We start from the raw sequence: 144,179 nt of genomic DNA on the forward strand, positions 1-144,179 counted from the left end.
TGAGGTCTTAAAAGGCCAAAATCACAATTTTAGCCAAGCTGTGTTCTCATCTGGAAGATGTAGGATGGAATGTGCTTCCAAATTCATTCAGATTATTGGCAGAATTCAGTTTCTTGCCATGTGGGACTTAAGTCTTTGATTTCTTGTTGGCTGTTCACACAGCAATGAATGAGTTTCTGTTGCTCTACATTTTCACCAGCATTTGTTATCAGTGTTCTGGATTTTGTCCATTCTGTTAGTAGTGTAGTGGTATCTCATTTTGTTTTAATTTGCCTTGATGACATATGATGTGGAACAGCTTATACCTATTTGCTATCTGTGTATCATCTTTGGTGAGATATGTTATCTTTGGCCCATTATTTTAGTCAGGTTATTTGCTTTCTTATTGTTGAGTTTTAAGAATACTTTGAATATTTTAGAGAGTTGTCATTTATTGCATATGTCTTTTGCAAATATTATTTTCCCAGTCTGTGGCTTGCCTTCCCATTCACTTGACATTGTCTTTTGCAGAGTATATGTTTTTAATTTTAGTGAGGGTCCAGCTTGTCAATTTTTCTTTCATGGAGTTTGGGTTGTGCTTACAGTATCATATCTAAAAAGTCATCATCATACCCAAGATTATCTAGGTTTTCTCCTATGTTATCTTTTAGAAGGTTTATACTTTTGCATTTTACATTTAGGTCTATGACCAATTTTGTGTTAATTTTTGTGAAGGGTGTAAGGTCTGTGTTTACATCATTTTTTGTTTGCATGTGGATGTCCAGTTGTTCCAGCACCATTTGCTGAAGAGTCTATTTTTGCTTCATTGCATTTCCTTTGGTTTTTTTTTGTTTGTTTTTTTGTCAAAGATCAGTTGACTATTTTATGCGAGTCTATTTCTGAGTTCTCTATTCTGTTTCATTTCTCTATTTGTTTATTCTTTTGCCAATACCACACTGTCTTGATTACTATAGTTTTATAATATGTCTTGAAGTTGGGTCGTGTCAGCCTCCAAATTTGTTCTTTTCCTTCAATATTGTGTTGGCTATTCTAGATCTTGTGCTTCTCTGTATAAACTTTAGAATCAATTTATTGATATCCACAAGACAACTTGTTGGAATTTTTTACTAGAATTACATTGAATCTATGGATCAAGTTGGGAAGAACTGACATCTTGACAACCAAAAGTTGTTTTTTCTCTCAGTTTGTCCACACTGAGCATCCAGCAGCTTGTACATCATAGTTCAGGTTTTGCTACCCTGGCACTGGTTCTCATGGTGGTTTCTGGTCATGAGGCTCTGCTCCAGTAAGTCATAACTCCCTGTTATTTGTCCGTTTGTCTTTCCAATATTGGGGGCAATGGTTTACCCTGCTCTCTCTTCTCTTACAGATCTAAGAAGAGTTGATTTTCCAGTCTGCCGGAGCCTGCCGGCATCAGTTGAACAGTACCTGCAAGGGGGGTGAGGATGAGAAATGACAGACAGAGAACAGGATGGGATCGGGAGGATGGAAGCACTTCCCGCTTGCCATCCTGAGTTTATTTTTCTCCACACTTTTATACAGGGTCAGTTACATTCCATACATTACATCATTCCTATAATGTGGTAAGCGTGATTATACCCCTATGTTTAAGGTTTCCTACTGACCTTTACACAAAGCTCCTTATCTTGTCTAAGATCCTAACGGCTATACCTATGCACACACCTCTGACGCCACCTAAATTCCTTACCATCATATAGTCTAGCCATGCTTCTTGCTGAAGGGTAATTACGCTTATACATTAACTGTGCTTAAAGGTTAACTAAGCTTTAGGGGGATGAGTGTGTGATTACTAACTATTGTGCTTAGGGGTCTCTAAGCCTAAGAGGGGGGCAGGATGTATGACTAACCTTGGGAACAGGCAGACCACTTTGTGAAACCTGCCCTCTCAGGACTTTGTCAACTGAGGTCGCTCCCGACACCAGTCTGTTCAGCCTTTTACCTGTTGTTGAGTTGGAGTGTAGACTTCTGAGCTCCTTACATGTGGGTCTGGAAACCATAAGTTAGTGATTTAAAAAAACGATTATTACATCTCATAATTTGGTATGTCAGGAATTTGAACAAGGCTGAGATGGGCAATAATTCTGCTCCATATAGCATAAAGTGGTTTCAGATGGAAGCTGGACTACTCTAGAGCATTTTGTTGTGTAAATAGCACATAACATTTGCCTTTCAAAAATGTGCAATTCAATAACCTAAAATACATTCATAATGTGTAATCACCATAAAACTATCTGGTTCGAGAACTTTTTCACTATCTTAAAAGGAAACTCCATTAATAGTCATTCCCCATTTTCCACCTCTCTCCAGCCCCTTGCAAAGAGTTATCTACTTTCTGTCTATGGATTTGCCAGATCCTGATATTTCATATAAATGGAATCTTACACTATGTGGCCTGTTTTGTCTGGCTTCTTTCACTTAGCATAATGCTTTTGATGTTCATCCATGTCGTAGCATGTATCAGTACTTCATTCCCAGCAATGTATGAAGGTCTCAATTTCTCTACATCCTAAACACTAGTTATTTCCCTTTTTCTTTTATTACCATCCTAGTAGGTGTGAAATGGTATCTTATTGTGGTTTTGAGTTGCATGTCTCTAATGACTAATGATATTGAGCATCTTTTCATGTGCTTGTATGCCAGTTGTATATGTTCTTTGATGATATATCTTTTCAAATGTTTTATATTACGAATACTAGACTCTTACCAATGCATGCTTTGCAAATATTCTCCTATCCTGTGGGTTGATTTTTCATTCTCTGATAGAGTCTTTGATGTACAAAAACTTTTAATTTTGATGAAGTCAAATTACTTGTATTTTTCTTTTTTTGCTTATGATTTTTGTGTCATATTTTAAAAACTACTGCCAAATCCAAGGTCATGAAGGTTCACTACAAAGTTTCCTTCTAAGATTTTTATGATTTTAGCTCATATATATTTAGGTGTTTGTTCATTTTAATTTTTGTATATGGTATGAGTCGAGGGTCCAACTTCTGTTATTGATTTCTAGTTTGACTCCATTATAGCAAAGAAGTTACTTTGCATGGATTCAATCTTTGAAAATTTGTTAAGACTTATTTTGTGGCTTAATATATGGTCAATTTTTGAGAATACTATGAACACTTGAGAAGAATGTACTCTGATGTTTTTGGGTGCGATATTCTGAAGATGTCTTAGGTGTAATTGGTTTATAGTGTCATTCAAGTCCTCTATTTCCTTATTGATCTTCTGACTAGTTGTTCTATCTGTCACTGTGCTAAGCCTAAAGATGAGGCAGAGGTGAAATCTTACAGTCTTCTCAGGTCTCTTCTGACTCTGAGTCTTGCCCAGGGCATGCACATGGTTTTCTAGTAACCTAGGTATACATGGGAGTATTTCAAAGCCCTTATTCTCCAAAGTATCTCACTCCCCAATTTTTTCTCCCAGGATTTTGGCATGTCTACTGTTTTTTTATAAACAGCAGCAGCTTGTTCACTTGCCTTTCAATATTTTTGAGGACCATTCTCCACATAGCTGATGTTCCACCTTAAGAGAGTTTGGAGTTAGGTGAAACAAGCAATCAATCCCCCTTTATCAAACCTTCAGGGAACCCCCAAGATAGCTTCAAACAGACAAACATAATTCCTTGGGAATAAGGTCCACTCTCCTCCCTGAAGAATCAGGGACCCACACTAGGAATGCAGGCTGCCGTCTTCAAGACCACTGCTATACCAGGGAGGGGAATGGGGCAAGAACAAGTGAAAATGCCATAAGACTCTCCTATCATGTTTCAATGGCCTTTCTCCTGATTCAGCATTTGCTTGGTTGCTATGAACTTTTGACTATCTTCCAGAGTTTCAATAAAATTGATTCTGACAGTCTCCCCGCCCCCCCCAACTCCCCAGTGTTTTTAGTGTTTCTGGAGAGTGATTGACCTCCAGAGTACTCTACACCATTTGCACCAACATCATTCAATTCTATGAGTGACATTTGAAGTTTAAATCCTTATGTTAACACCTTAATTGAACTGTACTTTTTTTCTGGAAGGAATAACAAATCACAAGAAAGACAAAACTAGAAATTTCTCTAACATTAATAAACTTGTGAAAATCAATAAAAGGATTTATTTCATATATTCAAAGTCAAAATCTCTTTGTATGCATAATTTTTTTCAAATTAATACAAACGTAACAATACTGCTCCATATAAACCTTTATATAAATATTAAAGGAAATAATACATACTTTTTCCCTTAGTGCTTTCAAAGCACAAAATGCACAAGTCCACCTGAAGACTTACTGTCATCACATGCAAGAACAAATGTCAGGGGTTGGGGCAGCCTCAGGTGCACTTTGTAATGTCTCTAGACAAAATAGAAGAGAGTTGGAGGTAGATTGTTTGGTGACTCTCCCTGCCCCCCCTCCCACAGAGAAATAAATTACCCGAATAGCAGCTTTTTTACTCTTTGATTCAAACTGTCCTGAATACGTCACTGTTTAAAAGGCACAGCTGGAAATTGTTGAAAACATTGTTCAGCAGACACAAGATTACCAGTTGGACTCTGAACTTCTATTCTTTCTAAAGGACATAGTAAGAGCACCAAGTAGTGCTCTATTTACATGTGGGCCCTAGTTACTCTGGAAATGCCCATATGAGTGAACCTTTATCACCTGTGGTAGGGGCGACAGTGTTTACTGAATTTAACCTGCTGCATTAATAGCATTACCTAACTCAATTGGGAAAAGAAACAACACAAATTAATACTTTCAGAGAAAATTCTTAGGGCAAAAGCCAGCTTTTACTGCTAGAATTCATAAAATATAAAAATTTACACAGCTTTTTCTTAGCTTGTGGAAGGCAATTCCCTTGACTAAAGCATTCTAGGAAGCTTCAACAATATCCTGTTCCATCCTACAGCACAGAAAACTTGTCCTTTTTTTCTCCTTGGTCTTTGCATTAACATGAAGATCTGCTGTTGATGTGATTAATGTTGTTAAGAAGGTGGTGGGAATCCATTTTTTCTAGTGCCTTCTCAAGGTACTGGATTAAGACTCGTCTTTTAAACCTAAAAATAAAGATAAATGTTATTAACCAATAGATACTTAAAGCACTATGATATGCAAGGCACTATGCTGGATACAATTGGAACTGACAATGGACATAGAGTAGAAATGTCTCCTCATGTAAAGATAGGGTTTAGCAAGTGCTAACAGTGCCACTTAGGGCCCAAGCCCACTTCAGACTGTGGTGAGTCTATAAGGCTCCACAGAATAGGATAAATGAGTTGGACTCAGGTATCTAAATGCCTCTGAAGAGATTCAACCATGAGTGAGGGCCAGGGTTTGAGCAAAGCATGGCAGAGCCTATTCCTCCCCCAGTCCTGTATTGGGCCCTAGTGCTTAAAAAAGAACAAGCTCCTCTTTACACCCACCTTGCAGCTTCCTTGATGGTAAATTCAACAAATTGTTTCTTGACTACAAGAGGTCCTTGCACTCCTTCGAGCAAAATGAAAATTCTTTCATACTCTGAAGATATTGAAAAAAACTTTAGTATTTAAAAAAAAAAGTGAATGGGAAATAAAATTCAATCTTTACACATCCTTAAGCCATCATTTTTCATGGGTGGAAGTTAGTTATAGTTTGTTTTTTAAACATTCAAATCAAACCATCTGTGCATATCTACTAAGGAAACACTTATAAACACTAATCAAATGTGGTAGGCTGACTAATGGTCCCCGACACTGCCCATATCCTAATCCCCAAACTTCTGAATATGTTACCTTATATGGTAAAAGGGACTTTATTTTGAAGATGTAATTAAGTGATGGATCTTGAGATGAGGAGATTACCCAGGTTTGTGCATGTAGGCCCAAATAATTACAGACATCCTTCTAAAAGGAAGGCAGTAGAGTTAGAGTCAGAGAGAAAAGATGTAAGGATGGTAGCAGAGGATAGAGGTTTGAAGGTGGAGGAAGGGGCCATGATCTAAGGAACACAGGCAGCCTATAGAAATTGGAAAAGATAAGGAAACAGATTCTTTTTAGATTCTCCAGGAGGAATGCTGGCCTTCCAAAACCTTCATGTTAGCCCAGTGAAAATCATTTCAGAATTCTGACTTCTACAACTGTAAGATAATATAGTTTTAAGCCACAAAGTCTGTGGTAACTTGTTATAGCAGCAAAAGGAAACTATTACAATTAAGTAAGGCGGGAGAGAGAGAAAGGTGTATTGCATCTTTAAAGTTAAAGCAAGAGGAATCACTTTAAATTGTGTGAAAACCCAATGCTTCCCCAAAATGCACCGCAAGAGAGCTTGAATCAACTCTGAATTTTACAATGAGAGGGACCTCCCATTATATGATTCATAGATGTTCTTTCACTACTTACTTCGTCCAAATTTTCGAACTTCTTTCATTAACTGATGTTTTATATCAGCATTGATTCCTTGTGCCATAGCAGGAGTTATCTGCAATGTATTTGGCACAGTTCTGAAAGTTGTTACTGAGACTTTCTGATCATCTGCGGAGACACTGCAGTTTTTGGTTCCTCCAACAAGTGCATTACTACAAGGTTTGTTAATCAGGACATCTTTCCTTAGACTAGTGAAGTCATCAGACAGAGAATCCAATCGGTTGGGTGGAATACCATCTCCTGTCATATTCATAAGCTCTGGTGCAGCAGATTTTGACAAGAAGCCATCAGGTAGGATTTGACCATTTTCCATCTTCTCCTCATGGACATCATGAGTGACAGTAGCATCTGGAAACAAAATTAAGAAGCTGAGCTGTGACGTAGGTGTATTATATCAGCTCCGCAGGTAGACCCCAGTGCTCCTCAGTTTTGAGGAAATTAGTTGTTTCATAAAGCAAGAAGAGGTTACCAGATGGAGTCTGAGACCCTTCAAATTGAACTCAGGAAGATAATACAGCTAATCCACTTTATTTTCTTCATGGCACTATGATTACATATGGAAACTAAGTAAGACAGTACAACTAATATTCTCAGATCCTTGGCACTTGTAGTTTAGTGGCAGCGTATGCTTTACAAGCTGAAAATCAGCAAGTCTCACTTGATGTCATGATTTCTGTAATTTACCTATAAAATGGCATGCTTTACTAAGCTTGACACCAAACTATGTGGGTCCCTTTCATCCTCCCTCCTCTTCATCTCAAAAGACCTAAGAAAACAGAGGTATGAGGCCTCTCAATGTACTCCATAAACAAAATCCCAGTCAGCATATGATCTTCCTCACTTATCTTCTCTGTCTCAGAAAAGTGAATTTCTTTTTAGTCCAAATCTGACACACCTACTTCATTTTCTCATCCTCCCCTGTGCCAGGCATCATGCCAGGATATGGGGATCAGCAGTTAAGACAGACAGAAACAATACCTACCCTTATGGAAGCTACATTCTGATAGGACAGTCAGATAGTAAAGGCATAATGAGCAAATGAAATGACAGTTTGAATTTGTGTTAGGGAGAAGAAAACAGGGATGTGACAGACAGCAGAAGGGGAGGTCCTCAATGGATGGGGTGGTCGGGCAAGGCCTTTCGAGCAGAGCCTGGAGGAGGAAAAACAGCCTGCCCTGTGCACATACAGAGGAAGTTCCAGGCTGCAGTAGGGCAAGTGCAGGACCCCTAGAAGGGTTCAATCCGGGACCATAGAGTAAAGGACAGAGGCAGAGAGAACAAGGAGACAGATAGGACATATGTTAACAGAGGATGGCAGGAAGAGGGTAAAGGGAAGATAAATGATGATGGAAGGAGACTTGATGTTGGGCCGTGAACATACAATATAATATACTAGAGGCCCGATGCACAAAATTCGTGCAAGAGGAGGCCTTCCTTCCCCCGGCTGCCGGCACCAGCTTCCCTCTGGCACCCAGGACCCAGGCTTCCCTCACAGCCCTGGCTTTGTCTGGAAGGACGTCCGGTCTAATTAGCATATTACACTTTTATTATTATAGACTAGAGGCCCGGTGTACTATATTCGTGCACGGAGGGGGGGGTCCCTCAGCCCGTCCTGCACCCTCTCGCAATCTGGGACCCCTGCCTGATCACCCCTAACCACTCGCCTGCCTGCCTAATTGCCTCTAACCACTCTGCCTGCCTGCCTGATCACCCCTAACCACTCGCCTGCCTGCCTGATTGCCTCTAACCACTCTGCCTGCCTGCCTGATCACCCCTAACCACTCGCCTGCCTGCCTGATTGCCTCTAACTGCTTGCCTGCCTGCCTGATCGCCCCTAACCACTCTCTTGCCTGCCTGATCACCCCTAATCGCCTCTGCCTGCCTGCCTGATTGCCCCTAACTGCCTCTGCCTGCCTGCCTGATCACCCCTAACCACTCTGCCTGCCTGATTACCCCTAACCGCCTCTGCCTTGGTCCCTGCCACCACAGCTTAGTCCGGAAGGATGTCCGGAATGACTTCCGTAAGGTCGTTTGGCAGTCCAATCTAATTAGCATATTATGCTTTTATTATTATAGATGATGTATTATAGAATTGTAGAAATCTATATAATTCTATTAACCAATGTCACCCCAATAAATTCAATTTAAAAAAGAGGATGGCAGGTCCAGGTTGTGAAGATCTTGTAGACTAGAGTTGGGAGTTGAGAATCTGTTGTGAGTGCATAGGAAAGCTGATAATGAGTTTTCAGGATGGACATAGCATTTTCTGATTTCCATGTTGACATGATCACTCTGGCTGCAGGGCAGAAATAGGTCAGATGAGGAGGAGGTGAGCAGCCTGGTAATCAAATAAGAAGCTACTGTAGTAGCTTTGTGACTGACAGAGATGGTATCATAACTGAGGGACAGAGAAGTGTGGGATGCAATAATTATATTGGTCATCAAGTTGCCTAGACCTGCTCATGCTCACAGATGGAAGTGAGAGAAGAATAAAAGAGAAATCATGGTGACTCTGGTTTTTCACCTGAACCACTGGGTAAATAGTGTCAGAGGTGTGCAGATGCTAGTGCACAACTGCTCAAGAAAGTGGATTATGTGCACCTCTTCTTGATCTGGTTCAGTGACCTCACATTGATAGCTTGACATCGATAATGTTAGCATTATTTATACTGTGGAAATCTGTAAACACTGTGATCCAGGGCTTCTCCATCCTCCCAACCCCTTCACCCATGGAGAGCTGGCTGTCACAGCTTTACAAACACACTGCTGGATGGTGTCCTTAATTGCATTGGGGATGGCTGCAGGTAGAGCTATTTCAGAGAGAGGGAAGTCAGGCAGGAGTTCAGTTGAAACAAATGAAACCTACCAGGTTTTATATGTCCATTAGTCACCTAAGTGGAGATACTGTGTCCACAGTTAAATTTAAGTCTGGAGTTTGGAGCAAGTTGTAGTCTAGAGGTATAGATATCTGAGTTGTTGAAATGTAAATCTTATTTAAAGCCCCAAGACTGCACAGAATTATCTAGGGAGAGAGCATTGAAGAGGAAAGGGTCCAGAAATAAGCTTTGGCATATGAGCATGACCAATGGACACAGACAATAGGGGGTGGGGGCATATGCTGGGGGGCGGGAGAGGGTGGGGAGAGGTCAATAGGGTGAAAAGGAGAGATATGTAAAACTTGCAACAATAAAGAATTTTAAAAAAAGAATTGAGCTTTGGGTCCCTACACTATTTAAAGGTGCCCCTCTTTCTGATCTGGTTCAGTGACCTCACAAAGAAGGGGAGAAATCAGAAAAGAGTATAAAAAGCAGGTGTTATGAAATGAGGAAAGACCCAGTTGTTGGTGGTGTCTGGGAACCCAAAAAGTTTCTATGGAGGAGAGAGTGAACAACTGTGTCAAATGATGTAAGAAATAATGGCAATGTGTGGCAGACACCGGGGCCCTTGATGAGGCCTGTTTTAGTGAAGTGGAGGAGACAGATCCAGGGTGCACCAGATTAAAGCAAAAAGAGGAGATGAGGACATAGAGATCAAGTGCAGATCCATGTTCTTATGAGCCCATTTGCTCCTAGTGCCTCAGGAACCTGCTCTATCACTCTGACTGGAACAGCAACTCCAAATATTTGCACCTCATTATATCTTGCGTTGGCAAGACAAACATGCTCACATCTCTCCATTCTAATTTACATAGTTAATTACTATGTAAGTATGGCTTGTTTCCCCCCTGATAGAAATTGAGATCCTTGAAATAGGGTCTCTGCTTCCCGGGCCCTCTGTACCTACCACTTTGATTATTTCATATTGGTTTACTTAATGAACAAAACTGAATACAAAAGAAATGAATACAAAGAAAAATAAAACTATTTAGTGTCTTAGTCCTGTAGGAGACATAAGGAAATCCCAGCCACTACTCTATACCTGTATGTACAAGAGTGGGTTTTATGAGGTTTGGATAAGATGGGAACCACGAGGCTGAAGGTGGTCCCTTTCCGCCCACATGGTTAGTTACAGTAGGTGGTGTTTGTGGTTTCCTCAACAGCAGGGACATACTCCGCCTTCTCTTAGATGACAGAGGGCTGTTGGGTTCTCCAGGACGTTTCACTTTGTTTTGTGGCCCTGTTACAAACTCATCTGCTTCATCAATCATCATTCCCTAAAAAACATCAATGAACATATCCCATTAACAACAACATTGGAAGCACTCTTCATATGCATATACAATCATGTATTACATCATCAATATAAGTCTTAATCATAGGCCAAAGATTTATCATGCCCCACACAGGCTCTGTTCTTAGAAGATGCTACTCAATTTTAATCCAGTCTAAGTGAAACAAGGAGGAGACTGAAATATAAGGTGTTCCCCAGCTGGTGTGGCTCAGTTGGATGAGAGTTGTCCTATGCACCAGGAGGTTCGCTAGTTTGATTCCAGGTCAGGGAACATGCCCGGGTTGTGGGATCAATCCCCAGAGGGGGTCATGCAGGAGGCAGCCATCAATATTTCTCTCTCATCTATGTTTCTATCTCTTTCTCTCCCCCTCTCCCTTCCTCTTTCTAAAATCAGTAAAAAATTGTTTATAGTGTTGCCCCAAGATCAAGCAAAATACAATCACAATTAACCAGAAAGCTTGAAGAATGCACAATTCTCAGCAATCAAAAGGGGAATAAACACACAGTGACCTTTATGGTCAATATCTCTCTCTCTCTGACATACACACCCCCCTCATATTTAGATTTCTAGTAGGAATAACCTAAATAAAGCAACATCACCCCGTACTTCATGTTTCAAGAGGAGTAATTTACTACTATCTAGATAGTGCACTAGACATCTGAATTATGGAAACAGGAAATAAATGGTAATCTCAATATTAAATGAATTAGTGTGTGGAGGTGGGAAAAAATACAGACTCTGGAACTGGAAAGATATGGGTTTAAATCCTGCCTCTTACTAGCTGTGTCACTTAAAATGGTTAGGGTAAACCATTTTACCACTATGAACTCTGATTTCTTCTTAGTAATACTCATCTGCAGAACAGTTGTGCACATTAAATGTGATCATTTCAAACACCAGCTCCTACCAGGTACTCAATAAATGTCAGCTATTGTTGTCTTCAACTTAAACAATCTTGCATCAGGAGGTTCCTACTTTCCATTCACAGAGAGCCTTGGAGTCATATTTTATCTTTTAAATTAACAGGAGAATCTCTGTTTTATAATTCATCTTGTCAAGAAGAAATGAATTATAGCAAGAATAGCATGTTTAGGCAGATAAAGAAATAGGTATTCTACCTTTTTATCTTGTTTAAATGGATTGCCAAAAGTATGCAGTCTTTTGGGTTGATCTGGATCAATCTCTCGAAGTGGAGAAGCCAATGTCTTTAGATATTCCTGATAGTTTCCCATTTGTGCGACTGGAACACTATGAAGGGAATCTGCAAAATCACCATAAAAGAAACAAGATGCTATATAACTTAAGTGTATGGTCCTTCTGAGAGGATATGTTCATAGTCTGCTTAGCAATATGTATGTTGGATCTGATAATCTAAAAGCTCGAATCTAGCATTCTAGGACCTAAAATAATCTCTGTTCATTCCATTCATTACTACTCTGCCATCATTACTGCCTAAAATCTTAAATCACTAGTTCGAGAACAACTCCCTTACCCTTCAAACCAGGTTTGACAATGTGCTGACATCTCTCATACCGCCATTTCAACTCAAAATACCATATTTGCTCTGTGTTTCCAAGAGCCTAGGCCCCATGGTTTTCTTTTATCATCCAGAGAACCTTTGTTAGTGGGTCTCACCCTCTTGGATAATTTGATTACAATTGCAGGCTCTCTTCATAGAAAAGTCCTTCCGTCCCCCAAAAAACTTGTTGTATAATTTCCAGAGGTTGGCCAGGCTAATATTTGTACATTTAAATGGAAAAGTGACTCTGTTTGAAATGAATCAAATGGTGTGTAAGGGAATTTACATTGTCACCAATTAACATGGACACTATCTGGTTCATTATTTTCATGCAACTGAGGAATTATGGATTGAATTCATCACAGTAGTGGGTGACATAGTATGGGGGCATGCAATTTCTGAGATCTGACAGAATGAGGTTCTACCACTTTCCAACTCAGTAACCCTGGGCAAACTACTAAAATACTCACTTGCAGTTCGCATATCTATAAAATAGGTATAAATTATTATCTATTTCCTGGGGTTATTTTGAGGCTTGTAGGAGCTAAAGCATGGAATGTAATATATGCACTGATTAATGTACACTTTTCCTTAAACCTGAGAACAGTAAACTTGTGTTTGGATAGATACAGGATTTAGTGAAAATAGGCATTCTAAACATTAAAATATTGCAAAAATAACCTTCCTAATCCTATATAATAAAACCCTAATATGCAAATTGACCAAACGACCAGTCGCTATGATGTGCACTGACCACCAGGGGGCAGATGCTCAACACAGGAGCTGCTCTCTGGTGGTCAGTGCGCTCCCCCAGGGAGAATGCTGCTCAGCCAGAAGCCGGCTCATGGCTGGCAAGTGCAGTGGCGGTGGCAGGAGCCTCTCCGGTCTCCACAGCAATGCTAAATACCCCCCGGGGGATCTCTGACTGTCGGCGATCAGGCAGGGGTCCTGGAATGCAAGAAGGCACAGGCCAGGTTGAGGTCCCCCTCCCCCCTCCCAGTGCATGAATGTCATGCACTGGGCCTCTAGTCTATACTAATAAAAGGATAATATGCTAATTAGACTGGGAGACCTTCCAGACGTCCTTCCGGACAAAGCCATGGTGGCGGGGCTGAGGCAGAGGCGGTTAGGGGCGATCAGGCCAGGAGGGGAGGGCAGTTGGGGGTGATCAGGCTGGCAGGAGGGGCCAATTGGGGGCGAGCAGGCTGGCAGGGGGACAGTTGGGGGAAATCAGGACAGCAGGGGGGGGCAGGTGGGGGTGAGCAGGCCAGCAGGCAGAATGGTTAGGGACAATCAGGCAGGCAGGCAGATGAGCGGTTAGGAGCCAGTGGTCCTGGATTGTGAGAGGGACCTAAACCAGCAGTCAGACATCCGCCAAGGGGTCCCAGATTGGAGAGGTGCAGGCCGGGCTGAGGAACACCCCCCCCCCCCCCCGTACAAATTTCATGCACTGGGCCACTAGTTATATAATAAACACCTTCATTTACACCAGTCTTGACATTTTCTTAATCAACAAAAATGACTTTTGTGTTCATTTACCTTCATCTTGTCCAACAATAAAATTGTGTGTTTTCAGCAGATTGGATCTCATTCTGGTTAACTGGTCTAAAAGATCTCTACGTGAAATATCATAAGCATTTCTATATGTCTGAGGTTTCAAATCCTATTTGAAATGAAACAAATAATTTTAGTTATTCCTGAGACTTTTAATATAGAAATACAATTCTTAACCCTCTTAAAATATTAGTAAAGGACTCTACATTCACTAAAATTGACTACAGTAGAATTTTCCCAGTGGAAAATTTATACTTGCTGGCCTTGTTCTGAATTCTAATACACCTGCAAAGTATTCCAAACCACTGGGAATATTGTTTTTCAAGTGTGTCATTTAAAACATCAAATCCTGAGATTTATTCCTGTGGTAGCCTTGCAGGCCCACTGCTTAAAATCTAGATGTGTTCCTCTGGCACCATGGAGGTGAGTTGCTAGGATCTCCCCCCAGGAAGCAATGGCTGCTGAGAAGAGTGCTGTTAGTGGGGCTAGGGCTCTGCTGCAGCATTTGATCTGAGGCCATACTCTTCCCAGGCTGTCCCCTGCCAATGACTGAATGTGGACCTCCTTTATGGGAAATCTTGGTGCCAGATGTCCCTGTTGAGCTGGCCAAGACTTTCTCCCAACTACACCGAATGTCTGAGGCTCTTCATAACCATTTCTCCCTTCCTTGCCCCCTTCTTCTCACAGGTTCTAGGTCAGCAGTATAATTTGAAGGATCTCTATGCTTACAACTGTTCCCACTCCCCTTTACTTTTCACAGACATTACCCCCTAAACATATCTTGTACATTTAATTCCATATCGGTGTCTGCTGGCAGGATAATTCTTAAACTGGTCCATCAATAAATATAAGATCCAAAACAGCATTGTAATTATTTCAAAACTGAAGTAATGTGAGAGACATAAATGTGTCAGACAAGTTCAAACAAACACAAACTATTTATGCCATAATTTACCTTGTTTAAAAGCCCTACTTGAAAGCCAGCAAATTCTTTGGTATTCAATTCAGTCAGTCTTGACGAAGTTTCCCCTATGATTTCTTTCAATAGTTTTCGGAAATTTTTATTGTGAGTCAAGGACATACCACCTCCAGAATGATTTTTCACTTTGATTCCAATTTCCTGGGGAGGTTTCTTCCCCACTGATGCTAGAATTCGTTCTGACTCTAGTTTGGTCTAAAATGAAAGTACATAGTATGTTATAAAAAGGTCTGTATCATCATTGCCATTTTTACTACTTAAGAAAGACGATACTTTAAGAATCCCACAGAATAATTTTTAATTGCAAATCACAGAAAAATGAATAATTAAACATTTTCCTGTGCTTCTCTGTACTACCACTGCAAACAGAGAGGGGGGGGCTAGAAAGACAAGTAACTTAATACATTTTTTCATCTTGTCTTATTTCAAAACTATGATTAAATCATGGAGGGAATGGAAACCATGGATAAGAATTACATTCATAGACATTTAAAATCACATTTTGTTATTGTAAAATCTAGTCTACATATTCATCTTTGACTCTGTATTTATAAATATAAACTAGTGCTAAAATTCAGATTACATAGATTGGTATTTAAAAAACCTCATAATTTAGTTTTAATATTGAACCATGCAAAAAATTAATGCTTAATTTAACAAATATTACCAAGTAATTATTTTGTAATATGTGCTAAATGTTCCTTACTAACTTACAACAAAAGAATATTCTTACTAAACACTATTATACCATATTGATAAATAATGCTTAAAAGTGTATTATAACAATATATGGGCATATTTTGTGATATATTTGAGATAGTGCAAGAAACACATGACAGTTATTAAATTAGTAATTAGAGCTATTTTAAATTAGTAACGATCTTTTCTTTTCTCTAAAAGATGGAATTCCACCAATGTCCAGTAAGCTCAAAATAATTTTGATTTTTTTGTGGTTTGGTTAGAGATATTCACTAATTTTCCATAACTATTAGAATTAAGTATGTTTATTTAAAAAATTAAGTCATTAAATAAGGGATAAGAGTAAAGGAAGGGTCTGTTTCCATAAATGATCCTGAAAGCTTGTGTATAAAACTACACAAATAATATATTCCAGAAGGCCCCAGAACTTGCATGAGTTTCAACTCTGTTCACTATTCTTCCTAGTGGCCACATCCTGCTGACACAGCCTTAAAGGCCTAAGGTAAACATCAAATAAAAATATACAAATCAATAGAGAAATAAATAAATAAATAAATTTAAAAAAGAAAACATTAACAACAACAAAATATCAGCAGAGAGAAAAAGGGGTTAAGGGCACACTTATAGACCAGAAATCTGGGTTTGCCTTTCCTTTCTTTGTATTTATGAGCACACTGGACTGGTGAGAGCTGGCAAACTTCAGAACATAATTTTTCCAGTTCCTACAAGGTGTGTCAGCATCCCAAATTGTGGAGGCATTTTGGGTCTTTAGTGAAATCTTCTACTTTTTTGCTTACTACTTTCTGTTTTTTAAAGGTCTAACTTCCAAACATATTGAACTTGAAGCATTGTAGTCACTGCAAATGCTACTACTGTTCCCCACCTGGGAATACATTTGTGCATAAGAAAATAAAGCTGCTCCATAAATTTGTCATAGAACATAACACATTTGTATAGCAGTAAAGCTCTAACTCAGTATTTCTCAAACATTTCCACCCTGCAAGAATGGGCTAGGTAGAGGAGAAGTATGATAAGTAGGGGTGAGTGGAGGATGAGGTACTAATAGAGAGGGGTAGGCAAGGGACAAGGTGAATAATGATAAATGAGGTGTGGGTATAAAGTAACAGATGGAGGGCAAGAAGAGAGGAGATTGAACTCCACTCTTCAGGTCCCCTTGGGGCCTATCACCCTCTAGTATGAGGAACACTGGTCTCATCTCCCCCTCTCCAAGAAAAAGCATATGATATTTACTGCCTAAAAACTAATTTCTGGCAAGTCATTTAATTACACCATACCTCAATGTGCTGACCTAAAAACAGGGATGCTCTACCCCAATGTGATTTGAGGAGAAACTAAGTTGAGAATAGGCAAAATGTGAACCATGAAATAATTCTATTAAACCTCTGCCCCTCTTAGGCCACAAAATATCAACCAGCTTGTGGATAGAACAAGCTGGCAAGCAAAAGAGAACTGGCACAGTATCAGATGATACTGACAGACCTTTCATTGCAGTTTAATTGTGAAGCTAGAAGCCATAGAGAATCACATTAGTACTAATCCATAAAGTGTAGAAATATATACACATTTAATTTGAAAAATTACAATTACACTAGAGAATAAGGAAATGCACTTCTGAGGGCAAAGGATTTTTGTTTGTTTGTTTTTACCAATACTACCTGTTGGCTGAGTTTTTTAAGGTAAGAGATAACACTGTAACTAAGTCCACAATCTAAATTATCTGATATCAGATTTGGAGCTCCCATCATCCTTAGTGCTTTCTTTAATGGCTATAAGGAAACAAAATACACAACAGTAAGAATAGAATAAATCTTAAAATACTCAAAGTTCAGTTATAAGGGGCAAAGGGACATGATTCATTTCTTAGAAGTCAAGGTGCTGCACATAAAACCAAACATGGAACATTAAAAAGTGGCAATGAAAATAGCAGAGAAGTAAGGAGAAGAAAGTAAAAAAAAAAAAATTAGAAGAGAGTGGGATAAGAAGAGCAAGTAACAAATTCAAATAGGTAAATTGCTTTTAGTCTTAATTCCCAAGTCATAAAATTATTTCATATTCCAATTTATTGTGCACCCCATTCCTGCCATGGTAAATAATAATATACCCAATTTCTCCTCCCAGTGACACCAGACACCAAGGTTCTGCCTTTTCACCTCTAGAAACTTGACTTAAAGTTTTCCACATCTACCTCTGAAATGATTTGGATAACTCTTGATTTAGAGTATGTGGCCAGTTCAAAATCATCATGAATATGTTTCCCAAACTGTAAAAATCCAAATGAGGTCGAGTAAATTTTTTACTCTTTTTGGATCCCTCCCACCCCACCTCTGCACCAGTGTCTCTACTTGATGCAGTAAGTAAATATAATGTCTTCAGAAAAAAATTTCAGAGGGAAACTCCATATAGATAATTTCTAGAGTTAAAAAGGGAAGTTGATATAACACAGGAATCCAGACCTATTCTTAAATTCTAAAATTACAACTTCATAAGGTTAATTTTTAATAAGAGAAATACAGATGTGCTTTATAAAAATAACCATGGCAGTTAAAGGAAATAAAATAAACAAAACAGTTCTTTTTGTGCCACTATGACATCTCCAAGCTCTTACACATAATTTGAGAAAACAATGGGATACAAATATTTATAAATTTAAAAACTATCTCATTTCAGGGGTAAAGTTTTTGGTTAATTGACATTTCTTGTGACAAGAATCACCACTGATAGAGTTAATACATATGTACACATAAATACATACTAATAGGTAATATGGAGGCAGAGTTTTTAAGTAGCCATCAAAAGCCTGACGCCACTTCAGATTTGGCTTAAGCTTGTGAACTTTAAACAAGTCATCTGTAAGAGAAAATCAAATACAATAATATATTATACTAGTCCCAAATATCAAGCTCTAAATCAAGCAACCCACATGTATTATATCATTTCTTAGAAATCTCAAATTTTGATTATATTAGATGAACTTTTCACTGGAGTTTATTTGATTGTCTTTTTTTGGCACTATTTACCAAAATTATATATAGTATTTTTCTAGTATTTTCTAGTATTCTAAATGAAATAAATTTTCAAGTTACATATTTCTCTTTTGTCTGTGAAGCTACATAAAATATATTACATCACTAACTGATCCATGTGAAATTGTTTTTGACCTTTTACATATTGGTAACTCTACTGTAGTAATTTCCACCTGATAGGGAATCCATGGTCACTGGTTGATGGCATATTCCCTTTATTAAAATAGAGAATGTGAAAAACAACAAAACTGAACTCCTAGATACAGAAAACCGATTGAGGGTTGCCAGAGATGATGGTGGGAGAAATGACTGAAGGTGGTCAAATAATACAACTTCCTGGTCATAAATAAATCACGCAAATGTTAAGTAGAGCACAGTGACTACAGTTAATACTATAGTGCATATTTGAAAGTTGCTAAGAGAGTAGATCTTAAAAGTTCTCATTGTAAGAAAAAAATTGTAACTATGTATGGTAATGAATGTTAACTAGACTTACTGTAACCATTTCACAATATATACAAATATTGAATCATTATGTTGTACACCTGAAACTAATATAATGTTATATATTGATTATATTTCATAAATAAATAAATGGTGTTATACTTTTTGAAAGTATATGAGAACAAAAGCTAAGCCTCTAATTTCTAGGTAATGATGGCAAGTTCTAAATTATGTTTTGAATTCTCCACAATCAGCTTATATCTTGTTAGTCAGATTTCCCCTCTCTTAATTTCTCTGATTTCAGTGGTCAGGCATTTTAAGCCAAACTTTTAGTCTCTCAAATACTATTTAACAGTTGGGTGCCAGATAGGAGGAGGGTTGAGGGGGTGGGTGAAAAAGGTGAAGATAATAGGAAGTACAAATTAGTAGTTACAGAATAGTTATGGGGATGTAAAGCATAGGGAGCATAGTCAATAATCCTATATAATAAAAGACTAATATGCTAAGTGTCCGACTGTTCAACCAGTTGCCATGACATGCACTGACCACTAGGGGGCAGACGTTCTGACTGGTAGGTTAGCTTGCTGCTGGGGTCCGGCCGATCAGGACTGGGCGAGATGGGCCAGACATGCCCTGGAGCCCTTCCACGGTCCCTCCCCAGCCTTGATTGTGCACTGGTGGCGTCACTTGGCCTGGCCTTTGTCCTCTTGCAATCTGGGACCACTTGGGGGATGTCAGAGAGCTGGTTTCAGCCCAATCCCCACAGGCCAGGCCGAGGGACCCCACCAGTGTATGAATCTGTGCATCGGGTCTCTAGTATTTTAATAACTATGTGTGGTATCATATGGGTATTAGATTTATTGGGATGATCATTTAGTAAGTTATATAATGTCTAATCACTGGATTGTACACCTGAAACTAATATTATATGCAACTGTAATTGAAAAATAAATAATTATTTTTAAAAAATTGATGACTAAGTGCCTATCAATAGATGAGTAGATTAAAAAACTGTGTTACATCTACACAATGGAATACTATGCTACTGTAAAAAAGAAAGAACTCAAGAGGACAAAATGGCAGCGGAATAGACAGACATGTCCCAAGCCTTGTCCCAGAGCAGATAGAACAAACAACTAAATTGAATAATATCCACCCCGAATTGGCGAAATAGACACAGTTGGTGAGACAATTTACAGCCGGTAAGGGCAGAGGACACCTGGAGAATGGTAAAATCAGGGATCTGAGCTGGGGAGAACTGTGAGACCTCTGACCCAGAGGGTCAGAGGGAAACCTCATGGTACCGAGGCTGCATCACTTGGGACAGGCATAGTGTCTGACTGTGGAAAGGAGGTCTGGAGGACTGCTGTCAGCAGGGGATTCTAGATCTGGGTCCCCAGCCATGAAAGACTGAGCCCAGAGGGGACAGCCTGGATGGCTGCCAAGCCACACCATGCCGGGGAAGAGGGGCTCGCAGTGGTGCAGCTCTTTCTCCTCTTTTTGGTCTTTGCTTTTGTTCACTGAACCTAGTTCATAGGAACTTTCAAATACAGACACTCACCCATGGCTGAGGTGCAGGTGAAGGTATGGACTTGTGGAGTCTGGAGAGAGTTTGGGGAGAAGAGCAGGTCAGGGAGAGGTGGCCCAGAGTCTGGTACTGGGAAATACCTGACATTCCAGACCTAAGCAACCATTTTCTCTTGAAGGGATAGCCCCTCCCTGCAGTCTCCAAACAACCAATACAGCCACACCCAGACTACACCTTGAGTGTTACAAAGGATACAAAAAAAAAAAAATCTAAATAGTCCCTAAGAGCCCACAGGGACTAGCCTAAAGAGGGGCCTTCAGTCCCAGCAACAGGAAACAGAGAAACTGCAGACAGTACAGAAGAGTGGGATCTTAAACCAGCCAAAAGAATGACACTTCACTTTTTCATTTTTATTTTGTTTTATTATTATTTTGTTATCTCTTTTTTCTTTTTCTTTATTTTCCTTTTTTATCATTTGTTTCTTTATTTTCTATCTTTTCACGTTATTTTTTCATCATTCCAATTTTTTATTTTATCCTACATTTTTAAATTAATTTTTTAATTTTATTATTTTTTCTTCTCTTTCTTCTTATCCACTCATCCTCTTTTCACTTTCTCTATACCGAACTGAGGTCCTCCTCATATTCATCCAATTCCTTAACCTTACTTTCTGTATATAAGATTCTGCCCCCGCCCTCTTTACTGGGTATTTGGTGTTTGTATGTTTTGGTTTATCTGTTTGTTCTCTGGTGTTTTCTCTCTCTCTCTCTCTCTCTCTCTCTCTCTCTCTATATATATATATATATATATATATATATATATATATATATTTTCCTTTTTATTCCTTTTTCTTTTCCTTTTCTTTCATATCATTTTTTCCTCTCTTCAATATCATTTGTACCCTCTTTTCTCTCCCCTAATTCTCTTTTCTCTGGTGGTCACTTATATTGGGGTTATTGGTGTCATGAGTACATTCATGTTTTGTTCCCTTTGTGTCGTGTCTTATCGAGGTGAATTTTATTCTGTTTGGCCAATGTGGTATAGAGCGAGTCACATAACCAGACACCCAGAGAGGAGACTCCATCCACAAATGGGTCAATAACACTCCAGACCCAACTACAGAGGCAGGAAGGAGGCGGCAATGAGGGAGCGTGAGGGAGGGAGCAAAAGAGGAGTGTGTGGAAGTGTGGGGTGTGTGTGTGTGTGTGTGTGTGTGTGTGTATGTGTGTGAGGCACAGTTAGATCCCGCAGGACTTTCAGGGGCAGGCTGACCAGGCTTGCCTAACCAGGCTGCCTCTGCTACCATTGCAAATATTCCAGAAGCGGCCGACTCTTTTGCAGAGGCCACACATTTTTTGAAGGGGAGAGCTGCTGTGACTGGGAGCCCAGCCTCACTTCTACCCAGGGTGCCCTCAGATAACACCCGAGACTCTACAGCCACTTCCACCAGGGATCTGCTGCCTTGGCTGTGGTCCCATGGTCACTGAGACTCCAGACACCCTGGATGCGGGCTCCTGTGAGTTCTGAAGCACGCTCCCCTCTTGCTGGCCCAACACTTTAGCCCAGGGCACCATGACCATGTGAGCAGCAGCCATGTGAGCAGCCCACCCCTGTCTGAGGAGCAGCAGCCTTACACAGCCTGCTCCCATCCGAGGAGCAGCAGCTGCATGCAGCCCACCTCCATCCGAGGAGCAGCAGTCCCTCCAAGGAGCAGCAGCTGCATGAGCAGCCCACCCCTGTCCAAAGAGCAGCAGCTTCGCAAGCAGCCTGCCCCAATCTGAGGAGCAGCAGCCGCATGACCAGCCCACCCCCATTTCAGGAGCAGTAGCCACACGAGCAGCCCACCCCTGTCCAAGGAGCAGTAACCATGCAAGCAGCCCGCCCCTGTATGAGGAGCAGCAGCCCTGACAGCATCCTGCCCCTATCTGAGGAGCATCATCCTCGCAAGCAGCCCGCCCCATCCCAGGAGCAGCAGCCATGTGAGCAACATGCACCTGTCCAAGGAGCAGCAGCCCCGTAAGCAGCCCACCCCCATCCGAGGAGTGGCAGCCTCACACGGCCTGCCCCTGTCTGAAGAGCAGCAGCCCCATGAGCAGCCTGCCCTAGTTCAAGGAGTAGCAGCCTCACGCGGCCTGCCCCTGTCCGAGGAGTGGCAGCCCTGCGAGTGGCCCACCCACATCTGAGGAGCGGCAGCTCCACACAGCCCACTCCCGCGCAAGGAGCAGCAGCTGCACAAGTAGCCCACCCCAGTTGGAGGAGCAACAGCCTCACGCAGCTGCCCCCGTCCAAGAAGCAGAAGCCCCATGATCAGCCTGCCCCAGTATGAGGAGCAGCAGCCTCACACGGCCCTCCCACATCCGAGGAGCAACAGCCCCGCACAGTCCACCCCCACCCAAGGAGCAGCAACCCCAAGAGCAGCCTGCCTAATTCGAGGAACAGCAGCTGTGCAAGCAGCCTGCCCCCGTCCAAGGAGCAGCAGCCACGCAGAGTCTGACCCCATCCAAGGAGCAGCAGCTGCATGAGCAGCCCACCCCCATCCAAGGAGCAGCAGCCATGCAGAGCCGTCCCCCATCCAAGAAGCAGTAGCCTTGAGAGCAGTCTGCCCCTGTCCGAGGAGTAGAAACTGCACAAGCAGCCTCCCCCTGCCAGCCAAAGGAGCCATCACCAACTGAGGAGCAACTGCTGCCATGACCACCCGAGGAGCCACTGCTGCCTGAGGAGCAGCCCATGGACGACTCGACATGGTGTAGATCATTAGGTGAGAGCAAAAATGAGGAGAGAAAGAAACCCCCAAAGGAAAGAAAAGGAGGAATCACCAGAAAAGCAGCTAAGTGAAATGGAGGCATGCAATATGTCAGAAAAAGAATTCACAATAAGTGCCATACAGTTCATAAACCGGATGGATGAAAAAAATCAAGAACTTATGAAAGAATCAAGAAGATATAAAGAGTGATATAGCTGCAATAAAAAACACCATGGAAAGTTTCAACAGTAGACTAGGAGACATGGAAGACTGAATTAGCGATTTGGAAGACAGGGAAGCAAAAAACACTCAAACTGAATTGCAATTGGAGAAAAAAAATTAAAAGACAGGAAGAGAGCCTAAGGGAGCTATGGGACAACATGAAACAAAGCAACATACGAATAATAGGGGATCCAGAATGACAGGAAGAGGAACAAGGGTTAGAAAACCTATTTGAAAAAATAATGTCAGAAAAATTCCCTTATGTGGGGAAGAAAAAAGTCACACAAGCACAGAGAGTCCCAAAAAAGATGAACCCGAAAAGACCCACAACAAGACATGTCATAATTATGAAGGCAAATGTTCAGGACAAAGAGAGAATCTTAAAGGCTGCAAGACAGACACACAAAGTTAGCTACAAGGGATCTCCCATTAGATTATCAAATGATTTCTCAACAGAAACACATCAGGCCAGAACGGAATGGAAAGAAATTTACAAAGTGATGCAAAGCAAGGGACTGAATCCAAGAATACTCTATCCAGCAAGGCTATCATTCAAATTTGCAGGGGAAATAAGGAGATACACAGACAAAAAAAGGCTCAGGGAGTTTATCACTACCAAGCCAGCAATGCAAGAAATGCTAAAGGGACTGGAGTAAATAGAAGAAATAAAAAGGTAAGAAGGAGCACAGGCACAAGAAATAAAAATAGCCCAAACCGGTTTGGCTCAGTGGATAGAGCGTCAGTCTGTGGACTGAAGGGTCCCAGGTTCGATTCTGGTCAAGGGCATGTACATTGGTTGCGGGCACATCCCCGGTGGGGGGTGTCCAGGAGGCAGCTGGTCGATGTATCTTTCTCATCGATGTTTCTAGCTCTCTATCCCTCTCCCTTTCTCTCTCGGTGAAAAATCAATAAAGTATATTAAAAAAAAAGAAATAAAAATGGCTACAAAGAAGTACCTATCAATAATAACTTTAAACATAAATGGACTAAATGCTCCAATCAAAAGAAATTGAGTGGCTGAATGGATAAAAAACACGACATATATATATATATCCTCTCTAATAAAATGGTAATATGCAAATTAACCATCACTCCGCTACACAAGCCACGCCCACCAGCCAAGCCAAGCCCACCAGCCAATCAGGGCGAGTATGCAAATTAACCCAAATCCAAGATGGCTACAGCCACAGAGAGCAAGGTTTCCCAGGTAACAGAGCAAGCCAAGCTTTCCATAGCCGTTGCAGGCCTAAGCCTCCACTCAAGCTACAAAGTTTCAATTATAGAAGGTAAACAAATTCAAACAAATGGCGGCAGAATGGAGCTTGAGAGAGCAGGCCAGGGTTGCCGGCGGCAACAGGGGAAGCAAAGCTTTCCGCACACCCTGGCCGGGCTCACCCGCTTAAGGCTACAAAGTTTCAATTGTAGAAGGTGAATTAACTGCCACAGAAATGGCTGCCACCCCAGAAATGGCTGCCGCCCCAGGCTACAAAGTTTCAATTGTAGAAGGAAAATAAATTCCAGATACCAGGGCCTCCCCTTGGGTTGTTAGGGGGCGTGGTCGGCCTGCAAACCACCACAGGCCCCTCGCTCAGTCCGCCCCACACCGCAAGGGAACCCCCACCCTTATCTGTGACACCCTTCAGGGCAAACCAGCTGGCCCCCATCTGTGCACCAGGCCTCTATCCTATCTAATAAAAGTAATATACAGATTGATCATCACTGCAACACACAATATAGCTGGACACAAGATGGCCACTATAAGATGGCCAGCAGGAGAGGGCAGTTGGGAGACACCTGGCCTGCAAGGGAGGGCAGTTGTGAGGGACCAGGCTTGCAAGGGAGGGCAGTTGGAGGTGATCAACCCTGCAGGAGAGGGCAGTTAGGGGTGACCAGGCTGGCAGAGGAGGGAAGTTGGGGGCAAACAGGCTGGCAGGGGAGCAGTTAAGCATCAACCAGGCTGGCAGCGGAGTGGTTAGGGGGTGATCAGGCTGGCAGGCAGAAGCGGTTAGGGGCAATCAGGAAGGCAGGCAGGCAAGCAGTTGGGAGCCAGCAGTCCTGGATTGTGAGAGGGATCGGGCCTAAACGGGCAGTCGGACATCCCTCCAGGAGTCCCAAATTGGAGAGGGTACAAGCTGGGCTGAGGGACAACCCCCCGCCATGCACGAATTTCGTGCACTGGGCTTCTAGTCTATAATGAAATATATATATATATAGTCTAAAAGAGACCCACCTCAGAACAAGGGACTCACAGAGACTGAAAGGGAAGGGATGGAAAAATATTTTCCAGGCAAATGGAAATGAAAAAAAAACAAAAACTGGGGTAGCAATACTTATATCTGACAAAATAGACCTCAAAGTGAAGGCCATAACAAGAGATAAGGAAGGCCACTTCATAATACTAAAGGGATCAATACAACCAGAGGACATAACCCTGGTAAACATGCACCCAATGCAGGAGCACCCAAATACATTAAAAAAAAAAAAAACTCCTAGAAGATATCAAGGGAGAGATTGGCAACAATACAATCATAGTAGGGGACTTTAATACCCCACTGACATCACTGGATAAATCCTCTGGACAAAAAATCAGCAAAGAAACAACAATCCTAAATGACTCAGTAGGTCAGATGGACTTAATTGACATCTTCAGAACATTCCACCCCAAAGCCCTGGAATATACGTTCTTGTCAAGTGCACATAGGATATTTTCAAAGATAGACCACATATTGGGTGACAGGCAAAATCTCTCCAAATTCAAGAAGATTGAAATCATATCAAGCATCTTCTCAGACCACAATGGCATAATATTATAAATAACCTACAATAAAAACAATAAAAAAATTCAAACACTTGGAAGCTGAATAGCATGGTATTAAACAATGATTGATTACAAAGAGATCAAGAAGAAATTAAAAACATCCTGGAAACAAAAGACAATGAAAACACAACAATCCAATATCTATGGGACACAGTGAACACAGTCCTGAGAGGGAAGTTTACTAGTACAGCTCTACAGGCCTTCCACAAAAAAACAAGAAAAATGGTAATAAGTAATCTAACTCTACAACTCAAAGAAATAGAAAGAGAGCAACAAGAAAAGCCCAGAGTGAGCAGAAGGAAGGAGATAATAAAGATCAGAGCAGAAATAAATGACACAGAGACCAAAAAAAACCAAAAACAAAACAAAAAACAATACAAAAGACCAATGAAACCAACAGCTGGTTCTTTGAAAGGTTTAACAAGGTTGATGAACTGCTGGCCAGGCTCACCAAGAAGCAAAGATAGAGGACCCAAATAAACAAAATCACAAATGCAAGAGGTGAAATAACAACAGACCCCACAGAAATACAAAGGATTGTTTAAAAAAAATACTATGAACAACTCTATTCCAACAAACAAAACAACCTAGAGGAAATGGATATATTCCTAGAAAAATACAAGTTCCCAAAACTCAAACAAGAAGAATCTAAAAATCTCAATAGGCTGATAACTATGGAGAAAATTGAAGGAGTCATCCAAAAGCTTCCATCAAACAAAAGCCTGGGGCCAGACAACTTCACAAGGGAGTTTTACCAAAAATTCAAGGAAGAACTAAAACCTATCCTCCTCAGACTATTCCAAAAAATTCAAGAGGAAGGAACACGTCCAAGCTCATTCTATGAAGATAACATCACCCTAATAACAAAACCAGATAAAGACAACACAATGAAAGAGAATTACAGGCCAATATCCCTCATAAACATAGATGCCAAAATCCTCAACAAAATTCTAACAAATCGGATCCAGCATTACATCAGAAAGATCATACACCATGACCAAGTAGGATTTATCCCGGGGATGCAAGGATGGTACAATATCCACAAATCAATAAATGTGATACATCACACAAACAAATTGAGAGATAAAAATCACATAGTCATATCAATTGATGCAGAAAAAGCATTTGACAAAATCCAACACCATTTCTTGATAAAAACCCTCAGCAAAATGGAAATAGAAGGATCATACCTAAACATAATAAAAGCCTTATATGACAAAAATACAGCCAACATCATACTCAATGGGCAAAAACTAAAACCATTTCACCTAAGAACAGGAATGAGACAGGGCTGCCCACTTTCATCACTCCTGTTCGACATAGTTCTGGAAGTGCTGGCCATAACAATAAGACAACAAGAAGAAATAAAAGGTATCCAAATTAGAAAAGAAGATGTAAAAACTGTCCTTATTTGCAGATGACATGATACTGTACATAGAAAACCCTAAAGACTCCAACAAAAAATTATTAGACTTAATAAATGAATTCAGTAAGGTAGCAGGATACAAAATTAATGCCAAGAAATCTATGGCATTTCTATACAACAATAGTGAACTTACAGAGAGACTAAAAAAGCAATCCCATTTATCATTGCACCAAAAAAATTAAGATACCTAGGAATAAACTTAACTAAAGAGGTAAAAGACCTATACTTGGAAAACTACAGGGCACTGAAAAAAGAGATAGAGGAAGACATAAACAGATGGAAGAACATACCTTGTTCATGGATTGGTAGAATCAACATCATTAAAATGTACATACTACCCAAAGCAATCTACAGATTCAATGCAATCCCCATTAAAACACCAATGGCATATTTCGCAGACCTAGAACAAACTCTCCAAACATTCATCTGGAATAAAAAAAGACCCCGAATAGCTGTACCAATCCTGAGAAAGAAGAACAAAGTAGGTGGGATCTCAATACCAGATATCAGTCTGTATTACAAAACCACTGTTCTCAAAACTGCCTAGTACTGGCACAAGAACAGACATATAGACCAATGGAACAGAATAGAAAACCCAGAAATTGACCCAAACCATTATGCTCAATTAATATTTGACAAAGGAGGCAAGAACTTACAATGGAGTCAAGACAGTCTCTTCAATAAATGGTGTTGGGAAAATTGGACAGATACATGCAAATAAATGAAATTAGACCACCAACTTACACCATACACAAAAATAAACTCAAAATGGATAAAGGACTTAAACATAAGACAGGAAACCATAAAAATATTAGAGGAATCCATAGGCAACAAAATCTCAGACATATGCCGAAGGAATATCTGCACGGTTACAGCTCCTAGGGCAATGGAAACTAAAGAGAAAATAAACAAATGGGACTACATCAAAATAAAAAGCATCTGTACAGCAAAAGAAACCATCAACAAAACCAAGAAAGCCCACTGCATGGGAGAACATATTTGCCAATGTTATCACCGATAAGGGTTTAATCTCCAACATTTACAGGGAACTCATACCACTTAACAAAAGGAAGATAAACAACCCAATCAAAAAATGGGCAACAGACCTTAATAGGTACTTTTCGAAAGAGGACAGAAAGAAGGCCAAGAGACATATGAAAACATGCTCAAAGTCACTAATCACCTGAGAGATGCAAATCATAATCACAATGCAGTACCATCTCACACCTGTCAGAATGGCTGTCATCAACAAATGACAAGTGCTGGCGAGGATGCAGAGAAAAAGGAACCCTCGTGCACTGCTGGTGTGAATGCAGACTGGTGCAGCCACTGTAGAGAACAGTATGGAGTTTCCTCAAAAAACTAAAAATGGAACTGCCATTTGACCCAGTGCTCCCACTTCTAGGAATATATCCCAAGAAACTAGAAACACCAATTAGAAAGGATATATGCACCCCTATGTTCATAGCAGCATAATTTACCATAGTTAAGATTTGGAAACAGCCTAAGTGCCCATCAGCAGATGAATGGATTAGTAAACTGTGGTACATCTACACAATGGAATACTATGCTGCAGTAAAAAAGTTCTTAGCATTTGCAACAGCATGGATGGAACTGGAGAGCATTGTGCTAAGTGCCAGTCAGAAAAATAAGCCAGTCAGAGAAAGATAAATATCACATGATCTCACTCATTTGTGAAATATAATGAACAACATAAACTGATGAACAAAAACAGATCCAGAGACAGAGAAGCATTGATCAGACCATCAAACCTCAGAGGGAAGGTAGGGGAGGGTGGGGGTAAGGGGGAGAGATCAAACAAAAGACTTGTATGCATGCATATAAGCCTAACCAATGGACACAGACACCAGGGAGGTGAGGGCATGAGTGTGGGGGTGGGGGGAAATGGGGGGATAAGGACACATATGTAATACCTTAATCAATAAAGGGGGAAAAAGAAAGAACTCTTTCCATTCGCAACAGCATGGGTGGACCTGGAGAGCATTATGCTAAGTGAAATAAGCCAGTCAGAGAATGATAAATATCACATTATCTCATTAATTTGTGGAATATAATGAACAACATAAACTGATGAACAAAAATAGATCCAAAGACAGAGAAGTATTGAACAGACCATCAAACTTCAGAGGGAAGGCAGGGGAGGGTGGGGGTGTGTGTGTAAGAGATCAACCAAAGGACTTGTATGCATGCATATGAGCATAACCAATGGACACAGACAGTAGGTGAGTGAGGGCATGTACTGGGGTGTGGGAGCTGCTGGGGAGAGGTCAATGGTAAAAGGAGACATATGTAATACTTTAAACAATAAAGAATTAAAGAAAAATTGATGGCACTAGTAAAAGCAAGTAGAGATGCTAAATTGAAGTTTAAATTCTGTAAAACTAAATATGTTTCTTGACTATCATGTGCATTAAAACAACTAAATATATTTTCTTTATATAAGCAGTTACCCCATCTTTTCACATTTAAATTTAATTATTTTAATAATGTAAATGCATTATATACACCATATGAAAATTTCCAAAACAGCTCTCTATTTCCTTCCGAGGGTAAGAAAAATATTTTTTCTAATATAATAATTCTAAATTGATATTCCTAGACATCAACATGAACCTGTCACACTTACTATAAATGCCAAAAATATTATATATTCAACCTTTATTTTGTTTCTTTGGGTTTTATTGGCTCCTATCCAAAAACAAATGCTTTTACTTCCAATGACAAGACCATTCCTATGCCATATGCATAATTTTTCTACAAATGGGCTATTCTTTGAAATTCTGAATTATTTTAGTTAAGAAAAGCAACTACGTATTTTCTTCCTTTTACTGCTATAACAAATTATTCACTCCTGTTGAAACTAATTTAAATGGAGTTACAAAGTCATAAAATGTGGTTTTTTGTTCTTTTGGAACAGGGTAGAAAGAACAAAGAAAAAAGATCTGAAGAGACTGTTAGCTCATTGTAGCATGAGAGTCTTTTAGAGACCATTCATATATTGACAGAGAGGAACAAGATATCATGTTATGCTGTGTCTTTATGTGAAGTTTGATGGGAATTAGGCAGATTTTGGAAACTAACTGACAAATTTAAATACCACAAGACTGGAGAGACATTTAGATATAAATAGATTGGATAATGAGAGTCAATAATAGTCGTAATATTTCTAACAAAGCTGATTGCAATGATTCTACCCAGGAGCCAATTTAGACTAATTATTTCTTGTCGGATTCTTTGAAACAGGAGTTGGAGGAAGAAAGAAAATCTTCCACAGTCTAAATTAAGGGTAGAGATCTATTAGGGTGACAGTGCTTTAGTCACTATCTCTATAGCTCAGAAAATGATTTCCAAGGTATTAAATTTCTATTCACATGTAGTCTCTAAGAGGTTACAGTAAGGATATCATAAACAATTAGCTAATCAACATTTGAAAGACAAGAAAGTGAGTGTAGAAAGAGATTAAAATGATACTGCCAATACCCCAAAAACTACTGACTTTCATTCTCTTCCAGTTCGTTTCTCCCCATTTCACACTTGGAAGAGGAGGAAGATGTGGGTTTGTGTCCAAACTCATCCACATTCTTAGCTGAGTGAGCTTTGAAAAATTACTTCACCTTTTTGTGTCTCCATTCCATCTATAAAATCGATTTAGTAACTGCCTTACCACACAAGATTGTTCTGAGAACTAGATTATGTACATGAAAACACCACATACAATGAAAAATGGTGTAAGCTGTAAAGCACTGAATAAATAGTGATTAATACACATAAAAGTATAATAATTTATTCTCTTTTGCTCCTCCTGGTCTCAATGTGGATCTAAAGTTTATTTTTTACACAAGTCCCTAGTTCTTAATTAAAAAAAAAACACAGATGAATTGAATGTGGTACACAGAGTGTTCCAAAAAAATGTATATACACTTTGAATCATTATAAAGGCAGTGTTTATTAAAATACATTTCATTTTCAAAATGTAATAGAATCAGCTGTTAAAGTATGTATACTTTTTTTAGAACACATGTATTTTTAAAAAGTTGCCATTAATGCCTTAAACTCTGTAGTTATTGGTCCTCAACAACAACAAAAAATCCTAATTTCCTGAGATAGTCTTCTTGCCAATTATGATAATCTGGTTACTACCCTACTAACATGATTGTTATGGTAGTTCATTGATCCAATTAAGCCTCACTTCTCTATCCCTAGGTAAGTTTAGTGCTTAAATAATTAATTTAGCTGGAAACCTTGAACTGATAATGAAAAAGAGGTCACCTTTTTGGAAAGTTATGGTACTATGAAATAATACAGTGATGTTTCTGGGCATTATGAAGTGTATGTGACTTCACTTGCCTTTTTACTTAATGCCCTGCCCACTAAAAGTGCAAAACCATCCTGTAGCTTTATATTGTATCTTTAATATGAAACAGTGCCTTCAAGGGCTACTAAGAGAGCATAGTTATTAATAATGACAATAGTAATAATAATGCCAATAGCATTATTGAACACTTACTATTTGCCATGTGAGTTCTGTACAGTTAACTGTATTCATTTAATCCAAACTAAATCCCTTTGAGGTAGGTACTATCATTCTCACTTTACAGATGAAATAACTGAGGCACAAAGCTAGCAAACAGCAGAGCCAGGATTTATAACAGAGTAGCTACACCCTACAGTCCATACTCTTAAACACTATGGGAGCTAACAACCCAGAAAGTGAAGTAATGATGGAAATGTAAGGAGTGTCTATTTCAGAACCTCAGCATGAAACCCAAGTTTGAGACCTTCAGCCTCAAAGAGTGTGAAAAACTCTATGCTTCTTAGAAGACACAGATTATGAAAAAGCCTGGAAATGAATATTTGAAGCAAAAGGGAAGAATGGGAACTGAGTCAAGGATGGGATGGCCCTGAAATAAGTATGTGGTGTTAGGGAAGGGGGCGTAATCAAAGATGCTTCTGAGGTTTCTGGTTTGGGATATTTGCCAAGGGATCATGATTCTCTAGGCAGGGTTGGATTCTCAGTATTGCAGGTTAAGAAGGACCAAGAACAAATGCCACATATGTCTCTCTGGTGTTAGAAGACATTTCAGAGAGAAGGATAACATGGCATTTGGGGAACAGAGTGATACAGAATAAGAGGTAACCAGGAAGACAGTGTCAGTATTTGATTTTACATAGTGCTAGGGAGTCTGGGAATGTGGCAACTTAGGCACAGACAGTTTGAGGCAAAGGAAGAACTGAATGCTTCCTCTTAGCCATTATGTCATGTCCATAGTTGACCTCTGTTACCTGTAAGACCAGCAAAGAGCAATTTTAGAGGGTGGGTCTTGCTTTTGTAAAGTGCTATATATCTCAATTTCTGATGGAAGACCAGCTATTCTAGTTAGGGGCATTTTCATGTAATAATTTGGAAAGCAGATTGAGTTTAGACCAAAGATGAAATACTGAAATTCAGCCCATAATAATTTTAAAGAACTTTTCCATTGTCCTGTGGTAATGAGGACACCTCCACCCCTATGGTGTCAGTGGAGACCATGTGGAGAAGAGTAAGGAGAAACTGCTATTTCTCCCAGCCAGAGAGCTATCATTATAGTGAGGATTCAGAACTCCTATCCCTGCACAGCAATAATAAGGAGCCCCTTCCTTTTGGGTGTCAACAGGGGAGGCCAAGTGGGGAACCTGGACTTCTGCCACTCTGGCACTAATGAGAAAGTACCTCAAAATCTCAGCTAGAGGAATGTGAGAGGAAGAAAGCTAAAACAGACGGTTTAAATAAGATCCACAAACTCACAATATTGAAAATGTTTAGATTGCAACTGAAAATCATTCACCATATCAAGAACCAGGAAGATCTCAAAGCAAATTCAAAATGACAATCGAGAGACACTAACACCAAAATGACAGAGATGTTAAACATATTCAATAAAGGTTTTAAAACCCACCATAATAAAAGGTATTTCAACAACCAATTAGACACATTTAAAACAAATGAAAAAATAGAAAGCCTCAGCAAAGAAATAGAAAATGAGCCCCGGCCAGTGTGGTTCAGTTGGTTGAGCATCATCCCATGCACTAAAAGGTCTCCAGTTCCATCCCTAGTTGAGGTATGTACAGGAGGCAGCTGATCTCTCTCTCTCTCTCTCTCTCTCTCTCTCTCTCTCTCTCTCTCTCTCCCTCTCTGTCAATAGAAAACACATTAAAAAAGAAACAGAAAGTGAGGAGTAGAAGCTATAAAGAAGAACCAAGTAGAAATCTTAGAATTTAAAAAATGCAATAAACAAAGTAAAAAGTTCAATGGGTGGGCTCAAAAGCAGAATGGAGGGGTGTGTTTATTTTTGCTCCTGTTGTCTGTGCTTTTGGTGTCATGTCTATTTTTATTTCTTACAACTGCAGGTGAATCTACAAATATTTCAAAATAAAAAGTGTACTTAAAAGTAGAAAAATAATACTATTTACAGTCTAAGTAAAAATTATCTAGTCTAATAGAGTGCCGAACTGGGGACTGAAGGGTCCCGGGTTTGATTCTGCTCAAGGGCACTTAACTCAGTTGCAGGCTTGATCCCCGGCCCCTGTTGGGGCATGTGAGGGACGCAAGCAATCAATGTGTCTCTCTCACATCCATGTTTCTCTCTGTCTCTCCCTCCCTTCCACTCCCTCTAAAAATCAATGTAAAAATATCCTTGGGTGAGGATTAACAACAACAACAAAATTATCTAGTCTAATCCTTCATTGTATAATTGTGAAAACTGAGGTTATAAAGGTATATTTAAGAAACAGGGGTAAATAAATCCACAAAATACAGGTAGTTTTTGTTGGTAGTCTTATTAATCTCAGAGACCTACCTATATTTATAGCAGTGGCAATCACCTTTTAGAGAATACTTTTAGATTAGACTAATAAATAAAGTAGACAGGCTATACTGAACAATATGCTAATATACTTATGATGACCCATTCTTTTAAAAAATGTATCTTTATTGTTGAAAGTATTACAGATGTCCGCTTTTTCCCCATTGACCCCTTCCACCCCACACCCACCCTTATGATGACCTGTTCTTAACCTTAATTCGCAACATTTAAAATAATTTCTTTTTCAGTACATTTAATACATATAGTACATAGAGCACTAAAAATCTTATGCCTTTTCCAATAATTTTTATTTTTCAATTACAGTTGGCATACCATATTATATTAGTTTCAGGTGTACTACATAGTAATTAGACATTTATATAACTTACAAAGTGACCACCCCATAGGTCTAATACCCATCTGACACCATACATAGCTATTACAATATACTCCCTATGCTACACTTTACTTTCTCATGACAGTTTTTATAACTGGCAATTTGCACAACTTAATCCCTTCCTCTTTTTCACCCAAATTCCTAACCCCCTCCTATCTGGCAACCATAAAAAGGAAAAAATAAATAAAGTTCTCTGTATCTATGAGTTTGCTTCTGTTTTTTAAAAATATATTTTTATTTATTTCAGAAAGGGAGAAAGAGATAGAAACATCAATGATGAGAGAGAATCATGGATCAGCTGCCTCTTGCATACCCCCCACTGGGGATCAAGCCAGCAACCTGAGCATATGCCCTGACCAGGAATAGAACCATGACCTACTGGTTTATAGGTCGACACTCAATAACTGAGCCACTCTGGCTGGGGGAGTTTGCTTCTGTTTTATTCATTTATTTTGTTTTTTAGATTCCACATATATGTGACATCATATGGTACTTGTCTATCTCTGTCTGACTTATTTCACTTACCATTATAAAAAAATATTATGCTTTTAATGACTAAAACTCAGTAAGGTTTGGTTATTTTGGAAAAAATTAAGAAACTCCACCAAATAAAAATGTTTACAACTTTAAAACTAGAAGGATACCATGTGGTATTATTACTCTAAACAAACAGGCTTTTTAAATGAGAAAAAAATCTCTACACATGTTTTCGGTGATATCTGAGTAACTTCTCCTGGAGTTGTTCATTTTAGAATATTGCCATGGAAACTACAGTGTCTACAACTACAGTTATTGCAGAATTTATTGTTGTACTTATTGCTATAACTTGCTACTGTGCCTAAACCAGATGCCTCAAGAGCACTGAATATTCTTTTATGAAGGAACTAGAGGCCCGGTGCATAAAATTCACGCACTGGGGGAGGGGGTCCCTCAGCCCGGACTTCACCCTCTCACAGTCCAAAATCCCTCTCGCAGTCTGGGACCCCTCGTTCCTTACAGCTTGCCTGCTCGCTGCTCCTTAGCCCGCGGAGGTGGGAGAGGCTCCTGCCACCGCCACTGCACTCACCAGCCTTAAGCCCGGCTTCTGGCTGAGCAGCGCTCCCCCTGTGGGAGCGCACTGACCACCAGGGGATAGCTCCTGCATTGAGCTTCTGCCCCCTGGTGGTCAGTGCGCATCATAGCAATGGGTCATTCCGCCGTTTGGTCAATTTTTATATTAGGGTTTTATTATATAGGATTAGTGTGAGCCAATATTCCCATAGAAGCCCTATTTTCTGAAGAAAACGATCAGATTTTTGGAGCATTAATCCCAATCAATGGTATTTTTTTTTTTGGCTCAAACTAGTCTATGAAAAAGGAAAGTGCACTTAAAACTGGGGGTTAGGCCTGGCCAGCATGGCTCAGTGAACATTGAGCATCGACCTATGAGTCCGGAGGTTATGGTTCGATTCCCAGCCAGGGCACTTGCCCCAGTTGCAGGCTTGATTTCCAGTGTGGGGTGTGCAGGAGGTGGCTGATCAATAATTCTCTCTTATCATTGATGTTTCTATCTCTCCCTTTCTCTCTGAAATCAGTAAAAATATATTTTTTTAAAATGGAGGTTGGGAGGGAGGGGTGACAGCATTGAACCTTGCAACCTGAAGAAAAGCATAAGAATCACACACTGAAGGTTAATTGTCTCTTCTGTTTGATCTAAAGGCAACAAAAAGAAAACAAAACAGAAAACAGTACACAAATTCTATCCTTTTAAATAAATGTTTAGATTTTTTATAGATCCAGATGTCAATTACTATGACTACATTTAAAGTGCTTAGCCCATCATGTATTTTTTTGTTGTATTTTAAAGATGATTAAATAGGACATACTTTACTTACCTAAAAGAGGGAGTAAAACTGGGTAGTTGTAGGGCATCACAAAGAGGTTTACACAAGTTAAAGTTGTACTGGCTTTTAAATAACCAAATGGATATCCAAGTTCATTGTATTTTCCACTGCTAGTAACAAATACCTGAGAATAACATGAAGTAATATACAGTTATGACAATATGGATTTTACGTAAAAGCAAACTCATAGCAATATTCCATAGCCACATCTATGGCATAATTTAATTGTAATTTAAAAATGGAAATAGTGCTTTTAGCCTATGGTTATGTCAAATACACTGAGTGGCCAGATTATTATGATCTGTGAACACATAATAATCTGGCAACTCAGTGTATATCCTATATAATAAAAGGCTAATATGCAAATTGTCCCCTCAACCAGGAGTTCGACCAGCAGGCAGGCCAGCCAACCGCCCAGGCTGGCTAGGCTGGCCGGACCCCACCCATGCACATATTCATGCACCGGCATCTAATATATATACTGAGTGGCCAGATTATTATGCGTTCAGAGATCATAATAATCTGGCCACTCAATGTATATCATACTAAATAAGAATATTCAGATCACAATTTTTTTTATAACTTATATTAAGAAATGAAACTGTATATGCAATAACCATTCAGAGTTTGCAGTCTACATCAACAGCACCCAAATATTTACTTGGTTAGCACAGTGGAAAATAAGGCTGCAATACCAGTAAGTGATACCAGCCATTAAAACAAATTGACTTCTCAAAAGAAGTGGTGACCAGAGTAAAGACTTTTAAGAAAATGGAAGATGGCCCCATGCGTAAAGCAGGCAATTATAAAAACACAGCCCTTTTAAAGGATTATGCTAACACTTTTTGTGTGTACTACTATTAAATTTTGCTCTACTTCCCTTTGATGCCCCATTTCCCTACCTACTATTCATTTTTGATCCAATAAGTATTTACTGAATAGTCAGGCACTGGTGGTAATTATTTTGAGGCAGGAAGAAAATGCTTTGGTTCATTCTGGAAGTCATTTATCTTGTAAATTATGCTGGTAGAACAAATATTCAATAATTATCAAAACATTAATCTTTATTACATATGACTATCATCTTATTTCTTATTGATATTCTTGATTTGATATATATTATATTGTCAGGTCCCATACACTTGATATGCTGGGCTAGAGTCCTCTAGCAACCATGTTTTCTCTGTGTTTCATGAGTCCTTCAACAGGGTTAAGATAAAAGACAAGCCCTAATGGTAAACAGGATCCATTTACCTTGCTAATTCTTGGTACCAGCAATATCATCTACCAGTTCACTAATTTCTTGGTATATTTAGTCATAGCTAAGAATAAATCCTTCCTATGTAATTTATGACTCCACAAAACAATTGCTAAAACATGACTCATCTACTAGATTCTGTCTTAATTTGAAACTTAATAGAAACAGAAAACTGTAATAAAACATGTTGGATTTCCCCCTATTTCCTAATTGTGTATAATAGAAGAGGGGGAAGCCATCATCCTATATAATAAAAAGCTAATATGCAAATAAACCTAACAACCGAACAACCAGTTACTATGAAGTGCACTGACCACTAGGGGGCACGCACAGAACATGGTGGGTGTCGGCCACGGCGGGATGGTGGAGCAGGTGAGCAGGGTGCCAGACCAAGGTGGGGCATCGGTCGCTGTCATTGGGGTGAGCCTCTGGTGGTTACTGAAAATTCTTTGCTCCTGTGTGCGCCGTGGTCTCACCTGGCACTCACCTGCTGCCAGCGCTGGCCCCACTTGCACCCACTGAGGGTGCTGGAGCTGCCGCTTGCACCTGCTGCCGGGGCCCCACACTGGCCCTGATCGCTTGGCGCCATCAGTGGGTGCAAGCGGTGGCTGCTGGCCCTGATCGCCCCTTAGGGCTTCTCCACCTCCCCCTGCTCCTGAGGGATGACTGGGGCCGGCAGCCACTGCTCACCCACCACTGCCGGCACCGGCCCTGCTCACACCCGCAGCTGGTGCCAGAGCCACTGCTCACACCCGCTGCTGGTGCCTGGCGCCTTTCAGTGGGTGCGAGCGGGGCCGGTGCCGTCAACGCGTGGGAGCAGTGGCGGCAGGAGCAGGGTTGCTGGCAGACAGGGGACCAGGAGCTGCGGTGGGAGTGGTTGGGTGGTGGTGCGGAGGATGGGCCGAGACCTGCCCCTGTGCCCACCGCAGCCTTATGGACCACAGTTTCTTTCAAGGTGCACGAATTCATGCACTGGGCCCCTAGTAAAGGATAAAAAGCTTACACGCAACCAGAAAAAGTCAGACCTATGATTCCTGAGAAAAGAAAAGCACTATTTTTTGTTCCTCTCTCACTTCTTTTCCCTCTGTCTCCTCTCTCCCTTCCTATCTTCCCTAATTTCCCATAAGCCCCTTGAATTTTTCCTTATCACCTACAGATTCATAAAATTTAGGGGTTCAAAAAGATCATTAGAGACCATCTAGTCTAGAAAAAGTAAGTGTTGGGTTCAAAACCACATAGTTGGTGGCAAAGCTAGAGTTAAGATCCAAGTTTCCATTATGATTTTGCCAAATTTCCTGGTTCCTGGTTCATCTTATTCTTTTTCAGACCCACTAATTAATCACATTAAAACTACTCTAAACAAAAGTAACATAAGGTCAGGATAAAAGGCATGTGGCATATTTGAGGGGTGATGTCTGGAGGGAGGGCAGGATTTAAGTTTCTCTAGAGAACATTTACAAGGAATGTGCTACACACACAAAAAAGGTTTATTTTAGGGAAAAGGTATAATTGTATTTGCTTTTTTGCCAACTTTTTTTAACCCATAAATTTAAATGTCCTATCTTGACTTTAAATTAGCATTCTATTACTTGTATCTTTTTCTAGTACATTTTGGTTGTATTTATTGAAATATAAGCATACATATAAAAAAAGTGCATGAATTATAAGTATATAGCTCAATGGATGTCCACAAAGTGAATGTACATGTGTAATTAGCACCCAGATCAAGAAATAGACCATGACCAGAAGCCCCCTCATGTCCTTTTCTGGCCACTACTCTGCACCCCCGAGAGAAACCACTATCCTGACTTCTAACAGAGTTAGTCAGAGAACCCTCAACCTTCTGGTGGACAGGATGACACTCCAACCAACCAAGCCATACCAGCCACAGCTAATATGTGATCTTTTATGTCTGCCTTCTTTCATTCAATATTATATTTATGAGATTGTTCTGTTTCTTGCCCTTTCACATTCTTGCTTTAAGTTTGTTCCTTTTTTTTTCTACCCAGTTTTAGCATCTTTGGAGAATTTAAGTAGCTTAAAGACAACTAGTAGCAATTTAGCATGAAACAGATTTTAGGATGAAACAGATGGCAGTCTGAAAGTGTTCCTTATATAAATAGACTAACAATTACTGATTTCTACATGGTACTATAGTTTAGAAATAGAACAAACAACCTTACAGTGTAGGACTTCCTTATTAATCTAAATAAAAAGGCTGTGACTGCCATGTCTGGATTTTTACAAATCAAAATACAAAGGTTAATCTAGTAACAAATAAGCAAGCCCTTCTGGCTGAAGGATCACACTTGGAAGAGCTAATGATGTGTATTTACTTTGTTCAAGTAAAATCAAAACTACTCACACCAATATTGGTACCACAAAGAGTTTGATTACATTACACTAATACAGAAAGTAGTTTCAGGGCTTATGGCTTTTTTTTCAAAAATATATTGTGTCCTGGCTGGTGTGGCTCAGTTAATTGAGCGTCCTCCCATGCACCTAGAGGTCTTGGTTAGATTCCTGATCAGGGAACATGCCCAGGTTTTGGGCCCATCCCCAGTAGGGGGCATGCAGGAAGCAGCTCATTGATACTTCTCTCTCATCTCTCTCTCTCTCTCTCTCTCTCTCTCTCTCTCTCTCTCTCTCCCTCCCTCCCTCTCTCCCTCCCTTCCTCCCTTCCTCCCTTCCTCCCTCCCTCCCTCTGCCTTCCTCTCTAAAAGAAACATATTTTAGCCCAGCCATTGTGGCTCAATGGTTGACTGCCTACCCATGAACCAAGAGGTCACTGGTTCAATTCCCAGTCTGGGCACATGCCCAGGTTTTGGTCTCGATCCCCAGTGGGGGTCATGCAGGAGGAAGCCTTAGATGTTCTCTCTCTCTAAAAAATTAGTAGAAACATATTTTTAAAAAACATTTAAAAAGAAAAGAAATCTGTACTTCCAATCTGTTGTGCTTCACCTGCAGAAGTCATAGCTGAATAGAGTTACATCCCCCAGGCGATGAATTATAAACCTAAAGTCCTTGGATAGACTTCCAAATCCTCAAATACACAAATTTCATCAGATTTGACTGCCTTAAATGGCAAGGTATAGTAGGCTAATGATTCATATCAGAGTAAAAGTTTTGCTTGGCCCTATTGTTTATTTGGTAGCATTTTTGAGAAACATTCTTAACAGATTCAGCCTAATTAGTCCCAGATTAACCTTTGAAATTTCTTAAAACAATTCCAGATCCAACAGTGGTTATAGATATTTGTCCAACAGGTAAGGATAAGTTACCTGCCAGCAAGTATGGGGAGATTTTCGTTCCAGGATGTACTGAGTTAAAGGTGAAGGTTCAAGTTCATATTTGTCAAAGGGAAGTTTGTCTATTACCATTGGCTCACAATCTACACAGGAGAATCTCACAACAGGATGAGACGTTCGTGGAGGCTAAAAAACAAGAGGGGGGAAATATGGTCTGTTACAAGTGAGCTTACATTTCTAACAATTCTGCAACCCCTTTTATAAATCATCACTGAGATACAGACTAGTGTTTTGAGTAATAGGGCTGCTGATCTCCAGGCATCACCAATGGCTTCAGTGGGGGGAGGGCACTCTTTATCTATACCATCTACTTGGCAATGGGGAAAGGAGGCATAAATTATAATGCTCATAACTACAATTCCAGTGAAATAAAAATAAAACTGCTTTGAATATGTTTCAGGAGTCATTTATGATCTATAGGACGAACCCTGGATTTCAGATCTACTTTGCGACCTCCAAAAATTACGTGCTCTTCCTTCCTTTATACCATGAGGTTACAGATAGTCCAAACACTGCTAGGAAAGAATAAATCCATGAAGCTTTCTAAGGAGGTAATGACAGCTAGAGCCACTAACAAACAAGATGAAAAATTGTAAATGCATAGCAAGGGCAAAATAGAGACTGAAAAGGAGTCAGTCAAAACTCCAGGGTCTAGTAAAATTTTTTTCCAGTTGAATTTTTACAGCATTTCTCATACCCACACACTTGCCTTGAATAGCTAGAGCTGGGGGTGCTTTTGGCTGTGCTGCAAAGGCTTCTGTGCCTGGGGTGCCAGAGCAGATTGATGGAGCAGCCATTTTAATAACAGGTATAGCTTGTGGGAATGAAGAGCACCAGAGAGAGAAATGGTGGCAGCAAGGACAATATGGAGAGAGAAAAGGAGTTAGGACAAGTCCCAGGGACAAGGGTGATACATGGTTCTACCTATTCTTGCTGAGAACTGTAAGGCTAATACAAATAACAAAGCATCTCTGTTTTCTTCATAAAAAGGAAAAAAAAAAACCCTGCTCACTTGCTTTTCTGATCCACAAACCTACAAGATGTTTTGGGAGCTGAGAAAAAGCTAAAGGCATAGTAACACAAACTATGTTTGAATTACTTAGAATTTCTTTATTCCAGATTTTCCTGGTTTTAATTTTAATTAAACTTGAGAAATATTTTTGGTTTATTGATTTATAAGAAATCAATAAAGACATGAGTGAAGGCCTGTCACTGGTAATAATGAAGTAACTTCATAACTAAAACATTCTCTTTGGGGTTTGAAGGGGCAAGAGATAACTGGGTATTGAGATTTGACCAGTGTGCCACTTTGGAACCCTGAGGGAAGGAGGAAAAGATTCACCCTCTCCCACAGCAGGGGCTGAAATTGTTCTTGAACTGTACATTCAGGCCTTTCATGGCCAGTCCTGAAAAAAAAATGCAGGAGCCAAAAAATAGTAATCCAGGAAAAAATGCGGTTCATGTCAGAAATTTATAAAACTTACACACTACAGATCAGTTAAAGCAGAAAGGTGGTAAAACTGAAAGAGCAGTGATCCTTTTATGCCCCTCACTCTCCCTTCTAGGGGAGAAAGGAAGATGAAAGGGATAATTAAATTCATATCATTTCCCTTTTTACTAGACATCAACTCTATCCCCAAAGCCAATTCATCTGGTACTAAGAACAACTATAATATCAAACCCTCGTCTACCAAATGCAGTGAACAAAAAGGCAATTTCTTGCTTAGAGACCATTTTTAAAAACATTCCTTAATTACCCATAATGTAAAGGTACATTGTCAAGGAACACAAGCGCATTGATTACAAAAAGATGAAAAGTATGTCTAAAAAGTTCCCCTAGTTATCTAGTGATTCCCTGGGAGGAATTAAAATGACATCTGATTTGAATATGTTTCTAAACTTTATTTTATTTTTTATTGAATTTATTGTGGTGACATTGGTTAATAAAGTCATATACGTTTCAGTTGTACAATTCTATAACACATCGTCTGCATATTATATTGTGTGCTCACCACCCCAAGAAATGATCTGAATATGTTTTGAGAACCTATACAAAGTGTAGACTGAGTCCTAATTTCATGAGGATATACATGAAAATCAATGCCAACACTTCTTAGCCATTGCTTTTACTATGTAAATCAAGTCAGCTGCTCTGAAATAAAAACCTAGTCACATACTGTAACAGCATAAACAATAACAATGCCTTAACCTCTAAAGAGGACAGTTCAAATAGAAAAGGCAGCTGAAAGAAAGAATGCCAGGAAAGAAAGTCTTCTCTTGCTTTTAGGTACAAGCTAGACTTCCAGCAAGAGATAGACTAGGTATGGCTTAAAAAGTATCAAAGCTACTGGTATTTAAAATTAATCAGCAGCCTGACTGGCATTGTTCAGCAGTTAGAGCATCGGCCTGCCCACCAGAGGGTCACGGTCGATTCCCCAGTCAAGGGCATGTACCTGGGTTGCAGGTCTTATTCCCACCCCCATCAGGGCATGTGTGGGAGGCAACTAATCAATGTGTCTCCATCACATCGATGTTTCTATCTCTCTCCTCTTTCTCCAATACCACCCTCTTCTCTTCCTCTCTCTAAAAATTAATGGGAAAAATATCCTCACTCTTCGGGTGAGGATTTTAAAAAATTAAAATTAATCAACAAATTGGAAATCCAGAAGGATGTTTGCCTTTTGTTTTATACTTACTAGTGAAGGTAAATTCTGATCTGGCCAAAACGATTCTGGAATTGGCCAATGTCCAACAGGAACACCAGTTTTAGAGTTAGGTCGTACATAAATGAGCTTATGACAACTATGCCATGGTTGAGCAGCAAATGAATTGTTTGGCCTAGATGAATCCATAAGTCCATCTAAAAGTTAAACAAAGGACAGACAAAGGCATGATTTCTTTTTATAGCTGATGATTTCCTTGTATAAAATTGTCAGCTAAAAGCAAAATACAAAACAGTGATTCATGAAAAATAGAAGTAAAAAGGTGATTCTACTAGGATTTCTGAATGTTCTTACCAACTCTTTTAATCTAATCCATCCCTTCTAATCCAATATCCCCTCCCCCTCCCATCCTTAATTATGACCAAAATAGGCAGAATAGGAAAAACTATTAAAAAGTAGTTTTAAATTTTCTGAGATTTGGACACATAAACAGACCAAACCACTATAGTTCTTTTTTCCAAATTAGGCAAACGAAATTGTTCACTCCCTGGTATAGTTTTACATTTTTCAAATCTGACAAAATAGGTCGTAAATTCCATTTAGATTTTCTTTATAATCCCAATTAGATGACAAAAGTATTCTTTACTAAGCAGTTAGACCCAATCACCACAAAGGCAAAATAAAAACTATCCAATTCACTTAAAAGTAGAAAGAATGCCGACAAAAAAAAAAATCTATGTACATAGTTGTGGGAGAGAAAACAAAACAAATGCATCAAGTTCCCCATCATCATTAAAATTCCAAGGAAAATAGATATTGTATAATGCTGCATAATGTATCCTGAGTGCATTTTAATTATTTAAATTAGCATATTTCATTTGTCACCTCCCCAAACAGGGCAAGGCAGAGTTACATAACCCTTAATGTGATCATTCATCAATCTAAATTATATTTGTAAAATATATGTTTTAATTATTTGAGTGTCAATTTTTTCTCAATTACAGGTCATTTTATCTACTTATTTAAGTGTTACTTTAAACAAGTAACTACTTTAGACCAGGAGATTTACTGGGGTATATAGAGCTCTAGGGAATACATGTAATGACTTCAGGGAAACAAGAGACCCCCCCACCCCTTTAAGTTAGACTCACAATTCTGGGGATGTGCATTTTTCTGAGGAGAGAGTTCTTAGCTTTCATCAGAATCTTAAGAGTTAACAACTCTGGACAAAGAGGAAATGGAGCTAGAAAGAAAATCTGAACTATTTATATGACACCAAATCCAAAGGTTTTCAGTATGAAAGTTCCAAGTTCATGTTAAATGAACACAAAATTGTGGATTGAATAGTAAATTGTTAGCAATATATCATGTCCTTCCTTTATTATTAACTTAATTTAAAATAGGTTGTAATGTCTCAGTCTTCTATGGCAGTTGTTCTTAAACTGAAGTCCAAGAAACCCCTGAAATTAAATACAAAATTGTGTGCTTGTGGCCTTTATCCATTTTCCTAGGGAGATGGAATTTCTATTTTTCCAACAGTTTCTCAAAGGGTTCCTGAACTAAACAGCAAAAAGGTCAGTAACCACAGGATCTACTACTTCAGACAGAAATGAATGTCTTTCTGCCCCTATGTACTTAGATCTTTTCTTCTTTAGGCAGCTAGCTACCACTGATTGTGGCCATGGCAATTAAAATGTATGGATCAGATCAGACAAGCACTTCAGTAATGAGGTACAAACAAGTGTGTATGTGTGTGAACTGATAGCAATGAGGAGAAGCCTTGTAATGCAGGTATGATTTGAGGGAGAAATTCCTTCCTCTGTACAAAAATAGCTCTGCTTTCATGTATTTTAAGATATTGAACTTTCAGTAAAATCTCATTTGAAGAGAAAATGTTCTTCAGTTAAAAAGTGTTCAGAAAAATACTGGTGTAGGATCTTACAGAATACTAGCATAAATATTCACAATCACTTGCTGACGTGTGGTAACAAACACAAGATTCCATAAAGATAGCTTGGTACATTTGGCACCCACAAGACCAAACTAGTTGAGTGGCACTCTGTAGTGAATTTCCAGATATTTTGTGAATAGAGAGGTAAATAATTCAGTGTCATCCCAAGACTGGGGACCAGGGAATATGAAATCGGTAGGGAAAAGGAAGAATTTTCTTAGGAAGATTTGACATTGAATTAAAATTGCTAGAATTTGGCCACCTGACATGTATATATAGGCAATGAGTAAATGGTAGTTGTTTGGATGGATGTTTGTAACCATTTGAATGCGTGTGTAGAGTGAAGACTGCCTATTATGATTAATGTCTTTCCAATCATAGATGGTTCTCCTCAATAACACTATAGGGTAAAAACAAAGTTATCTACTGTACCTTCTCCAATAAGAAGTGGATCTGGTCCTGTTTTTTCAAAGTTAATAACCACACCACTCTGAACTTTTTGAACTAGAGATTCTAAACACTGATTCAACATTCTTTGTGTTCTAACACAGTAGGAACGACCTATATCAAAAGGAAAAACAAAGAGTACAAGTTTGATCAAATAAAATACTATTTCACAATAGAAGCATTTGACATTCTAAAATATAACTTGAAATAATCATAACTACATTGGCAGCAAACATCACACTATTAATGAGCTTAAGCAGCAGCATTAAAAATATTCTGAAGGGAAACAAGTAAAGACCAAATATGGTATTTAAGAGAAACTATACTCTGCTGCCCTGAATTCTTCCTTTAGAAATAGTAAATATTGCCAATACCTCCAGTGACTTCACACATCTGTGTGATAGCAGATTCATCAGTTGGTACACTCCCTAGTTGCTCTGGCTCAGTAGAAGCCAATCCAGGCAAACGTAACACTAGGGCAAATAACCTCTGATCCCAACGAAAAGGTTCTTTGGTTAGTTCACTCCCAGGCAGGGGAGAATTCAAAGGAAGATGAAGCTGAGAAGGCAAAATTTGAAAAGTTTCATCATAACAACCCATACATGAAGAGTAAAAGAATTAAGAGGTCCACTTTTCTTTCATGTACTCAATAAAATGAAGCAATCTTTCAAGGATTACCAAGATAGAAGATTTCATTAAACTTATTCTTAACTAGAAATGTATGCCTCCCCCAGAAATAGCTGCACGTTCTCTGCCATTTAAATGAAAATTTAAAAAAAAAGAAATCTCACCTCTTCTTGAACACCAGCTGTACTTGTTAACTTATTTCCATCTGTGATGGTAATTAAAATAGATGGTTCTAGAAAAAATGGATTTCTCCCCTAAAATACATTTAAAAAGTATTAGAGCCATGTGAAGTAATAAAATTGTATTTAAACTTTTACATTTGCCTTGCCAGTGATCTCCCAAGACTATGATAAAATTTGCCTGGATAAATAAGAAGGAAAAGATTAGGGACTGAGTGGGTGGGGATGAAAATAACAATCCTTGAAGAGGTAGCATCCAGAATAAACTGAGAAATTCTTATAATTAAGGAACTCCCAAACTATCACATCCAAATACTCCTCTCCCTCTGCTTTCCAAGTAATCATAAAATAAAGCTATTAAAGAGATTATAATGGCAGCATCATCCACACCATCTGCCTGCGTCAAAATCCTGGCACAGCTGGAGGAACATAAGTGACTTACTCTCTGTAACCTGGAGAGTGACTGGTTATTGTGAGCAGAGCTTTTCAAGTAGGAAAGGACAATGATAGCAGCAGCAAATGCTATTCTGCCTTCCTCTCATTCTAGAGCTTTTTCGTTGAATTGGGAGGGATGAGGGAGTTAAGGAGATTGAAAGTTTCTCTTCAGTTGTCTTGCTTCAGTATTTCTCAGCAATTTATTCATCCCATTCTCAGATATCTAATGACCTGACAGGTAGGCAATTTTAACTATTTTATGATCCACTCACATACCAGACCTCCCCAAAAGAGAATTTTAAAAAAATGTAATTAAAAGATATATGGATTTCTTTTTGCAAGTTATGAAAAGTAGCAGAAAACTTGGTAACCATACCCACTCTTAAATTCTTACCCCAAGTCACCAAAATAAATTAGCTGTACTCACTCAAAAATATTTTTACCTGTCCATAATTGTCTATTCCAGATATCAATCTATTGAGATTTAACAAATCAAATGAGGATCTTAGAGCCTGACCAAGGGTCGTCAGTCCAGAAGCCTGAAGATTTTTTAGTTCACTCATGAATGTTGCATGATTTTCCTTCCAACCAGCCTGAAAACCAAACATTTACAAAGAAATTCCCAGTTATACAGTGAATAATATATAAAGTGCAAACAACCACTAAATAGCAAGCATAAAACCTTTAACAAATTAATAGTTCCTTAATCTGATTCTATTCTATATCTGGACTGAACAAGTGGAACTAAGGCAAGTAATCAGTTTCAGAAAAATTTTCCAGCGTTAATGATCAAGAACAAAGATGCAAACATTACATTGTCCATTGTAGCTGGAGGGCTTTGGCTGAAGAAACCAGTTTTCTATTCCAGCTCAAACAAACCCACCAAAACACCTCAGTATTTACCTTAGTTTGACATTAATGAGCATGGAATAAGGAGTAGAGGAAGGAGTAATTTTTAAATGCATTGTCCTTAAAAGAGAAAATCAGGTATGGGTGTGTGATATACATGAACTTTTCTAACCAAGATTCTTCCTCCCAAGCAAGAGTAAAGGCAGTGGAAGTAGGGGATTGTTATAGGAATAGAGCCACAATTATTTGGAGACAACTCTTCTGGCATCTTCAAGAATTCAGAAAGCCCCAAATCTAGAATAATTGGAGAAAGAAAAGAAAAATGTTTTAGCAAAGAAGCAGCATCCCCTAGGCACACCACAGCAGAAAAGAACCAAAGACCCAAGGTCAATAGCCAACATGCTATGAGTAATGGTTGATGGGTCAGCAATGGCTATAAAAACAGAGCAACACAAAATGCCAAGAAGAGAAGCCAAAAGAAGAAGGCAGCTAATATAGGTCACAAAGGAGTAGGGCAGCAAGGGAGAGAAAAAAACAGCACAGTTGGCAGCTTGGTGGGACAAAGCAGCCACCAGAGTCTTGGTAGCCGAGGGCAGTGATATTAAAAATACTGAAGTCATGTGACCAGGCCAATACAGTTGGAGATGGAAAGCAAGAACAGGTAATACAGCCAGGCTGGCATGGCTCAGTGGTTGAGTTGAACTATGAACCAGGAGGACACGGTTCAATTACTGGTCAGGTTGCAGGCTCAATCCCCAGTGTGGGGCATGCAGGAGGTAGCTGATCAATTATTCTCTCTCATCATTGATGTTTCTATCTCTCTCTCTCCCTATCCCTTCCTCTCTCTAAAATCAACCCTTCCTCTCTCTAAAATCAATAAAAATATATTTTTTAAAAAGAATAGGTAATACAGAGATAAACAAAATTATTTAAATTTCATGCTTAGCTAAAAGCATACTGCCCACATCCATACAAATATAGCAAATACTATCTTGCAAATACTATATTTTCTAGTTTTAGTTTCCTGAAGCAATTTGGATCAGAATGACTGAGATGTGGAAAGGGGACAGATTGTTGACTACACCTTCTCATGAAGTATCTGCATGACCTTGAGCAAACCTGTTGGCTCTTAGAACCTAAATTTCATTATCTTAAAATGATGAGGATGAGGTAAGCAGGCACACTATGTAAGACTGAGCATGATAACCCTGGAGGAGAGTCATTTACACTGTAATGGTGAATGAAAATGGTGCCCCCTAAGGTTGAACAGTGCACAACCTGCATAACCACACACAGTAAAAAGTGGCCCTAATTAAGATCCATCCCAGGCCATTAGTCTGGGATTCTAATTAAAAATGTACGTTTTTAAAATATTCCTAACATATTCTGTAGGTAAACAGATCTAAAGGTAAAACCTTCCCATATGTTCTTTTGGCCAGACTGTATATATGGCTTTTAGAACTAGGGGAAAGTAGGGCTCGAGAATAATTACCTATGGCCCAAGGAAAATCTTATTGCACTGGACCATCTAAACTTGAGCTAAAAGGAAGGATTAAAATTTTAATTGTCTTCATCAAATACCTAGAAATATCAGCAGGTGATTGCAAATCACACTGAATTCAAAAATTAGCTTTCCTCTTTGGGGTAGAAGAGAAAGGTGTAGAGTTGAAAGGGATTGCATCAATTCTTTCCTTTATTTATTTAACAAATGTTTATGGTCCAACTATGATATGTTGGGAAGAATGTTACGTGCTAGGGATATAAAAAGGAATTAGCCTTTAGGAGTTCATGCCACAAAGTAATAAGGAATGCAGTTATGGATTCTGAAAGATCAGAGAGTTAGGGAAGGCTTCTCACAGAACATGGGGCATTTGAGGAAGCCTAATGGCATGAAGGTCATGGGACTTTCCACACTGAAGTGAGGAGTGGAGCAGGCAGGCCAAGGGAAGAGAACAGAGAGTTCATAAGAGGATAGGGACTACTGGGGAACCACAAGTAATTTGATTATCATTTTTGTGGGTACATGGAAGAAGGCAAAGGTGATAAGTCAGGCTGTGACTATAAGTGCTTTGTATATTGTGCTCAGTAGTTTGGATCATATCTTTCGGCCCTGGGAATAACTTGAGGTTTTCCATTAGAGGAGTGCCATGATCCCTAATTTTAGCAAGTTCATTCTGCTGGGAGTTGGAGAATAAATTGTGGGGTGGAAGGGAAGCTGAAGCTTGAGGCAGGGAAACTGGTTTGAAGATTGTTGCAATAGCTTATTAGAAAAGCGATGAAAACCTGAGTGAGGGCAGTGAGGATAGAGAGGAGGTTGCAGATAAAAGAAGTATTTCAGAGGTGGAGTCAAGGATTTAGTATATAATTAGAGGGAAAAAAGGGTCATACATTAAGTTGAGGTTTCTAGTTAGGCAAACCTGTAAATGGTGGGGTCCTTCACCCAGAAGTCACTTTATAAAGTTGACTTTACTTCCCACACTGTAAACTTAAGAGTTATATCTATAACAAGTGTTGAATTCCTGTAAGCCACAGATAGTTCAAGTCACAATTAAAGAAAAATTAGTGACCTACTTGATTTGGTAAAGGGCTGGGATAAGATTTGCATATCACTTAAGCAAGCACCCTATAACTCATCACTATCCTATATAATAAAAGCCTAATATGCTAAGTGTCCAGTCGTCCATTCAACCAATTAAAGAATAATATGCTAATGATATGCTAAGGCTGCTCAACCGCTCGCTATGATGTGTACTGACCACCAGGGGGCAGATGGTCCCTCCCCAGCTGGCCAACCTCCCACGTCTCTCCCCCACCCTGATTGTGCACCGGTGGGGTCCCTCAGCCTGGCCTGCACTCTTTCACAATCTGGGACCCCCCGGGAGATATCAGAGAGCCAGTTTCGGCCCGATCCCGCAGGCCAGGCTGAGGGACCCCACTGGTGCACGAATTCATGCACCAGGCCTCTAGTTTAAACTAATGTGTTCTCTGATTGTGTAGTCTTACTAACCAATCTGTCAAAATAATTGCTCTTTAAAATTTCCCTTATAAAATGGATTGAAAACATTTTACAAATCACTTCTCCACTTAAATCACTGGTGTTCTGTTTTTAGGTCAATTCCAATTCTTTGCAATGAAGTGGGTGAATCTGAATGAAATCAGAAAGCTTCTCCTAACTCAGTACTACAAGGCATATGGGCTACACTTAGTACCCAAAGCAATAAACTTTTTGGTAGCAAGAGAAGAACTAAGTGGTCCTAAATCCATTCCTCAGAATACTGAAGTTGGGGGCGGGGCGCAAAGATTAATTTAAATATTTAGGGAACCTTATTAATGTGACAAATTTGTTTCAAAAAAATCATTATGGCCCTAGCCAGTTTGGCTCAGTGGATAGAGCATCAGCCTACAGACCGAAGGGTCCTGGGTTCAATTCAGGTCAAGGGCATGTTCCTTGGTTGCAGGCTCCTCCCCACCCGGGTCGGGGCTCATGCGGGAGGCAATCAATCAATGCTTTTTTTCTGTCTGTTCCTCTCTCTTCCACTCTCTCTAAAAATCAATGGAAAAATATCCGTGGGTGAGGATTAAAGAATGAATGAAATAAAAAATATAAAAGTCTTCAAAAAGATCATTATGAAGAGCTAGTGGGAGGAAGCATCTTACCTTATAATAGACAAATATGCAAATTGACCGCACCTTCGCTACGCCCAAGCCACGCCCACCAACCAAGCCACGCCCACCAAACACGCCCACCAGGAAACCGTTGCAGGGACGTTGGGGTGCGGCGGAGCCCAAGGCCGGGAAAGCCGCCCGAGGCTTTCCAGGCCTTGGGCACCAGCAGGGAGCCTGCACCGATCGCAGGAAACCACTGGGGGTCGGCTCCTGCGATCGGTAGCAGGGACGCTGGGTGCGGCCGAGCCCAAGGCCGGGAAAGCCGCGCGCTTTCCTGGCCTTGGGCACCAGCAGGGAGCCTGCACGGATCGCAGGAAACCACTGGGGGTCGGCTCCTGCATTCCGTAGCAGGGATGCTGGGTGCTGCCAAGCCCAAGGCCACCACCCGGGGCCAAGCCCGACCCTGAAAGAAGGCAGAAGGCCTGGGTCCCCGGTGCCGGCAGAAAACTGGTGCAGGCAGCCAGGTGAATGAAGGTCTATTGCACGAATCTTCGTGCAAACGGGCTACTAGTATGTTTATATTCTTCTTTCATTGCTTAAAGTTGCTTTTTTTCCCACAAATGAATTGAGGACAGCCCATTTATCTTCTTAATATAGTATTTTCTTTTAATTTACTCCAAAGATATCTTACTCTCATGTCAGTAAAAACTTTACTCCTGATAGTAACCTCCCTACATTCTCATGGAGCTTTGCAACTTACAAAGCACTTTCACACTTCACATTTGCTTGGCGCAAACCAATAAAAGAGGCATGGTATTATCATCCCTATTTTGTTTTAACCAGGAAGAAGTAAGATTTGGGTATGTTTTGTTTATGGAGGTGACATTGGTAGGGACTCACACGCTACAAGTGCACTAACATAGTAGCCTTTAGCCACATATAGCTACTAAGCACTTGAAACATGAATAGTCTGATTTGAGATGTGATATAAGTGTAAAATACACATGGGATTTTGAGGGCTTGGAACAGCAGAGAATGAAAATATATTTTATTTTTATATTGATTATACTTTGAAATGACAATGTTTTAAATATTTTCAGTTAAATAAAATATATTACTATGTTTTACCTGTTTCTTTTTACTTTTTATTGTGCTACTAGAAAATTTTCAATTTTGTGTATGGCTGGTATCATATATCCATCGGCCAGAGATGTTCTAGGGGGACTTGGGGGTCAGTTAGGAAACCTTGGCCTTGCTTTGGCAGACAATAGACTCATTACAGATTCCAAGGCAGAGGGAAACAGGATCAAAGCAGCGTCTCAGGAAGGTCAGGCTGGCAGGGACATATAAGATAGACTGGAGAAGGAGAAGCTATATCAGGAAAAAGAGGCTAGGAGGCTTAAATAGCAGTAATCCAGGCCAGAGGGAATCAGGGCCTGAGTTAGAATGGGAATGAAGAGGAAGAGGCTAACTGAGAAACATTTCAAACAAATAAGATAGGACTCAGTGACAGACAACGAGCCTAAAGGAGAGGGAGTAAAAGATGATTACAAAACTTCTAGCCTGGAAAACCTAAAGAATGGAGGTTTAGGACAAAGGAGTAACCTGGGATGGGTGAAATCCTAAAGAGGAGTTTATTGTATTCAAGTTTTAAAAGTTTCCCAGAAGTAAAATGATGATGATGATGATAATGATGATGATGATGATGGTGATGATAAATAATAACCATAGGTAATATTTATCAGTGCCTATGTGTCAGTAATTCATTTATGCCACGTATTGGCATTTTATATGTATCCTTCTCATCTGAGCCTTATAACCCTATTACTATTTCCATTTTATAGATGAGCACACTGAGGCTCAGAGAGGATAAGCAACTTGTGCAAGTAAAACAACTAGTAAATGATACAGCCAGGATTTGAACCCAGGTAATCTGAGAGCCCACCAATTTAAACCGCTGTACTAGAGATTCTACTATGTATTCCACATATTCATGTCATAGACATGTCTCCTTATATTAGCTTAAAAGTTTGTAACTTTAACAGAATTTCCAAATTTGTTTAATATAAGCCTACTTTTCCTGATGCCTAAATGCAGACCAATTGGGTATGGGAACAGTAGATCAGGACTTGGAAAACCCTAGTCCAGTGATGGCAAACCTATGACACACGTGTCAGCACTGACACGCATAGCCATTTCTGATGACACGCGGCCGCCTGCCGAGGATGAAACATTTGCTGCTCCTGAGGATGAAATATTTGCGACTAGAGTCTTGGAGTTAGTTTTTTCCTCAAAGTGACACACTACCAGAGTTATGCTCAGTTTTTTGGTGAAGTTTGACACACCAAGCTCAAAAGGTTGCCCATCACTGCCCTAGTCTATTCCTGGCTGTAACTATCAAAGCAAGTAAAGCAAGTAAGTCATTTACTCCTTACTGGGGCTGTTTCTGACCTTCTTCATCCTTATTTCCATCTACGTATTTTTCCATGTATAAGACGTTATTTTTTTCTAAAATCGTTAGACTGAAAATCGAGGGGCGTTTTATACAAGGAAGTCAGGGGAAGAGGGAGCTGCACAGTGAGTAGCTGCCCATATCTTGTCAAACAAGCTTCCTTCAATCACGGGCCTTATTGCTATGGACGTCAGCTGATGCCGTAATTGGAGGTGGAGGTGGAGAGTGCGCAAATGCAACATGGACCAGAGCGGTCTGAGCCCATAAAGATGTCAAAAAACAAAAAGATAAATACCGGTAAGCGATTGTCTTACTCTGCAAAATTCAAATTGAATATAATCAGCTATGCAAAAGAGCATGGAAACAGAGCTGCAGAGAGACAATCTGGACCTCCCTCCACTGAGTGTACTAGTATGATCAGACAGTGGAGAAAACAGGACCAACAACTCCTTAAGATGCCAAAAAAGAAGACGGCCTTAAGAGGAAAACCAGCAAAATGTTTAAAATATTGATTTCTTAATTTTGGGTTGGGAAAGTGTGTGTGTGTGTGGGGGGGGACGTCTTATATGTGGGAAAATATGGTACTTATCTGAGGGGTGGGTTTGGCAACAGGAAACTGGCATGCTCCCTCTAGGCCTGTTGCTGAAGCTTTTTCTAACTTTCTGGTCTGCTCTCAGACATATGGTGCTTAAGGGGTAGGCTCTGTCCCTCCAAAAGACCTATAGGGGAGGTCTGTCAATATGTGAACTATTTGAAAGCTTTTGAGAATATACATCTAGGCTATATCCTCTAGTCTAGCTTTTAACAGGAATAAAACTGTTATTTAGAACTCTGGAGGGCTCCTGTGTCTTATTTCCCCATTGGTTTCAGTGAAGGAGGGAAATGTGGGATTGTCATTTAGTTGGTCCCCCAAACCTCAACATCCCATTACTTGTCCTTCTTGAACTTCATCCCATTTTGGCTAGACCATTTTTCTGATTAATTTATTTATATTTCTTGTTTTTTTTTTTAAATAGAAGAACACTTTCCTCCACTAAAAACTTGCCAGGAAGTATAAACAAGTAAAAGAGATAAAAGCCAATCAACTCTCCTTGAAGGGGATGTGGGAGTGGTGTTAGGGCCAGTGGTGTTCTGAAAACTGCTGCTCTTTCTCTAAAGGTCACTTGCAATCCTCTTTCAAAACACAAATGATCTGGTCAGACTTGGTATAAAGTGCAGATTTAATGAACATGCTATTAACTTACCCATCCAAGGTAACTGAAAAACATATTTAGGGCAGCTGCATCTAACTTTCCACTAGAGAAATGCCTCTTTAAATTGGCTGTTTGTAAATCAGAAATTAATCGAATAATTAAAATTCTTTGGGATGATAGCTATTGAAAGAGAATGGCAGTGAATGTTTTCAAAGAGCAAAAATAATCCTTCTATAGTATAGATGGTCACAAGCCAGGCTCTCTCCCACAGCAGTGAGAGAACCTCTCACTGCAAGGCACCACTTACTATGTCCCTTTGACTTGGTGCAGAGCCAGTGCACTGACCCATTTGGGGCACACACACCCAAAAGTCTATTTGGACAGTAGTTTCAGTTCAGTCCAAGTCTCCCTAGCCTGTTAGCAAGCCCTGAATAAAAAGCCTTGCTGGAATCTTAGAGACAATGCATGTTGCTCCTTCTGTTAGACCCAAAGGAAATGAAATCAGCCTGATAATATTTGCCCTTTGCTATCCCATACAGAGGGCCATCCTGGACCTTGAGCTCTTCTTCTATGTGGTTACAAACTAGATAATTAACGGATTTGAGTATTTTCCCAGATGTCGCAAGTTAAAGCCAAAGAGTCTAAATTTAGTAGGGCCAGCAATTCTCTTGTTGAAAGATAAACTACTTTTCTTTTTCCATCTGCTCTCTACAAGGTTGGGGGAAATATGTTCTGTAACAACCCAGACAATTTGAAAAATCAACCTCAACAGCATTTTTCAACCAACTTAATATCTTCTCCAACTTAACACTGTATCATCGTTGTCATCACAGACTGCTCTTTTGTTGGTAAACCAACCAGTGAAACAGAATGAGATGAAAAATAAGAAGCCCTGCTTTTCCAATTAACTCTGTCTCCTGAGGACACAAATAACTTTTCCCTTGGCTTTATATGGAATATCTGTGTGAGTTAAAACTTTTGAACTTGAAGAATTTCCTTTTCACAATTCAAACGGACCCTAATTCTGATAGATATAAGGCAAGGTTTACTTGTCCCCTTAGGTAAACAAAACACTGTGAGAGTTGAGTCACTTTAAAATGTTCAAAAGTCTTTTAAAATTGTTTACAGCTAGCACACCTATAAAGGAAGTTTTAAAAATTGTGAAATGCACTGTAGGAAGATGCCATATCATTAAAAGAATGGAATTGTCTTGCTTCTTGTATCTCCTTTTCAAACTCTTTTCTCACATTGTATTTTCTGACCCTACTTGATGTAATTTTTCCTTAATACTCTAATAATTTGGTCTCATTTCACTTTTTTGTGATTTTCTCACTTGACTCAGGTACTGATACACTCCTAGGTTCAAAGGAGGCATTCTATTATTGTTTTATGCATACTAATATAGCTTTTCTTATAAAATTACTTGTTTTTTAAAATCCAGTTCTCTTGGATTCCTTTTTTCCAAAATTACTTTCCCAGGGGCACTTTTTAGTGTCCTGAACTTTCGAAAATGCTCAAAGTCCATTTTATTTGATTGTATCAAATCTCTCCCTGAGAACTCTTGATTGCTATCATTCTTTGGTTCAATCCACCAATTTTCCTGAACATGCTTCAGGAAATACTTCCAGTCAAAATTACATGAAATAATTATAGCTTACTTGAATCTTCTACTTTTAAAAAAAAGTTCTTAAGAAATTTACTCCCTACTATATTGCAAAAACTTATTTGACACTCTGTGGCTTGCAGAATTATTTTTATTCAGCAGATGGTTAAAGACTTTCATGACCACATATTTTAAAATAAACTGGGAAATCTGAAACTAATATAATATTGTATATCAACTGTAATTGAAAAATAAAATCTAAAAAATAAACAGGGCAAATAAAAAATTCAATTTGATTCTACTGACACAAAGTTTACCATTTTGTGTTACCTGTCTTTTAAAAATACCTAGTATGATTTTTAAGTAGATAAAAAATCATAAGGATTAGTCTAAAATATCTGCAAAATGCATTTATGAATTTTCAATTCTTACCACAGGGAATTAGGATAAGATTATGAAATAACACACCTCTCTGAGTTCACTTGAAAGCATGACAAGATCAAAAGAAATTTGATCTTCACCAGAGGATGCTAACATGTAGAAAATGAATTTCAGAAACTATTCTGCTTTCTTCTGGAATCAATTGCACTGTTGCTGAAGGAAAAATACCTTAGAGTTGCAAAGAATTTGCCAAATACGTTCAGATAAAAATGTCAAGTTTCTTCTCTCACTCTCACACCATTTAAGTGGTAGCTACTGACCAATTATTTGTTACCAGAAAAAAAATGCTATTGTGCAGATCATGTGTTCAATTATTCAGAATTTTGGACTCTGATGAGACATTTTTATGAAGACATACACAAAATTAAAATTTTAAAAGGTGATCTTGGAAAAAATACACAAAGATAGGAGTGACACTAAGCCACTCAAACATTGCAGAAAGAGCTAAACAGAAGAGATAGCAGAAAGGCCATTCATTACTTTCTAAGGATTATATAGCATCTCTTTCCTCCTGACTAATTTTTAAAAAAATAATTCTCAAAAGAAGTTTATGAACTGTTTTTTATATCAGAATCATTGTTAAAAATCCCAACCGATATACAAGGCTAGTCCATCTCTTCACCAAACTCTCAGTTCTACCATTCAAAGGTAATAATTTCCAGACTCTGTCCTGAATATTAAACTGTTAGCAGCAAAAATAAAGAACAACAATAAGATGGAGTGACATTTACGGATTTAACCAGTGTGAGATACAGTGCATTAAGCATGTAGGAATTGTTTTCTAAAATTTAAAGCAATTTTGAAATCAACCTAAATGCCAATGCCTCAATTATTCAACTTCCTGCCTTTCAGTTATACAATTCTCTCTAGTACTTTTTTGGAAGGAAGTGTTAATAATCTAGTCCAATCCCTTCATTTTACAGGTAAGAAAACTGTCATCTAAAATAAGGTGAAGTGAATTGCCCTGGGTCATGTAGCTATCTAATCAGTAGCAGATTGTGGCTAAAAACCCTGGTCTCTTGCCTTCCAAGCCCAGCACTCTTTATGGAGCTGCTAAAGCAATAGAACTTGCCAGATTTACATGATAGTGGATGGTGTGATCTACCAGATAGGCTGTACTATGACCACTTTTTAAAAATCTGATTTTTCTAAAAAATACCTAGACTTAAACAGAACTTCTAACATACAGTTCAGAAGCATCACCGTGAAATGGAGTTTACAATGTCTATACACATATGTAATCTTTAAGAAAAAATGGATAAATGGTAATGGAAAGAAACTTGACTTGGGGTGGTAAACACGCACTATTTCAAAAAGAAAAGAAAAATGGCCCTGGCCGGTGTTGCAAGTGGTTAAAGTAAGCATGTCAAACTTGCAGCCCGTGGGCCACATGCAGCTCACAACGAATATTTTTGCAGCCCAGCCAATATAACGGTATGTAAGAAACGTTTTAATAAAATTTTGTAACTTCATTTTTACAATATCCTGTTATACATAGTTATTAATAATGAACTACAACATTCGCTAATGACTGATTACTATAATCGTGTTGCATTCATTTCCCTTACGCGCCTCATGTGCAGGTGCACCATTTCTCTCCACTAATACTAGCAGTGAATATTTTAGCAGCCAATTGCCAGGTCATTAGTCTTGGACTGACTTGTTTGGTGTGCGCAACAGGAAATATTTCGCTTTCAGAGAACAAGAAAAAATAGGTTTATTTGCGTTACACTTATTAATTCAGTGTCTGGTAAGTTAATGTTCAAGAAAAATATTATTTTTTTATTAAAATGTTCTGTTATTTTATGTTAACGATTACTCATTTATTTCAGCCCTTTGTATTCAGCATGTCTCTACTAGTATGGAAATAAACCTACGTTTCTATGAAAATTGAAGTTTTTGTTTTTTCGTGGCCCACATAAACTTAAACCTTGTTTATCTGGCCCATGTTAGCCTTTGAGTTTGACATGCTTGGATTAGAGCTTCAACCAGAGCACTGAAAGGTGGCGGGGAGCGGTTTGTTTCTCATCAAGGTCTAGTACCTGGGTTGCAGTTCTTTCCCTGCTCCCTCTCCCCCCACACCCTGTTGGGGTAAGTGCAGAAGGCAACCAGTCCATGTGTCTCTCTCACATCTATGTTTCTCTCTTTCTCCCCCTCCCTCCCACTCTCTCTGAAAAGCAATGGAAAAAATATCCTCAAAAAAAAAAAAAAGAAAAAAGAAAAAAGAAAAAATATCCTCAAGTGAGGATTAAAAAGAAAAATGGAAAGCTTTGCTCCTCATATCTTTAACATTCTCCTACAAGAAATAAAAAAGAGGGACTCCTACCAAAACAAAACAAAAAAGAGAGATTCCCATCTTTCTAATGCCATGTCTGTATTAAAGTCTAGATTTTCTCCCTAGAATCCTATTATTATTGTCTAGTTATGTGGGTTTCCTTCTGTAGAGACAATGCAAAGAGAGATTAGGGCTTCTGATTAAACAGCAGTGCCTCCAGGCAACTTTAGGCCAATCTAAATCAAAATGTTTTGGTCTAGTTCCAGCTAATCAACCACTAAAGGTCATAACCAGCTCCCTCCCTCTTCCTTCAGCAACTCCTCATCATTAAAATAGCACCTCCCCCTCAAGTCACACTCTTAATGGAATGCTTTCAGTTTGCAAGTTCTCCTCCCCCAGGCCTCCAGCTCTTCTGGCTTTGAATTTCCTCTTCCTTTTATTAATCAGTGTTCTAAGGGCTGGCATCAGGAAGGAAGAGACAAATTCACAGGGTGGGAAAGACAGGTCTGGCTGAATCACAGGGATCCTTTGATAAAATGATGGGAAATGTTTATATAGACACTAGAGGCCCAGTGCACGAAATTCAGGTCTGTAGGCCTGACCGGAGATCAAAGCCAGAGTGTCTGGCATGGAAGGACAGGTTCAAGCTGACCTCTGGGCCCTGGGCAGCACCTGGGCCCCCAGGCACGCCCCCCTCCCCCTGAGTCATTAGGATGGCAGCCCGGCCCCTGCTACAGCTGCTAGTCACCATCTGCGGGGAAATCAGCAGGGCGATGGGGCCCCGCTCGCACCCGCCTTGGCCTGGTGCCACCTGCTCACTTGCTCCACCATCCCACCTAGTCTTGCTCTTGTTGGGGCCCATCGGGCGCCAGCAGCGCCTCCACTGCCACCCGCTGCCAGTGCCATGTCGCCAACGCCCGCCATGTTCTTTGCCACCCCCTGGTGGTCAGCTCAATCATAGTGAGTGGTCAAACTCCCAGTCAAGGGGACAATTTGCATATTAGGCTTTTATTATATAGAATATGGAGCAGATCCCAGAGAGCTCAGAATGGCATTCATAGGTGTAGGCAGTCTTTGATGGCTTGGGAGGGGGGTTGTGATTTGATAAAACTAGCATTTTAAGAAAGTTAACAGTTGGTGTGGGTAGAGTGTAGGAATTTGGGAGGTACTTGGGAGAGGCACATAGAAGACTGATATAGTAGTCAAAGCATAAAAGGCCAGGACCCAGACTCAAGTGATAGCCCCAGAAATTGAGTTGAAGGAACATATATAAGTAAGAGATATTTCAAAGAGATGACAGGTGGGCCTTAGAACAAGATGCAAGGATAGGATCTATGGGTGACTAAAAGATGGGGAATATAGGAGAGGGAATAAGAGGTGTTGACGTGTTAACTATGTATGAGCTGATGGCAGGATAGATAGCCAGGTGTAGATGTTCTGTAGTCAGCTAGAGATGCCTGGGTGAGAAACTTAAGATGGAGAGGCAACATTGTAGAACAAGCATGTCAAACTCAAAGGCTAACATGGGCCAGATAAACAAGGTTTAAGTTTATGTGGGCCACGAAAAAACAAAATCTTCAATTTTCATAGAAATGTAGGTTTATTTCCATACTAGTAGAGACATGCTGAATACAAAGGGCTGAAATAAATGAGTAATCGTTAACATAAAATAACAGAACATTTTAATAAAAAAATAATATTTTTCTTGAACATTAACTTACCAGACACTGAATTAATAAGTGTAACGCAAATAAACCTATTTTTCTTGTTCTCTGAAAGCAAAATATTTCCTGTTGCGCACACCAAACAAGTCAGTCCAAGACTAATGACGTGGCAATCTGCTGCTAAAATATTCACTGCTAGTATTAGTGGAGAGAAATTGTGTGGCTGCACATGAGGCGCATAAGGGAAAATGAATGCAACACAATTATAGTAATCAGTCATTAGGGAACGTTGTAGTTCGTCATTAATAATTACGTATAACAGGATATTGTAAAAATTAAGTTACAAAATTTTATTAAAACGTTTCTTACATACCATTATATTGGCTGGGCCGCAAAAATATTCATTGTGGGCCACATGCAGCCCGTGGGCCGCAAGTTTTACATGCTTGATGTAGAAGAGCTATTTGAAACCATGAATGAGGCAGGATACATTCCACAAGGGAAAGAATTAGGAAGATAGGGGAAAGATTTATCAGAGAAAGGGGTGGAGAAACAGAATAGAGGAGGTGATAAGTTTCTGGAAGGAAGGAAGGAGTATTAACAGTTTCAAATGTAGTCAAGGGCAAAGAGAATAAACATTAGTAAATTGGCCCAAGGAGCTATATAATAAATCCAAAGACCTTAATAAACCATATTTACTTTTCTCACTAGTACTGTTCCTTACTTGCACACACATAAATGTTTCAAGTCTTTTGTTCAATAGCATTCAAGTCCAGAGTTTGGCTCTTGGTACTAAGTTTACTGAACTACTCAAACTTCAGGGCAGGATATAAATAATGAAAGAGTAACTGCCATTAAGGAATAATCTAATCAGGTGAATATAGTTTGAGATGCAGAACTCTACTTTTTCTACAACATCTGGCACATTAGCACAAAAGTCTTCTGGTTAAGCCCCCAGTGGCTGATTTGGCAGCATCTCCATTCTTTCTCGGAAATGTACCCCTTACCAACCTAATTAAGCAGAAAGGAAAAAAAGCTATCTGGCTATGGCAGGGGAGCGGCTTGAGGAGAATAGGAGATCTGGATGAAATGAAGACTGCACCATTAGGTGAGGCACAGGCTGATACATAAAACTCTGCAAAGGTGGTATTGTGCATTCAGGGCTTTCACAAAATCACTTCTGATTCCCCTACAGATTGTGGATTAAGATAAACTAAATGGTTACTGTGGAGTACATTGAATGTCTTTCTTTTCCCTACTAGAAAAATATTTATCAAGAGATTGATAAAGTGAAGATGGCAAATCAGTTTCTGGAGGCCACTGTGATAGCGAAGGATTATCCTGTTGCTTTTTCAGGCTTCGCACCATCTTTCCTATAGTTCTATTCATTTTAGGTCCCACTCCTCAAACTTCACTCCCAAAATATACATACTATCTCAAGTTCCATCAGCTAAGAGTTCCAACAATTCCACATCTGTCCCTAAGTAGAGGCATAACTGTGAGACATCAAAGGCCAAAGTGTTTAACAAATGCACTATGATATTCACCTAAGTAGTCAGAAAAATAATAAAAATGGTAACATTGGGGTAATAAACTTTATTCATTGAGTGCTTGCTATAATACCAAAATTCATTGAGTGCTTGCTATAATACCAAACACTGTTATATCAAAAGTAACTATAAAAAACAGCAAGACAATTCTTAAAAACATGCCTCCAGGGCATCCTATATAATAAAAGGCTAATATGCAAATTGTCCCCTCTACCAGGAGTTCAACCAGGAGTTCGATCACGGGGTGGGGCCAGCCAACCAACCATCTGCAGCCCCTCCCCCCGGCCGGTCCCACCCCCGATAGGCCCCCCACCCCGATTGGGGTCAGGGCCAGCCGGCCAACCTCCCGCATGCCCTCACTGGCCTGGCCCCATTGGCCCTTATTGTGGTGGGCTGGCCGGACCCCACCCGTGCATGAATTCGTGCACCGGGCCTCTAGTATATCATAAAGAGAAAATACCAGTGAGAACTTATTAAAAGGAATGTTGTACCATGATTGATAGTGGCTCATTACTTAAGACTCTGGAATAGAGACAGACCTGGGTTACTATTCAGCTGTGTTACTTAACCTCTCTGGGCCCTGGTTTCCTTGTCTGCTAAATGGAGATAATAATAGTACCTACAACGTAGGATTGTTGAGAAGATAAATGAAATATGCACTTCATATTCATTGGCACACTGCCCTGTGCATAAGTATTACTCAATAAATGTCAGCTACTATCATCATTAGAAAGCTATTATATTATTGTTCATTATTACAAGGAAGTAGATATAAGTCAAATCATATTGGTAAAAGCTGAATAACACCCTTGACTATAAGATGGGTTTTAGGAGGACCCAAAACTAGGGCATAAAATGGTTCTACCTCCTATACATGCTATTCATCAGCACATCTCTACTTTCACTCAGCCTCAGAATTAAACACCAATATTATTCTCTAAATGGGAGCCATTACAGTAACAAAAGAAAATCACACAGTCACTTCTGCAATCCCCATTAAGAGGACTAAGTTCAGAGAAAGTAATAATCATGTTGTGTGGATCTGGACCTCTCCCATTCTTTTAATGCGACTGATGACTTCCCATTATATAAGACAAGGGCTCTGCTAGGGAACATCAAGAAAACCTTCAATAAGAGCAGTGATACAAACTCCCCTTTGTTTTACAGGTTTTACATTATGCCAAGCTGGATAATTTATCCTTTAGTGTACTTTTTAAAAATATATATATTTTATTGATTTTTTACAGAGAGGAAGGGAGAGGATAGAGAGTTAGAAACATCGATGAGAGAGAAACATCGATCAGCTGCCTCCTGCACACCCCCTACTGGGGATGTGCCTGCAACCAAGGGACATGCCCTTGACCGGAATCGAACCTGGGACCCTTCAGTCTGCAGGCCGACGCTCTATCCACTGAGCCAAACTGGTTAGGGCTAGTGTACTTTTCTTGATGAATACTGCTCCTGGGAATTCTTGAGCCAAGTAGCAATGTAAATCTAATAAGAGATATGCTAAATATTTCTATTAACACTGAAATCATGGAACATTTTTAGTGCTACTGATGAGCACATATTACAAACAGAACTCTGAATTACTGTAGTTTACATTAGGAGCTCACATGTATCTTCTATTGTACTTAGCCCAGGAAAAAAAATTCTAACCCAACCAGTTGGATCACCAACTATATCCAAGGTCTTAGCAACCAAACTGGCTTTAAATACAACCAAGAATGGGATGCTTTCATATTTTTGCCCCAGGACCAAGGGTTATCAACCCATCAACTCTGAATTGTATGATAACCTTTTATGCACAAATGAGTCCAATATGTCACAGTTCATTTGAACAGAACTGTTAGAGAAAGGATCCTCCTTCAGAAGCAATTTCTAGGATATGAAAATCATAATTTTTTTAAGAAAGAATATAGACCAACACATCTGTCTAATAGAAATATAATGCAAGCCACATATGTAATTTTATATTTTCACATAGCCATATTAAAAATAGAAACAAACAGGTGAAATTAATATATTTTACTTCACCTAATATGTAAAAATATTATTTAAACTTGTGATCAATTAGAAATTGTTAATATATATCCTATCTAATAAAAGAGTAATATGCAGATTGACCATCACTCCAACACACAAGATGGCTGCCCCCATGTGGTCAAAGATCCTGCCCCCATGTGGACACAAGATGGCCACCACAAGATGGCCTGCAAGGGAGGGCAGTTGGGGGTGATCAAGCCCTCAGGGGAGGGCAGTTAGGGGTGACCAGGCCTGCAGGGGAGGGCAATTAGGGGTAACCAGGCCTGAAGGGGAGGGCAGTTAGGGGCAAACAGGCTGGCAGGGGAGTGGTTAGGGGGTGATCAGGCTGGCAGGCAGAAGCGGTTAGGGGCAATCAGGAAGGCAGGCAGGTGAGCAGTTGGGAGCCAGCAGTCCTGGATTGTGAGAGGGATGTCTGACTGCCCGTTTCGGGCCTAAATGGGCAGTCGGACATCCCTCGAGGGGTCCCAGATTGGAGAAGGTTCAGGCTGGGGTGAGGAATGTCCCCCCCCCCCCCCCCCGTGCACGAATTTCATGCACCGGGCATCTAGTGTGTGTGTGTGTGTGTGTGTGTGTGTGTGTGTATATATATATTTTACATGGGTTGTCCCTCAGCCCGGCCTGCACCCTCTCTAATCTTGGATCCCTCGAAGGATGTCCTACTGTTAGTTTACAGGGATCAGGCCTAAACCAGCCGTCAGACATCCCTCTCGCAATCTGGGACTGCTGGCTCCTAACCGCTCACCTGCCTGCCTGCCTGATTGCCCCTAACCACTCTGCCTGCTGGCCTGCTCGCCCCTAACTTCCCCCTGCCACTGGCCTGCTTGCCCCCAAATGCCCCCCATCAGCCTGATCACCCCCAACTGCCCCCCATGCCAGTGTGCTTGCCCCCAACTGCCTCCCCTGCTGGCCTGCTCACTCCCAACTGGCCCCCTGCTGGCCTGATCACCCCCAACTGACCCCCACTGACAGCCTGCTTGCCCCCAACTGGCCCCCCCTGCTGTTCTGCTCACCCCCAACTCCCCCCCCACCGCCGGCCTGATCACCTCCAATGGCCCTCCCCACCAACCTGATCACCCACAACTGCCGTCCCATCCTGGTCTGATTGCCCACAACTGCCCTCCCCTCTTGGCCTCTAACCGCCTCTACCTCGGCTCCGCCACCATGGCCTTGTCCAGAAGAACATCCGGAAGGTCTCCTGGAAAATCTCCCAGTCTAATTAGTATATTACCCTTTTATTAGTATAGATAGAGTCCTGGTGCATGGGTGGGGGCTGGCTGGTTTGCCCTGAAGGGTATCCCGGATCAGGGTGGGGGTTCCCTTGGGGCATGGGGTGGCCTGGGCGAGGGGCCTGTGGTGGTTTTCAGGCCGGCCATGCCCCCATAGGGTGAGGTTCCCTGCTGGGGTGCCTGGCCAGCCTGGGTGAGGGGCTGATGGCTGTTTGCAGGCTGGCCAGGCCCCCCAGCGGGGACCCTCACCCTATGGGGGTGTGGCCAGCCTGGGTAAGGGGCTTTTTTTCTTTCTTTCTTTTTTTTTTTTTCAATGCCTCCTTGAGCAGAGGCCAGGGCTGCCTGGAAGCAGGTATCTGGGATTTATTTATCTTCTATAGTTGAAACTTTGTAGCCTTGAGTGGAGGCCAGGGCTGGCCAGGGTGGGCGGGAAACTTGGCTTCCTCCATCGCTGGGGGCAACCCAAGCCTCCTGCTCGCTCCAGCTCTGTTGCTGCTGCCATCTTTGTTGGGTTAATTTGCATACTCGCTCCTGATTGGCTGTGGGTGTAGCGGAGTCATGGTTAATTTGCATGTTTCTCTTTTATTAGTGTAGATTTTACTAGGTCTTCAAAATCTAGTGCTTAATTTGCACTTACAATATAATCTTGATTTAGACTAGTTGCCTTTCGAGTGCTCAATGACCACTCGCGGCTAGTGGATGCTGTACCAAACAGTGTAAATACAGCCTAATCTAAAGCATGAATGACTGGTATATTTGAAGAGCCATACCCACCCTCACTGCCACCTAAGCCCTTCACCCTCTTTGATGGAGCCCTTATAATGTCCCCATCCCCTCACTGGGACCACTAGTCCACCAGAGTTTTGAGGAAGAGGGGGAAGGATGTGTTATTAACAAATCACCTTGGAAACCCAAACAATAACAAACACAATAGTTATATGGCTAAATGACATTAAGGGTTAAAAACAGCTCACCACCACCACCACCACCCCCCACCCCTGCACATGTGGGTGGCAACCAATGAAAGTATCTCCTCTCTCTCTCTCTCCCTCCTACCCTCCCTCTCTCTCTCTCTAAAAATCAATGGAAAAAATATCCTAACTCCTCAGGTGAGGATTTAAAAAAAGCTTTCCTGGGGAGGAAGATCTGGGAACCTAATCACCATGTAGAACATTGTACCCAGGAGATAGTACATTCCAAACTTCCAATATGCAAACACAGAAACTGCCTGGATCTCTCATTTAAACTCTTAGTGAAGGCCATGTTCACCAGGAGCTTTTCATTTAAGAACCTAAACTAGTGGGTTCCCTTCTTCAACCCAGTCTCTCCCCAGCCTTACCATCCCCCCATAGGAAGGGTCCTTCAAACCTGCCTTTCTCTGAAAAGTACATTTCTCCCTGAGATATGGAACAGCTGTAATGTTGGGCCACTTTGAAATGAAGAAACCTGTCTCCTGAGTCATTCTAATTATCTTCCCGAAGTGAAGGCAAACTGAAAAGTACAATATTTGCCTTTTCCATACATGTGGCCCTGCCCTTCTGCCATCCCTTCCACTCTAATCCCGAACTCAAGGCCAAAAGCTGTCAAGTGGCCAGCACTAATGCAAAACTAGGCAATTCCAACTACATCTTTTGGGTTTTCCCCCATCTTTAATTCTTCCCTCTCCCCAGCCCGCCTCAATATTTGCTTCTATGTAATAACCAAACAATTACATAGACAGCAAGCCTTGCCCTATTTCTCTTAAATCCATCCATAGCCCTTTATCCCGGGAGAAGTGTATAAACCAGTGATGGGCAACCTTTTGAGCTTGGTGTGTCAAACTTCGCCAAAAAACTGAGCATAACTCAGGTAGTGTGTCACTTTGAGGAAAAAACTAACTCCAAGACTCTAGTCGCAAATGTTTCATCCTCAGGAGCAGCAAATGTTTCATCCTCGGCATGTGGCCACGTGTCATCAGAAATGGCTACGCGTGTCAGTGCTGACATGCGTGTCATAGGTTCGCCATCACTGGTATAAACTATAGCTTGTAGGTTTCAAAGAAGTGCAAATGTGTGCATTTAAAGAGCTCATATTAGGGATACATGAACACTATCACTATATAACATGCTAACTGCTATACTTAAGGACTGGACAAAGTGTTAAGAAATCACAATGGGAGTTCTTTTGTGATCTAGTCTCAACCAGTTACAACCTTGACTAGATAAATGGAATTATCAGTGGGCCTCTCCATCCTCCCTCCCCACCTCCAATCTGTTGGTTCAGAGTCCACTGTTCTTCAAATATCCCCCACCTTAATCCACATCTGGTCACCTTTCTTTAATGACTATTCTCAAGACCCTTGATGAGTAGGACTATTTTACTATTTTGATTTCCCCTTGGACCAGGTCTTTCCGGTTATCATTTTAAGCCCCTCTAATAAAGCGTGGTCCAGAGAGTGTGCTCAATAAACATATGGTAAATGAGTACTTAGAATGCTGTACAACCACTCTCAGACTTATCTACCAGAAACAGCATTTTGATCATATCACTTCATTGCTGATAAACGTCAGACCAACAGTTATCAGTAGGGTAGAAAGGGATTGCCCAAATAAGCAAGAGGCATTTTATAGATTGACTAGAGGCCCGGTGCATGAAATTCGTGCACTGGCGGGGGGTTCCCTCAGCCCAGCCTGCACCCTCTCACAGCCTGGGTCCCCTCAGGGGAATGTCCACCTGCCAGGGATCAGGCCTAAGTCGGCAGTCAGACATCCCTCTCACAGTCTGGGACCCCTCGCTCCTTACCACCTGCCTGCTCACTGCTCCTTAGCACTGCCGTGGAGGTGGGAGAGGTTCCCACCACTGCCGCTGTGCTTGCCAGCCATGAGCCCGGCTTCTGGCTGAGCAGCACTCCCCCTGTGGGAGCACACTGACCACCAAGGGGCAGCTCCTGCATTGAGCGTCTGCCCACTGGTGGTCAGTGCTCATCATAGCAACTGGTCATTCTGGTTGTTCTGCTATAACAGTCGCTTAGGCTTTTATTATATAGATGGAAATGTTCTGCATCTTAGTTACATGAATGTACAAAGATATAAAAATGCATCAAGTCATTAAGATTGATATATTTTACTGTATATTAATTATACTTCAGTAAACAAAAGAAAGGGGACACATATATACTGTTCTTGTAAAAATATGATTCTATTATATTATAAAACTTGAACCTAAGTGAAAATGCTGGCTGTAATAAATATTAAACATATCAAATTGTTATGGGGATCACCCTCTGGAGAAAAGTAGTGAAAATGGGAGGGGAGGACTGAGTAGCTTTCACACTCAGGTATTATGTGAAATCACTTCTCCTCCCCCCCCCCCAATTTATTGAGTACCCACTAAAATCTAGACACTCCTTAGGTACATGGGGTCAAATATAGAGAAGTGCAAATGTGTGCACTTAAAGAGCTCATATTAGGGATACATGAACACTATCACTATATAACATGCTAACTGCTATACTTAAGGACTGGACAAAGTGTTAAGAAATCACAATGGGAGTCCTTACACTGTTTGGAGTAGGAATAGGTCAGAGCAGGATGACTTTTAAGAATGTAGAATGAAGAATTAAGGCACGTCAGACCGACCAGTGTGTCCCAGGCAGAGGGAACAACACATGCAGGCAGAGTGAGTTGATGGCCTACTTTCTTATCATGGTTGGCACCTGAGGTCCAGAAGAGAAGAAGGTGGGGAGACACTATTGAAAAAGTATGATAAAAGATTATGAAGGCCTTGGAGGCCAGGTTAAGGAGTTGGGTTTTTATTCTGAAATGTAATGGAAGGGTACTTAAAGATTTTTAGTAGGGAAATAACTTTCTATTTTACTTTATTGTACTTTAAGAATTATCAATTTAGTGGCATAAACATGGAGGAACTTCAGTATAATCATATTTTCTTTATCCATTTATCCATCAGTGGACACTTAGATTGTTGCCATATCTTAACTATTGTAATTAATGCTGTAGTGAACAAGGGAGTACATATATCTTTCAAGTATGTGTTTTCATTTTCTTCAGATAAATACCCAGAAGTAGAATTGCTGGGTTGCATTGTAGTTCTATTTTGTGTGTGTGTGTGTGTGTGTGTGTGTGTGTGTGTGTGTGTGTGTAGTTCTATTTTTAATTTTCTAAGGAACTTCCATCTTTTTTTTCCGTAGTGGCTGAACCAATTTACATTCCCACCAACAGTGCACAAGGGTGCTTTTTCTTCACAGCATAGCCAACATATTTGTCTTTTTTATGATAGCCATTCTAACAGGTTTAAGGTGATAGATATCTCATTGTGGTTTTGATTTGCAACCCTCTGATGACTAGTGATATTGAGCATCTTTTCATGTACCTGTTGGGCATCTGTATGTCCTCTTTAAAAAATGTCTATTCAGATCCTTTGCCCATTTATTTTATCCAATTGTTTTTTTGCTATTGATTGACTTGTATGAGCTCTTTGTATATTTTGGATATTAATCCCTTATCAGATATATGACTTGTAAATATTTCCTCCCATTCAGTAGATGGCCTTTTAATTTTGTTGATGGTTTATGTACCCTTTTATTATTTCAAAATAACTATCATCATATGCTTCAAATGGCCAATGAGGAAGGTGAAAAGGAAGCAAGATCACAAAAGAAACAATTCATTACATGAGTCAATACACTGCCTTTGTGGCATTTTAAGTTTTAAATGCCCCTTCCATCCACTCAGGCTGCTCTCACAGGCCATGTTGCTACTGTTTCACCCAAAAGCACTTCCTTGCCTTCCAACCACAATTAAAGACTCCCCTAAAAGTAGCTCCTTTTCCAAATAACACCCATAAAATATACTCAAGGGCATATGAAAACGTTATATTTTAGTTAAAATACCAATAAATGTTAGGAGCCGAGATCATAAAAAAAGTTTACTTCCTAAATCTATAAGCCAAAATGCTACCTTTTACTGATACATGTTGACAAAGGCATGCAGATAACAGTAAGCAAAGCTTAAGGACTTGAAAAAGCAACACTTAAGGGAAAATTTCACTTTTTTCAAATGCTCTGTGTTTTCAAATTACAGACTTAGGCTGTTTCTTTGAAACAAGTCTTCCTATTTTAAAAAAATCCTTCTGTCCACTATTTATACATGTGTTTTGCTATTTCTAGAAAAGTGACTTGCTTTTATGTTTAAATAGCATTTCTTCCAATCAAAATTAATTTTAAGAAACTAACTGCAAACATAAAACTATTTTGATTCTTTTTATTTTTTATTGAACTTATTGGGGCGATGGCTCACTTTCTTCTTGATGCCCTTAATTTACCCAGAGTCAGTAGTAGTGACAAGTTTACCTCTGCTATTCAGTGAATAAAAAGAAAGTTTGATTTATAGCAAAACAAAACATATGAGAAGACAGCAAAACTACTGACAAAACTATTAACTATTATACCAAAACCCCACTTTTAAAACCATGTTTTAGTCTTATGAGGATACACTGGAAATTTTAAAATATTAGTCTCATCCTAGCATACACTAAAGATACCATTGTATAAATGTACTGTTAACATTTGTGACACTGTGCAAAGCAGCACTTGAAACAGATGTAGCACAAATGCTTAAATTTCATATGATTTTTATATGGTCCCCCCAATCAAACTTAATTCCATCCATCCAAAGCTGACTGCAAGTAACAGGTATGACTAATTTTAAAAGAGCATATATCCATGTCCTAAGGGGTGTGCAGCAAGAAGTTACTAAGTCCTAGGTGAAATACTATATTCACATACTCCACAGTATACATTAGTGAAAAGTTCCAGTCACAGTAACTTTTCACAACAAGATTTATTGTCAGAGCTTGTAAGTGGATATACTGGGAATAGTTCCATGCCTATTAGGGAAAAAACCTCCCAACTAAATGTACAACTTATGCCTGTAGCAACACTGACAGAATTGAATCATCTAGTAGGAAAAAAAAACAACAACTTTCATTTTGCAGTGTTTACAGTTGAATATAACCAAGATCCCCAAAATTAAAAGCTATTTTGAGAAGAGATCAAAACAATTGCCCTCCAACCACAGAGAAATTGAAAAATACGTTTCACATTATTCTGCATAAAAATAAGCTACAAATCAAACCCTAACATCTCTTTGCTGAAAAGACCTGAGGAACTAAGATGTCTGCCAACAATCAAAGGAAGAACTATTTGATAATCAGTGTGACAGAAAACAGATATTTATGGCTCCTAGCTATGAGCAAATGAAAGACTAGAGTAAATTTTAAGAAAAATTCCCCAGCTGTTCTAAAATTTCAGAGCTTCCAAAATGGCTAGATCCTAACAGCTAAAGAACAAATAGTTACCACATGCTTCGGGGCGGGTTGGGGGTAAGCAGGAGGGAGTGGCTGAAAGAGACTCAGAAAAAGAAAACGCTCCCAAACGATGGCATATCATTAGTAATTCAGGTATAGATAGCAACATGACAAGAGCATCATTAAGATCATTAACCATTTCCTAGAACATGTAATTATCATGTAAGATTAAAATGAAAAACCTGAATAACCTTGGAAAAACATAAAGACTAAAAAGAAAATAATTTATGATTGGTAATTAAAGGTATTACAGAAAGTATCTTTCCATACCTACATAAGGAAAAAAGATCAAACTCAAATGGGAAGAAGGTTGTTTTTTACTTTAGGAAAAAATGAAGTATGTAAGATGGCAGGATAAAAAGAGCTATCAGATGAAATTTCCATTAAAAACAATATTCAACTTCCCCCCTCTGTTCACAGAACTATCTTGGGCCTCTAAAATACCATGGATAAATTACACAGCCACCAAATATTTTAAGTATGAAGACTATGTGGCAGCCCAGAAAAATTCATGGGACATTATAGGTAGAAAAAGCAGAACACAAAGTAATATGTACACTGTGATTACAATTCTAGGTAAAAAGATGTGATGATGGTTGTTAAAGGGGGTGGTAGTGAGACTTTATTTTTCCTTTCCAAAGATTCTGTAAATATTGCCATGAAAGTTTTATGGGTCAAAACCCATTTTTACTTTAAAAAAATTTCTGGTGTCTGTATCTATGAGTTTGTTTATGTTTGTTCAAACCCCCTTTTAAATTATGGGTCTTGGCATTCAGAAAAATGCTGAATAAGTGGTTCCTTTAAAGAAAAGAAAAGGCACATTGCTTTGTAGTGTATCCTTTAAGTGGCCACACTGTAAATGGTGGGTTATTATCTGTATCAGTACTCAAGGGGTGTAGACCTTCAGACTTAGGATGTACAAACATCTGCTCTTCTAAGTGGAAGAAATGGTCACACCCTTTTGGGAAAGACATTTTTAAAAAGATTATGGTATTTTGAAAGATGTCTACTTGCTCCATTTTTCTAAATAGATCAATCAAAAACCAAAAAGAAAGTATCAAAACCAGAAGTTTTTAAAGGGAACCTACTAATCAAACTGTTATTGGAAACTAAGAATTACAAAGTTAAAGCCTCCCTTTTTTGTCTATTATGTTTTCCCCTTTGGTTTTCTTTCTGAAGGAACACTTTCCTTGACCAACTATTCAGTTTGGTAGTTTCCGTTCTTATAAATACCATACTTGACTAAAACAAATTACAACACATCCAAATGGCATTTCCCCAACACTATTAAGATAATTCTAAGAAAATGAGGGAGTCTAGCAAAAGACTTCAAGGATTACGGTAATGTATTTTTTTAAGGTTCAATATACAAACAGGACTCTTACCCAGGTTGATTTAATAGTTTGAATTCAATTTCATCGGGTCACTGCAGGCAAAGCGATTCTTGATCTCCTCTCCATTAGTAACCTATATTAACTACCCCATGGAGGTGAAGTCCTCCCTACTTTTCTCCTGTAGGTCAGAATCCTTTGGATCAAATCATCCAATTTTACTAGGATAACTGCGCTTAGTCGAGTCCTTCCTTTCTTTTCCACTGGACAAATCCCTACAAGGCTAACACAAACCTAACATGTGGTAAATAGGTAGGCTAGGTCCCTAAAAAGCTCTGCCTCCTGTGGGTTCCGACTGGGCATCTCCCCGCCCCACCCCCTCACGGCTAGTCTCAAATGGAACACTAACAGTAGCTAAGGTAACCAAACAATTAGGAAGAAGAAACGAAAAGAGTTTCTCTGGTCTGGGGGTTGAGAGGCTTGCTCAGAGGACAGATTTTCCATTGCGCGGGGTGGGTTAAAGACCACAGAAGTGCAAAAGCAGTACTCTAATCTTTGAAGGCCAGTGGCAGACGCTGCCACGCTCTCAGCAGGAAGGGGGTGGAGGGAGCAGGAGGAAAGTGGGAGGGAGGGGGGAGAGAGAAGCAGCAGCGGAGGGGGGTGGAAGAGGGGAAGCTGCGGGGAGCGGGAGTGGGGAGGAAGGAGGGGCCAGAGGTGGAGCCCGGGCTTCAGGGAAGCCCGCGCGGGCCAGAGCACCTGGGGCGGAGTCGCAGGCTCGCCCTTCCCCTTGGTCACAGTCGCGCGGGGTGCACCCCGAAGGGGCGGGTCTCTTCCCCTCCCTCCTCTCCCTCCTTTCCATCTCAGCAGCGCCCACAGTCTCCCTCTCTGGCTCATACAAAAGCAAAATGTCCGCCATCTTCCGTGGCCACTGCGGTCGCCGCCGCCACCGGTCAGGCTCTCCTGTGGTTTCTCCCCAGGGCTGCCCCTCCCCTGACCCCGGGCGCCGAAGTGGCTCTGAAACCGCCGACAGCACCGCTCAGCCAGCCCTCTGCGCCTCCCGCCCCTCCCCACGTCCCTCCGGCGACGCAGGACGGCTCTGGCGGGGGCGAGGAAGGGAAGCTGCCCCAGCCCACTGGCTCCCATTCCTGGTCGCCTCACTCTCTTGATGGCCCCTTTACCTTGATGCAGTACGGGGGTTCGTCGTAGGTGACCAGCATGTACCTGTCTCCGCGGCTGGCTGGGTCCCGGGCGCGCAGCTGCGGGGAGAGGGATGACAGAGGGGGCCCGCGAAGGGAAGGAGGGAGGAAAGGGCAACACAAACGTTACAGAAGCACCTAAATCCACCCCACCCCCACCCCCACCCCCACGGGAGATCTTCCCATCTCTCCCCTCCCTTCCCTTTACCTTCAAAAATAACTCCACAGCACCTTTGGCAATGTCCAAATAGGAGGTGCCCAAGTCAGTGCGCTGGTTCATAGAGGCGGACGTGTCTATAAGGAACAGCAGGATGGGCATCTTCCTCCTCACCCCTGGCTCTGTTCCCTGCTCTCCTGGCCCTCACTGCTGCGTGCTGCCACCCGAACCCTCAACTCTCGCAGAGCCAGGGCGCAGAGAGCCAGAGGAGAGAGGGAGATGAGACTGGACAGATGAAACTGCCCCTGGCCTCCTCTTTCTGCAGCCCCACCTCCTTTCCCTCCAAGGGAACTTGAAAGTGTTAGCGTGTGTAGCCCTCGGGGCCCTCCCCCTTCCTCTCTTCTGCCACCACTACTGCCGCCGCTGCCACAGACACTACTGCCCAAGCATCCGTCCACGCTCACTCTAGCGCTCGCCTCAGACTGAGAGCTATCTGTGTTCACCGACACACAACTTCTGTTCGCTCACCTACCACCGGCACCATGTGACCAGAACCTACGCCATTGGCTGCCAATTATGTTTATTTGCATATTCATTAGATGACAGCAAAGGGAGGGATTTGGGCGAACCCTGGGAGTTGAAGTTTGAACCCAGGCAGGGAGTAAGGGGAAATGTTAAGGACCCTTCTTTAAAGCCTTAGGAGGTGTTAGGATATTTCGGGGGTTGGATGGATTTTATCTTGCTCTTCAAAGATGATGACTCATTCCAAAGGAAGAGTGAATTTGAGCAACAGTTGTACAGAAGTACAGAAGCAGATGCTTAGATTGGCTGCACAGAAAACTTTTCTAACTTCAGTCCATCAATCCTGCTACTAGCTAAGCCCAAAACATGTTAGAAACAGCAAACTTCATTCCTGGCAAGACCTACTCGCATTCCTTTAGCTCCCTCCCCACTCTTGATCAGTATTTATAAGTTGGTTGCTGGCCTTGCATTCCACATATATCTACTTTGAAAGGAAACTAAAACTTAAACACGGTTACCTAAACTGGTCTTTTGTGTGCACAAGCTTCTTCAATTTCACTGATCTCTTTGAGGTATTGGCCTGCCAGGGATAAATCCACCCACTCTTGTATCTGCACAGCCTTTGCACATGGGAAGTTAGCCAACCAAGATTCTCATTCAACTCACATTTATTGAGCACCTATAAGTACCAGGCAACAGTGTTAGCCTCACTTAATCCTTGAAATTATTATAGTAGACAGCATTTTTCAGTAAAGGGATGAGGGATGTTCTCAGGTCTGACGACAAGGAAAGGCTCAATAAGTGGCCAATCACCCTTGGCTGACTACTTTATGTAACATGATTTTTAAAAAGTCCTCATCTGAGGATACTTTTTCCATTGATCTTTAGAGAGAGAAAAAAAGAGAGGGAAGAGGGGAGAGAGGGAGAAAAACACCAAACACATCGATGTGAGACAGACACATTGACCTGGGACGAACCTGCAACCAAGGTACATGCCCTTGACCTGCCCTTGACTGGGAATCAAACCTGAGACCCTTTGGTCCACAGGCCAACACTCTAACCACTGAGCAAAATCGGCTAAGGCTGTAACACGATTTTTAAAAATATATTTTTTATTTATTTTAGAGAGGAAGGGAGAAAGAGAGAGACGGAAACATCAATAATGAGAGAGAATCAACAATCGCCTGCCTCTTGCATGCCCCACACTGGGGATTGAGCCTGCAACCCAGGCGTGTGCCCTGACTGGGAATCGAACCATGATCTCCTGGTTCATAGGTTGATGCTCAACCACTGAGCCACACCTGCCGGACATGTAACACAATTTTTAAATGCAGAGGTGTGTATTCCTAGCAGGATGCTATGCATGATATGGAATTCTGACTTTCAATGACTTTATACTTTTATTGATACATTTCTTTATGTAATCTTTTTTATGTTCTTTGTATTATATATTATAGATATGTGCACACATTCAATAATAGTTTCAGAAAAATAAGATTTCAGAAAAGGCCACATGGCAGTATATGAATCAGGGGCAAATAAGTGATTAAAACAAAAAGTGCAATGAAAGCAATGGTCCAGTGGTCTAGAAGTTCAGAAGGTTTCATGGATGAGAGGGATAAGGCACAAAGAGGAAAGAGAGGGATTATAGGTTGGAAGGAATGGTGTAAACAAAAGTTCAGCCAGAGATAGTAATATGCATGCTGCATTTCAGAAAAGTCTGGTGGGATTCACCTGGTGGGAATTAATGGGGAAATAGACACTAGAAGTCCCCATTTCCATTTTCATACACATATTATTGGAGAAGGGCGGTGCCTACATGGGCTATGGTGCTATAAATTACAGGGCTGGTGGGGGTTGTTGTGTCAGTTTTCTATTTCTGTGTAAATAAAAAACTGTACCATAAATTCTGCAGTTCAAAACAACATACTCATTTATTACCTTACAGTTGCTGTGAGTCAGGGGTCTGGGCATGGTGTAGCTGGATTCTCTGCTCAGTTGTACAAGACTTCAATCCAAGTGTCAGACAGGCTGTGTTTTCATCTGGAGGTTTGAATGGGAAAGAATCAGCTTCCAAGCCCATTCAGGGTTTTGGCAGAATTCACTTTCTTAGGGTTGCCTGCTGGCTCGGGGCCACCCTCCAGTATATCTGCAGTTTCGGTTCTGCAGCTTCAGTTCACTGCCATGTGGCTCTCTCCATAGGTTTATTAATAGCAAGTTATTTGCTTATTCAGGGCCATCAGGACACTCACTTGCTCCAGTTTATGTAATTTGACTTAATCATGAGAAAGCCAGCCATCACCCTTGCCTTATTCAATTGACTAGAAGCAAGCCACCAGTCTCACCCACACTCAGGAGAGAGGATTATACAGGATGTAACACCATGAGGTGGAGATCATGGGGCAATCTAATAATTTTGCCTAACATTAAGTGGGGATGGGATTAGTACCTGGAAACAAACTTTCTTGTTAAAGTCAACTCCAAGTAATACTATGCCACTTTCAGCCCATCAGATAAATGCATAGGGTTGATTGGTTGCTTAGAGTAGCCTTTGATTGAAGAAGTACAAAATTTTCTATTAGTTTATCCTATACAATAAAGAGGTAATATGCAAATTGACCATCACTCCAACAGACAAGATGGCCATCCCCATGTGGACACAAGATGGCTGCCACAAGATGGCTGGCAGGGGAGGGTAGTTGTGGGTGATCAGGCCTGCAGGGGAGGGCAGTTGGGAGGGACCAGGCCTGCAAGGGATGGCAGTTGGGGGTGATCAGGCCTACAGGGGAGGGCAGTTAGGGGTGACCGGGCCGGCAGGGGAGGGCAGTTGGGGGGGACCCAGGCATGCATGGAGAGGGCGGTTGGAAGGGACCCAGGCCTGCAGGGGAGGGAAGTTGGGGGGGACCGGGCTGGCAGGGGAGGGCAGGTGAGGGGGACCGGGCCTGCAGGGGAGGGCAGTTGGGGGAAACCAGGCTGGTAGGGGAGGGCAGTTAGGGATGACCAGGCTGGCAGGGGAGGGCAGTTAGGGGCGACCAAGCTGGCAAGGGAGGGAAGTTAGGGGTGACCAGGCCAGCAGGAGAGGGCAGTTGGGGGAGATCAGGCCTGCAGGGGAGGACAGTTAGGGGTTACCAGGCCAGCAGGGGAGGGCAGTTAGGGGCAATTGGGCTGGCAGGTGAGCAATTAGGCGTTGATCAGGCTGGCTAGGGAGTGGTTAGGGGGTGATCAGGCTGGCAGGCAGAAGTGGTTAGGGGCAATCAGGCAGGCAAGCAGGCGAGCGGCTGGGAGCCAGCAGTCCTGGATTGTGAGAGGGATATCCGACTGCCGGTTTAGGCTCAATCCCACTGGTGGGATCAGACCTAAACGGGCAGTCGGATATCCCTTGAGGGGTCCTAGATTGGAGAGGGTGCAGGCTGGGCTGAAGGACACATCCCCATGCACAAATTTCGTGCACCTGGCCTTTAGTATATTATATATACAAAATAACATTTGTGAACTTGGGCATATTCGTTGATATGTAACATAACATTATATATTTGTTGATATACTAGAGGCCTGGTACACGAAATTCATGCACTCAGTGGGGTTCCTCAGCCCGACCTGCGCCCTCTCGCTGTCCATGGCCCTCAGGGGATGTCCAACAGTCGGACATCCTTAGTGCTGCTGCAGAGGCAGGAGAGGCTCCTGCCTCCACCACTACACCCAGCAGCCATGAGCCCAGCTCCTGCATTGAGCAACTGCCCCCTGGTGGTCAGTACTCATCATAGCAACCAGTTGTTCTGCCATTCGGTTGATTTGCATATTAGCCTTTTATTATACAGGATAATATAATCTACTAGAGGCCCAGAGAACGAAATCATGCATGGGTAGGGTCTCTAGGCCTAGCCTGCGATCAGGGCCACCTTCGGCCTATTTGTCAGTCTCTGGTCCCACCCCGCCGCCGACACCCACCCTGGTTCCCCTTTGCCATCTGGCAGTCTATCAGAGCCTGCAGGTTGAGGGGAGGGATCAAGAGGTCTGCATTTCACCTGCTCGCCAGTCCCCAGTCCCGACCTGCCACCACCCACCCTGGTTCCCCGTGGTTCCCCATTGGCCATCCAGAAATCGGAGCCTGTGGGCTGGGGGGGAGGGACCGAGAGGTGGTCAATGCACCTCATAGTGACTGGTCGATGGGTTGTTCTGATTGTTACACCATTATGGTCGCTGGCCTTTTATTATATAGGATTATAGATATACTAGAGGCCCGGTGCATGAATTCGTGCACAGGTAGGGTCTGGCCGGCCAGCCAGGGAGGTTGGCTGGCTGGCCCTACCCCCGATCAGGCTGGTTGGCCAGCCGCAGTGGACATCATAGTAACCGGTCATTCTGGTCATTCCAGTCACTTGGCTTTTATACAGATAGATGATTATAATTATAATGTGACATATTAAATATCAACAAATACATATTTATAATATATAATATATAATATATAATATATAATGTATAATGTATAATGTATAATGTATAATGTATAATGTATAATGTATAATGTATAATGTATAATATATATTATTATATTCCCCACATCAAAACAGTATTTTAAGATTACATTAAAAAATCTTCTTTAGGAACAACCAAGATGGCAGCATAGGTAAACATCTGCTGACGAGCACAACCATATCAAAACTACAACTAAAAGGCAAAACGGACATCATCCAGAACCATGGGAAGGCTGGCTGAGTGGAAATTCTACAAGTAGAAGGAAAGAGAAAAGCACACTGAGACTGGGAGGAGGTGCAGAGGTTAAGGAAGTGAAGTGTGGAGTTACAGACGCGTGCGTGAAAGGGGCTGGCAACTGAGTACGCTGTTGTCTTTTTCAATCGGGAGGGAGATACAAGGTCCCGACTGCTCTGAACTCCAGTTCTGGGCGAGACTCTGGGGACCCAGACTCATACGGAGAGAAACTGGACTGTCTAGCATCGGGCTGGAATGCACGGGCTGCTTTCTCTCAGAGGTGCTTGCAGCGATCATTGTTCCTGCACGGTACCGTGGGACACAGAGACCTGGGGCCTCTTCGGGGCAGGGCTGAGGGTCAGCCATTGCTGTTTGCTCCACTCTGGTGATTCCCCGAGACCCCGCCCCACCCAATTTACCACTACACCCAAGCTGTGCACAGAGGCTTTGCATATGAATGGACTGGCCTTTTGCAATCTAAACCTAACAAACTGCAGCTGGGTCAGAGAGCCCCAGAGCTGCCAAAAGCAGGCCCAGGGTTCCACAGCAGCTTGCATTGCTTCACAGTTGGGCCTCATCTGGGCACCTCCAAACCCCAAACAAAGAGGGGGAATCTGCAGATCTCTCTGTAGTTCCTGCTGGGTAGCTTCAGGCAGTGGCTGACTTTGCACCTCCTTGGAGATCCAAGAGCCGGTGTACCCAGTGGTCAGAGTGAGACTATCCAGATTACAACTCTTCACATCCATAAGAGACACACTCAGGGGGCAGACTCGGTGAGTGCCAAAGCCCCACTGAAGCAAGTCCTATCCCATAAGGGTGTCTCCAGCACAGAAGTTCTCCCATTGTAGACACAACTGGTCCTCACAGCCAATTGTCCTGGAGGTCAATTCCTCCCAGTGATACCAACAGCAATCAAGGCTTACCTACAACAAGACTGTGCACACAGCCCACATAGGGGTGCACCAAGAGTGTCCACCTCAGGTAATTAGGAGGCTGAGCCACTGGGCCCCATAGGACACTTAGCACACAAAGCCACTCTATCAACACAGGGAAACAGCCAAAATGCAGAGACAAAGAAACAGGTCACAAATGAAAGAAATGGAGGAAAGCAAACTACTGGATATAGCGTTCAAAACCATGGTTATAAGGTTACTCAAGAATCTTCTAGAAATCTCTGAGAAATATAGTGAGACCCTCAAGGATATGAAAAAGGACCAATTAGAAATTAAGCATACACTGTCTGAAATAAAGAATAATATGCAGAGATCCAACAGCAGACTAGAGGACCCCAAGAATCAAGTCAAAGATTTGAAATACAAAGAAGCAAAAAACACCCAAGTGGAAAAGAAAAAAGATTCCAAAAATATGAAGATAGGGCAAGGAGCCTCTGGGACAACTTCAAGTGTACCAGCATCCGAATTATAGGGGTACCAGAAGAAGAGAGAGAGCAAGATATTAAAAACCTATTTGAAGAAATAATGACAGAAAACTTCCCCTACCTGGTGAAAGAAATAGACTTACAAGTCCAGGAAGCGCAGAGAACCCTAAACAAAAGGACTCCAAAGAGGACCACACCAAGACACATCATAATTAAAATGCCAAGGGCAAAAGACAAAGAGAGAATATTAAAAGCAGCAAGAGAAAAACAGTTAGTTACCTATAAGGGAGTACCCATACGACTGTCAGCTGATTTCTCAACAGAAACTATGCAGGCCAGACGGGAGTGGCAAGAAATATTCAAAGTGATGAATAGCAAGAACCTACAACCAAGATTACTCTACCCAGCAAAGCTATCATTCAGAATTGAATAATATAAAGAGCTTCAGTCAGATAAAGAGCTTCACAGATAAAAAAAAAAAAAGCTAAAGGAGTTCATAACTGCCAAACCAGTATTATATGAAATGCTAAAGGGTATTCTTTAAGAAGAGGAAAAAGAAGAAAAAGGTAAAGATAAAAATTATGATCAACAAAGTGACAACAAATACATATCTATCAACAAGTAAAACTAAAAATCAAATGAATAAAAAATCTTATAAACAGAATAAACTGGTGAATATTATAGAATCAGGGGCATAAAAAGGGAGTGGACTGACAATTCTCAGGGGGAAGGGGGTGTGGGGGGTATGGGAAGAGATTGGACAAAAATCGTACAACTATGGAAGAGGACAGTGTGTGTGTGTGGGGGGGTAAGGTCAGGGGTGGGGTGGGAACTGGGTGGACGGGAGCTATGGGGGAAAAAGAGGGACAACTCTAATAATCTGAACAATAAAGATTTATTTTTAAAAAAAGAAGAAATTAATGTTAAAAAAATCTTTATACTTTCCCCCAACTTTTCTACAATGAGTATACCTTATTTTTATAATCAGAAAGAGGTTATGTTAAAAATTCAAATACAAAATATTTTAAAAATCATTCCAAGGTGAATACTATTGAAACAGTTTTCAAAACTGATTTATCAGTATCAGGGAAACACAAATGATTTTAGCCACACAGTGCTCCAGAGGTTGAGGGCATGCAGGCCCCATAGGACCTTAGGATGTGCTTCTCAAGCAGGTGAATGCTTTTCAACATATTTATTTTTTTCTAACAGGACATGTTATTGATCCTTTCTGGAAAATGCTCAAATGGAATTGAAATGATCCTAATATATAAAGAGCCAGGGTCCGTAACATCCAAAACAACCAAACAGATGATCCAACGCCAGGCTGTGCACCCAGCAGGCTTGGGTGGGCGGGGACTGGAGAGCAGGCTGAACTGCTGACCTCTCGGTCCCTTCCGGGTTGTGGACACCATGGTGACCCAGCACTGACTGCCACTGCCAAGGTGGGTGCGATGTGATTGGTCAGGGGGCCCTGTCATCACCCCACATTCGCCCCAAAGAGGGAGGCCCAGATTACCAGGCCAGCAGTGGCGGGCAGGGCCTCCCTCTGTGGGGCAATGGATAGCAGGGCTCCCGGACTGTGAGAGGGCACAGGCCTGGCTGAAGGCTCCCGCCCCCCGAGTGCACGCATTTTGTGCACTGGGCCTCTAGAGTAAAGATAATGTCTGAAAAATATCTGTCTTATTATAAAATGGAAAATGGGACAACATACCAAAAATAACCATCTAGTAGATTTATGGGTTTATTCAGATTAAACCAAACCCCAAGACTTCAGCCTCTCTTCTTTACTTCCTGGAGGAAAGTAGACGTTGTATTAACTAGAGTATGTACAGACATTTTATTGTACTTCTTTGGCACACATCAACACTAAAACCCCCAGAACTCTTTCTACATCTGTCTCAGCCACTGAACTTCAGTGCCTTTGTGTTATAGGGTAATCTATGCTTTGGCTTTCTTTTACTGGAATGTAAACTCCTGGAGAACAGGCAGAGCCTCTAACCAATACCTGGTATGAGGTACATGCTCAATAAATGGTTGTTGAAAGAAATCATTGAATATGCTGTGGCTACCATTCTTTCATTGCCTTCCCAGGTGCTCCTTTTCTCAGGCTGCCCAGCCCTGTCTCTTGGCCCTGCCTGCTGTCCCCTACCCAAGAGGCAATAGGCCTAGCTCCCTTTCTCTGTGGATGCAGGGCCTTTTGGATCTGGGCCTCAGTAAGCCTTTTCAGGCCAAGCCCTTGTGCTGATAACCCCCTCCAGAATCTCTGCACTTGCCCTTCTGAAGTGACTCTTCTCTGGGCCATTACTCACTGTTTGACTCCCTTAGCCAAATCTTCTTTCCAACTGATCCTAAATATCAGGCCCATTTTCACTGCCAGGCCTCTGGCCAGTTAACAGAATTCTTTTTTCATTGCAGCTCCATGACCTTTCCTAACCATCCTGTCTTCTTTCTGGCTTTCTCATGCTTTTTGAACTCTTGAAAATAGTTTCCTTTTTCCTCTTCTTGTCTCCACTCTTAATATGCTTTTATTTCATTAGTAGCTTCTAAAAGCACCATACTCCCTCATACCAGACCTTTCTAACTCATGTCTAGGGTTACCAGACATCTCTCAGGAAAAAATACCTACCAACCACTGTTCTCCTGGCCTTCATTCCCTTCACAACAAACATTAACATACTTTGGTCATGTTTACATTTAATGTAGTTGACTTATGGTGTGGTCCTCCACTATACAGGACTCTTTGTTTTGGTGAGAGCTGGTTTGACTTGAGTTATTCTCCGAAGATTTGTTACCTCTTGCCTTCAAGCAAGCCCTAATCACCACATCTTTACAAAAAAAAAAAAAGACCTTACTTAACCTAATGAATACCCCTTCCCAAATCCTGCCTTTCATGGCTCAGAGGGGAGTAAAATCTAACCCACAACCTCCTGAAGCAAATGCAATCTGGTTTTTCTCCCCAGCACTCTTTGGAAACTGCTCTGAGGTCCCCAGAGGCCAGCTCCTGGTCAAATCAAATGGTTGATTCTATTTTTTCCTTTGTTGACTGCAGAGCTATTTGTCACTTCCCCTTCTGAGCTCCCCACGCCCCCGTTACCTTACCTTTCATCACCTGCCACTTCTCCTGTGTCTTTCTTACCCCTCAGACTATTGCTTTCAACTTCTCTGACTCCTAGCCTTAATCTCTGTCTCAATCTGTGGCTACATCTTTTCTTCTCACTGCTCCCATGAAGGCCTTTATTATTTCCACTATCTTTATTCATTTATTCATTCTTTCTTTTATTAAAAAATTTCTTGGGTAGACCTTCTATATTTCAGGCAAACAAGAAGAACATTGGTAAACAAGGAGATCAGTGTATTGTAGTGTTTAAGAGCTTGGATTTGGGGGTTCAAATCCCAGCTCTGTCATTTACTAGCTATGTGACTTTGGGCAAGTTACTTAACCTCTCTCTGCCTCAGCTCCATGATCTGTATAATGCTAATAACAATAGTTCCTCATAGGATTGTTATGAAGATTAAATTAATTAATATTTATAAATAGTCTATAGAATTGCTTAGCACAGAGAAATTCTATATGACTGTTAAATAAAAGCAAGAATAGATATGGTACATGCTCTTATAAATTATATTAAGTATGGAAAATAACCAAGAGTAGATGCAATGTGATATAAGTGCTATCAAAGAGGAAATACATGGGAACACTCAGAAGGAGCATATATTCTAGAGAGGGTGGAGAGGTCAGGGGGCCATGCAGAGACTTCCCAGAAGGGTAAAACTTTGAAGCCATCACTCACAGGAAATGTAGGAAGTATCCTGGTGAAGGAAGGCTGGTGGGGGTGAAGAATGATGTGGGGGAGGAGGAAGAGTGTTCTAGACAGGAAATAGTGAGGTGCATGAGATGGTGAGAGACATTGAAAAAGATCCATTAGAAAAAATGAAAGTTCTGTATTTCTGAATGAAATCTTACCATTTGCAACATGGGTAGAGCAAGACAAATATTATATGATTTCACTTATATGTGGAATCTAAACAAAATAAACCACCATCACAAACAACAAAACCCCAGGAACAAACTCACAGATACAGAGAACATACGGATGGTTGCCAGGTGGGAGTGGGGTTGGGGGTTGGGTGAAAAAGGTGAAGGGATGGAGAAGTGCATGTTGGCAGCTACAAAGTAGTCATCGAGATATAAAATACAGCATAGTGAATATAGTCAATAATATTGTAATAACTATGTAAAGTGTCAGGTGGGTACTTGTTTTGTCAGGGGAATCATTTTTTAAGTTATACAACTGTCTCACCACCATGCTGTATACCTGCAACTAATATAATGTTAAATGTCAACTGTAATTGAAAAATTAAAAAACTTTTTTTAAAGTTGTAACTTTTTGCTGCTGTCAAGTTTGATCAAAATATTCTTTATGGTTTCTGGATTTCTTGTCATGCTTTAAGAAGCTCTCCCTAATTCATGGTTATAAAAAATGTTTACATTTCTCCTAGTACATTTAAAGTTTTATTTTTTAATATTTAAATCTCTATTCCAAATGAAAAAAAGCATATTAGCAACAAAATGGATTACAAATTAAGTGTCTCAAAAGGGTAGTGATTAAGTAAATTATAGTATATACATACATAGCATACAGTCATTTAATTGCATATGGTAGATCTTTAAAGCACTGACATGAAAATATGTTCCCCATACTAAGTGAAAAAGATAGGAGGCATAATGTGATTCCATTTTTGTATAAAGGCATAGTGTCTGGAATTATATATACTGCAGCATTAAGAGAAGATTTTTCTGGAAAGTAGGTAAATCCATGGACAACTAAATTTTTTCTTTTCTTTTGTTTTTCTATTTGAATTTCAACAAATAATCTTTTACTCATTGATTATCTGAAACCCAAGTGTAACTGGGTGTCCTGTGTTTTATTTTTTTAAATTTATTTTTATTGTTTAAAGTGTTACAAATAGTAGTACATATATCTCCTTTTTTCCCCCCATTGACCTTCCCCCAGCCTCCCCTATCCCCTGACACATGCCCTTACCCCAACCCCCAGTGTCTTGTGTCCATTGGTGTGCTTAAATGCATGCATACAAGTCCTTTGGTTGATCTCTTACCCCCCTCCCCAACACTTCCCAGCCTTCCCGCTGTAATTTGACAGTTTGTTCGATGCTTCTCTGCCTCTGTATCTATCTTTTTGTTTATCAGGTTATAACGTTCTTTATTTTCCATAAATGAGTGAGATCGTGTGGTATTTTTCTTTCACTTCCTGGCTTATTTAACTTAGCAAAATGCTCTCCAGTTCCAACCATGGTGCTGCAAATGGTAAGAATTCCTTCTTTTTTATAGCAGCGTAGTAGTCCATTGTGGAGATGTACCATAGTTTTCTAATCCACTCATCTGCTGATGGGCATTTAGGCTGTTCCTAAATCTTAGCTATGGTAAATAGTGCTGCTATGAACATAGGGGTGCATATATCCTTTCTGATTGGTGTTTCTGATTTCTTGGAATATATTCCTAGAAGTGGTATTACTGGGTCAAATGGCAGTTCCATTTTTAAATTTTTGAGGAAATGCCATACTGTTTTCCACAATGGCTGCACCAGTCTGCATTCCCACCAGCAGTGAAGGAGGGTTCCTTTTTCTCCGCATCCCCTCCAGCACTTGTCATTTGTTGATTTGTTGATGATAGCCATTCTGACAGGTGTGAGATGGTACCTCATTGTTGTTTTGATTTGCATCTCTTGGATGATTAGGGACTTTGAGCATGTTTTCATGTGTCTCTTGGCTTTCTGAATGTCCTCTTTGGAAAAGTGTCTATTTAGGTCCTTTGCCCATTTTTTCATTGGATTGTTTATCTTCCTTTTGTTAAGTTGTATGAGTTCCCTGTAAATGTTGGAGATTAAACCCTTATCGGATATAACATTGGCAAATATGTTCTCCCATGCAGTGGGCTTTATTGTTGTTTTGTGGATGGTTTCTTTTGCTGTGCAGAAGCTTTTTATTTTGATGTAGTCCCATTTGATTATTTTCTCCTTAGTCTCTCTTGCCCTAGGATCTGTGTCTGTAAAGATATTGGTACGACATATGTCTGCAATTTTGCTGCCTATGGAGTCTTGTAGAATTTTTATGGTTTCCCATCTTACATTCAAGTTCTTTATCCATTTTGAGTTTGTTTTTGTGTATGGTGTAAGTTGGTGATCTAGTTTCATTTTTTTTATATGTATCTGACCAAATTTCCCAGCACCATTTATTAAAAAGGCTGTTTTAACTCCATTGTATGCTCTTTCCTCCTTTGTCAAATATTAATTGAGTACAATGGCTTGAGTCAACTTCTGGGTCCTCTATTCTGTTCCATTGGTCTATATGTCTGTTATTGTGCCAGTACCAGGCAGTTTTGAGAACCATGACTTGGTAATATAGTTTGATGTCTGGTATTGTGATCCCTCCAACTTTGTTCTTCTTTCTCAGGATAGCTGTGGCTATTCGGGGTCTTTTATTTTTATTTTTATTCCAGATGAATTTTTGGAGAGTTTGTTCTAGATCTTTGAAATATGCCATTGGTATTTTAATAGGTATTGCATTGAATCTATAGATTGCTTTAGGTAGTATAGACATTTTAATGATGTTGATTATACCAATCCATTAACATGGTATGTTCTTCCATTTGTTTATGTCTTTCTCCATCTCTTTTTTCAATGTCCTGTAGTTTTCCGAGTACAGGTCTTTTACATCCTTGGTTAAGTTTATTCCTAGGTATCTTACTTTTTTGGTGCAGTGGTAAGTGGGATTGTTTTTTTTTTTCATTTATCTTTCTGTGAGTTCATTATTGGTCTATAAAAAGGCCATAGATTTCTCTGTGTTAATTTTGTATCATGTTACATTGCCAAATTCATTTATTAGGTCTAGTAGTTTTTTGATGGAGTCTATGGGGTTTTCTGTGTATAGTATCATGTAATCTGCAAATAAGGACAATTTTACTTCTTTTTTTCCAATTTGGATGCCTTTTATTTCTTCTTCTTGTCTGATCACTATGGCTAGTACTTCTAGTACTATGTCGAACAGGAGTGGTAAAAGTGGGCATCCTTGTCTTGTTATTGTTCTTAGGGGAAATGGGTTTAGTCTTTGCTCATTGAGCATGATGTTGGCTGTAGGTTTGTCATATATGGCTTTTATTATGTTGAGGTATGATCCCTCTATTCCTACTTTGCTGAGAGGTTTTATCAAGAAAGTGTGTTGGATTTTGTCAAATGACTTTCTGCATCTATTGATATGATTATGTGATTTTTATCTCTCAGTTTGTTTATATGATGTATCACATTTATTGATTTGCAAATATTGTACCATCCTTGCATTCCTGGAGTAAATACCACTTGGTCATGGTGTATGATCTTTCTAATGTAATGCTGAATTTGATTTGCTAGAATTTTGTTGAGGATTTTAGCATCTATGTTCATCAGGGATATTGGCCTATAGTTCTCTTTCTTTGTGTTGTCTTTATCTGGTTTTGGGATTAGGGTAATGCTGGCTTCATAGAAAGAGATTGGAAGTGTGCTTTCCTTTTGCATTTTTTGGAATAGTCTAAGGAGGATAGGATTTAGTTCTTCTTTGAATGCTTGATAGAACTCCCCTGGAAAGCCGTCTGGACCAGGGCTTTTGTTTGCTGGAAGATTTTTGATTGCTGTTTCAATTTCTTCGGTAGTTATAGGCCGATTCAGGCTTTTTGATTCTTCTTGGTTGAGTTTTGGGTGCTTGTATTTTTCTAAGAATACATCCATTTCATCTAGGTTGTTCTTTTTGTTGGAATAGAGTTGTTCATAGTATATTTTCATAATCCTTTGTATTTCTGTGGGATCAGTTGTTATTTCTCCTCTTTCATTTCTGATTTTGTTTATTTGGGTCCTCTCTCTTTGCTTCTTGGTGAGCCTGGCTAGAGGTTCATTAATCTTGTTTATCCTTTCAAAGAACCAGCTCTTGGTTTTGTTGATCTTTTGTATCAACAAAACAAGAACACAACAACAAAAAAAAAAGGAAGAGAGTTTTAAAAAATTGGATAATGAAGAAAGAGTATAGAGAGGTGTGTATGGACTTAGAGCAGGGGATCAGAAATTAGATATATAAGAAGGATGAATTTTTAACAGGGGCAAAAAGAAGGAATAAGGAAGATCTAAAGTAGGAATAGGGTAAGAGAAACAGGACAACAAAATTGGAAAAGAGAGTGTTGGCATAAAGGTAAAGTTGAGATAGAGTAAAATGATGCTAAAGGAAAAATGAAAATAGAATGTAGAACACTAATCCTAAAATAAAATAAAATTAAAGAGAAAATAAAATGACACTTTAAAAAAAGATAAAATAATAGTAGTAATAATACTAATTAAAAATAAAAATATAATAATTAAAAAGGTAAAATCAAGTGAGGAAAAAAGAAAAAAATTAGTTTCTTAAGTAAAATATGAAAAAATGAAAATGTGCAGTAGTGAAGGTCATTCACTTCCTCTACTGTTCTGTTTGGCATGCCTGTTACCTGTAGGTAGTCAGGACAGTATTGAAGTTCCCTACATTCCAGTGCTCCTCTGTGTTGTAAGCCACAGTCCTGATTTTCAAGCAGGCAGTATTTCTTTGTTTCTTAGACTCCTTTATTTGTGTTTACACAAGAGTCAAATTGTGATTCAACCCCTGGGTGGCAGTGTTTCTGGATTGACCTATGGGGCTATAAGTCCTCTCTAGCCAGTATTTAGATTTTGTTTTCCCTGTTGAACTTAACACTGGTTTGGGAGAATGGACTGCCCCAGAGCTGGTTCTCTTATCGTTACTCCCCACTCTGATCCCCAGGTTCCACAGAAACAACTTTCCCCTGCAGTCTCTTAGAGTGTCCCCAATTGGGTGATCCTATGTACTGGGCTTAGTAATCAAAAGCAAGAATTTAAAGAGAAAAAAAAGCCAGAGTAAGTGCTCGAACTCTCAACTTTTACCCTCTGGCACTACACGCAACTCTCTGAACGTCTCTGTGCACTTCTTTTTTTCCCTGGCACTAAGCAGCTGGCACACTGGTAAAATTTCAGGGTGCCTTTTTGCGCCCAGTCCAGCTATGGGTTGATTTTTAGAGTTCCCTTCTGCCAGGAGCCCTGCAGATCCCCTTCCACATTCATGGATCATGCTAGCCCCAATGGATTTTGTGGGGTGCAGACTTCCCCCGAATATCTAGACCCCATTTGTGCACGTTTCTCTCTCCTGCCTGGATTGCAGACCTCACCTTTCCCTAGGCGAAATCTGACCTTTCCATGAGAAGGTGCAGAGCTTATCCAAGTCCACGTATTCGCGCTGCTTGAGATCCGGTGTTCCTAGGTTCGCAGCTGGTCCCTGGGTGTTGATAACAGCCACTCTCCCCTTCAAGATGGTGCTGTGTCTGTGGCAGAGCTGGTTGCTCATGGAGAGATTTCAGCAGCAGTGGAGGCTGCCTGTTCAGGGAAGCTCAGTCCGGCAGTCCCCAACAGTCCCTTGGAATATAGCTGTCCCTCACCCACAAATATACACTCCCCATATGTCCACACACTCTCCTTTCGTTCTCTCACTCACACACTATCTTGCAGTCTGCCTTCCCCTCGACAGCCATCTTCTGAGACCATCTAATTTTTTTCTTTATAGTTAAAAATGTTTAAATACTATCAGTAAGAAAGAGGTTTTCCATTTTGGAAAACATTGCATAAATGATGTAAATGTTAGAAATGTGCTACACATAGATAAAAGTAAAAAAGGAACAAGATGGGGGACACAGTGAGAAAGCAGTTAGAAATCTAGTGTTGACATCTATTCACATCTATGAACTGAAAATTGACTAAAGAGACATAATTAGACTTAACATCATATGGACTACAAATACACAGACCATTTCTCTTTGTTTAATGGAGCTCAAATATAAGAACACTTAGTTTGTCTTTGGCAAACATGTATGGTAAATTAAAATTCTGATTAACTCTATTCTAATAGGTACTGAAACAATGAGACATTTTAGAAAATAACATTATTTTCAATTAAGAGAGAAAAAACCTTCAGTGTCCCCCCGCCCCAATCACTTAAACCTGTTTCCCAAAATTGCTTGAACATCAAAATCACCCCAGGTATTTTTAAAAGAACAGATTTTTCAGAAACCACCCCAAACCTGAATCTTATTATAACCCAGAATCTAAATCCTCACTAAAGGGGTCTGGAACTCCATATTTTTAACAAGTTCTTAGATAATTCTCCTACTCAGACAAATTTAGATAACTAAATTTGTGATCTATATAAATAAATATAAATCTGGTAGACAGCTTCAGACCATGTGGAAACACAACCAAACCACTTCCACAAGCAATACATTCAAGGAGCAGACTCAACAGGCACCAAGTGTACTGGCTCTGGGACTTCTTGGAAAGTGTAGACCAAAGTCAGCCACCACATATGTTCTGCCCAGTGCTGCTTGTCATGAGCTACAAAGCAATCTGCAGATGGCTGCTACTTCTCCTGGGCTTGGTAGTGTTCAGGTTGAGTCCTTCTGACGTTAAGTCCTGGTCTGTGGGGTGGGATACTGCAAAGTTGATTCTCCACGGTGGTTGGTGGTTGCAGCCAATCCTCATAGTCAATTGGCCTGGGGGTAAATCCCTCTCACTGATGTGCCAACAGCAATCAAGGCTAAACTACAACAGGAGATTGTACACAGTCTACATGGGGTGGGGCACACATAGAGTGCCCTGCTCAGGAGAACAAGGGGGCTGTGCCACTGGACACTATTAAATACTACATTAGACCACTCTACCAAGCCCAGGAGATGCACCAACTCTACCTAATACATAGAAACAAACACAAGGAGGCTGCCATAATGAGGAGACAAAGAAATGTCCCAAATGAAAGAACAGAACAAAATTCCAGAAAAAAAACCCAAACTAAATGAGCCCAGCTGGTGTGCTCAGTGGTTGAGCATCAGTCTATGAACCAGGAGGTCATGGTTCAATTCCCGGTCAGAACATGTGCCTGGGTTGCAGGCTCAGTCCCCAGTGGGGGGCATGCAGGAGACAGTTGATCGATGATTCTCTCTCATCATTGATGTTTCTCTCTCTCTCTCCCTCCCTCTTACTTCCTCTCTGAAATCAATAAAAATATAGGGGAAAAAAACTAAATGAAATAGGAGACAGACAAACTACTAGATGCAGAGGTCAAAACACTGGTTATAAGGATGCTCAAGTAGCCCTCGCCAGAAGGCTTAGTTGGTTGGAGCATCATCCCATACATCAAAAGGTTACAGGTTCGATTCCTGGTCAGGGAGCATACCTCGGTTTTAGGTTCAATCCATGGTTGGGGTGAGAACTGAAGACAACTGATTAATGTTTCCAATTTTTCTCTGTCACATCAATTTTCTTTTCTCTCTCAAGTCAATAAAACGTATTCTAAGGTGAGGATTTAAAAAAAAGGGGTGGTCAATGAACTTAGAACTTCAACACCACTAAAAAGAACCAGTCAAAAATGAAGGATACATTTACTGAAATGAAGAATAATTTACAGGTAATCAATAGTAGAGTAAATGAAGCCAAGAATCAAGTCAGTGGTTTGGAATATAAGGAAGCAAAAAACACCCAATCAGAACAGCAAAAAGAAAAAGGAACCCCCCCAAATAAAGATAGTGTAAAGAGCCTCGGGGACAACTTCAAGTGTACCAACATTTGCATTATGGGCGTGACGGAAGGAGAAGAGAGTGAGCAAGAAATTGAAAACCTTTTTGAAGAGATAATGACAGACAACTTCCCCTATCTGGTGAAGGAAATATACATACAAGTCCAGGAAGTGGAGAGAGCCCCAAACAAGAGGAACCCAAAGAGGCCCACACCAAGACACATCATAATTGTAATGCCAAAATTTAAAGATAAAAAGAGAATCTTAAAAGCAGCAAGAGAAAAGCAGTTGTTTACCTACCAGGCAGCTCCCATAAGACTGTCAGCTGATTTATCAACAGAAACTTTGCAGGCCAGAAGGGATTAGCAAGAAATATTCAAAGTGATGAAAAGCAATGATCTACAACCAAGATTAATTTACCCAGCAAAGCTATCATTTAGAATCAAAGGACATATAAAGAGCTTGCCACTGACAAATTTCAGAGGGTAGGTGGTAGCTGGGGGAGAGGGGGAAAGATTAACCAAAAAACTTATATGTATATATGCATAAGCCATGGACTCAGAAAATAGTGTGGTTAAGGCCTGGGACTGGGGGGCGGGGACAGCAAGGGAGGGGTGGAGGGGGTCAATGGGGGGAAAAAGGGACATCTCTGTAATACTTTCAACAATAAAGATAATTTTTTTTTTAAAAAAGAGCTTTTTAGGGAAAAAGCAGCTAAAGCAGTTCATCACTCCAGAACCCTATTACATGAAATGTTAAAGGGTCTTCTTTAGGAAGAAGAAGAAAAAAGATAAAAAATATAAATAAAATGGCAATAAATACATATCTATCAACAATAGAATCTTAAAAACAAAATAAAGGAACAAGCAGAACAGAAACAGGCTAATAAATACAGAGAACATTTTGACAGTTGCCAGAGGGGAGGGGGGTTGAAGGATGGGTGAAAAAGGAGAAGGGATTAAAAAGTACAAATTGGTTGTTATAGAATAGTCATGGTGGTGTAATGTATAGCATAGGGTTTATAGTCAACTAGAGGCCCAATGCATGAAATTCGTGCAAGGGGTTCGGCCCTCGCAGCCAGGGCAGCTTGCCTCAGCCCTTGTAGCCCCAGCTTTATCCGGAAGGTCGTCCGGAAGATCATTTGGCTGTCTCGTCTAATTAGCATATTATGTTTTTATTATCTTATATAATAAAAGGGTAATATGCAAATTGACCCTAACAGCAGAACGACCAAGAATGACTGGTTGCTATGATGTGCACTGACCACCAGGGGGCAGATGCTCAACACAGGGGCTGCCCCCTGGTGGTCAGTGAGCTCAGCCACAAGCAGGGCTGATGGCTGTGAGCGCAGTGGTGGTGGCAGGAGCCTCTCCCACCTCCTCAGCAGCACTAAGCCATCAATCCGACATCCCCCAAGGGCTCCCGGGCTGCCAGAGGGATGTCTGACTGCCAGATAAGGCCCGATCCCCTGGGGAGCAGGCCTAAGCTGGCAGGTGGACATCCTCTGAGGTGTCCTGAACTGCGAGAGGGTGCAGGCCTGGCTGAGGGACCCCCCTCCCCCAAGTGCACGAATTTTTATGCACCGGGCTTCTATTTATAGATAATCCTCTCTAATAAAAGAGTGATATGCAAATTAACCATCACTCCACTACATAAGCCATGCCCACCAGCCAAGCCACACCCACCAGCCAATCAGGTCAAGTATGCAAATTAACCCCACCAAGATTGCTACCAGAAGGGAGGCTTGGGTTTCCCTGGCAACAGAGGAAGCCAAGGTTTCCACACACTCCTGTGGGCCCAGGCCTCCACTCAAGGATACAAAGTTTCAATTATAGAAGATACATCAATCCCAAGAGAAATGGCTGTTGGCCACGGAGCGAGCAGGAGGCTTGGCTCCACTCCAGGCTACAAAGTTTCAATTGTAGAAGGTAAATAAATTCCAGATACCAGGGCCTCTGCTTGGGTCACCAGGGGTGTGGCTGGCCTGCAAACCACCACAGGCCCCTTGCCCAGGCCTCTCCACACCCCAAGGGAACCCCACCCTGATCTAGGACACCCTTCAGGGCAAACCAGCTGGTCCCCACCCATGCACCAGGCCTCTATCCTATGTAATAAAAGAGTAATATGCAAATTGACCATCACTCCAACACACAAGATCAAGATAGCTGCCCCTATGTGGTCAAAGATCCTGCCCCCATGTGGACACAAGATGGACACCACAAGATGGCCAGCAGGGGAGGGCAGTTGGGAAGGACCAGGCCTTCAAGGGAAGGCAGTTGAGAGGGACCAGGCCTGCAAGGGAGGGCAGTTGGAGACGATCAACCCTGCAGAGGAGGACAGTTAGGGGTGACCAGGCCGGCAGAGGAGGGAAGTTGGGGGCAAACAGGCTGGCAGGGGAGCAGTTAGACATCAATCAGGCTGACATGGGAGTGGTTAGGGGGTGATCAGGCTGGCAGGCAGAAGCGGTTAGGGGAAATCAGGAAGGCAGGCAGGCGAGCAGTTGGGAGCCAGCAGTCCTGGATTGTGAGAGGGATGTCCGACTGCCCGTTTAGGCCCAATCCCAGTGGGACATCCAGACATCCCTTGAGGGGTCCCAGATTGGAGAGGGTTCAAGCTGGGCTGAGGGACAACCCCTGCCCCCGTGCACGAATTTCATGCACTGGGCCTCTAGTATTCTAATAACTATGTATGAGATTTATCAGGATGGTCACTTAGTAAGTTATATACCTGGAGTGTACACCTGAAACTAATATAATATTATATGTCAAATGTAATTGAAAAATAAAAGATGATTTAAATTACAAAAGGAAAAAAAAGACATTCTCAGATGATGATACATTAAGTGAAAGAGATGCCAGCAGCAAAGAATGTTTACAGGAACTTCTGTAAATATACAGGAAATAATAAAAGGAGTACAGTATCAGGTTATCTGGAAGGAGGAATAAGAGAATGAACAAAAATATGGGTATATACATAAAACTTTAAATCTCTTTTTGTGTTTTCTAAATTGTTTGATGGTTGAAGCAAAAACTATAACAGTACCTTTACCTGGTTGTCAATTATGTAAGACAATTATATGATAAGTAGTGGAATGCAAAAAGGACATAAAGGGAGATAAAGTTTCTAAACTCACCTGAACTGATAAAATGATGATACTAGTAGACCATGATAAGTTATGTATAAATACATAATGTAACACTAGAACAGCTACTAAAAAGTTGTATGAAGAGACACTATTAAAAACCCACTTTTAAAATTTTAATTTATTGGGGTAACATCCTAATACAGTGATGGGCAATCTTTTGAGCTTGGTGTGTAAAACTTCGCCAAAAAACTGAGCATAACTCGGGTAGTGTGTCACTTTGAGGAAAAAAAACATCATTTTGTGATATTTATAGTTTAAATAACATAAATGTATAATTGTTATATATAATTGTATTTAATAAACCTCAGCAGCCGCGTGTCATCAGAAATGGCTACGCGTGTCAGTGCTGACACGCGTGTCATAGGTTCGCCATTACTGTCCTAATATATAAAAACCCAGGGCCCATAATGACCGAAGGCTCGACTGACTGAAAGTCAGTCCTACGTTGCTGTGGCGACCCAGCACTGACTGCCTCTGCTGCGGGCGGGGCAACCGAGCACTGACTGCCAAAGGGGCTGAGGATCAGGCCCGGAAAGAGGCCTGGAGAGAGAAGCAGGGTCTGATCTGCAGCCTCCATGGCAGCTGTTGATCAGCCTTGCCTCTCTTTCTCTCTGGGCCTGGCCCGCAGCTGTGCCTCTCTTTCTCTCTGGGCCTCTGCGGGGGCTGCTGATCAGCCCTGCCTCTCTGATCAGGCTCAGAGATAGGCCCGGAGATGCTGACTGGCAAGAAACCGACCACTCAGAACCCAATCTGGGTGAACTGTGAGGAGCCAATGACTGCCTAGGAGGCGGAGCTTTTGACGCTGACTAGCATAGAAACTGACCAATCAGAACCTAATCTGGGTGAACTGCGAAGGCAGAACCTAAGGTGGGGGCTGAGGAGGGGTTTTAAGGGCAACAGCTGTTTGGTGTAAGGTGTAAGAAAGCAGTTCAATTTTTTAATGACCAGTTTGGCAGTATAGTGCATATGGCTGGCTATCAGTCCAGATATAGGGATTATGTATTTTTGTCTGCCAAGAGCATCTCCTCCTGCTGAAAATGCCCCCCCCATGTAAGCAATCCTATCCTATATAATCTATCTATACTAATGAAAGGGTAATATGCTAATTAGACCGGGTCGACCGGCCATCTTCCAGACGTCTGACTTTCTTCCGGACAAAGCCATGGTGGTGGGGGCTGAGGCAGAGAGGATAGTTGGGGGTGAGAACAGGCCAGCAGGGGAGGGCCATTGGGGGCGAGATCAGGCCTGCAGGGGAGGGCAGTTAGGGGTGATCTAGCAGGCAGGCAGAGGCAGTTAGGGGTGATCAGGCAGACAGGCAGAGGCAGTTAAGGGTGATCAGGCAGGCAGGCAGGTGAGCAGTTAGGAGCCAGCGGTCCCAGATAAACTGGCAGTCAGACATCCCCCAAGGGGTCCCCGATTGGAGAGGGTGCAGGCTGGGCTGAGGGAATCCCCCATCCCATGCACAAATTTCGTGCACCGGCAACTAGTTTGTTAAGAAAATTATATACGTTTAAGGTGTACAATTCTCTAATACATCATCTTTATATTGTACTATGTGTTCACTACCCCAAGTCAAGTCTCTTCCATCACCATTTATTCCCCCTTAACCCTCTCCTAACTCTCCCCTCATACCTCTTCCCTCTGGTAATCACCATACTGTTGTCTTTCTGTTTATGAGGGTTTGTTAAAATTAATCCCTTCACCTTTTTCACCCAGCCCCTCTACCCCTTCCCCTCTGAAAACTGTCAGTCTGTTCTTTGTATCTATGAGTACATTTCTATTTTGTTTGTTGGTTTATTTTGTTCATCACATTCCACATATAAGTAAAATCATATGGCATTTGTCTTTCTCTGACTGGCTTTTTTCACTTAGCATCATACCCTCTGGGTTTATCCATGCTGTCTCAAAAGGTAAGTTATCTATAACTCAAAATAGAATTGTAAAAAAATGTTCAAATTTATAGGAAGACAGAAACAATAAACCAGAGAAAAGTTTCAGGGTCAGAGGATCATTACATAATGATAAAAGTGCTAACTTGATAAGAATCTTAAATGTATATGCACCAAGTGGCAAAGCTGAGAAATTTGTAAAGCAAAATCTGACAGAACTGAAAGGAAAATTAGATCCACATTTCTAGTTGAAACTAGAGGCCCGGTGCATGAAATTAGTGCACAGAGGGGGTCCTCAGCCCGGCCTGCACCCTCTCACAATACGGGACCCCTCAGGGGATGCCTGACTGCCAGTTAAGGCCTGATCCTGCAGTCAGTCATCCCTCTCACAATCCGGGACTGCTGGCTCCTAACTGCTCACCTGCCTGCCTGCCTGATCACTCCTAACCACTCTGCCTGCCTGCATCATCACTCTTAACTGCTTGCCTGCCTGACTTATCACCCCTAACCACCTCTGCCTGCCTGCCTGATCACCCCTAACCACTCTGCCTGCCTGATGCCCCTAATTACTTGCCTGCCTGCCTGATTGTCCCTAACCACTCACCTGCCTGCCTGAACACCTCTAATCACTCTGCCTGCCTGCCTGATTGCCCCTAACTGCTCACCTGGCTGCCTGATCACCCCTAACCACTCTGCCTGCCTGTCTGATCGCCCCTAACCACCTCTGCCTCGGCCCACGCAGCTTCATCCGGAAGGTTATCTGGAAGGACGTCTGGAAGGACATCTGGAAGGTCATTCAGCTGTCTGGTCTAATTAGCATATTACACTTTTATTATTATAGATGTCAATACTCCTTTTCCAACAATTGATAAAACAACCAGGCAGAAAATCAGCAAAGCACACCATCAACCCAAGTATCTAATCAACATTTATGGAATATTCCATCCAATGACAGCAGAATGCACATTATTTTCAAGCAGTCATGGAACATAACCCCAAGATAGACCATACCTTGGGCCAGAAAGTAAACCTTAATTAATTTAAAAGAATTGAAAGCATACAGAGTTTGTTCTCTGATCACAATGGGATCAAACTTGAAATTAATAAGAGAAAGATAACAGGAAATTTTCTAAACACTTGGAAACTACAGAACACACTTATAAATAATCCATAGGTTGTAAAAGAAGTCTTGAAGAAATTAAAAATACATTGAATTGAATGGATATGAAAATACAATATATCATGTTTGTGAGGCCCATCTAAAGTAGCGTTAAAGAGGAAATTTATGGCACTAAATGCTTACATTAGAAAAGAAGAAAAGTATTGTAAATAATGCTACAATGTACATATTTGTAGAGGTAATAAATCTTTTCAAAATAGTCTTTTTGTTTCTTTTGGATAAAAATATCAAATCAATAATCTAAACTTTCACTTTAAGACCCACCCCTCCCCACCCCAAAAAGAGCAAAATAAACCCAAAGCAAGGAGAAGGATGGCAATGATAAAGAGAATAAATCAATTAAATTGAAAATAGAAAAAAATTACAGAAAATCATTGAAACAAGAACCTGGTTCTTTGAAAAAGTATATAAAATTAAGAAACCTCTAGCCAGACTATAAAAAGAGAAATGACAAATGACTAGTATCAGGAATGAAACAGGATGTCACTACAGACTGAAGCCATTAAAAGGATAATAAGAAAATACTACAAACAACTCTACACCCATAAATTTGAGAACCTAGATAAAATGAACCAATTCTTTCAAAAGCACAAACTATCAAAACTCACCCAATATGAAATAAATAATTTGATAAGCTCTAGAACAATGAGGGAAATTGAAATTTTAACTTTAAATCTCCCTAAAAAGACATCCCTTGGCCTAATGATTCCACTAAAGAATTTTACCAACCATTTAATGAACAATTAACAGTAATAATCTACCATATTTTCCAGAAAATAGAAGAGAGGAACACTTTTTAAAAAAACATATTTTTTATTGACTTCAGAGAGAGAAAGGGAGAGAGAGAAACATCAATGATGAGAGAGAATCATTGATCAGCTGCCTCCTGCACCCCCCCCCCCATTGAGGATCAAGCCCCAAATCTGGACATGGGCCCTGACTGGGAATCAAACCATGACCTCCTAGTTCATGGGTTGATGCTCAACTACTGAGCAACACAGGTCGGTCAAAGGGAACACTTTTCAACTGCTTTTATGAGGCCAGATTTACTCTAATATCAAAAATGAGACAAAGACATTACAAAAACAAAAACTATAGACTAATATCTCTCATGAACTTAGATGCAAAAATACTCAAGGAAGTAATTATAAATAAGTTTAGATTATTATAGTGGATTCTATTGATTCATTTTTTGAAAACTACTGGCTCAGCCTTGCATCTCTGGAATAAAACTAGTTTGGTTATGATATAGAATCTATACTAATAAAAGGGTAATATGCTAATTAGACCAGATCGACTGGACATCTTCCAGATGTCCAACTTCCTTCCAGACAAAGCCACAGTGGCAAGGGCTGAGGCAGAGGCAGTTAGGGGCGATCAGGCTGGTAGGGGAGCAAGCAGTTAGGGGTGAGATCAGGCTGGCATGGGGGAGCAGTTAGGGGGTGATCAGGCCAGCAGGGGAGGGCAGTTGGGGGCTATCTGGCCAGCAGGGGAGGGTAGTTGGGGGCCATCAGGCCAGCAGGGGAGCAGTTAGGGGGCAATTAGGCAGGCAAGCATGAAAGCAGTTAGGAGCCAGCAGTCCCAGATTGTGAGAGGGATGTCTGACTGCCGGTTTAGGCCTGATCCCTGTCTGCGGGATCAGGCCTAAACCAGCAGTCGGACATCCCATGAGGGGTCACAGATTGGAGAGGGTGCACGCCGGGCTGAGGAACACCTCCCCGCTCCCATGCACAAATTTCGTGCACCAGGCCTCTAGTTGTTATATATTGTTGGATTCTATTTGGTTACATTTTTATAAATAGAAGCCCGGTGCACGAAATTCGTGCACGGTGGGGGGTTGTCCTTCAGCCCAGCCTGTACCCTCTCCAATATGGGACTCCTTGAGGGATGTCCGACTGCGGGATCGGGCCTAAACGGGCAGTCGGACATCCCTCTCACAATCCAGGACTGCTGGCTCCCAACTGCTTGCCTGCCTGCCTTCTTGATTGCCCCTAACCACTTCTGCCTGCCAGCCTGATCACCCCCTAACCACTCCGCTGCCAGCCTGGTTGATGCTTAACTGCTCCCCTGCCAGCCTGTTTGCCCCCAACTTCCCTCCTCTGCCAGCCTGGTCACCCCTAACTGCCCTCTCCTGCAGGGTTGATCACCTCCAACTGCCCTCCCTTGCAAGCCTGGTCCCTCTCAACTGCCCTCCCTTGCAGGCCTGGTCCCTCACAACTGCCCTCCCTTGCAGGCTGGGTGTCTCCCAACTGCTCTCTCCTGCTGGCCATCTTGTGGTGGCCATCTTGTGTCCACATGGGGGCAGGATCTTTGACCACATGGGGGCAGCTATATTGTGTGTTGCAGTGATGATCAATCTGTATATTACTCTTTTATTAGATAGGATAGAGGCCTGGTGCACGGGTGGGGGCCAGCTGGTTTGCCCTGAAGGGTGTGACAGATAAGGGTGGGGGTTCCCTTGGGGTGTGGGGTGGCCTGAGCGAGGGGCCTGTGGTGGTTTGCAGGCTGGCCACGCCTCCTGGCAACCCAAGGGGAGGCCCTGGTATCTGGAATTTATTTTCCTTCTACAATTGAAACTTTGTAGCCTGGGGCGGCAGCCATTTCTGGGACGGCAGCCATTTCTGTGGCAGTTAATTCACCTTCTACAATTGAAACTTTGTAGCCTTAAGCGGGTGAGCCCGGCCAGGGTGTGCGGAAAGCTTTGCTTCCCCTGTTGCCGCCGGCAACCCTGGCCTGCTCTCTCAAGCTCCATTCTGCCGCCATTTGTTTGAATTTGTTTACCTTCTATAATTGAAACTTTGTAGCTTGAATGGAGGCTTAGGCCTGCAAGGGCTATGGAAAGCTTGGCTTGCTCTGTTACCTGGGAAACCTTGCTCTCTGTGGCTGTAGCCATCTTGGATTTGGGTTAATTTGCATACTCGCCCTGATTGGCTGGCGGGCGTGGGCTTGGCTGGTGGGTGTGGCTTATGTAGCGGAGTGATGGTTAATTTGCATATTACCATTTTATTAGAGAGGATTCTTTTTGCATTACAGTTTTGTAGGGGAGAGGAAAGCTGAACATGAATAGCTGAGCATTAATGTATGTAATACGGGGGATGACATAGCAGATATATTTAGGTGGAAAATAGGAAATTGCTGATATTCAAACACTCTAATTAGGTTGTGAGCTCCTTGATTTATTCTTTCTTTTTGTAACCCACTGCATCACCTAGAACAGGGCTTTGCACCCTCACTTGTTGGTATTGGCCCATCTCTAGGACCCATTGATCTCAGAATGTAGTATTTTTAAGAGCCATGGAGGATGCTTGTTTCAGTGCAGATCCACAGGCTTCATATAAAAACTCTGGGTTTGGAATCCAGAAGTCTGCATTAAACAAGCTCCTCAGCAGATTTAGGCACTCAGAGGACTACACATTGAGAACCGCTGCTTGGGGTTGAAACATTCAGCAAAGGGTAAGGACTTGTAAATAATCACAGGTGTCCAAGCTTTAGTGTGCCTGGCAGTATTCTTTCTGTTTTTTAAAAAAATATTTTTTATTGATTTCAGCGAGGAATGGAGAGGGAGAAAGAGATAGAAATATCAATGATGAGAGAGAATCATTGATCAGCTGGCTCCTGCATGCCCCACATTGGGGATTGAGCCCACAACCCAGGCATGTGCCCTTGACTGGGAATTGAACTGTGACCTTCTGGTTCATAAGTTAATGCTCAACCACTGCTCCATGCCAGCTGGACTCTGGAAGTATTCTTTTTAATGCAGCATCTCAATCTTGGTCACACAAATAGAATCACCTTAGGAACTTAAAAAAAAATCCACATGCCCAGATGTCTAGTATATTAGTAGTTTTTAAAACTCCCAAGTAATTCAATTGTGAAGCCATGGTTGAGAAACACAATAAAAATAAAAAGGGCAGTGCCTGATCAGGATTTAGTTCAAAATAGTGAGAAGGCAGAGAGAAGCAATGTGATCAGGTCATGGTGGTACATCTTGGTACTTGCTAGGCTTCTAATTGCAGGGGTGGAGATAGAGTAGGTAGAGCCACTGCTACAGCTCAAGTTCTAGAGCATCACCACAGCCTTGAAATTATACTTCACAGTCATTTGCTCTACAAGAATGTGAATTCTGTGAGGGCAGAACTGTTTATCTCATTTCCTGTTGTATCCATTGCACCCAGGGCCAATTAACTGTTTGTAGAACCAACTAAAGCATAAGTCCCATTTGGGGCTCATCTGCCACAGAATCACCTAGGGCACTCCTTAAAACAACAGATGCCCTTCATTATTACACTATTGCTCCTCTCTCTGTTCCATCCAGAGTTCCCTTGTCTTTTTCATTAGGCAAGTTTTCATAGCATCCTCCAAAGGACTAACAAAACCCTCTCAAGGTAGTTAGCAGGATGAGAGTATTCATTCATCCACTCACCAGATGTTTATTGGTGAATAAATGCTAGACCCTGGAGAAACAGCATTCTAGTAGGGAATTCAAACAATAAACAAATGAACAAACTAATAATATATAACTTTAAATCATGAAAAGTTTTTGTGAAAGAAAAGAACAAGATGTGCTGTAAAGAATGAACAACAGGAGCCCTTGCCTGTGTGGCTCAGTAGTAGAGCATCGGCCCGCACACTGAAGGGTCATGGGTTTGATTCCCAGTCAAGAGCATGTACCTCGGTTGCAGGATCATTCCCTGGCCTGGTTGGGGCGCATGTGGGAGGCAGCCAATCTATGTGTCTCTCTCACATTAATGTTTCTCTCTCTCTCTCTCTCTCTCTCTCTCTCTCTCTCTCTCTCTCTCTCTCTCCTCTCCCCTCCTCTCCCTCCCTTCCAATTTCTCTAAAAATCAATGGGATAATATCCTCAGGTGAGAATTAAAGAATGAATAACAGGAGAACCTAAGAGACTAGAGAATTGAGAATCAGGGAAGGCCTCTCTGAGGAAGTAGCATTCCATCAGATTTGTAGAATGTATGAGAGTTATTCAGTTGAAGAGGAGAAGAGAATTTTTAGGCAGAAGAAACAGCCTGCATGAGTGTCCAGAGCTAGAAAATAATTTGGTGTTTTTGAGCTAAAAGTAGGCCAGGGTAGGAATAATTAGTGGCTTAATAGATGGTGAGAAAGGCAGGACCAGTTCGTGTGAGTCTTTCTAAGAAAAAGGAAAGAGCTTTCACATTTCTTTCTGAATGTGGTGGGGAGCCATTGAGAGGTCTGAGTGGGGAAATGGCATCATCTGATTGATGCAGTTGCTGTGTAGACAAAAGATTGTAGCAGGGCAGGGTGGGAAACAGGGAGTCCACACCTGAGGCTCCTAGTGTACTCTAGGTAGAGTAGTGGAGGTGGGGAGAAGTAGATAATTTGGGATGGTGAATTGAGTCTTTTTCCCCATCCTGGCTCTTTCGGTACTCTGAGAGTGAGAAATTGTATGAAGCTCCATGTTAAGACACAGGGGCGCATACACATAAGGGTAGAAATACCCTGGGGATGAAGGGATTGTCTCAGATGCACCAGAACATAGCATAGGTGGTAACAACCTTGCTTCAACCATTTCAGTTGGAAAGAAACAAGCACCTTCGGTGAAATCAAAGACAAACAGATTCTTTAAAATCACAATTGAACCATTTGGTTTATTAACTTACTTTAATTTTTTATTGAGGTACAACTTAATTCAGTTAAAAGCACAGATCTTGAGTGCACAGTATCTTTGAAAAAAATGTATACACCCATTTACTATTAGTAACCCCAGAAAGCCCCTTGTGCCTCCTTCCAGTCAGTCCCTACCTGCTCATAGGTACCAATTGTTCTGAAATATATCACTATTGATTATTTTTGCCTGATCTTTAACTTTATGTAAATGGAATCATACGGTATATATTCTTTTGTGTATGGCTTTTTTCATTCATCATAATGTTGAGATTCATCAAATGTTCTGTGTGTATCAGCAGTTCATTCCTTTCTATTGCTTAATAGCATTTCATTGTATGAATACACCACAATTCATTTTTCTATTCTCCTGTTAATGGACATATGGACAGTTTCCCATTGGTTAACTTTCATTCTGACTCCAGTTTCATTAGTAGACTAAGTTATAGCTTTAATTCACTTTTTACTTTCTAGCCTTATCCCATATTCACTACTTCAAATGTCCACACAGTCTTACATATTTACCCTTCTATTCATCACTTCCCTTCCTTACAATATTTTAACTTTTTCTATGGGAATACTCTTCTGTTTTTATCCAAAACAGTTCCAGTTATACATTTTTCAGGAGTCCTCATATTCTCACTCTAGTTGTGTCTATCCCTAGTTGTGATAAAATTCAGCTAGCTTCTTATTTAGAATACTAGTGGCCCAGTGCACGGATTCATGCACAATGAAAGGAAATTAATTAGAAGAAATATTTTAATATCACTTTTCACACTTTCTCTATAATAGAAGTGTCAGAGATTAAAGAAAATTAGTAAAATGTATATGAAAATAATATATAGATTGATTAATAAATAAACAATAACAACATGATATAACAACAACAAAGACATGATATAAAAACAACAAAAACATCATATAAAAACAACATTGATAAAAAAAATGACTGATAAATTGATTCAACTTATTCTAATATCTCCCTGTATACCACAATAAGAGTAAAAACACTTTCAGAGTGCTTGACTAATTTCCCTTGTGATGAAGTATTTACAACTTTAAATTTAATGTCACATGCTCTTTGACTCAAGAGAAAGCAATATGTAACTGACCATGTCTGAGAACAGGTTCAGGCAGGCCAAACTCTACTCTGTCTATAGTTTGTCTTTGTGATTTATTAATAGTGATCGCAAATGCTGGCATCACAGGAAACTGTCTTCGAATTAATTTACATGGGAGGCCAGTGTTGAAACACACGTGTGCGATTGGCACCAGCGAGAGCTTTATATGTATTGTGCATGCGCAAGTCAATGTTTATTTTTAAATTGCCAGTGCGCATCATATGTACCAGCCAGTCGGTCGGTTGGATGGTTGGCTGGACGTACAATCGGTTACTTAGCCTTTTATATATATAGATCTTTCTTTCTGGAATAATAATTCATAGATGTGATAATAATCCAGGTACGTGGTGAGGGTTGTGTCCCATTTGCAGTTTTAGTTTCATATCGAGTATAGGTATTTCTCAGACTGATAAAGTGAATTTTTAAAAACCTTACATTTTCAAAAGAGTGAGAGAAGTGTCATTGTTTTGCATTTAAAAAAAATCTCCAATGTCTGGTGCAATAAAAATAATTTCTCATGTCTGCTTCTGTGTTCAATTGGCTGCCATATATTGTTTTGGTTACAGTATGTGAAGATAATTGGGACTCATATAGATATGTATTTGGAAAAAGAGGAGTTTTTTTAATTTAATCTTCACCTGAGGATATTTTTCTCATTGATTTTTTAGAAAGAGTGGAAGGAAGGGAGGTGGGAGGGAGAGAGATAGAGAGAAAGACATCGATGTGAGATAGGCACATGTAGTGGTTGCCTCCTGCTTGTGGCCTGACTGGGGCCAGGGATTGAGCCTGCAACCGATGTATGTGCCTTTGATCAGAAATTGAACCCATGGCCCTTTAGTCTGTGGGCCGACACTCTAACCACTGGGAAAAAATGGCCAGGGCCAAAGAGGAGTATTTTAATAACTTTTCCAGATGGTTATGAATATTCTTCTTTGATACCACACCTTGTGTCAAGTAATTGGATAGCTCTGGGAGCTTTGAAAAATAGGAGTTGTGAGTTGGATTAATTTAATTTTGGAGGTGTTGAAGGAGTATGTACTTTTCCTACAGATGCTACTCCAGACTTCAACCAGGGCAGGTTTCTCAACCCTGATTCTATTGACATTTGCACTGGATCATTCTTTGTTGCATGTGAGCAGGAGGTAGGTGTACTGTATATTATAAGAAGTTTAGCAGTATCTCTGGCCTCTACCCACTAGATGTCAGTAGCACCTCTCCCACAATTGTGACAACTAATGATTTCTCTAGACATTGCCAAATATCACCTGGTGAGGCAAAGTCAACCTCGATTAAGAACCACTGAAAAGACACTCAAGAAAGACCCTTCTGTCTGGACTGAACAATTCAGGATAAAAATGGTGTAAGGAAGATATATTTGTAGATAACATCACTTAAATTTCTGTTGGAAATACTAATGGCAACAATGATAACAGCTATCATTTACTAAGTGCTATTATACATTTTGAAAACATTAATTTAATCCCAACACTATGAGGTAGGGATTAATATTCCCATTTTACAGATGAGGACATCAAAACTCAGAAAGATTAAGTCACATGCCCAAGAGAGGGGCAGAGTTGGGATTACTATCTGTGTGTAATTGACTCCTAAGCTTATGTTCTGAACCACCATAGTATTATTCTTGTTAAAACTGTAGTTTCCTCTGCAGGATGTGAATATCTGGTACACACTGTATAATTCTGTCTTATGACCTTATTGGGATAACAGAGTCACGCATGATTTTAGATGGGAAATAGCATAGGGGTGACTGACTTCTTGACCTAGTACTTGGCATAGCTTTGGGATAAACATAATTGAAGCATTAGTTTGATGGATTACAGAGACTTCTGAGGTAAGATCAAAGAGACATATGTGTAAGGCCTTGAGGGACTAAATGACCCATCTCATTGGTTCTAGAAGCCATGGCAATAATTAATCAAGCAGTCTTGTGGATGTGCTGGCAGGACATTTTTGATACCTCTGCTTATCTCCCTCAAGGGGACCAATACCACCTCTGATTGACCCCAGGCCTGGCTATTAAAACCTTTACTTTAGTTGAGGAGAAAAATGTTTCAGGGAATATTAACCATGCCCTCTCACTTCTAAGCCAGGGTTCTCCCATCTGTCCATCACAACCTTTAGGGGTCATGAAATAGATTTAGTGGATCATGAACAATATTTAAAAACAAATAGAGAAGATTAGAGTAAAGAGCATGACAGGGCCTCACACATTATAAGCAGGACCAGCTACAGAATCGGAGGGCCCAGTGCAAAATGAAAATGTGAGCCTCCTTGATCAAAAAGCTGGAAAAAAAAGTGTTGTTAAAAATATTCAAATGTAAAGCTTTTTCCTTTCTTCTGCATTCTCTCTCTTGACTTGTCATACTATTTTCATTTACTATTTATTATCATCCTAAGTAAAAAATAATCATTAACATGAATTTACCATACATCTTTGTTTTGCAATACCAGTTTAAAATGCAAATGTAATAGCACTTAACTTACATACTAAATCACCAAAATTCCATAGTTCATATTTTGCAGTTCATACATGCACATATATTATGTATTTAGTTCTTAACCAGAACACTGGGCACACTGCATGAAACTAATTCCACTGTTTTTATTTCACTTCTTCATACATGTGCATTCTATCAACATTGTCTAACTCCAATTTACTGATGATTAAGGAGGATGAATGGGAACTGGTTGGCTTATCTTTCCTTTTCCTTTGATGTCATAATTTTCAGCATAAGTTGTTAGCTAATACAGGAAAGTAACACAATAGATGTGACTGGGTTCCTTGGTTTTCGTGTTTCTCAGAACTCTATTGCATTCTTTCTGCACTGGAAACAAGTTCTGGTTGGAAAGGAAAGTGTGGCCTCTTTGGTTTGTCACCACCACTACCACCACACCCCACACCTCCGTCTTACTCAACTGTAGATACAACATACTGAACTTGTTCTCACTTTGAGTCTTGCTGATCTCCCATGCATCATGGGTTCACTGGAGTTCTATGCTTATGTGGCATCACAAACTCTATATGCAAATAGAACAGCAAGAAATAGCAGCAGACGCACATATTGCCCGAATCTCATCTGCTCACAGGCATGCTCCACTGTTCCATCTGACTTCATTTGAAAAACATAAGTTCTAAAATAAAATTATTAAGAATTTCAATACAGTGAGGGACCCAGACATAGAGCTCTGGGCTACCATACAAGTCACATGACTAGGAAACCAGGCCTGATTGTCAGATATTGTTTGCAAACGTTTTATTTTAGGTGTGTATGTGAGAGTCTGATATGTGTGTACCTCCCCTTTCTCCGCCCTTCTCCCCTCTCTTGCTGTCTTCTGTAGATACTATTTCTTTATATTATTATATCATTGGTTCAGCAAAAGTTAAAGCGGTCGTTTATTGTAACTAGGAAACATTTTTTTTCCCACCAGGTAGTTTCCTTCTCAGGGGAGATTCTTATTCCAAATTTCATCATTGTTCTTGTAATTTTTACCTTTTGCCATCATATAATAGAGAAATGATGATTATTTTCCCTTGGAGCTAGAATCAGACTTCTACACCAGGTTCAATTTTTTATCAAAAGAATATATTCCTTTATGTAATTTTATAAGCACCCAAATTTTAAATACAATATCCATTAAATCTGGCAAACAAATATAAAACCCTTGTTATGTACATATTTTTCTAAGTAACTTGGCAGCCCTTGGTTCTTTCTTGTCTTTAAAATTTGACCTAAATAATTACAATTTCTCTTCTCCTTATGCCTACCTGCACTTACCTTGGCCTTCTCTTTACTCCCCACCTGGGAAGGCAAGAACAATGTTTTATTGATATCAAACTGTGGTTTTTAAAATAAATCAATTAGTTTAATTATAATAGTAATGCTAAAAGTTACTACTCCTTTCCCCCAGAATATAGCTTTTAAACACATTTCTAACAGAAAAAAGAGGTTTCAAATAAATACAAGAGTTCTTTTGCACTATTAGAGGCTTTGGATGACTCCATGTTCTGAAACTGAGTGTCCTCCCCTTATCCTCCCCACCCCCACTTCTAAGGATTACTACCCAGTTTCCTCCTGAGAGTCAACACTAGTCACACAGTTGAGATGGTTGGGCCCTGATGTGTCCCATTATACCCAAACAAGGAAAGAGCATTTGGAGAAAAATTTTAAGGAAATGCCTCTGTCCATATTGTTATCATAAGTACATTCTGGAATAGATGAGAAATGATGGTGGCAACTATCCAAGGATCTCATAGCTCTAGTTATCTTGAGTTTGCAGAGCATGTAAACCATAGAATGTCAGACTCTGGAAATCATCCCAGCTATTCTTTCATGTTGAAGACATGAAAATAGATCCAGAAAGTGAAAGAAGTGGCTTGAAAATCACATATCTAGTTAGTGGAAGATCTGAGGCTAAAAGGCCAGGTTGCCTGACTCTTGAGTTCAGCACTTTGAAATCTTCCAAACTATCTTAAACTTGGAATTGCTTTCCACTTACAGAATAATTTTAGACTCTAAGGAGCAGTGTGCTGGATGGTAGAAGAGCCAGAGGAGACTATTGCCACTGGCTGGCAGCGAGTGTAAATTGGTGGGGCTCTTGTTAATATAGAATTCATTCATTCTTTACTTATTCAATTCCATAAATATTTACTATTAGCCTGGAGGGTGCAAGTAAGATGCTGTGCACTATGGGGGGGGGTGTTTCTTACCTTCATGGGATGACATTTTATTAGGAATGTCATTTGTAAGAAAGTGAAAGTAAGTACCATGAAAGCAGTATAAACATGGCCATGCAGGAGTTTAGGAGAAAGGCAGTTTAATGATTTCTGTTAGGGATCTGGGAAGGGTGGGGTATGGAAAAAGGAAAGGTGAACTTGGCTTTGAAAGACAAATAGTTTAGGGTTTGTTGAAATGGTCATGAGGCAGAAAATTCAATCTTAGATCTGACTAAAGATCTAAAGCTTCATCTCTTAGACATTATGCTATATAAGCCCTTTGAATAGATTGGAATTAGGGTGAGAAATAGCGTAGGGCCTTGAATGCCATATTAAATGATTTGGATTTATTCTGTAGACAACTGGTAGCCACGGAAAGTTTTAAAGACTCTAGTCTGATGAGAACTGTGCTCTTGTCCCAAAAGCACTAAGCACTTAGATCATTAGGCCCTGAGAGTAGATCAAAGCCGACAGTGCAAAGGCCTGGGTTCCATCAGAAGCTCTGATGACTGGTAATTATTCTGTAGCTTTAATTGCTCAGAGGCTTTTACTAAGCTCTACTCTGTTACACTTGGCTGGTCAAATATGTTCCCTGAGTTTCAGAGTAAACCAGGATTTTCTCAGAAGTTAAGTTTTATTCAAAGAATTTTGTAAGTTTTTATGGAAGAAGGGTTTACATTGCTTTTTAAATTAGAAAAAAAATGTAATGTTATTTTTTTATTACAAATTTTTCAAACATTACAGAACTGTACAGGTAATATAGAAAGTGAATATGTCCCATAGTCTCAGTGCTACAGAGATAACTACTGTTATATTGCTATCTATTCCTCCAAAAATTTTTCTTGTATGTAATAATAGCATTTATTAAAACAAAACCATTTTAAAGCAAACTATTCGTGCTATTTCAACTTTTTTCTTCAGAGTATAAAATGTGGAAAATTTTTCATATCAGTATATGTAGATCCATCTAATTTTTTAAAAAATAATGCACCATTATTCATTTTCTCACTTCCTCTATGAATAGAGTTTTAGGTTGTTTCCATTTTTTCCTATTATGAACAATGCTGCAATAAACATCCTGTACATAAAGCTTTGCACATTTAAAGGGACATTTCCATAGAATAAATTTCTAGCACTGGAAACATTATATCATAGGGTCTGAAAAGTTATCTTTTAATATATATTGAAAGATATGTTTGATATCTATCTTTGAAAATGTTATACTAATTTTCACTTTCAGTAAGAGTGTGCTGGCTTGTTCACATCTGCTTCAATAGCATCAAACTTTTAAACCTTCCCTACTATTATTGTTCCATGATCAATATATGTTTAACTTCTATATTTAGGATGAATAAGGAAGCTGGTATTAACTGGCATCTCTGTTTCTTCCATATAACCTGCAAATATCTTTAGATGTTATTAGGACCATTTTTTCAGGACCTGGAATGTTAGATGCCCACTCTGGGAACACACCAAGACATTTGTCTGGTATACATTACTTCGTAGAGTTTGTATATAGGAAATATAGATATAAATGAATAATAGGTGTGACTTAGGTTGCATACTAGCCGGATCCAAGGAATTAGCCTAATCATCCATCAAACACACAAGTGAAGAAAATCTTTATTAGGTAACAAAGACCTAGAGAGTATAGCAGATCCGTCTTGGGTCTACCACTTGGCTGTTTACCACTTATTTCACTCATACCATGTATAAATTATATTTTCCAAATGGTGACAAAATAATCACTAATACTGTGGCTCAACTAATGTAATCACTTTGCCAGATGACAGCATTCTTGGTTCAATCCCAAGAATAGATGATGGCATAATTTCCCTTCAGGAAAAGCAACAACTGTAACAAAACCATCTAAGCCCAAACATTTGAGTAGTTTGTTCTCTGAACACAATAACCAATAGACCAGCTTAGCACATGACAATCAGAAATAATATCTGCTTAAGTGAAGTCTAGCACTCACATTGCTGGTGCTAGTCTAACTGGCTCTCTTCTCCTTCTGAGCACATTGAATGATTCCATTACCCCATAACTCTTTGCTCTTGTGAGGGGCCATGTGACTCATTCTAGCCGATGAATTGTGAGATGAAGTGACATGTTTCCCGACTGGGCATTTCATTGCCTGTGTGAGACCTTCCACTTTCTCTTCCTCCTCCCATCGTGATTGGGGAAATATATGTGGAGATGTAGGTGCCACAAAATCAGAGTAGCAGGTATCACTGAGTCACCACATGGAGGAAAGATACCCCAGATAGTCACCTGGATTTGCAATGGACTTTGTTAGAGCAAGAAATTAAATTTTGTTGTAGTCCGTCACTGAGATTTTTATATTGTTTATTACCACAGAATAAATAATACAGGATCCCTTTGCCAAAATGAACCTGTTAAATAGCAGATAAGGTGAAGAGGCAGAATGGTCAATTAAGAATCAATTCCTGGGTGCTTCCTATGTGCCTAAGAGAGTGCTAGGTGCAGGTACAGTACAAATATGACTGAAACATATTCCAACTCTGTCTCTGTGGTCTTCTTCGATTCCTGCTCTTTTTACTGGGAATGTCACTTCCCCTCTCCAGTTCCTTGTTTCCCTAGCTCTTACTAACCCTTCATGTGTACTACTTCTTAAATCTTTCACTGCTCTCCCAAGTCTGAGTTAGGTGCTTCTCCTTTGGGCACTCACAACTTCCTGGGCCTCCTTTACCACACCACTTATCATGCTATAACAATATGATTGCCCCTTTAGCTATCTGTCACCTCCACCAGATGGCTAACAACTGTCTTGTTCATCTTTGGGATCTAACACCTCATCAAGATCCTGGCACAGAGTAGACTTACAATATGTTTTTGAATGAAACAAATATAGTATCTCATTGTAATGTAACAATGTGTGACTGAATAATCTTGCTAGGTTCTTGTAGCACCAGTGGGATAGGCCTGAGCAGAGTAGAAGAGGAATGTTAGGAGCTGTGGGAAAAAAGAATGGGTGGGGGATGGGATGAGGCCTGATGGGGGAGGGTCTTGATAGGCTAGTTGGTAAGTTTAGATTTTTTGCTATTGGAAATCTGGGGTGCCATTAAAAAAATTAGCACTAGAGAGTGAGTGTCATGTATGATGTTCAAAGACCATTACTCTGGTATCGGTATGTGGCATGGATTGAAGTGGGGATTCACTGTGGTTATCCCACCCAGCTAGTGATCATTCAAGCAGGAGAAAATGAGAACCCGGGCTAGGTTTGAGGTGGTGGGACTGGAGAAGAATAGATGATGATAGAACATTTTAAGTCATCAGTAATAGGAGCCTAGGAAAATCACCTCACAATGCCTTCTCTGATCATTGCAGTCTGTTTTTCAAATCCAGTTAAAATGCACATCAAGATAGTTTTAAAGGTAAAAGAAGTCAGAGCAGGATGATTGAGGGTGGCTGCCAGGGAAGCCACTCTCTCACGTTACAGTCTCACTTTACAAGTGCCAGGTAATTTTTTTTTTAATGTCACGGATTTATTCCCTCTCCCAGCACTCCCTTTACATGAGTTCCAGCAAAATGGGGATCCCAAAGTCACCTGCCCAAATGACTTTAAGGTAAGAATGATTCTTCTGACTTGACACAAGTTGTGTGTGTGTGTGTGTGTGTGTGTGTGTGTTAGCTGTTTCACAGAAATCACATCTAGAAATGCAAGTTTGTTATAAGTAAGGTCCTTCATTTGATAGCTATCCTGTACTAAATTTTTGCTTCATACACAAGCACAATCATACATGCACATGCACACACATGCACGTACATATGTGCACATTTAAAGAGGAAAAGTGAGTGCATTGAATGAGTTAGCCCAAATTAGAGACGTTTGCCACCCAATATAGAAGTGGGGGATTCTGGTTTCTTTGCAGACATTAATGACAGGAAATATTATAGCAATCACATTCAAAATAAGCTAAGAAGAGATATACAGAATAAACATACAAAATTAATAAGAATATAAAGTAGTACAATCAATTGATATGTAGAAATAATTTTTTCATTCAATATTGTGTGAAACTCATTAGGGTGCAATGTTTAAGAGAACAGACCACAGTCAGTCAGACCTGATCCCAGCCACCACTTGCTAGCTGTATGGACTTTAACCTTTCTGCACCCCAGGTTCTTCAGATGGTGAATGGGGTAATAATAATAATAATAATAATAATAATTCCATAGATTTTTTTATAGAGATTGAGATAATAGATACAAACAGGCTGAGATATGCTAGTGCTCAATACATTATCGCTATTGTCCTTTAAATGCAAATGTAAGATTGTATGTCTCTTATTAGTCATAATATTTTCTCACCTGGCCAGATGGCAGACCATCACAATGGAGTCAGAGGATAATGATGGAAATACTGAATGCAACAAACCAGAGAGGAGATGATTCTCCATTGAGGTATGGGTGATCTAGAGCCTTTATCATGCTCACCTATGTCTGGGGATTTTTATTTATTTATTTTTCTTTTTAATTTTTTTAATTATTCCTCATATTGGAATTCCTGCTGTGGACATACATTTTATTCCATCTGAAAATATGCCCCAATAGCCAGATAGGGGACATATTATTTGTTGTTGTTTTTTTAAATTTCTTTATTGATTAAGGTATCACATATTTGTCCTCATCCCCCCATTCCCATCCCAAACCCCTCCCCATGCATGCCCCCACCCCCCTGTTGTCCTTGACCACTGGTTAGGCTCATATGGATGCACACAAGTCCTTTGGTTGATCTCTCCCCTTTATCCCCACCTTCCTCTACCCTCCCTCTGAGGTCCAACAGTCTGATCCATGCCTCCTTGTCTCTGGGTCTGTTCTTGTTCCTCAGTCTATGTTGTTCATCATTTCCCCTAGATGAGTGAGATCATGTGCTACTAGAAATACACTTATAAGAACCGAAAATGAGACAAGCAATAATGGTTATGCTGAAAGGCAAATGAATCAGTCTGTAGTGAGTTTCTTTCTGGGCCAACAATTCTTTTGAGATCCAATTTCAATGTCAAACAGTTCCTATGTGTACATGTCAGCAATGATATTACAGTTCTGGATGGTGAACAAATGGTGGTATGTCTGGGGATTTTTATAATAATTGATTGGTACTGGCTGACTATCTATAATAACCTAGTGTACTTTTAAAAAGCTATCCATATTATAAAGAGACTATGGACCTGAATGTACAATTACTAGTGGCCCGGTGCATGAAATTTGTGCACAGGGTGTGTGGGGGGGGTTCCCTCAGCCCAGCCTGCACCCTCTCCAATTGGGGACCCTTTTGGGATCGGGCCTAAACTGGCAGTCAGACATCCCTCTCACAATCTGGGACCGCTGGCTCCTAACCCCTCACCTGCCTGCCTGCCTGATCACCCCTAACTGCCTCTTCCTGCCTGCCTGATTGTCCCTAACCCCTCTACCTGCCTGCCTGATTGCCCCTAACCTCTCTGCCTCCCTGCCTGATTGCCCCTAACTGCTTCTGCCTGCCTGCCTGCCTGCCTGATCGCTTCTAACTGCCTTCCCCTGCCGGCCTGATCTCGCCTGCCAACTACCCTCCCCTGCCAGCCTGATCTCTCCCCCAACTGCCCACCCCTGCTGGCCTGATCACCCCTAACTGCCTCTGCCTCGGCCCCCATCACCATGGCTTTGTCTGGAAGGAAGTCAGACGTCCAGAAGATGGACGGTCGACCTGGTCTAATTAGCGTATCATCCTTTTATTAGTATAGATAGATTATATAGGACAAGATTGCTTAAATGGGTGGGAGCCTTTTTCAGCAGGAGGAGATGCTCTTGGCAGACAAAAATACATAACCCCTATATCTGGACTGATAGCCAGCCATATGCACTATACTGCCAAACTGATCATTAAAAAATTGAGCCGCTTTCTTACACCTTACACCAAACAGCTGTTGCCCTTAAAACCCCTCCTCAGCCCCCATCTTAGGTTCTGCCTTCACAGTTCACCCAGATTAGGTTCTGATTGATTGGTTTCTATGCCAGTCAGCGTCAAAAGCTCCGCCTCCTAGACAGCCATTGGCTCCTCACGGTTCACCCAGATTTAGTTCTGAGTGGTTGGTTTCTATGCCAGTCAGTGTCTCTGGGCCTATCTCAGGGCATAATCAGAGAGGCGGGGCTGACCAGCAGCCGCCCCAGGCTGTGGTGAGCGGGCTGAACTGCTGACCTCTCAGAGAGAGAGAGAGGCACAGCTGCTGGAGAGGCCTGGAGAGAGAGAGAGGCAAGGGCTTATGAGCAGTTGCCACAGAGGCTACGGATCAGTCCCTGCTTCTCTCTCTCTCCGAGAGGTAAGCAGTTCAGCCTGTTCGCCAGTCCCTGCACACCCAAGCCTGCTGCATGCGCAGCCTGGCGTTCGGTCATCCCTTTGGTCATTTTGGAAGTTATGGACCCTGGCTCTTTATATATATAGATGTTCAAAAAGCTTTTCTTCCTTAAGTGTCCATCTTCTTGCCCTAGTTTGAGACTTAGAATACCTGAGAGGCTACCATTCAATGAGTTATTCATTTTTACTCTAGTGTAGTCTTAAGAGTGTTGATTCTGAAACCAGATTACTTGGACTCAAATTTTGGAGGTAGTATTTGATAGCTATGTTTTCTTAGGCAATTTATTTAACCTCTCTTACCTTGATTTCCTTATCTGTAAAATGGCCACAATAATTGTACCTCCCTCATAGGATTGTTGTGAGCATTAAATGAGATAATCTCTGTACTACTTTGAATTATTATTTCTATTTACTATCCATGTACTGTCTTCCCAACTAGGTTGTAGCATATCACTGAGGGCAGGAACTGGGTCTTACTCATCTTTGAAGTCAATGTCCAATGGAAATTTGTTGTTGATTATGAGGAAACTGGAAGTAATAGTTTTCCCTAATGCATTGTTTTTGACAGATCTCTGCAACAGACATGAGGTGGATTTTAGTTGACACTTTCTATGTAGACTAAAAATAGGTCAGTGAAATGGGTCACCTCCCACTCTAGCTTTATAAAACAAAACCAGATACTCTCATACAATAATGAATGATCTAACTACAACTTATAACCCAATTTATAGCATGAAGTTTTGACCTAAGCTTTGAAGAAATTCCAAAGGGTTTAAGTGTGTTTAGCAAAGCAAAGGATTTCTGCTATGAGTATGACATTGTATACGATTTTTAGGTTTGCTTCCTAAAAAAGTGTCTTTTTTCTGGAGAGCATGTAATTAGCTACAGATGGACACATCCTGATTTGTTGCTTAGTGACGGCCAAAGGAAGTCACCATAGGTGAACCACAAGTCTGTTTGCCATTACAGTTTCACACAAAATGGCCTTGTAGCAATGTTTGATAAAAACAATTACCTAGGGGAGGTTCTTAACCCCTGGTTTGTTCTGGGGTGTCCTAGGACCACCAGTGAGATTTGGGTTGAGATAAAAAAGAGTCTAGTGACTCCAATTAAGCCCCCTAGTTACTTGGCATCAACCTCTAAAATCTGGGTTTTTCAGAAATTCTGGGGCAACTGATTATTCTGTATAATAAGAAATCTCTAAAGATTTCTTAACTGCTTTAAGGGTCTGGACTCAATTAGAGTCTACTCTCTAATCAACCCTTATCCTTCAGGCTTTTTGCCTCCGTTACTCTCCATATACCTAGTATTAATTTCCTAGGTCTACTGCAACAAGTACTACAAACTAGATGAATTAAAATAACAGAAATTTGGTCCTCTGCAGCATGAGAGAACAACTCAGGACAGGAAACCAGAGAGTCTGCCCTCCAAGCTCTAACCCCAAAGCCCCCAACCCTGGCTTCTGCTCACAAAGCTCCAGTCTACTCTGTCCTCCCTTTGCCGGAACACCAGGAAATAAAACTGAACAGGAATATAACGGAGGAAAGATGGCTACTGGCAGGAAGGTAGGGAGGGAGAGAGTGTGAGAGAGTTAGGAACCCATAGAGGAGAGTGTAGACGTGTGTGTGTGTGTGTGTGTGTGTGTGTGTGTGTGTGTGTGTATGAGCTAGGGTCAGTTAGATTCTGCAGGTCTTCCAAGGGGCTGCCTAACCGGGCAGTCCTAGATGGTGGAGCCCCGTGCACAAAGCAGACACTTCTCGGCAGCTGGTGCAGACACGGAGACCACGCCATCTTGAGAAACAGAGCTGCCTGAGACTCGGATCCTGGCTTCTGACACAAACCAGGACCCTGCAGCCACTGGGGACAGAGAACTGCTATCACAGCTTCAGACCAACAAACAACAAGAATCCAGACTTCCCGGCAGATTTCCGTGAGTCAAAGAGCCTATCCCCCTCCCCGCAGGTATGCGGATAGCGCCATAGTAACTGATAGACCCGCCCCTCGCCCAAGCTGCAGAGCGTCCTCAGCCTCGCGATAGCGCCAAAGTAACTGATAGACCCACCCCTCGCCCAAGCTGCAGAGCTTTGTGCAGGGACGCGCTCCCCCTCAGGGAATTTGGCACGTGGGACAGAAGCAGCTCCCCTTTGGGGAAATCTGACAGTGCACACAGAGGGCTCCCCTTCGGGGAATTTGGGGGAATTTGGCTTGCGGGTCACAGCTCCCCTTCGGGGAACCTTAGAGCACGCACAGAGGGGCTCCCCTTTGGGGAATTTGGCACGGAGGATGGACTCCGCCCCCCTTCAGGGAATCTGGGAGAGTGCATGGAGGCAGCACACCTTCAGGAATTTGAGAGTGTGCGAAGCCCTAGCCGGTTTGGCTCAGTAGAGAGAGCACACACAGGATGCAGCTCCACTTCAGGGAATTTGGCAGGCCGGACACAGCTGCCTGGGATCCCTGACTCACAGCGCATTCACACTAAGAGCCAGTGACCCCAATTGTTGGTGCGTGCACACACAGGGACTGTGATTCTCAATGAGAAACCGCACAAGGCAACAGAGACTCTGACACTCGATTCTTGGTGCAGACACAGGGAAACTCTGACTCCTGGCACATGCTAAGGATCTCATTTTCGGCACATACCAACAGTGTGCTGCAGACAGGGCCCCTGATTCTAAGTGTGCACATGAGACCACAAGGAACACTGGGGACACTGACCCTGGGAAAATCTGGTTCCCACCAACCAAAGGCAGCCACATGGCCTAGTGTCAGAGCACTTCAGTGAAACTCGGGTGGAGCGAAGTCCCCACAGCACACGGCCCAGGTCCACGCAAACGGAAGCTTGAGCTTTATGGTGATAGCCAGAATGGGGAAACGAAATAACTCACAGAGGAAAGAAAATGTGGAGTCGCCAAGAAAGGAAATTAGTGAAACTGAAGCTTGCAACATGACCGAAAAGGAGTTCAGAGTAATGGTCATGGAATTTATACATCGGATGGATGAGAAAATCAACAACTTATGCAAGAATCAGGAAGAAATGAAAAGTAATATAGCTACAATCAAAAACACCATGGAAAGTTTCAACAGTAGACTACAAGAAGCAGAGGACCGAATTAGTGAGTTAGAAGATCAGGTACAGAAACAAGCTCAATCTGAACAGCAATTGGAGAAAAAAATTAAAAAGCAGGAGGAAAGCCTAAGGGAGCTTCGGGACAACATGAAACGAAGTAACATGCGTATAATAGGGCTGCCAGAAGGACAAGAAGAGCAGCAAGGATTAGAAAATCTATTTGAAGAAATAATGACAGAAAACTTCCCGGATATGGGAAAGATAAAAGTTACGCAAGTACAGAGAGTCCCAAGCAGGATCAACCCCAAAGGACCCACACCAAGACATGCCATAATTTCAATGGCAAATATAAATGATAAAGAGAGAATCTTAAAGGCGGCAAGAGAGAGACAGAGAGTTACCTACAAAGGAACACCCATCAGATTGTCAAATGATTACTCAACAGAAACACAAGCTAGAAGTGAATGGAAGGAGGTATACAAAGTGTTGCAAAGCAAAGGACTAAATCCAAGAATACTATATGCAGCAAGACTATCAATCAAAATTGAAGGGGAAATCAGGAGCTTCACAGGCAAAAAAAGGCTCAGGGAGTTTATCACCACCAAACCAGCAATGCAAGAAATGCTAAAGGGAATACAGTAAAAAGAAGAAATAAACAGGTAAGAAGGAATACAGACACAAAAACAGATATGACTACAAACAAATACCTTTCAGTAATAACTTTAAATGTAAACGGACTAAATGCTCCAATCAAAAGACATCGAGTGGCTGAATGGATTAAAAAACATGACCCATATATATGCTGTCTACAAGAGACCCACCTCAGAACAAGAGACTCACACAGATTGAAAGTGAAGGGATGGAAAAATATCTTTCAGGCAAATGAAAATGAAAAAAAAGCTGGGGTAGCAATACTTATATCTGACAAAATAGACCTCAAAGTAAATGCCATAGCAAGAGATAAGGAAGGCCACTTCATAATACTAAAGGGAGAAATCCAACAAGAAGAAATAATTCTGGTAAACATATATGCACCCAATATAGGAGCACCCAAGTACATAAAAAAACTCCTGGAGGATATCAAGGGAGAGATTAATAGCAATACAATCATAGTAGGAGACTTTAATACCCCACTATCACCATTGGACAAATCCTCTAAACAAAAAATAAGCAATGAAACAGCAATCCTAAATGACTCACTAGACCAGATGGAATTAATTGACATCTTCAGAACATTTCACCCCAAAGCCACAGAATATACATTCTTCTCAAGTGCACATGGGTCATTTTCAAAGATAGACCATATGCTGAGTCACAGGCAAAGTCTCTTCAAATTCAAGAAGATAGAAATTATATCAAGCATCTTCTCAGATCACAGTGGCATAAAACTGGAAATCAACTACAATAAATACAATCCAAAGAAATCAAACACATGGAGACTGAACAGCATGCTATTACACAAGGACCGGGACACCAGAAAGATCAAGGAAGAAATAAAAAACATCATGGCAACAAATGACAATGAAAACACAACAATCCAAAATCTATGGGACACAGCGAAAGCAGTCTTGAGAGGGAAGTTCATAGCTCTACAAGCCTATTGCAAAAAACAAGAAACAATGGTAATAAATTTCCTAACCCTACAACTCAAAGAGCTAGAAAAAGAGCAGCAAGAAAAGCCCAGTGTAACCAGAAGGAAGGAAATAACAAAGATCAGAGTGGAGATAAATGACATAGAGACCACAGAAACAATACAAAAGATCAACAAAACCAAGAGCTGGTTCTTTGAAAGGATAAACAAGATTGATGGACCTCTAGCCAGGCTCACCAAGAAGCAAAGAGAGAGGACCCAAATAAACAAAATCAGAAATGAAAGAGGTGAAATAACAACAGACCCCGCTGAGATACAAAGGATTGTTACAAAATACTACGAACAACTCTATTCCAACAAACTGGACAACCTGGAGGAAATGGATATATTCCTAGACAAATACAACCTTCCAAAAATCAATCAGGAAGAATCTAAACAGCGCAATAGGCCAATAACTATGGACGAAATTGAAGCAGTCATCAAAAAGCTTCCGGCAAACAAAAGCCCGGGGCCTGACGGCTTCATAGGAGAGTTTTACCAAACATTCAAGGAAGAACTAAAACCTATCCTCCTTAGACTATTCCAAAAAATTCAAGAGGAAGGAACACTTCCAATCTCCTTCTATGAAGCTAGCATCACCCTAATACCAAAACCAGATAAAGACAACACAATGAAAGAGAATTACAGACCAATATCCCTCATGAACATAGATGCCAAAATCCTCAACAAAATTCTAGCAAATCGGCCCCAACCCAGGCATATGCCCTGACCGAGAATTGATCTAGTTACCTCTCAGTTCATGGTTCGACATTCAACCACTGAGCCATACTGGCCAGGCATCCCTTATATTCCATTCCACTTCTCCAGAAGAACTTCAATCTTGGATCAATCCAACTGCACCTGTCTTCTTTCTGCTTTTTTACTCTAGGGCTGCTGAATGCTGCCTCCACCAGAGGGATAAATGCATTCATTTATCCTGTTAGAAAATAAATTTTTTGGTTGCAGCTCTAAGCATTATTACACTTCCAGCCTTTACTTTTCTAGCATTTCATTCAAATCCAAACACGCCGATATAGCAATTGAGACATCAAAATCTACTCTTCTATGGTGTGAGGCATCTCAGGCCCCCAGGTAGGTACACTATGTGATCACCTGAGTCACATCTTACTTAACTGAAATTAGCTCTTAACTCAGGCTTTTCTGAGTTTCGGAAACATAAACAAATATTAAGATCTGAAAGTCTAACTGATACATGCTTATAAGTGTCATTATTCCAAAATTCACAGTCTGCAGAGAAGGAAATTAGATCTCAAAAGGTAAGAGTCTTCCTCAAGTGCACACAATTGGTCAAGGACTGAGATTTCTGGACTTGTCCCGCTATTCAGTTCTCTCTATATATTATGATGCTGCCCAGTTCCAGCCTATTTCACTCTAGGCTGGGCAGGCTATATTACTCAGCCCTGGCTGTTGGTCTTATCTTGCCTGGGTCCCAGGGACAATTCCTAAGGATCCAACTAGAAAATGGTTCATGATGGTTCCTTACATGGCAGTTACTCATTGCCTGGTCCTTACATCCAGAAACATCCAGCTTCCTTCTCATCTAGACTGGGGTTACTCTAAAAGCTTGGATAGATCCTTCTCTCTGAAGACCCTTTTGGGTCAGGAGCTTGGAAGCAACTTTCTGTCTTTTCATGTTTTTCTCCAGTTCTCCCCTCAGCGCTTTCATCCTCTGCCTGGATATAGTGTCAAAGAAACTGCAGGTACAGGGATTATCCCAGACTCCGAGCTGTCTTTGAAGAATCTGGGTGGGGGTGGGGGTGGATGAAGGAATGTCTTTCATCACTCGCAATCCAGGAAACCTTTAGATCAATGTATCTTATAATTCTTTTGGCCACAGGCCACCATAGGCAACTGATGAAAGCCATGGACACTCTCTCAAATTCACATTAGCACAAAATTATACCTATGATTTCAGGGCCATCAAAGAGCATCTGAATCCCATTCAGGGTCAATAGATAATTATAGGAGATTTGATCACAGTAGGTACTTCCTGGACTTAAAGCAGACATACTTTCTAATAATTATGGGGAGAATTTGAACATTGCAGTTTAATTCCTTCTCTAAAACAAAGCATGAATAATTGTTGTGTCTGGAGTGGATGTGGAGGATTTTTTTTACTGGCATGTTTTTTTTCTAGACTCATTCACACAGGTGGCCTAGTAAATAATTGTGAAGACATTATCACAGTAGGTGACTACCTAAAGTCTTCCTGCTAACGTACCTCTTCGGCACAGGACACATTATTCTGCACTGTCAAAAATAGTTCCAAGCTCCAGGTCAGGCTATAATATTGGTAACAAAAAGCTTCTTATGATGGCTCCTATTTAGCTTTTAAATTATAGCTGAGTCAAGTCACAGTTATTTTTGCATAGTGTAATAGAGCAAACATGCCAGATAAAGACCTATACTGTAGTCTCTCTCCACTTGCTCTGGTTATGCTCCTGAAAATCATCACGGTAAGAGAATTTACAGTTGATGAACTTAGAAACTTATGGAGAAAGCAGAATCATGAACCAAAGGTCAAATATGAGTCTACACAAGCTCTTAGAAATGTTTCTTGGCCCGGTTGGTGTGGCTCAGTGGCTGAGCATCAACTGATGCACCAGGAGGTCTCCAGTTCCATTCCCAGGAGATTTGGCTTCAATCCCCAGCAGGAGGTGGGCAAGAGGCAGCCGATTAATGTTGATGTTTCTCTCTCCCTCTCCCTTCCTCTCTCTCTCTTTAAAATCAATAAAAACATATTTTTAAAAAATGTTTCTTGGCTTTCACTAAAATGAAGGTAGGGTAGGGGAGGGTAAGGGGGAGAGATCAACCAAAGGACTTGTATGCATGCATATAAGCCTAACCAATGGACACAGACAACAGGGATGTGAGGGCATAAGTGGAGGGGGTGGGGGGCAATGGGGCAATAAGGACACATATGTAATACCTTAATCAATAAAGAAAAAAACATTATAAAAATAAATAAAATGGAATGTCAAAGATGGCATATCAAAAAGAAAAAGTGTCAATATTTTATATATGTCTTAAATAATTCTGTATAATTTCCATCTATCATCCCATAATCATTAGAGCATATTCAGAAGCTCTCTCTTCCTGTTTTATCTTGATTGTGTTATTTTTAAAGTAAGACTCCTGTAACAATTTAGTTTTATAGAAGTACTATCTATACTAACAAAAAGGTAATATGCTAATTAGGTCAGGAGACCTTCTGGGAGACCTTTTGGATGTCCTTCCAGACAAAGCCATGGTGGCCGGGCCGAGGCAGAGGTGATTAGGGGTGATCAGGCTAGGAGGGGAAGGCAGTTGGGGGAGAGCAGGCCAGCAGGGGGGGCCAGTTGGGGGTGAGCAGGCCGGCATGGGGGGAAGTTGGGGGAAAGAGGGCTGGCGGGGAGGGCAGTTGGGGGTGATCAGGCCGGGGGGCCAGTTGGGGGCGAGCAGGAGGGGAGGAGTTGGGAGCAAGCAGGCCAGCAGTGGGGGGCGGGCAGTTGGGGGAGAGCAGGCCAGCAGGGGGGGAAAGTTGGGGGCTAGCAGGCTGGTGGGGGGGGCAGTTGGTGGCGATAAGGTCAGTGGGGGGGCAGTTGGGGATGATCAGGCTGGCAAGGGGGGCAGTTGGTGGTGAGAAGGCCGGCAGGCAGAGTGGTTAGGGGTGATCAGGCAGGCAGGCAGGTGAGCAGTTAGAGGCCAACGGTCCTGGATTGTGAGAGCGATGTCTGACTGCTGGTTTAGGCCTGATCCCTGTGGGCCTAAACCAGCAGTTGGACATCCCCCGTGGGGTCCCAGATTGGAGAGAGTGCAGGCCGGGATGAGGGACACCCCCCCCCGTGCATGAATTTTGTGCACCAGGCCACTAGTCTATAATAATAAAAGGGTAATATGCTAATTAGAGAAGACATCTTCTGGATGTCATTCTGGACATTCTTCCTGACAAAGCCAGGGCCAGAGGGAAGCCAGCCCGGGTCCTGGGTGCCTGCGGGTAGCCCAAGGGAAGCCAGTCTAGGACCTGGATGCCTGCTGGTGGCCGGAGGAGGGAAGCCTGGGTCCTGGGTGCTGGAGGAAAGCCAGTGCCGGCAGCTGGTGGGAGGAAGGCCTACTCTTGCACGAATTTTCGTGCATCGGGCCTCTAGTTTCTATATATAAAAAGCTAATATGCTAAGTGTCCAAATGTCCGACTGGTCGCTATGATGTGCACTGACCACCAGGGGGCAGACACTCAATGCAGGAGCTGCCATGATGCACACTGGTCATTTACAAAGAAACAACACTGTGGACCTGGCGCCCACAAAGCAACACTCAGCTTCCCCCAAGTGGGACACAGGCCCTGCCACCATCCCAGAGCAATAGCCCACCAAATTGCAGCCGATGCTTCAGAGACCCCATGGCGCAAAATGCAGCCCACAGCCCAACCCAGCCCAGCCCAGAAATGGTGGCTGTGGGCACCGCGTAATGATATCATGTAGCAATGCCCAGCTTCCTCTCTCTAGTGACAGGCCATTTAACAATAAGTTATACTGTGGACCTGGCACCCACAAAGCAACCACCCCGGAGTGACAGCCCACCAAATCGCAGCCAAGGCTATGGAGACCCCATGGTGCAAAATGTAGCCCACAGCCCAGCCCAGCCCGGAAACAGTAGCTGTGGGCACTGGGTAATGACATCACATAGCAATGCCTGGCGTCCTCTCCCTAGCGACTAGCCTTCTTGGAGTTTCTTCAGCCCAGGAACACGAATTGCTTTATAGCCAGTTGCAAACATTTCACACTTTAACCAAATGTCTGTGAAGTGTTTTCCCATGCCTCATCTCATTTGATCCTCACAGAAGTCCTGGAGTAGGTAGATAAGAGACTCGGTGGAATCCTATTTTCTTTACATTAGACAGAAAACAGAGATTTAGAAAGTTTAGACACTTGACCCAACTGAAAAGGAGTAAGAAATGGTGTACCTTGAAAATGACTTCAGGTTTTCTCAATACACAGAATAAAGTCAAACACTGCTGCAGTTAAATATTTAACGCTTTGTTCTCCCTGTATGATCTACAATAATAATTTTCTTCATGTTGATATTTACTGCTGTGTTGCTGACAATTACCTGAAAGAGAAGTTGGGGTGCTTCACTGGGCTGGAAAAAGTTTAGCTAAATCAGAAAGCAGGTCTAATTAAGCAAGTTTATTCTCTCTCTATAAAAGGCTAAGTTGAGCCCTAACCAGCTTGGCTCAGTGGATAGAGCGTTGGCTTGCAGACTGAAGAGTCACCGGTTCGATTCTGGTCAAGGGCATGTACCTTGGTTATGGGCACATTCCCAGTAGGGGGTGTGCATGAGGCAGCTGATTGATGTTTCTCATCAATGTTTCTAACTCTCTATCCTTCTCCCTTCGTCTCTGTAAAAAATCAATAAAATATATTTTTAAAAAAGGCTAAGTTGATTCGTGCATGTGCGATACATACAAAGCTCTCACTGTTGTCAATCTCACGCGTGTGTTTCTATCTGTCATTGTCAATCGTGAATTTGGTTGACACTTCTATAATAGAGAAAGGACGAATAGCGAAAATATTTCTTCTAATTAATTTCCTTTCAATGTGCACAAATTTGTGCACTGGGCCACTAGTAAAATATAAAAGCAAAAGTCTGGAGAGTGAAGATGGCTGCTGATGGGATGGCAGAGTGCAAGATAGTGTGTGAGTGAGAGAACGAAAGGAGAGTGTGTGGATGTGTGGGGAGTGTCTGTTTTTGTAAGTGAGGGACAGCCAGATTCCAAGGGACTTTTGGGGGCTGGCAGACCAGGTCCCTCTGACTGGGCAGCCTCTACTGCTGCTGAAATCTTTCCCAGAGTGGCCAACTCTGCCATGGAGCCCACGCCATCTTGAAGGGGAGACCTGCGGTGATAGGGAGACTGGCTGTGATCAGAATCCCAGCCTTACCTTTAACTGGGGAGACCTTGGATACCTTCCGGGACCTTACAGCTACAACACCCAGGGACCAGCTTCCTCAGCTGTGAACCCACGAATGCGGGACTCCACCCTCCCCAACCGTGGGTGCCTGGGAGGTCTGTTCAGGGGGAGACAAAGAGGCACCGAAAATGAGGACAGGCCCTGTGCCTTCTCACAGAGCAGATAGAAAAAATAGCTGAATCTAACAACACCCACCCAGAACTGGCAATTAAACACAGTTGGTGAGGCAATCCACGGATGGAAAGGTCAGAGATAGATCGCCTAAAGAATGGTGAGATTTGGGATCTGGGCTGGAGGGAGAATCGCGTGCAGTGGGAACTGGAGTCTCAGAGGAAGACTGAGCCCCACAAAATCCACAGCAGTTAGGGTCAGTGTAGCCCATGAATGTGTAAGGGGGTCCACAGGGCTGCAGGCAGAAGGGAACTCTAGAAATCAACCCACAGCTGAACTGGGCCCAGAAAGGCAGCCTGAAGTTCTGTACCAGCTTTGCAGAACCAGGGGGGAAAGACTCAAGCGGAGACTTGCACAGAGCCGGGGGGGGGGGGGGGGAGTCACGTGCAGTGCCGGGGGAAAAAGACTTGAGTCTGTGCGCCTCCTCTGGCTTTTTACCCTCTTTTTAAATCCTTACTTTTGCTTGCTAAGTTCAGTATATAGGATCTTCCAATTAAAAACACTCACCAAGACTGCAGGGGAAAGTTGTTTTTGTGGGAACTGGGGATCAGAGTTGGGAGAAAAGAACAGAAAACCAGCTCTGGGGCAGTCTGTCCCTCCAACCCAGTATTAAGTGTGGCAGGAAAACAAAAATCTGAATACTGGATAGAGAGGCCTTTTAGCCCTGGATATTAAGATAGAAACACTGCCACCCAGGGGTTGTATCAGAAATTGACTCGTGTGTGTAAATACAACTAAAGGCAGGCTGACAACCAAAGAGGGCAGAGAGATCCCGCCTGCTTGAAAACAGGGTTGTGGCTTATGACACGGAGGAGTGGTGGATCACAGGGAACTTCAATACTGTGCTGTCTGCCTGAAAGAAAACAAACGTGCCAAGCAGAACAGTAGAGGAAATGAATGACCTTCACTACTTCACATTTTTATTTTTTATCTTTTACTTAAGAAACTAAATTTTTTTCTTTCACTTAATTTTACCTTGTTTATTATTATATTTTTTTATTTTTTAACTATTATTATTACTACTATTACTTTACCCTTTTTAAGTTTTATTTTATTTTTTTAAATTTGGAATTAGTGTTCTACATTCTATTTTTATTTTCCCTTTAGCATTATTTTACTCTATCTCAATTTTTCCTTTATGCCAACACTCTCTTCCTCACTTTTCCCCATATACATATATTTCCCCCCTCTTTTTTCTTCTCTTTCTTTTCTCTCTTACATTTTTTCCTTTTCTCAATATCATCTTTGCACTCTTTTCTATTCCTTAATTATCTTCTCTCTGGTGGCCAACTTTATTTGGGAGTATTAGTATCATGAATACATTTCTGTTTGGTGCCCTGTGAATTGTGTCTTGTTGTGTTGTATTTTGTGCCTTTAAGTCAACACAGGCGAGAGCTACATAAAAAGACACCTTGAGAGGAGCCATCATGTGGAGACAAAGAAACAGCCCACATACAAAAGAAAAGGAGGAATCACCAGAAAATGAAGTAAATGAAATGGAGGCAAGAAATTTGATGAGAAAGAATTCAGAGCAATGGTCCTAAGGTCACTGAAAAGGATGAAAGACAAATTCAACAATATGTGTAAGAACCAAGAGGAATTTAAGAACCAAGAAGAAATGAAAAATGACATCACTGCAATAAAGAATTCAATAGAAAGCATCAACAGTAGAATAGAAGAAGCAGAGGACTGCATTAGTGAGCTAGAAGACAAGGTAAGAAAAAATAGCCAAGCAGAGCAGCATCTAGAAAAAAAACTTAAAAAACAGGAGGAGAGCCTAAGGGAACTTTGGGACGACGTGAAACGAAACAGCATCCACATTATAGGGGTGCCAGAAGGAGAGGAAACTGAGCAAGGAATAGAAAACCTGTTTGAAGAAACAATGACAGAAAACTTCCTGGATATTGGGAAGAAAAAACTCACACAAATCCAAGAAGCTCACAGAGTCCCAAATAAAATGAACCCCAAAAGACTGATGCCAAGGCACATTATAATTAAATTGGCAAACACCAATGACAAAGTAAGAATCTTAAAGGCTGCCAGAGAGAGACAGAAAGTTACCTACAAAGGATCTTCCATCAGACTATCGACTGACTTCTCAACAGAAACACATCAGGCCAGAAGGGAATGGAATGAAATATACAAAATCGTGCAAAGTAAGGGTCTGAATCCAAGAATACTGTCCCTAGCAAGGCTATCAATCAAAATTGAAGGTGAAATCAGGAGCTTCACAGACAAAAAAAGGACTAAGGGAATTTATTACCACCAAACCAGCAATGCAAGAAATGCTAAAGGGTCTGCTGTAAAAATAAGACATAGGAAGGGAAGAAGGAACACGGGCATAAAGAATAAAAATGGTTACAAACAAGCACCTATCAATAATAAGTTTAAATGTAAATGGATTAAAAGCCCCAATCAAAAGATATAGGGTAGCTGAGTGGATAAGAAAACATGACCCATATATCTGCTGTCTACAAGAAACCTACCTTAGAACAAAGGACTCACACAGACTGATGGTGAAGGGATGGAAAAAAGGTTTTTCAGGTGAATGGAAATGAAAAAAAAAAAAAAGCTGGGGTACCAATACTTATATCTGACAAATTAGACCTCAAAGTGAAGGCCATAACAAGAGATAAGGAAGGCTACTTCATAATACTAAATGGAGCAATTCAACAAGAAGATAAAACTCTGGTAAACATATATTCACCCAATACAGGAGCACCCAAATACATAAAAACAAACAAACTTCTGGAGGATATCAAGGAAGAGATAGACAGCAATACAGTCATAGTTGGGAACTTTAATACCCCACTGATACCACTGGACAAATCCTCTAAATAAAAAATCAGCAAAGAAACATCAAGACTAAATGACTCACTAGATCAGATGGAATTAATTGACATCTTCAGAACACTTCACCCCAATGTCAAAGAATATACATTCTTCTCAAGTGCACATAGGTCATTCTCAAAGATAGACCACAAATTGGGACACAGGCAAAGCCTCTTCAAATCCAAGAAGATAGAAATCATATCAAACATCTTCTCAGATCACAATGGCATAAAATTAGAAATTAACTACAATAAAAACAATAAAAAAAATCTAACACCTGGAGGCTAAATAGCATGCTTTTAAACGATGGTTGGGTTACCAAAGATATCAAAGAAGAAATAAAAAGCATCATGGCAACAAATGACAATGAAAACACAACAATCCAAAATCTATGGGACACAGTGAAAGCAATCTTGAAAGTTCAGAGCTCTACAAGCCTATCTCAAAAAACAAGAAAAAATGGTAATAAATTATCTACCCCTACAACTCAAAGAGTTAGAAAGAGAGCAACAAGAAAAGCCCAGCATAAGCAGAAGGAAGGAAATAATAAAGATCAGAGTGGAGATAAATGAAATAGAGACAAAAAAAATACAAAAAGAAATCAACAAAACCAAGAGCTGGTTCTTTGAAAGGATAAACAAGATTGATGAACCTCTAACCAGGATCACCAAGAAGCAAAGAGAGAGGACCCAAGTAAACAAAATCAGAAATGAAAGAGGGGAAGTAACAATGAATCTCACAGAAATACAAACGATTATGAAAAAATACTATGAACAACTCTATTCCAACAAAATGGATAACCTAGATGAAATGGACATAATCTTAGAAAAATACAAGCTCCCAAATCTCAATCAAGATGAATAAAAAAACCTGAATAGGCTGATAACTACTGAAGAAATTGAAGCAGCGATCAAAAATCTTCCAGCAAACAGAAGCCCTGGTCCGGATGGCTTTACAGGGGAGTTCTACCAAGCATTCAAAGAACTAAAACCTACCCTCCTCAGACTATTCCAAAAAATTCAAGAGAAAGGCACACTTCCAAGCTCTTTCTATGAAACCAGCATTACTCTAATCCCAAATCTAGGTAAAGACACCACAATAAAGAGAACTACAGGCCAATATCCTTGATGAACATAGATGCTAAAATCCTCAACAAAATTCTAGCAAATTGGATTCATCATTACATTAGAAATATCATACATCATGACCAAATGGGATTTATTCTGGATATGCAAGGATGGTACAACATCTGTAAATCAATAAATGTGATACATCACATAAACAAACTGAGAGACAAAAATCACATAATCATATCAATCAATGTTGTTGCAAATGGTAATTCTTTCTTTTTTTACAACAGCATAGTTTTCCATTGTGTAGATGGACCACAGTTTTCTAATCCACTCATCTGCTGATGGGCACTTAGGCTGTTTCCAAATCTTACCTATTGTAAATTGTGCTGCTATAAATATAGGGGTGAATATATCCTTTCTGATTGGTGTTTCTGACTTCTTGGGATATATTCAGATGGGAGCTCCATTTTTTATTTTTTGAGGAAACTCCATACTGTCTTCCACAGTGGCTACACCAGTCTGCATTCCTACCATCAGTGCAGGGGGGTTCCTTTTTATCCACATCCTCTCCAGCACTTGTCATTTTTTGATTGGTTGATGATAGCCATTCTGACAGGTGTGAGAAGGTACCTCATTGTTGTTTTGATTTGCATCTCTCAGATTAGTGACTTTGAGCATGTTTTCATATGTCTATTGGCCTTCGGTATGTCCTCTTTGGAAAAGTGTCTATTTAGGTCCTTTGCCCATTTTTTTATTGGATTGTTTTGTTTTTGTTGTTGTTGTTTTTTAAATTTCTTTATTGATTAAGGTGTCACATATTTGTCCTCATCCCCCCATTCCCATCCCACACCCCTCCCCACGGATGCCCCCACCCTCCTGTTGTCCTTAACCATTGGTTAGGCTCGTATGCATTTACACAAGTCCTTTGGTTGATCTCTCCCCCCTACCCCCACCCTCCCCTACCCTCCCTCTGAGGCCTGACAGTCCGATCGATGCCTCCTTGTTTCTGGGTCTGTTCTTGTTCATCAGTCTATGTTGTTCATCATTTCCCCTAGATGAGTGAGATCATGTGTTACTAGAAATATACTTATAAGAACCGAATGTGAGACGAGCAATAATAGTTATGCTGACAGGCAAATTAATCAGTCTGTAGTGAGTTTCTTTCTGGACCAACAGTTCTTTTGAGACCCAATTTCAATGTCCATCAGTTCCTTATGTGTACATGTCAGCACTGACTTTTCAGTTCTGGATGGTGGACAAATGGTGGTAATGCAGGTCTGACTCCCTCTGGTTTGGTCTCACCCGGACCCAGGGGCGCAGCCTCACCTGGACTCAGGGGCGCGTGGCCTCACCCGGACCCGGGACCCAGCATCACCCGGGCCCCGGGGTGTGTGGCCTCACCCGGACCCAGGTGCGCATGGCCTCAACCAGACCTGGGATCCAGCCTCACCCGGACCCAGGGGTGCGCGGCCTCACCCGGACCCGGGATCCAGCCTTACCCGGACCCAGGGGTGCGCTGCCTCACCTGGACCCGGGGGTGCGCGGCCTCACCCGGTCCCAGGGGCGCGCAGCCTCACCCAGATCCAGGGGTGCAAGGCCTCACCCGGACCCAGGGGCATGCCGCCTCACCCGGGCCCGGGACCCAGCCTCTCCCGGACCCAGGGGCGCGGCCTCACCCGGACCCAGGACCCAGCCTCACCTGGACCCAGGGGCGCACAGCCTCACCTGGACCCAGGGGCGCGCAGCCTCACCCGGACCCGGGGGTGCGCGGCCTCACCCGGACCCGGGGGTGTGCAGCCTCACCCGGACCCAGGGGTGCGTGGCCTCTCCTGGACCCAGGGGTGCGGCCTCTCCCAGACCCAGGACCCAGCCTCACCCGGACCCAGGGGTGCACAGCCTCACCCGGTCCCAGGGACGCGCGGCCTCGCCCGGACCCGGGACCTAGCCTCACCCGGACCCAGGGGCGTGCAGCCTCACCCGGACCCAGGGGCGTTGATTGGATTATTTATCTTCCTTTTGTTAAGTTGTATGAGTTCCCTGTAAATGTTGGAGATTAAACCCTTATTGGATATCACATTGGCAAATATGTTCTCACATGCAGTGGGCTCCCTTGTTGTTTTGTTGATGGTTTCTTTTGCTGTGCAGAAGCTTTTTATTTTGATGTAGTCCCATTTGTTTATTTTCTCCTTAGTTTCCATTGTTCTAGGAGCTGTATCGGTAGGAATACTCAGTTCTTTAACATAAATCATTCATCTCCAGCAAATCATGTCCAAAAATGTCAAGTCATTTAAAAATGTAGGGTGCTCCTCTGCTACATATCAATATCCAATTTGTGCTTAGAAAAATATAACTTGGTACTAGGCAGAAGGCTTCTCTCCAGCCTCTCCTTTTACTCATTGGGTTCATAAGTCCTAAGGCAAAGATAGCATGACTCAGATGTTTACATTTGATAGACTGAAGTCCAGGAGGAGGGAAGAAGTTCTCGGATGTGTTTTCTTCCCTCCTCATCTTCATCTGTTGGGAGATTGTTGCATGTCAGATGTGTATGGAACCGTAATTTCCAAACTGTGTGCAGTAGCACACTGGTGTGCTGCAAGAATTTTTAAAACATGAAATACCTATTTAGTCAGGGACATTGACCTCTTTTCCCTTAGATTGGCAAGTAAGAAAATTACAACAGCCAACACAACAACAGCCATCCAATGTGAATGAATCAAAATTATACCTAATATTTTTGTCAGATCAGCAAAATAATATAATGTATTTTTTGGAGTGCCAAATAATTTTAGTAATTATGTGTGCCAAGAGATGAAAAAGATCGAAAATCCCTGGTATGGAAAATCCAGTTAAATAAATAGTGACAGTTGGCAACAAGTTACCAGGACTTTACAGAGAAATCCACTGCTGCAGTCCTGGATCAGGACACACCACAGTTACCATAAGCCACTACTCCTTGTTTTACCCAGGCCAGTGTGGCCCAAGACAAGGCCTACATTGAGCATTTCCAGCCTCATTGTGAATGGTTCTGAGATCAGAAGCCAAGAAGCTAAGGCTTTTTATTTGAGTTTCATGGTGTATACATTATGTTTTAATTTTTTTTTTCAGAAGGAACAGGCTGAAATGTTTGTTATGGGTGGAAGTTGAGCTGCCTGACAGCTTTAGCTTCAGCAGAAGCAATAGAGTCCAAATGGTACTCTACCAAAGAAGCAGGAGAAGTGGACAGCAGTCTCCATGTTGCTCATTCTAGTTCTTGCCAGAAATTGGAATCCCAGCCTTGAACTCCAAAATACCTGAGGACCTCCCAATGTCAAATGCCTACCCTCCTAGACTTTTACTCATTAGGTTTTCAGACTCATCAAAAACAGTTTCTAGCAACGACTAGACTGAGGAATGTGTAGGGAAGGGGGAGTAGTGGGGCAAATTTTGACCCCAGTTCTGGAGGAATTTGGTATTTCTGCCACTTAGCACTTGTATAATGAGACTGGAAATGGGGGTAAGGTTGTAAATTATATTTACATGTAGAGACATAAGACAGGGGCCCTGTTATAGGCACCAGGCACAAGGCTGGGGCTTGCCCCAGAAACAAAGCACGAACCTGGCCTCTGGGACCAGAAGAGGGTCTGTTAGAGGTGCAGTTGGCAAGACTAAGGTAGAAATGCCTAGGCTGAAAGTCAGGCAACCTGGTTACTAACTGGCTCTCCCACCACTAGTGGTATGGCTTTGGGCATATAATTATGAGCCTTCCTTAGTTCTTTTGCAAAATAAGGAAGTTCACTTATGTCAACCTCTGGAGCCTCAAGCTACCACAGAGCTTTGCTTCTTAACTCTAATGTGCACTTGAATCATTGGGGTATCTTATTAAAATGCAGATTCTGATTCAGTAGGTCTGGATGGGGGCTTCAGACTAACAAGCTCCCAGGTGATGCTGCTGCTGGTGGTCCCAGGACCATACTTTAAGCAAAAAGCAAGCATAGAGGACTATAGAATAGCTCAAGGGCTCTCTCTGCTGGTGTGGATGGAAGGCCAGAGGCAGGATTCTAGTCACCATCCCCTTCCCAACAATAGCCAGAGCAGTTAGACTTCTATTTGTTTTGCATAGTAAGATTCCACCTAAGATTTTCTTTTGAAAAGTAAAAGGAGTCCTTTTGTTTATTTTTTTAAAGAGCTTGAGAATCATTGGTTTACAACCCTTTTGAGGAAGGAGATATTTTAACCTATTTTTATTATGGAAATTTTCAAGCATACACCAAATTCAAAAGAAAAATATAAAAAAATTCACATACCTATTTCCCAGCATCTACAAGTACCACTATTTTGTCCATCTCATTTCATATCCAATTGATAGGAACTTAAAAGACCAGGGCAGGTCTTGAAGATGGCGGCTGGCAGGAGGGAGGTGAGGGAGAGGAAGTGAATGAGTGAGGGTATGAAAGGAGAGTGTGTGGATGTGTGTGGTGTGTGTGTGAGTGAGTAAGGGACAGTTAAATCCCCATAGGATCAGCAGAGGCTGGAAGACCAGGCTCTCTTAGACAGGGAGAGACTACCACCGCTGCGGGCACTCCCCGGACTGCAGGACTTGGGCACGGAGCCCACGCCATATTGAAGGGGACAGTGACCTTTTCTAGGAAGTCATCAGCACCACCACCCAGACAGGCCTTGGAACTGCCCTGCGACCCAGCAACCACTCCAGCCAAAATCCTGCTGCCCCAGGCACAGACCCGTGGACCCTGGGACCTCCACCTCCAAAGGTGCAGCACCACTCGGCAGCAGTAAGTGCATATTCCCCTCCCCAACAGCAGAACTCCAGACACCGCATTAGCGTGTTTCCAGCGTGCAGGTATCCAGGGCACACCACTCCATAGGCAGCGCCTGGGAGCCACTGGGAGCCCCAGAGGGTGTGATTTTGTACATACAAGGGCACGCGGCCTTGCAGTAGAAATTCAGAACTCCCTCTTCCTGAATAACTGCCCACGGACACTCCAGCTGTGCAACTTCAGTGCCAGGGCCCCTCAGAGTGCATCAGAGCTCTGTGCAGGCAAAGGCACCTCCACTCTCGCGCATTTCCAATGAGCAGGCCCCCTGAGCCCATCTATCCACAGCGCACTTAGGGGAGCAGCGGGGAGACTCTGCTGGGTGTGATTCTGCACAGACAAGGGCGCGCTGCCCCGCAGTAGAAATTCTGAATTCCCTCCTCCTGAATAACTGCCCAAATTCACCCCAGCTGCTCAACCTCACTGCCAGGATCCCTCAGAGTGCGTCAGAGCTCTGCGCAGGCAAATGCACCTCCACAGGTGTGAATTTCCAACAGGCCAGCACCCTGAGCCCATCTACCCACAGGGCGCTTGTGGGAGCCACTGTGAGCTCTCCCTGGGTGTGATCTTGGACAAACAGGGGCACACTCGCCCCACCCCCAGCAGTAGAAATTCTGAATTCACTCATCCTGGATACCTGCCCACACACTCCTAAATTATGCGGCTACAGTGCCAGGGCCCTTCAGAGTGCTTCAGTGTGCCTCGCAGGCAAATGTACCACAGGTGCCCCTGTGAGCCACCACTGGGAGTGAGCACTTATCCACCACAGGTGCAGCAGCAAAAGCTGAGTCTGCCCACCCCACAACTACAGAATTCTGGACACCACAGTCACGCCTTTCCAGAGAGCAGGTCTCCTGAGCCCCATCACCCCAACAGATGGTTCCTGGGTGCCACTGTGAGTCCCCACTGGGCACGCATGATTTCAATTAAGGGTGCAACACAGCAAAAATTGGGACACTCCCCTCCACGGCTGCTGACTTCTAGACACCACAGTTGTGCCTCTCAAGCTCACAGGCCTACATCAAGAGAACCCAAATAGCTCAAGTAGGGGGCTACACTAGATTACCAAGCCCAGGAGACCTGAGAGATCACACCAGTAGCACCATCCCCAAAAGAACCTGGGTAGCAAAGCAATTGGACCTACAATTAAAACATTACAGGGAGAAAAAAAAAGATGGCGACCGGCAGGAAGGTAGGGAGAGAGTGTGAGTGAGGAACCCATAGAGGAGAGTGTAGACGTGTGTGGTGTGTGTGTGTGTGTGTGAGCTAGGGTCAGTTAGATTCTGCACGTCTTCCAAGGGGCTCCCTAACTGGGCAGTCCTAGACGGCGCAGCCCCGCGCACAAAGCGGACACTTCTCAGCGGCTGGTGCGGACGTGGAGACCATGCCATCTTGGGAAACAGAGCTGCCTGAGACGCGGATCCTGGCTTCTGACACAAACCAGGACCCTGCAGCCACTGGGCACAGAGAACTGCTATCACAGCTTCAGACCAACAAACAACAAGAATCCAAACTTCTCAGCAGATTTCCGTGAGTCAAAGAGCCTACCCCACTCCCAGCAGGCGCGCGGAGAGCGCCATAGTAACTGATAGACCCACCCCTCGCCCAAGCTGCCGAGCTTTGCGCAGGGACGCGCTCCCCCCTAGGGAATTTGGCGCTCACGGGACAGAAGCAGCTCCCCGTCGGGGAAATCTGTCAGTGTGCACAGAGGGCTCCCCTTCGGGGAATTTGGCTTGCGGGTCACAGCTCCCCCTTCTGGGAATCTTAGAGCGTGCACAGAAGGGCTTCCCTACGGGGAAGTTGGCGCGCAGGACGGACTCCGCCCCCCTTCCGGGACTTTGGGAGAGTGCACCACGGAGTCAGCTCACCTTCAGGATTTTAAGAATGTGCGCTCTAGCCAGTTTGGCTCAGTAGAGAGAGCACACACAGGACGCAGCTCCACTTCAGGGAATTTGGCACGCCGGACACAGCTGCCTGGGATCCCTGACTCACAGCGCATTCAACTAAGAGCCAGCGACCCCAATTGTTGGTGCATGCACAACAGGGACCCTGATTCTAAGCGAGAAACCACACAAGGAAACAGAGACTTTGACACTCGAGTCTTGGTGCAGACACAGGGAAACTCTAACTCCTGGCACATCCTAAGGATCTCATTTTCGGCGCATAGCAACAGTGTGGTGCAGACAGGGCCCCTGATTCCAAGTGTGCACACGAGACCACACGGAACACTGGGGACACTGACCCTGGGCAAGTCTGGTTCCCACCAACCAAAGGCAGCCACACGTCCTAGTGTCAGAGCACTCCAGTGAAACTCAGGTGGAGCGAAGTCCCCACAGCACACGGCCCAGGTCCACGCAAACGGAAGCTTGAGCTTTCCGGTAATAGCCAGAATGGGGAAACGAAATAACTCACAGAGGAAAGAAAATGTGGAGTCGCCAAGAAAGGAAATTAGTGAAACTGAAGCTTGCAACATGACCGAAAAGGAGTTCAGAGTAATGGTCGTGGAATTTATACATCGGATGGATGAGAAAATCAACAACTTATGCAAGAATGAGGAAGAAATGAAAAGTGATATAGCTACAATCAAAAACACCATGGAAAGTTTCAACAGTAGACTACAAGAAGCAGAGGACCGAATTAGTGAGTTAGAAGATCAGGTACAGAAACAAGCTCAATCTGAACAGCAATTGGAGAAAAAAATTAAAAAGCAGGAGGAAAGCCTAAGGGAGCTTCGGGACAACATGAAACGAAGTAACATGCGTATAATAGGGCTGCCAGAAGGACAAGAAGAGCAGCAAGGATTAGAAAATCTATTTGAAGAAATAATGACAGAAAACTTCCCGGATATGGGAAAGATAAAAGTTACGCAAGTAAAGAGAGTCCCAAGCAGGATCAACCCCAAAAGACCCACACCAAGACATGTCATAATTTCAATGGCAAATATAAATGATAAAGAGAGAATCCTAAAGGCGGCAAGAGAGAGACAGAGAGTTACCTACAAAGGAACACCCATCAGATTGTCAAATGATTACTCATCAGAAACACAACAAGCTAGAAGTGAATGGAAGGAGGTATACAAAGTGTTGCAAAGCAAAGGACTGAATCAAATAATACTATATCCAGCAAGACTATCAATCAAAATTGAAGGGGAAATCAGGAGCTTTGCAGACAAAAAAAGCCTCAGGCAGTTTATCACCACCAAACCAGCAATGCAAGAATTGCTAAAGGGAATACTGTACAAAGAAGAAATAAACAGGTAAGAAGGAATACAGACACAAAAATAGATATGACTGCAAACAAATACCTTTCAGTAATAACTTTAAATGTAAACGGACTAAATGCTCCAATCAAAAGACATCGAGTAGCTGAATGGATAAAAAAACACGACCCATGTATATGCTGTCTACAAGAGACCCACCTCAGAACAAGAGACTCACACAGATTGAAAGTGAAGGGATGGAAAAATATCTTTCAGGCAAATGGAAATGAAAAAAAAGCAGGGGTAGCAATACTTATATCTGACAAAATAGACCTCAAAGTAAATGCCATAACAAGAGATAAGGAAGGCCACTTCATAATACTAAAGGGAGAAATCCAACAAGAAGAAATAATTCTGGTAAACATATACGCTCCCAATATAGGAGCACCCAAATACATAAAAAAACTCCTGGAGGATATCAAGGGAGAGATTAATAGCAATACAATCATAGTAGGAGACTTTAATACCCCACTATCACCACTGGACAAATCCTCTAAACAAAAAATCAGCAAAGAAACAGCAATCTTAAATGACTCACTAGACCAGATGGAATTAATTGACATCTTCAGAACATTTCACCCCAAAGCCACAGAATATACATTCTTCTCAAGTGCACATGGGTCATTTTCAAAGATAGACCATATGGTGGGTCACAGGCAAAGTCTCTTCAAATTCAAGAAGATAGAAATTATATCAAGCATCTTCTCAGATCACAGTGGCATAAAACTGGAAATCAACTACAATAAATACAATCCAAAGAAATCAAACACATGGAGACTAAACAGCATGCTATTATACAAGGACTGGGTCATCAGAGAGATCAAGGAAGAAATAAAAAACATCATGGCAACAAATGACAACGAAAACACAACAATCCAAAATCTATGGGACACAGCGAAAGCAGTCTTGAGAGGGAAGTTCATAGCTCTACAAGCCTATTGCAAAAAACAAGAAACAATGGTAATAAATTACTTAACCCTACAACTCAAAGAGCTAGAAAAAGCGCAGCAAGAAAAGCCCAGTGTAACCAGAAGGAAGGAAATAACAAAGATCAGAGCGGAGATAAATGATATAGAGACCAAAGAAACAATACATAAGATCAACAAAACCAAGAGCTGGTTCTTTGAAAGGATAAACAAGATTGATGGACCTCTAGCCAGGCTCACCAAGAAGCAAAGAGAGAGGACCCAAATAAACAAAATCAGAAATGAAAGAGGTGAAATAACAACAGACCCTGCTGAGATACAAAGGATTGTTACAAAATACTACGAACAACTCTATTCCAACAAACTGGACAACCTAGAGGAAATGGACATATTCCTAGAAAAATATAACCTTCAAAAAATCAATCAAGAAGAATCTAAACAGCTCAATAGGCCAATAACTATGGACGAAATTGAAGCATTCATCAAAAAGCTTCCGGCAAACAAAAGCCCGGGGCCTGATGGCTTCACAGGAGAGTTTTACCAAACATTCAAGGAAGAACTAAAACCTATCCTCCTCAGACTATTCCAAAAAATTCAAGTGGAAGGAACACTTCCAAGCTCCTTCTATGAAGCCAGCATCACCCTAATACCAAAACCAGATAAAGACAACACAATGAAAGAGAATTACAGACCAATATCCCTCATGAACATAGATGCCAAAATCCTCAACAAAATTCTAACAAATCGTCTCCAGCAGTACATCAGAAAGATCATACACCATGACCAAGTAGGATTTATCCCAGGAATGCAAGGATGGTACAATATCCGCAAATCAATAAACGTGATACATCATATAAACAAATTGAAAGATAAAAATCACAGTCATATCAATTGATGCAGAAAAAGCATTTGACAAAATCCAACACCCTTTCTTGATAAAAACTCTCAACAAGATGGGGATAAAAGGCTCATACCTCAACATAATACAAGCTATATATGATAAACCCACAGCAAACATCATACTCAATGGACAAAAACTAAAAACATTTCCCCTAAGAACAGGAACAAGACAGGGATGCCCACTCTCACCACTCCTGTTTGACATAGTACTGGAATTATTAGCCATTGCAATTAGACAAGAAGAAGAAATAAAAGGCATCCAAATTGGAAAAGAACAAGTAAAGCTGTCTTTATTTGCAGACGACATGATATTGTACATAAAAAATCCAAAAGACTCCGTCAAAAAACTAATAGACTTAATAAAGGAATTCGGCAATGTAGCAGGATACAAAATTAACGCCAAGAAATCTATGGCCTTTCTATACACCAATAGTGAACTTACAGACAGAGAGACTAAAAAGGCAATCCCATTTACCATCGCACCAAAAAAATTAAGATACCTAGGAATAAACTTAACTAAGGAGGTAAAAGACCTATACACGGAAAACTACAAGACACTGAAAAAAGAGATAGAGGAAGACGTAAACAGATGGAAGAACATACCATGTTCATGGATTGGTAGAATCAACATCATTAAAATGTCCATACTACCCAAAGCAATCTATAGATTCAATGCACTCCCCATTAAAATACCAACGGCATATTTCACAGACCTAGAAAGAACTTTCCAAAAATTCATCTGGAATAAAAAAAGACCCCGAATAGCCTCAGCAATCCTGAGAAAGAAGAATAAAGTAGGAGGGATCTCAATACCAGATTTCAAGCTGTATTACAAAGCCACTGTTCTCAAAACAGCCTGGTACTGGCACAAGAACAGACATATAGATCAATGGAACAGAATAGAGAATCCAGATATTGACCCAAACCACTATGCTCAATTAATATTTGACAAAGGAGGCATGAACATACAATGGAATAAAGACAGTCTCTTCAATAAATGGTGTTGGGAAAATTGGACAGATACATGCAAAAAAATGAAGCTTGATCACCAACTTACGCCATACACAAAAATAAACTCAAATTGGATACAGGACTTAAACATAAGACGGGAAACCATAAAAATACTAGAGCAATCCACAGGCAGCAAAATCTCAGACATATGCCAAAAGAAATTCTTCACTGACACTGCTCCTAGGGCAATGGAAGCTAAAGAGAAAATTAACAAATGGGACTACATAAAAATAAAAAGCTTTTTCACAGCAAAAGAAACCATCAACAAAACAACAAGAAGGCCCACTGCATGGGAGAACATATTTGCAAATGGCATCACTGATAAAGGTTTAATCTCCAACATCTACAGGCAGCTTATGCAACTTAATAAAAGGAAGATAAATGATCCAATAAAAAAAATGGACAACAGACCTAAATAGAATCTTTTCAAAAGAAGACAGAAGGAAGGCCAAGAGACACATGAAAACATGCTCAACGTCACTAATTATCCGAGAGATGCAAATCAAAACAACAATGCGGTACCATCTTACACCTGTCAGAATGGCTATCATCAACAAATCAACAAACGACAAGTGTTGGCGAGGATGCGGAGAAAAAGGAACCCTCGTGCACTGCTGGTGGGAATGCAGATTGGTGCAGCCACTGTGGAGAACAGTATGGAGTTTCCTCAAAAAACTGAAAATGGAA

At 41.4% G+C, this 144,179-nt stretch overlaps 1 protein-coding gene across 3 annotated transcripts; it reads right to left on the reverse strand.

The window, feature by feature from the left end:
- Nucleotides 1–1,808: 1,808 nt before the first annotated feature.
- LOC307095242 (integrator complex subunit 6-like) lies at nucleotides 1,809–75,981 on the reverse strand. 3 transcript variants are annotated; one of them, XM_079764454.1, is made up of 18 exons: nucleotides 75,568–75,981; nucleotides 75,342–75,419; nucleotides 48,008–48,157; nucleotides 47,115–47,204; nucleotides 46,698–46,881; nucleotides 46,309–46,437; nucleotides 43,959–44,122; nucleotides 41,236–41,388; nucleotides 36,688–36,820; nucleotides 18,102–18,196; nucleotides 17,005–17,115; nucleotides 14,606–14,824; nucleotides 13,636–13,759; nucleotides 11,696–11,838; nucleotides 10,325–10,559; nucleotides 6,383–6,754; nucleotides 5,429–5,522; nucleotides 1,810–5,062 (listed from the first exon to the last, which is right to left on the reverse strand). In XM_079764454.1, exons 1-18 carry the CDS (start codon nucleotides 75,676–75,678, stop codon nucleotides 4,954–4,956), a joined length of 2,694 nt encoding a protein of 897 aa, XP_079620580.1. In that variant the 5' UTR covers nucleotides 75,679–75,981; the 3' UTR covers nucleotides 1,810–4,953. The 3 variants fall into 3 exon arrangements, with proteins under 3 accessions (XP_079620582.1, XP_079620580.1, XP_079620581.1); XM_079764456.1 differs by lacking the exon at nucleotides 17,005–17,115 and having other exon boundaries at nucleotides 1,809–5,062; nucleotides 10,457–10,559; XM_079764455.1 differs by lacking the exon at nucleotides 17,005–17,115.
- Between the last annotated feature and the right edge of the window lie 68,198 nt (nucleotides 75,982–144,179).

This window comes from Cnephaeus nilssonii (assembly GCF_951640355.1).
Source record: "Cnephaeus nilssonii genome assembly, chromosome: X".
Taxonomy (NCBI): domain Eukaryota; kingdom Metazoa; phylum Chordata; class Mammalia; order Chiroptera; family Vespertilionidae; genus Cnephaeus; species Cnephaeus nilssonii.

Coding starts and splice junctions, on each gene's coding strand:
- LOC307095242 (XM_079764454.1), bottom strand. CDS start 75,678: ATGCCCATCCTGCTGTTCCTTATAGACACGTCCGCCTCTATGAACCAG. Junction 47,205..48,007: donor GAATAGACAATTATGGACAG/GTAAAAATATTT, acceptor AATGTATTTTAG/GGGAGAAATCCATTTTTTCT. Junction 13,760..14,605: donor AAGTAGGGCTTTTAAACAAG/GTAAATTATGGC, acceptor CATTTCAAATAG/GATTTGAAACCTCAGACATA.